At 45.9% G+C, this 144,179-nt stretch overlaps 5 protein-coding genes across 5 annotated transcripts in view; 2 read left to right on the plus strand and 3 right to left on the minus strand.

The window, feature by feature from the left end:
• Positions 1-10,703: 10,703 nt before the first annotated feature.
• LOC146197597 (phospholipid-transporting ATPase ABCA3-like) lies at positions 10,704-64,196 on the minus strand. Its single transcript, XM_084597201.1, has 23 exons — positions 64,161-64,196; positions 63,772-63,921; positions 59,819-60,203; positions 54,543-54,743; positions 51,535-51,713; positions 49,684-49,815; positions 49,115-49,232; positions 47,110-47,258; positions 35,094-35,249; positions 34,095-34,305; positions 32,579-32,831; positions 32,324-32,376; positions 30,165-30,381; positions 29,311-29,544; positions 26,913-27,066; positions 25,492-25,786; positions 20,894-21,019; positions 19,790-20,032; positions 18,443-18,921; positions 16,255-16,442; positions 14,779-14,952; positions 11,623-11,836; positions 10,704-10,925 (listed from the first exon to the last, which is right to left on the minus strand). The coding sequence occupies exons 1-23, from the start codon at positions 64,194-64,196 to the stop codon at positions 10,704-10,706; spliced, it is 4,569 nt and encodes a 1,522-aa protein (XP_084453327.1).
• A 1,974-nt stretch (positions 64,197-66,170) lies between these two features.
• LOC146197598 (uncharacterized) lies at positions 66,171-69,652 on the minus strand. The gene is made up of 2 exons (XM_084597202.1): positions 69,343-69,652; positions 66,171-66,532 (listed from the first exon to the last, which is right to left on the minus strand). Exons 1-2 carry the CDS (start codon positions 69,650-69,652, stop codon positions 66,171-66,173), a joined length of 672 nt encoding a protein of 223 aa, XP_084453328.1.
• A 4,347-nt stretch (positions 69,653-73,999) lies between these two features.
• On the plus strand, positions 74,000-77,681 carry LOC146197599 (uncharacterized). The gene is made up of 2 exons (XM_084597203.1): positions 74,000-74,254; positions 77,481-77,681. Exons 1-2 carry the CDS (start codon positions 74,000-74,002, stop codon positions 77,679-77,681), a joined length of 456 nt encoding a protein of 151 aa, XP_084453329.1.
• Positions 77,682-79,134: 1,453 nt separating this feature from the next.
• Positions 79,135-99,379, minus strand: LOC146197600 (pyrethroid hydrolase Ces2a-like). The gene is made up of 5 exons (XM_084597204.1): positions 99,317-99,379; positions 98,799-98,989; positions 88,257-88,596; positions 80,236-81,368; positions 79,135-79,273 (listed from the first exon to the last, which is right to left on the minus strand). The coding sequence occupies exons 1-5, from the start codon at positions 99,377-99,379 to the stop codon at positions 79,135-79,137; spliced, it is 1,866 nt and encodes a 621-aa protein (XP_084453330.1).
• A 44,675-nt stretch (positions 99,380-144,054) lies between these two features.
• The window catches only part of LOC146197601 (uncharacterized), a 12,247-nt gene continuing 12,122 nt past the window's right edge, over positions 144,055-144,179 (plus strand). Inside the window, exon 1 of the mRNA XM_084596498.1 lies at positions 144,055-144,179. This exon is cut by the window's right edge and continues 210 nt beyond it. Coding sequence (XP_084452624.1) covers positions 144,128-144,179 — 52 coding nt within the window. The 5' untranslated portion in view covers positions 144,055-144,127.

The raw sequence follows: 144,179 nt of genomic DNA on the forward strand, positions 1-144,179 counted from the left end.
TTGGCATGATAGCCGCGGACTTGCCAGATGACCAAGCCAGGGATCTCTCCGACCTTTTGTTTTCGTACAGTGATTTATTTGATTTCGGGGACCGAATATTGGGCCAAACATCCGTTGTGACCCATCGCATCAATACGGATAACATCAGCCCCATCCACAGATGATCGTGTCTCCCTTACTGAGCGACACATTATACAGAAAGAAGTTGACAAGATGCAGGCGCATATCATTATTGAGCTTTTCCGCCGTCCCTGGGCGTTCCCTGTCGTAGTAGTCAAAAGAAACACTGAAGTTGGAGATTTTGTGTCGACTATCGCCACCTTAATCAGGTAACAAAGAAAGATGTTTATCCTCTTCCGCGAATTAACGACGTGCTTTACTGTTTGCATGGTGCCAGCTATTTTTCTTCCCTCGACATGCGTTCAGGCTACTGGCAAATTGGTATCGACGAACGGGATTGCGAGAAAGCCGCATTTGTCTCTCTCGACGGAATCTATCAATTCAAGGTGATGCCATTTGTCCTCTGTAACGCTCCTCCGACATTCGAGCGCATGATGGACTCGCTCCTCCGTTGCTTCAAATGGACAAATTAGATGACGACGTCGCTTTCTCTCCCACGTTCGCAACCCACCTTGATCGACTTTCTACTGTCCTGGCCGTTTTTTGTGGCGCCGGTCTTCAACTGAATGCCAAAAACGGCAGCTTCGGCCGGCACCAAATCGAAGTCCTGGGTCATTTGGTTGAGGCGAATGGTGGACAGCCCGACCCTCACAAAACTCTAGCCGTGCGCGAGTTCCCTACTCCGCGTAGCTCAAGTAACGTGCGTAACTTCCTCGGACTTTGCTCCTACTTCCGCCGCTGCATTCGGAATGTCGCAGACATCGCTCGTCCGCTTACCTCTCTTCTGCAGAAAAACGTACATTTCACATGCCTTCACAAAGCTCATTTCCGCCTTCACCGCTCCACCTGTTCTGGCGCACTTTGATCCTTCTGCACCTACCGAACTGCGCACTGACGCTAGAGGCCATTGTATTGCTATCCTTGCCCAGTACCAGCATAGTTCCTCCGGCGTAATTGCTTGTCAGCCGCCTGCTATTGTCCTCTAGGTGAAGTTATTCAATTACAGAGCGGGAATGCCTTGCACTTGTTTAGGCTCTGAACAAATTCCGCCCTTCATAGTTTGAGAGGCCCATCTGCGTAGTGACAGACCATCATGCTTTGTGTTGGCTGTCCTCGCTTAAGGACCCCACCGACCGCTTAGGTCGCTGGGCCTTGCGAATACAAGAATATACATTTATTGTGGTATACAAGTCCGGCCAATTACACCAAGACGCTGACTGCTTGTCCTGCAATCCCGTATATCCTCCCGATTTGTCCTACCATACTGCCGACGACTGCGTTTTGTCCATCTCGGACCTTATCAATATCGGCTTCGAACAGCGTCGTGATCCTGCCTTGCAACCAGTTATTCACCAGGCTTCGCAACAACTCCGATCCTTCCGCCAGCATGTTTGTGCTCTATAACGAGACATTATACCGACGCAATATGCGTCCAGATAGCGCGGACCTTTTACTGGTTGTTCCGGCTCATTTGCGCTCTACTGTCCTCGCCCAACTTCACGACGCCCCTACAGCAGGGCACCTGGGAGTGTCACGCACGTAAGACAGTGTGAGACGGCGAATTTTCTGGCCTGCTCTCTACCGCTGTGTACGTCGCTACGTCGCCGCTTGTGAGCTGTGTCTGCGCCTTAAGACACCCTTTCTTCAACCTAGTGGGCCCCTGCAGCCAATTCTAGTGCCAACTGAGCCGTTTTCTAGTGTGGGCTTCGATCTTCACGGGCCTTTTCCGACGTCGACTTCAGGAAACAAATGGATTGCTGTGGGGACTGATTATCACCCTGCTCTGATTATAACCAGAGCTATCCCCACCAGCTGCGCCTCCGACGTTGCCGACTGATGTGATATGTGTGATAACTTTAATTTCTTCTGCATGACGTCATCTTGATTCATGGCGCTCCCCGTCAACTGCTCACAGATCATGGCCGCTGCTTCCTTTCTCAAGTAGTGCATGACCTCCGCTCATGCGCTACTCGTCACCAATGCACATGGCCCACCACCCGCTAACGAACCGTCTTACTGAGCGCCTTAATCTCCCACTGACCGACGTGCTGCCAATGTATGTGTCCGACCACCACTGTCAATATATGTGTCCGACCACCATCGTGACTTCAGGTATCTTTACCTTTCGTTACGTTCCCCTATAACTACTCACGCCATGATACCGCCGGATATTTTCCCTTTTATCTACATTTTGGCTGCGACACCTTTCTACCTCTTGATGACTCTTCCTGCAATTATGCTTCGGATGCCATCGCCCGCGTTGATGCCGCCGGCCATATTGCTCGAGACCGGCTTGGCGCGTCTTAGCGCTCTCAAAAGCGTTGTTATGACCTCTATCACCGTGGTGTCCACTACTCTTCTGGTTCCCTCGTACTTCTTTGACTCCTGGCCCGCCGTGTGAGGATGCACGAGAATCTTCTGCCTCGTTAAGTGGGCCCTTACCGCGTCTTGTGGCAACTCACCGATGTCACCTGAGATCGCCCCTCTACAGCCTAAGTATCCTCCTACAACCCATCATCCAGAAGTCGTGCATGTCGCCCATTTTCTGAAACCGTATTATTGAATGTTCTCCTGTGTAGGACGCACCGGGACTTGTGCTTCTCCCTGGCGGAAGGCAGGGGGTACTGTTACGGTGTGCAGTATAGAGACGACGACGACGTGCTGGTGTGGTGAAGACGACGCTGGAGCTAAGCTGGGTTAGTTCTGGTGGTGTGTGTCTGACAGTGAACTAGCGTTGTTTACCGCTGTATACTTTACCTTCACACACACACACACACACACACACACACACACACACACACACACACACACACACACACACACACACACACACACACACACACACACACACACACACACACACACACACACACACACACACACACACACACACACACACACACACACACACACACACACACACACACACACACACACACACACACACACACACACACACACACACACACACACACACACACACACGCGCGCGCGCGCACACATATATATATGGCAGCTGAATAAAAGTAGTATATGTTCACAGAGTCACACTGAAAAACTTAAAACATATTTCGACGTTTCGGTCGTAGCACGACCTTTCTCAAGACTCAAAGAAAGGTCCTGCTACGACCAAGACGTCGAAATAAATATGTTTTAAGTTTTCCATGTGACTCTTTGAGCATACTATACATACATACATAGATACATAAATATGCTTCGCAATTATATATATATATATATATATATATATATATATATATATATATATATATATATATATATATATATATATATATATATATATGAGAACAAAAAAGCGTGCCGGAGGCTTCCAGGGCGTTTTCGACCGCCTCGCGGTCTTTAACATGCACTGACTTGAACATTGGCACCTTCTGCGTTTCTACAGAAGCGACAGCGGCGTTTAGCAAAAGCGGGGCTTCCAGTTTTTGCCGTGCCAAGTTTCGGTATGCTTGGTGCTTGAATATAAATTGTCTGCATACTCTTCTTCCAACTATTTCCCAATTTTTTCATTATCCCGAGAAGACTGCTTTTCTCTTCTAATTTTTTTCATTGGTTCTAAATTTCAGGACATTTTACATCTCTACCTCTCACCACTTACCACCCTTGGTGTGGGCCGCATCTTTTTGCGCCTTACCCTAATGTTTTCTGACTTGATACTTATACAGCATCATTATTACCGGCCGCACTATGCCCACTGCAGGGAGGAGGCCTTTCCCACATTCCTCCAATTAACCCGGTCCTGTGCTGGCTTCATCCACAATTCTAAATTTTCTAACTTCATCCATCCGGCTTATTCACCGGAATTCAATAGAACCCTGCTGCCTCACCGATCGCGTGTGCTCTACGTCAACACACGTTTGTAATTGTCCTACTCGTGACGCCGGCACTTAGTTCCGTAGCAATGTTGATCATTGGCTCGTCAACCTCATCGCGACCGCGAGCAAGTGGGGAGAAGAGCGAAATAAAAGCGAAAGCGAGGCGCCGTTTGTCACTGCAGCAGCGGATATGCTTCAGTCAGTCAACAGATAAGTGAAAGTGATGTTTAGATAAGGAGCTTCCCACTGCGTCATTAGCAAAACACGTACTTGAAGAGGAGGTCCAAAGGCCCTCCACCCACATCTCCAGGTTCCCCCGGTGAAGGCGAAACACCCAGATCCACAGGAAAAGCGGATGGCTCGTCCATGATCGTCGAGCAGCGTTCTCTCTTCTTTTTCTTCCGCCTCTACTTGCCAAGCCTTGGCACCTGCCGACGAAGAAGACTGGGCATGATGCGCAGTGGTTTTCGTGATTACTATTTTTAAACTACGCGCGTTAAATAACCGCAGGAATGAAGATGTGGTCCGAAAACAAAGTTTTGCCCACGTACTCAAATATAGAATAGATGTGATTATTACACGGAAAGCCAGAAAGGTTGTTCGCCAAGTTGCTCTGCTGGTCTGCACTGGGGAAGGGAAGAGGAAAAGAAAGAGGGCCTAGATTGGGTGACGATGTGGGAGAAGGAATGTGAAAATATATAAGGGCACGGGAACTTTGATCACAATCGCACGTGGAGTTCCGTGCCGTTTAAGATGTAGTAAAAACCTCGCAGTTCTTAATTTTCCGGCCAATCATCACATTCTCAAGTGCAGGACTTTGTGCACCTGAATTTGTTGATGCCACAATCTCCGGTCCTGCGGCTCTAGCGTTCGCGCAACACTGCTCAGCGATGAGTAGTACAAACAAAAATCAGGGTGGCGTCAGCTGCGTACAGTTATCATTTAAACAAAACGAGCTGTCGATGGCCACCATTGATGCCTGTTGAAAAATAAGACATCTGCATCTTCTTGCGTCTCGGAATGATTCATCCACGCCGCCTCCTCCCGGGCTCATTAGGGAGAGCGCCGAACTGCGAGGAAACTGATCAGCTGCGTGTGTCCAAGCGAAAGGGTGCGGGGCACACGGGCTTGTATCATTCATCTGGCTACGACATGATAGTGGCGTCGGCTGCACTCTTTCAGAGCATAAGAAAAATAAGGCATAAACAATAGTATATTCACCACGGCGAACCGCTGTCGCTGAATCTAGCATTGGTTGGTTGGTTTGTGGGGTTTACCGTCCCAAAGCAACTCAGGCTATGAGAGACGCCGTAGTGGAGGAGTCCGGAAATTTCGACCACCTGGGGTTCTTTAACGTGCACTGAATATAGCATTGCACAGCGCGAAGCTGTGAACATTTTTTCGGCCTATCTTTATTTCTATTTTTGTGTTTGTGTGAAGCAAGTATAAAGTTGGCTTGAAATTGGAGTAGACTCATGTCTTACGGCGGGAGTTTTTAATTAGGGCCCACCTCTCGTCGTCGTGTCTCCAAAGGCTGTTGTTGTATTAAAGGTGATTAATAATGTTTATTGGCGCCAAAGATTGAATTTGGATGGTTACGTGAAATGGCGAAACGTCATGAAGTGCCTTGAATGTAAAAAGAGAAGTCCAGTGTAAATGGCTGTAAACATAATAGAAATCTAGACAGGCTAGACTTAAAATGATATGACGCCCGGTAGAGAAAGAGATGACATGTTAAAACTGAAGGAGGTTGCAGTGTTTGCAGTGAGCAAGAAGGTGGAGAAATTCTCACCGTGCACAGTTACGATGCCATCTCGGGACCATTTAACATAATGTAGAGAGATTACAGCAGGCTACGACATAGGCTCGTCTGAAAAGTGTCTGCATAGAGAAATTCCAGCAGGCTATGACATAGGCTCATCTGAAAAGTGTCTGCAAGGTGTAAACCTATATAAAACCGCACTGTATAGATAGCATAAAATAATGGGCTCTCGTCAGCTCATCTATAAGGTATGAAATGTAAAAAAATGAATTTTTCTTTAAAAAGTTAGGTGTTCTGGTCAAAGAATATAATGAATGGAGTGCAAGGAACAGTTTTGGATGAAGTGCAATCCCCTGCTTGCACATTTCTGGCAAAAAAGCCTTGCGTTCCTTTTTCTCAGTGAGTGCACCCGATAGGCGCATGCACAACAGAGCTGTGTTGTCCAGGGCGAGGGTCGGGCTTGAGTAGATACGAATGCGTTCATTGAATGTGACCTATCCTCAAGCTTGTCAATGCCACTTCAGCGAAGCGACTTTCCAGCTGTTTCCAACGACCAGTCCCGTATGAGGCTTGGCAGCATGCAGTTTAACACTTTTAAAGTTCATTCACAAGGGTGACTCCACCTTAGCCTGGTGCGTTAACGGAAATATGGAGAGTTTCTTCTTTTTTCACACTTCCTTTTCCTCTTTTCAGCGCTGCCTGACATTTGCTCCTTTGCAGACGAAGCCCCCTGGGCTGTCAGTCAGAGTACCGTGATTGGCAGAGCTTCATCCTTGCGACATGCACAACTTTTGTTTTCCGAGAGGGCTGCCATGGGAAGATCGGCGAGACACCATGTAGTTCGATTACCCGAGGGAGTACAATAAATGGGCCTGTGTAGTGCGACAACAGCTTCTGGAACAAACCACGCTTTTGGAGAGGCGTCCAGAGCCAAGTCTCCGAGAAAGTAGCGGACATTCTAGTGCCGACAATCGTAGCACTGCTTAGAGTGGTCTTGCGAGGCCAGAGTGAAAGCTCTTTAAAGGAAAGGAAGGAAGGAAGCGGAGGGATACAAATGAATGCCTGCGGCTCACAGAACATGTTTCAACTGTGCCGTATAGCAGTTCAGACTACTTTTTGTTCATGCTTTCAGACCAAGATTGTTACAGACGTTTATCTCTAGTACCGCCGCAGATATGAATGAATGTTTATTCCGCTTTTGTCTGACAAAGAGCGTGGGTGACGAAAAAAAAAAATGCAGTTCACGGTGTAATACACAAAAGTTAGTGGTGTGATACAAAAGGGAAAGTATATATTATACAATGAGAAGGAAAAAACATTGCCAACGATTACGTTAATTCCTAATGCGAAATTTGAGCGCAGCTCATTAACTGTTTAATCTTTTCGATAGATTAAGGCAAAAATTTCGAGCAAGACACGTATGTACCAATACAGACAACTTTCTTAATTTTTCAGACGCATTTCTTCAAGAAACACTCCTCTAACAGTTATTGGCTGTAATGAAAGAACCTTTGTGGTCGGAGAAATGAAGATGGCACATCATGTGGGACTGTGCCAGGGTCTCGACCGAAGCTGCATCCAGGACATACCCGCCGGAACTTCAACGTGCTGTGCAAAATACGGACAAGGACATTCAACTATGGGCCGTCGAGCAGGCCCATAGTCCAGCAGGCCCATAAAAACACGAGCCTCACAACCTACCATATACGGGCCAAATGAGGTAGTGCAGAGTAGGGCATAAACCAGGGTCGACGCTTGGCCAGCGTCACGACGTTTTAACCCGTCGTTTGCCGGCTCCTTAATAAGGTTATACATACATACATACATACATAGAGCAATTAAGTTATCGGGAGGTTGAGGGAGGCAGCGCGTGGGCCCATAGGAACGTTGCGCGACGAACAGATAGCAGCGACTGACTGATGCCGCCGACGCCGCTAGCGAGTGAAGAGAACGAGATTGTTGGTTTGGTTGGTTTGTGGGGTGCAACGTCCCAAAGCGACTTAGGCTATGAGAGACGCCGTAGTGGGGGACTACGGAAATTTTGACCACCTGGGGTTCTTTAACGTGCTCTGAGAGAACGTGACTCTGCGTGGGATGCACGCACCGTGATACGCTGATAGCAAGCCGGTGTAAAGGAGCGCGCGCTGCCCCAGCTGCAGAGCATCTTACAGGGACAACGCCACCGACGCCGACGCCAACGAAGACGCAAAACGCTAGAACGGGCGCCAAAGAGCTGCGCTCTAAAAAATATGAACGGTAGACAGGTGCATTTTTTTTTCTGAATACAGCCTAATCAATGAACATTTCGCCGAAGTACTAACATAACATTTTTTTCCCACAGAAATACTGATGTAGAAGACTTCCTGGCTGAGAGCGTAATGTACCGTGTCTAAAACATGTTTATAATAGGAAAGAAAATACGCAGTATCTGTCACACTTGGTTCTGTGGACACTTGAACCGCGCCGTAAGGAACAGAGGAAGGTGGGAGTTAAAGGGAGAAAAAAAGAAATGGGAGTCGTAGTGGAGGGCTACGGAGCAGTTTCGACCACTTGGGGATCTTTAACGTGCGCTGACATCGCACGGCATACGGACGCCTCTGTTTCGCCTCCATCGAAACGCAGCCGCCGCGGTCGGGTTCGAACCCGGGTACTCTGGCACAATGGTCGGGCGTCTTACCACTGCACCATCCCGGCGGGGCCTAAAAGATGTGGAGCAGGGCTTTCAATAAAGCAAGGATGCATGCTAGATTTTTCCTGCTACCTTTAGAATGGTGTTTGTCTCACGCTCCTTTCTTTTACACTCGTGGAAAGTTTCAACATTGCCACCGAAGTTTCAAAGTGGAAACAACGGACAATTTTGTAGCTATACTTGGTCAAAACCCATGTCGTAGTTACAACTTTTTTCTAACGTGAAATTTGTAGCGGCGCTCGAGGACCTACGTACAGAAAATGTTTGGGAAAAATAAAATTGCAGTCGCGGATGAAAAGCGCTTGTTGACCAGTCGCAGATGAAAAGCGCTTGTTGACCAGTCGCAGATGAAAAGCGCTTGTTGACCAGTCGCGGATGAAAATTGCTTGTTGACCAAAGAGAGCCCCGCCGGGGTGGTGCAGTGGTAAGACGCCCGACCACTGTGCCGGAGCACCCGGGCTCGATCCCGACCTCGGCGGCTCCATTTCGATGGAGGCGAAACGAAGAGGCGTCCGTGTGCTGTGCGATGTCAGCGTTGTTGTTGTTGTTGTTGTTGTGGCTGTAGGAAGAAGGAAAAGAAAATGCACGGGCCTGCTGAGCCACCTCCGCTGCCTCGTGCAGATAGAAGAGAACATAGAGGAGAGAAAAGGAAGAGAAAGACGCGCGCCGCAACAACAGCCGTCGTCCACCACCGAAGTGGTGGCGGGTGCAATGAAGGCCTACAACAGAAAAATTCAGTCAGGCTAGCCCCCGCCGCAAGCGGCGGTGACCTACCTGTCCCAGCCCCGTGAGGGGAGACCTCACGCGCACGTTAAAGATCCCCAGGTGGTCGAAATTACTACGTAGCCCTCCACTACGGCTCCTCTTTCTCTTTCCACTTTCATGATACATGTGTATGCTATCGCGAAAAATGTAGATGTAAATTCATTTATAGTAAAGGAGGCGGACAGTGTACACTGAAGGTGTAAAGGAGTGTACAGTTCAGGTGTACATCTCAGTGTACTATTTGAACTGAGAGGTGCCGTAGTGGAGTGTTCCGGAATAATTTCGACCATCTGGGGATCTTTACCGTGCAATGAGATCGCAAAGTGGTGAGAAGTGGGTGGCTGCTGCCGGCCACGGGGCTGGGAACCTAGGGGCTTCGCCCTTTGCAACAGAGGCACTTTTGCCACCTTTCTTTCTTTTGCGGCTGCGTTTCCTTCGTCCGTATAAATAAATATAGAAAGGTGGCAAAAGAGGGGCCTGCTTCCAGTAGTGCGAGGGAGGTCGACTTATAGTGCACAAATCGGCAACATGGCAAGGAACGAGAAACAGCTTGAAGAACCGTGAAGAAGCGAGAAGCTACAGTCCCATCCTTCCTAATTCTCTAATTACCCAAACAGCGGCCGAGAGCAATTCCTTCAATCAAATAAAGGATTCATTCATTCATTCATATATGGACATATTTTTTGTGTTGGCATTTTTGGGGGTCTGGAAAGGTAAAAACGACAGTTCCCTTCACCGGTCGCTATTCCTAGGCTCTGCCGCGCCTTTCAATCCCTGAGCATTATCGCGTAGTGGATATGAACCCTCCATCCTGCGCGTAAAAACGTGTAGCATGGCACGCGACGTATAGTACGTGCTCCCTCTGTTTGTAAAAGTCATTGAATAAAAATATGGCGGGCATTATTCGCACTTCGTTATAATTAATCTAAGGGTATATCTGATAACTTGAGAACTCATTCTATTTGTCTCGAATAACCTTCAACGTGCACTATTTGATTCGTTCGACGAATCGAGTATTATTTACTGAAGATTGGCGCCCCAGGCTTCAGAAGACGAAAAGGAAGAAGCGTGAGAGCGTTGGGTGCGAGGAGCAGTTTGAGCGCCATGTTGGTACCTCAGTAAAGAACGGCTAGCATCGGCTGGTGTGCCTTCTTTCTTCTACAGTATTCGCGCACCCTGTAAGTCATACTGGAAAGCACAGAAATAGTAGAGATTATGAATTTATTTTTTGCAGAGTGCTGTAGTTGGAAAACATACAACTTGAAGATATGATAGATAACATCCTTTTGTGTAAATAATGTACATGACAAGAGTTCTCTATCACGAAGTCATCATAATTATTTCCGACAAACAATATGTTTTTCGCTAAAGAAAACACATGGACGAGGGAATCCGGATGTGTCTACTATAGCTTACATTGTAAAACATTCGCAATCAAGCATAGATTGTCGCAAAGATGAATTAGATTTTGAAGTTGAAGAAAAAATAAATCTTGAATAGTCAACAGGAAAATAGCGCAGCGTGTGCGTCTCTAAGGTTTCCGCATGTTATCATGTGGTTGACGCGTCGTATCGGTTTCCCTGCCGGCATTGGCATGCTCGTGCGCCTTGCGGGCGAACTCGATGAAGATTTGTTCCAAGGTGTTGTCGGACACAAAGACGTGCTCGAATGCGAAGTCTTTTTCCAAAGCTGCCAGCTTCTGGAACAGTTTGCTCCAGGGAATTTTTGTCTCCATCCGAAACTCGACAACTTTCTGCAAAATGCACAAAAATAAAAATGAAATGGAGAGGTTAACAGAACTGCTTCAGCAACGAAGCTACCGCGACCTTGCAGCATGTCCAGAGCATCCGGTAATAATATAGGAAGGTGATTCAGCCTTCTCTGAGGGACCCTCACAAATAACAGTGCGTGCACTTTAAAGCTAATAGCTTCTACTCTAATGACAGATTTCATCGTGGCGTGGTTTTAATTATCCAAAGCCACGTTGAAGCCGACTCAGAAATTTAAACCTAAAAGTTTCTTTCGAATTGTATCAGCAGGTCAAAAGCTTCCTCGTCCCATTGCCTCTAGTATTCAAGTAGCAGTCAACCTAGGCTGCTACAAGCACAGAAATTTCATTTAGTCACGTGTCGGACCCCGTATTCATCGTCGCAGTTACTCGCTATGCGTTGTAATCATCCTTTACCACTTCTAGCAACTAAATCTCCTTGCGCTCACCAGACACCGCTGCATCCGGTTCGTTTTTCGGATCATTCGGGAAGCACAGCTCGAACACGTTCACACCAAGCATGGAGGCATGGATGACAAACGTCGTCGTCATGGTCTTTGACGTCACCGTTTATCATTTCCGTCAACTACTAAAACATCATTAAGATGAACTGAATGTATATTCATGAACCTTGGGGATCAGGGATGTATCAAAGCCCAATCAAGAGAAGTGTACGGCTCACCCGGCGTACGTCGATGACTGTGATTGCTGGCAGAGTGCTGCGGACTGCTCTTGTGAGCTGCTCGACCGCAGTCCTGGTGTCGTCGGTGAGCGTGAACAGCAGTTTGTAGCCTTTGCCGAACTTGTCCTTGAGATGTTGCAACGTTCCCAGGCAGACCAGCTCTCCTTCAACCATTATGCACATCCGGTCGCACGAGAGCTCGCACTCTTCCATGCTGCGCAAAAGTAGCGGAGGGCACTCGTCGGCTGTACACCGATACAGCGTGGGGCTAGCGCATGTGCGCCTCGCGGCATTTTAAACACGTCGTGGGGTGCTTTTTAAACGATCGCTTATACAGCTCGATAGGTCGAAAAGCCGCCAGCAGAGTCGGCACCGCGTGTCGGCAATAATCGTGGTTGCATAAAAAAATCGTATCACGGTAATTTGTGGTAATCACTAGAATATTGATAATTGATTGGTGTTTGGTAGGCGATGACTAGTAAATGAAATAATCGTATATAATTGATTCAATAAATAAATTAGGAAACGAAACCAAATTGAACAAAAGGGATTCAAAGGTGTCAAAATTTCCAGAATGGAAAGCTAATGCACGATGACGCTAATTAAGAAACTTTAGCATGTGTAATTTAGCAATTAATTAATTAAAATAGTTGAAAAAAAAGTAAAAAATGCTGTCAAAGGTGTCAAACTTCTCAGAATGGAAAACCAATGCTTGCTGATCCGAAGTGCATATATTTTAAAATAAAAAGAAACAATAAAAAGCGGAAAAGTGGAAACGTAAAACTAAAATAGTAATATACACAGAAACAGAAAAAATTTCAGGGGACACTTTGGCTCAGTAAAGTGCTTCAAGGCGGATGCCTTCCCCGCCGCGCGCTTAGGTATTGACTGCGAGACCGTTTGTGGTTGACTAGAATTGTGACAGATTCTGCGCCTTTTCTTTGCTGTCAAAAAATTTTAAGCGCCGCTGATGCCCGCGGTACGGCATCTAACGGCGTCTATTTCTATATGCTTTTTGGTGCGGCGTTCGAGGAAGCGGCAAATGAAAGGCGCCGTACGGACGCCTGGATCGAACGCCCGGCGGGGTCAGCTTCGTATATGCATAAATCTCCTGGTGACGTAAACACAAATCATGACGTCATGACCAGATGTGACGTCATTACCACTTACGGTTATTAGACATGACCGGATGTGACGTCGTGATGACGTCACATCCGTTCATGACGTTGTGACGGCTATGGACGTCTCGAAACGTCTAACCACTACTATAGTTACTGATAGTTAAACATGGCTCGTCCTTTCTGAGTACTAGTTAATCTGATTAGTGTTCAACACCCCTTAGCTAGTAAGTGACGGTTAGTGATAGTTACGATGGCCTCCAAATGCGTGGGTTCCGATGGGCATCTACTTAACTATTTTATTATTAGTCGTGAATTATAATGAAATTATCTTGAAAATTCCTTCAATCATGTTCCGATATCATCCGATTGCTATTGATTAAGTATCGATCCAATGTTGATTGGAATATGCCCATATAAGGCATGCACCAGAAACGCGGACACATTTGCTAACGACAGTATCAGGCATTAAAGGCTTTCGCCGTAATAGTGAAAAGAAACATCGTCCGTATGTCTGGAATGCTATAGCGTCATACCTTTGACAGCGGAGTAAGTCTCCTCCACTCAGGTATCATGTCAAAAAGATTTCGGCTGAGGTGTAGCGCTTCTGATTTCTACCTCAAGAATTACGTGAAGAGAGGAGAAATGGGGCTGAATGGCTTTATGTAGGACCGTTTTTTAAGTGGTACTTGCATTGAATGGATTAAAAAAAAAAAAAAAGCCTGATGCAGGTAGAATAAACGTCGCTAATTTCCAGGCATGGAGCATACATTGAGCTTGCAAAATCAACGTAATGCACAGCCGTTGTTTCCCACCGCTGGTGAAGTTTATTTTGATCTTGTAAACTTTTGTCACATAGAAAACCGCGTCCTTGCGTAATGCAGCGTACAGTTACCTCTGATGTAGGCATCCAGCAGCCAATGTGGAAAAGACATGATAGAATGGCAGCGGAAAAAAAAAAGGGGGGGGGGGGGGGAGGGGTGTGTGTCTTGAGGCAACAGTGACCGAACTAATATAGAGCTTTTTGGTGAACATTCAGGGAGCGATGCATCCTTCCGTGCGCTACTAGAGGTCAGTGAAGTGAGGGGGAGGGGAGTGTCAGGTACATTGACTTCAACTGTTGTGCCTCGTCAAGTGATTTTTGTTGATATATGCATCACCGATTCCCAAACTTTCATAAGGAAAGCCGTTTCATGGTCTATAGTGCAGGGCTGATAGATCTTGTACTGCATCCATATCTGCTCGTTTCATTCGTTGTTTCTTTTTACACAAAATGCCACCTTTAATGCCGTATTTGCTCTTTTCCATTGTGCTCTAAAGCAGATTTAAGTGTCAACGCTCCTATAATAGCTGACTATGCAAGAGTAAAAGAGAAGTTCGAAGAAAAATGATACTGGGCACGTCAGCTTTTACCCTATCAGAATCCCCTGTCAGTATCATAATCGAACCTCTAGGTCTGTTTCTATGGCCACCGAAGATGTTCGATCAAGCACAGGGGCTATCAGATGTGATGGGAGTGTTTATGCAGGAACTGTAGAATGCTTACATTGTCACAAGCATGAGAAAATACAAGGGCAAAATGAAATAAGTAATGAAAGGCTGCTGATCGTGTTAGCTTATTTTGAACTCGCATTAAGGGAACGCAAAAAAGCACGCCCAAACGAAATCAGGCCTGCAAACGGGAGGCACAGGCTTGGATAATCTTCACTGTATAACAACAGAAAGCTGTCAGCGACTACAGGTTTTTCTTTTTTTTTTTTCGTCTCATTATTTGCACTCCATTCATGTCAGAAGAAAGGAGAAAGGAAAAGAGAAAGCGAAAGAACATAAAAATGCAAACAGAGAAAGAAAGACGAGAAATACACTGGCTTCAAGTAAACTGTGCACTCTGGCCGCTGTTTTATGAACTTACGTGAAAGTATTTTCGATTCCTTTGCGCGCCTTTCTCTTCGCACAAGGTTCGAAAACAAGAGCTTTTTTTTTTTTTTTTTTTTTTTTTCGAAAAAAGCTTGCGCCTAGCTGCGAAAGAAATCAGTACCTGTGCGAGGTGAGTACTATGGTGCAGTCAGTGCCGGCCTTAAGCGACGCGAGTCCGTCGTGAATTCGCGCCCGAGCCAGCACATCCACCCCAGCGTAAGGCTCGTCCAGGAAAACCACCGCAGGGGAGCCGATCAGGGCCACCGCCATGGACAGCTTGCGTTTAGTCCCAACGCTGAAACATATTCATGCGGCAAAAAAAAAAAGGAAATAAGAAATTGCTGAGGTTTATCACGATTAAACAGCTGGTCCAAGTGTAAGCTCTATTAAAAGCCAGTCCTGGCGGTTTTCCAACGCTTCGAGTTGATATTGAATTAGAATTCCTTTATGACAGTTTTTCAAAATATCGACTGAAGTGTTTTAAGAAAGCAAAAGCTAGGAAATCAAAACCAAAACTTGGTTCTGAACAAAAGATGACATCAGAACCGACCATCCAATTACGTAAAAGATACTGCCCGGAGACGTGTATAGTGTGCGCGCTGTTGGGCTAAAACCGGCGACCGACTGTTAGCAACAGATTGAGCCATTACTTGGCGTAAAGGACCAAAAGCAAGCTCTAAATGTTGTCCTGCAGCAAAAGCAGATTGAATAACTGCGGCCGTGCAGCCAATGATTTCACATATACAAGGTTGTCCGTAGAAATCTCTCCGGCTGAGGCCACAGATTTGTAAAATTTTACATTTTATGGAACGAAACGGTGCTCCATAGCGAGATTTGGCGCAGGGGACCAGAAAAGAGCGCGGAACTTACTTTAAAATTATTTGCGGAGCTAGAAAGAAAGGAGTTGACATTTGTCAAGCATGGCTACACATAGCCTGACGCCTGCGTCGAAGAGTTGACGCACTCGAACCGGCGGCACGCACATAATTCATGGCGAGACTGAACAATCAAATGCTCGTAAAGCAGTTTTTAAACCTCTGCCTACTCACGCAGTCAGAGCAAGTTAAAGTACCCCAGGTAGTCGCGATTTCCGGAGCCCTAGTTTCTCGGTATAAGTTCGAAAGCGCTACTGAATGCACCCGTGGAATGACTTCGCAGTTGCAGTGCGAAAAGCTCAGTAATTCCGGAGCCCTCCATTACGGCGTCTCTCGGTTCAAGGTCAAATTTACGGCATGACATGACCTTGGGCGCTTCACCGCCAAGTGTACAGCTCACAGGCCGCCAAGGTCTACTGCACGACTTATTCAGAGTGCTTCGAAACTATACAATTCTATGAGAATAGTTTAATGCGACTTCACGAGCTGTAGTACATACTCTTGGAGTTGCGTCTCCTGGCTACCTATGGACATGTTAAATCGCAACGACTATGCGGCCTCCAAGTGTTTACTTGCCTTTTTTAAATGGTTCCATATAACGATGCTATATCAATGTGTCACTGCCGTGGCCAAGCTCAGCTGTGATGTTTGACAGTGCGAAGCGCTTACATTACGTGAATAGCAATAGCACATAATGAAATAGAGAGAACTGTTCGCAGAACCTGTAGACTTGACACCTCTTAGCGGCATGCTTGCGGAGGTCTGTGGCGCCAATAATGCGGTCGACTGCAGCGCCCAGGTCCTCTTCGGGGACCCCTCGGAGGCGGCCGAACAGGTACAGCATCTCGTAGGCACTCAGTTTCTCTAAGAGCGCGCCGTCCTGAGGGCAGTAGCCGATTTTCGATTGCCACTGTACGACGCGCAACAGAATAACAGCTCATTTAGAACTGATCTTATTTTTTTACAGTTTTTCTTATGAAATGCGCTGAAGACCCTTATTTCCCAGCGTTGTTAATAGCGGACTTTTAAAAAAACAAACAACTTCATTGAGGTCATCCTGCGTGTTTTCTGCGAACAAGCAGCCGCGCGATCTTAAAGCTTGTTAAAGCGGACGTAAAACTCATGCATCTGATACGTTTCGATTTACCAATGTTATTAATTATGGGTTTAATTTTGAGTAAGGACTTCAGTAGTGCGCACAGTAAAATACTGTGAATCACTCGGGGATCAATTACAGTAAAGCTGTACTTGAAATAAGAGGTTATTTTCAACTGTAATTATATTGCTCGCGGGGCGCCAGCCTCCAGGTTGCTGCAGCTATATTTCGATACGGGCGAAACGAATGGTGCCAGTGTACTGTGCGATGTCAGTGTACGTTAAAAAACACAAGAAAGTCGCAATTATCCGCAGCATCCCACTGTGACGTTCCTCATAGCCTGAGTCGTGTAAGGTGTTAAACCTGATAAAACCAAAACTAAAATTAAAGGCCTTCCTCGATGAAGCATCTTCCACGCGCAGATCTTGAGACACATCAGAGTAAGGCTAATGACTTCTTCCATCTTTAGTTGTCGTCTGCTGCCGCTGTCATACATAATCTGTGCTTGTACTCCGAAATGCACGAAATAATAGTGCAGGGGTTGAAAGCCTACTCCCGAGCCAGTAAACAATATTTATTTAAAATTTAGTTTGAGTTGTCGGCAAAGTACTTCGCTCGCAGATTTATAAAAATGCTAAATGGGCGCAGAACTGGTTATATCAGCTAATATGAACCAAGCTTTGAAAAACTACAAGCCCCACGAAGATTCGATCAGTGCAGAGTGGTAGGCAGTCATATTGGCTGGATCACAGTATATTCAGGTGCATATTATTTGCAAATAAAAAACGACAAATGCCTATGAGTTAACTTTTTATCTACAATTTAAGCACTACGTTTTAGATATCAATTTTAGAGCATGTTGAAATTGCTCCTATTTACTTTCCTTGGCGTGACTCCCAGCTTGCTTTGTATTTTGAGCTAGAAGAAAGGGTCGCGAGATTTTATTATTGTTCAGCGACAATGCGCTGCCGCGTCGTCTGTTAGCACCCTCAAACGCTCCCAGACGGAAAACAATTGAGCTGCGCGAAAACGGTGTAATTAAATACTTATGTTATAGGTAACAGCGGCGAATCTGCGATGAGCGCGAGCACTTAGTAATAAAATTGAGGCGGACACTTAAGCTCCATCTCGAAGGATATGACGAGGTAGCGTAGGCTACCAGTCCACATGTAGAGCACAGCCTTAGCCAAGCCACATGAACATACCTGCACAGCCTAAAAGTAGCCTGCCAGACTCCGCATCCAAAAGCACTGGAAGTTTGATTATTATTCCACCTTCTCACTTTAAAATGAGCAACCAGTGTTGGCAGCTCCTTCCGACTTTCTGATATCATGTGATCTCGCTAAGGCCACACAACGGATGTTTCGCCGTCAGCTGCCAGCCGCGAGATTCTGCCATGCCGTGATCGTGATTCTTCCCTAACAACGCCGACGCCGACAACGCCAACGCCGACTTTTTTTTTTTTTTGTAATATGAAGCCTTTAACGCTATCGCATTAGTAATTATGATGCTGCACAAGAAGCGTGGTCATACTTTCGCCACTTTATGGAAACCTTTAAATATTATCTTGCTGTGCAATACGATCGCACTTATTGGGGAGGAAGCCTTATTTGATGGCATGACGGGCTACTCTAAATCAGGATGCTCACTCAGGCGTATACGCTTAGCACACGAGAGTGTTCATCGGCTGGCCCTATGTCTGTAAAGGGCCTTAGTAAGACGCAGGCGTTGAACTAACATTTGAGAACGCTTCGCCAGGGGGAGCCAAGATTGAGCGCTATACACGAGACAAGGGGCTCGCGCATGGACCTCACCCAGCGAGGCTCCTCGGACAGAACTGCGTCCCTCATGTACGCGTCGCCGTACGTGGGTCGAGTGAGCGCAGCCAGCATTCGGAACGTGGTCGTTTTGCCGGCGCCGTTCACGCCTAGCAGGCCGAAGCACTCAGCTCGACGCACGGTGAATGACAGGCCCCGCACAGCGTGCACCTGACGAAACACCTTGTGCAGGTTCCGCGCCACCATCGTGTGCTGGCCGAAGCGTTTCTGCTTGCAGATCAGCTCAACCACGGCTCTTTCGACCGCCACGTCCGCGTCTTGCTTGTTCGAGGGCCTCTGCGGCGGACATGTTCTCGGGCTCCGGAATAAAGGTAGGCCGGATACGCGGTGCGCTAGGTAGGCGAACAGAAATACGCCCAGGGCAAGCATGATAAGGATGTCCGGGACGATGCCGTGGGAAGAAACAGAGACGGCCCTGATTTCGCTCCAGGACTTCCGAGTGCCATTTGTCAAAACTGAAAATAAAAAAGCAACAGATAACTTCTTGCAGATGCGGGACGCGGCTTCACTGAATTCAAAGACCTCATCGTATATCTAGGGAAAGATACAGGCCACAGTCGGCGTAATGAGGGAAGATCACTGCCCGCGGAAGAAAGGGTAGAGGTTGCATCAAAAAAAGATTGTAGGCATGTGGAATAATTGGTAGAGCAATATTATTCAAGCTCAGAGATAATCGCATGCCCCAGTGAAATCGGAAGTAAAGAATAAGAACTGCGAGAGGCCATCGGAAAGTGATGGCTATTTAGGCTGGTTGAAACGTTTGCACGTTCGAAAATTGTGGCATAAAAGTCCGAACGTCAGCTGAAAAGTACCAGCGCTACACTGAGACGAAGTTGCCGAGAAAAATAAAAAAAAAAAGATGGGAATGTAACATATATGAATTTACACTTGGTTTCACTGTAGTCGGTTTCGATCTCAAACGTGCCAAAATCAACAAGGCCGGCAAGCAAAATGAATAATCACAGCCACGACCGGTCAGGTCGTAGTGATCGTCCCTACATTCAAACCGGCAGAGTCACAAAGATCACGATCCCTCCAACGTACAGTTTCTTTTCTGGTGGCTAGGGTTAGCGCCGATAAATCTCCCTTGCGCTCGTGTCGGATATGCGTCGAGCTCACCACGCTGTTTTTTCATAGTTGGAATGTCCCCGCAACCACCAGCGTGACATTTACCGCCATGGACTATGTCGTCACGAGCAAACGAAAATAAATCTTGACTGATACGGCTCCTACTTGAGAGCAGCAAAGGCACCCGGTATGAAGAAAATTTGAGCGCTTTCAGCTGCGTCGAGATGCATGAAGCAGATGCGTTTCCATACTCACTGTCGCAGCAATCATTTATCGTCGAGCCGTACATTTTCACCGAGTTGCAGAAATCGACGTGCTTCTTTCTCAGAAACGTCTTGCTCCGCAGGTACTCGCAGATCGCCACCTCGTACTCGAGGTTGATGGCACGCACTGTGGTCGCAGGAAGTGCGAAAGGCGGGAAGAACATCAGAGCAGTCCGGAGTTTCTGCCCGGGAAAAGTATCGGCCGCTATCAAGAACCCGATGATACTGCCGGGGCCTGGAATGATGGGAAAATGCAGCACTTAAAGGCGGGACAATGTTTCGCAGGATTGAGGCGCTCTTCTATGCGCGCATTCGTTCTCAATCGGCGATGCGAGAATATCGGACATATATTATGCACGACTGCGTGCATTGCCATTCGCATACGTGACATATCGTTGAATAAGTATTCACGGTGCGTATTCGAGCGTGATATGGATACCATAGCCCACATTTTCATTACTTTTTGCGGGAGCTAATATCACTGAGCAATAGAAAGGCTGACGAATCAAAACCAAGAAATAAACTTTGGGGAACGTTAGATGTAACCGTTCGATCAGCCATTGCTTCAAATCTCACGTCGTGTCGTATGTTGCTGAATCATTGCGAGACGGCGTGTCGAAGTACAACAATGATAAACTAAGTTGTTGCTTCAGATCTCCCGCGATTTAGTGATTATGCATGGTTGCGAAATAAAACTTCATCCCTTCGTTATTCTCTCTCAATCTCAGACTCTCGTATCCAAACCCTAACCAAAGAGCTTGCCCGCGTTGTCTAAGGGTAGCGCTTCTGACCTTAAATTCAAGGGTCCTGGGTTTGATTCTCTTCTCACCCTCCGTCAATTTCCTTCTCAGCTAAGTTCATTCACTTTTAATTCTGACGCTCCAAGTGAGACTCACCAGGTCATTATTTTCTCATCTCATGCAACGCCAGCTTCGCTGGAATCTCACTGAGTGGGAGCCTTAACATGTCTGTCGCATTAAAGAAATTAAAAATACTGAATAACAATAATCTGGGCTCTATAGCTGGAATGTACCAGCAGTGTAGCAGTTGGCGAACGCATTTTTCTTTTCTTTATAAGGTGTTTGGCTCAACTTGCCTGCAATGGCAAAAAGTCCGAGGATGACCGCGTACGCTGTGCTTCCATCCGTAGTGTGTTCCGAGATGAAATACGGGAGAAATATTCCCACGGGTGCGAACGCCAGCACGATTAGTATCAGCGACTCTGCAAAACAAGCAGAACAGATTAAAGCAGATGGTAATGCGCACTTCATAACGTATACTGCCGGGCCAATTGGTTCTGCATATTAGCATACAGGAACGTGGTGAGGATATTGGCACACGCATCGTCGTCCTCTTTCTTCCCCTCTGTGTGTTGTGTGTGTGTGTGTGTGTGTGTGTGTGTGTTGTGTTGTGTGTGCGTGTGCGTGTGTGTGTATGTATGTGTGAGAGAGAGAGAGAGAGATCAGAAGGAACACACAAATATTTCTGGAAGAACGTAGACAATTTAGTGGAAGCAAAATAAAAACGAGTGATCCACATCCGTGAAACACTAGGTGCCACGGCAGCAAAAAATCATGCCTATCGATGGTGCTTGCGAGGAGGGGGAGGAGAAAAAAGTTTTATTGCCCAACAAAAGTAGGTTCTTCCCCCCTCATTTCCTCTCCCTCGGCATTAGGCAGGTCGGGGAGGCAGGGGCACCTTAGATGCTCGCCGGGAGATCTTGTGTCCCGGCGTCCTCTTCAGTCAGTCGGACGAGGCGGAGCTGGAACTCATGGTCAGAAATGCGCAGCAGGGTCTCCCAGGGTAATCGGTATTTAGTGCCTTCCCAGAAGAATTTAGGTATTACCAGATTATATGGTACACGCTGCGGGTTTAGAGGGTCCCTTGATCATATAACCTAGCGCTTGCGAGTGCAGATTATCGCTTCTTTCGGAGCTATTATTATTACCTCCAGCCTCGTAACTACTTCTTCAACCTTACCTGAATAAGGCTGATTGGATCGGCTTCCACACAACATTTAAACACTGAAATGAACCCACTGAAACTTTTCAGCTCATTGAAGCTTGTACGGCGCGGAAAAACTAGGATGACAGAACAGAAGATAGCAGAGGCGCTAACTGTCAACTGGTTGATTACTAAACAAAATATTGTATGTATATATATATATATATATATATATATATATATATATATATATATATATATATATATATATATATATATATATATATATATATATATATATATATATATATATATATATATGAAGGAAAGAAGCCAAAAGTCGACGAGGCCAAGGAAAGCATTTGGGATTGTAGTTTGTCTTTTTTTTTTTTTTAATTTTCACTTCGATAATCACATAAATTAGTAATGTAACCTGTTGAGGGGAAAGATAATTAAACACAAAATAGAAGGAAAAGCAACGTGTCGATGGTGGGAACCGAACCCACGACCTCCGAATATATATATATATATATATATATATATATATATATATATATATATATATATATATATATATATATATATTTTTTTTTTTTCGCTCTCCCTATCTGCACTTTCTTTCACTCCCCGCCTGCACCTGCTTTTTACCCCACCCATCACTACAATGCCATTGTACTCCTCTGCGCACCTGTCTCTTTTTCCACTCTTTGTATATAGAACCTACCCCCATCGCTTGCATTCGCACTCCTGATGAAGGCCAGCTTCTGGTCGAAACGTCGAGTCCAATAATATGTTTCTTTAAATGAAGCGTACCCTTCGCTTTATAACATATATATATATATATATATATATATATATATATATATATATATATATATATATATATTCGTATATATAAGCGTTTTAGTATTACGTGCGGATATGCTCACATAAACGATCTCCAATAAAATACCGCAATTAATTCCTCCCTCCTGTAGAGAGGGGAGGTTTGCGAACGCACGCGGTGCCAGCCTCACGAAAGTTAGTGGCTTCAGCTCTCTCCATAACGGTTTGTTTACTGAGTCTAAAGGTTGCCTTGTTATCTAATATATACTTACATCATTGTACGTTGCTATGTGGGCTAAAATTAGTCGACGTCGATGCTTTAAATATATATTATGCTCAATGAGGCGGTCGTGCCCTGACTGCCCGCTCCAGTAACCAAACTATTAGGAGATAGGTGAAGGTCTTCCCGTTCATAAGGGTGGCATCACATGCGTTAGCAAACCTATCGCATTTACAGGGGCATAAGATTCGGCTTGTGGAGAACATTTTGATGGTATTATGGCCTCCTAGATGGTCGGATGGCCTCCCAGACCTCTCCCCGGGAGATTGAGCGGCCGCTGGAGATGCAGAGTCTGTGACTACGCTATCGCCGTAGCCGATCAAGTTTAGTTCAAAACTGCAACACACTCTCGCGCTGTGCAGCAAACATCGTTGTCGTCATGAAGTTTTATTTGAGCCACTCCTTCATTTATCAAGGTGTTTACTAATGTAATCGCTAATAGAATCAGAATAACTTTAGGCTACTTCAATCAACCAAAGGATCAAACATGTTTTTGGAAAGGGTACTCTACTGTCGATCATATCCATATACTATCAACTAAGTGACTGAAAAATGCTCGGAATATAACCAGTCCTTATACATACCAATCAATGATCACGAAAAACATTTGACCCAGTCGAAACCTTGACATTCATGCAGGAATCGCGAAGTCAGCGTGTAGACAAGCCGTATATGAAAGTACTGATAAATATCTATAGTGGCTGCACGGCAGCCATAGTTCTGTATAAAGCGAGTAATAAAATTTCTGCAAAAAAGGCGTTAGGCAAGAAGACACGATCTCACCAGAACTACTTACAGCTTTCTTAGAGGAAGTATTCATAAAATGGAAGGAGTTAGGAATAAGGGTTAATAGAGAATCCGCAGTAATCTGCGATTCGCAGATGACATTTCCTTGCTAAGTAACTCAGGAGATGAACTGCAAAGAATGATTGACGACCTGAACAGGGAAAGCAGAAAGGTAGGCCTAAAAATCAATATGCAGAAGAGTAAGGTAATCTTCAATCGCCTCAGGAAGGAACAGTTGTCTACAGTAGGTAGCAAAGCACTGAAAGTGGTCGGCGAATATATACTTAGGACAGGTAGTAAACGTAGATCCGCACAAGGAAAGAAAAATTACTACGAAAATAAGATTGGGATGGAGCAGACTTGACAAGCTCTCGTAGATTATGACTAGCAGTTTACCGGTGTCGCTCAAGAGGGAACGCATATGACAGTTGCATCTTTTCTGTACTCACCTATTGGGCTTAAACGTGAACGCTACCGAAAAGGGTTCTACTTAAGTTGAGGACAACGCAAAGAGCTATGGAACAGGAAATGGTAGGTGTAACGTTAAGAGATATAGCGTACAAAGTGGATCAGGGAATTTTCATTTTTCATTTTCTTTCGTCAGAGAATTTTCATTTTTCATTTTCAGACGTGAATTTCTTTTATAAAATTCTGGTAGAAATCAAGAAGTCTAGGGCATGAGCAGGACGTGTAGTGCTAAGAGAGGATAACCGATGGTCGCTAAGGGTAACAAACTAGATACCAAGGGAAGGAAAGCCTAGCCCTCAGTTGATATAGTCCATCTGATGATGATGATGATGATGAGTACGCAATACACATACGCCATCTGGCCGAGAGCGGCCGAGGGTCACTGAAGCAAACTGAGGCTTGACACCAAACCACTAGCGTCCATGTATGCACTACGTACGCTCCACGTGACTATGCATAAAATCTGTGGTCATGAGTAAACGAGCGCTCTTTGCGGTTCTCCAGGTGAGCCATGTGCTGGATTTTTATCTAGGTGAAATCTGCAGCACGGATACAAATGCGCGGCTGCAGAATCCTATCGTGAAACAGCGCAATGTGTCTTAGTATTAAAGGAAAACAGTACTGCATGATTGCAAGCAGCGATCTTTTGGAAAGTTTTGCTGAGACGCAAAAACACATCCCGATGTTCAAGCTCAGGACAGATCAAAGAATAACTGACTGTAAAGCGCCTGCATTTTCCCACCAGCTGCTTTATTTGACAGGTTAACGAAAAGACGAGAACTTGTTAAAACAAAAAAATTGTTTATATCTACGTTCGCCGTTCCTGTCTGAAATGTAAAGCAATATCTCATCATCGTCGTAAATTCTCTTTACTTTTCAAATACCGCGAATGAGTAGAACCGCTAGCCCGCCTGCACCGTAAACGTCGCTTACTGTTGTCTTCAAGACCACCAACTAAGGTATTAAGCCAAAAGTGATTGTTGATCGCTCTACATATATGAATTTTTTTTTTTCAACTATTTCTCTACCAAGTCTATTCTATAACAATTTCTGATATAAAAAGTATCCAAGTAAAATATAAATCTTGCGTGAACCTAATGTCGCGAGGACGTAATTTTTGGTATCATATCGTTTTATGTCCTCCTAACCCTGCGGTACTTCTCGGCTGCCACATTTCGGGACAAGATACACTACCAATAAAATAAACGGTCGGTTGTCAATCCATTTATGTCAATACCATGACTGTATGCCTCGCTAGAAATAAACGATCATTCGTTAAAGTTTTTAAGTGAGACCTGTGAATCTGTGCCGTATATATTGTATATTGTGCCGCATATATAAGAACCACAAAAAGGCAAAACAAATTAAAAACAACAAATCACACGCCTCACCCAGCGCGTCGCTGGGCACCTCGAAGATGGCTGCGAAGCCTCCGTAGATGATCGCCATTGGCACCAAATAGAAGATCAGATCGAAGAGGAAGTGTGCGCCCAGGTAGAGGAAGCCCGAGATGCCCGTCATGAGTTGCAGATCCCTGGCCTCGCTGCACACTTCGAGCGACGGCAGCACCACAAACGATGACATGATCAGGCCAAAGCTCACCGATGCCATGGCGCCCCAGTAGGCCCACGTGTGCGCCAGCAGAGATCTCAGGCCGCTCAGGGGGTCACGCTGCCTCACGTCGGCCTGCGTGCGGTATTCAGAGGATGGAACACGGCAGGGTGGCGCATCGAGATCTGGAGCGAAATTTTCGGTGAGGTTCGAGCGCATGGGCAGGATGCGCACCATTAGCGTCCGTCTCGTGCACTGCTGGCTTAAGTCACTGTTCTCTCGCATTGATGCCAAATGTGGAAATGCTCCCACGATCCTAGATCAAACTTTTCATACTGTCAATGAACCTTATAAAAAATTGCGCGGTGGCGCTCTTCCACATATCGCTAATCTACCCAAGGTGAAGGAGCATTGTGTACAGAAAGATGAGGGCCATAAAATGAATGCCAATGTGCGGGTAAAAAACATGAAGGATATCTTGAAAGGATTTAAGAGCAAACATAGGTTTATGCGTTAGGATTGTTCTATCGACCATCTTGTGGGGATGATTTCAGATATTTGGCAAAGCTTTCTTGCATCGCCCGTCGAGGCGCTCGACTGCTGAGCCCAAGGATGCGGGATCGAATCCCGGCCGTGGCGGCTGCTTTTCGATAGAGATGAATAGCAAGGCGCCCATGTGCTGTACGATGTCTGTGCACGTTAAAGAACCCCAGGTGGTAGAAATTCCGGAATCCTCCACTACGGCGTCTCCCATAGCCTGAGTCGGTTTGGGATGTTAAAGGTCTCAAACCAAATCCAACTTTCTTGCATCACCCCTTTTACTGGCGTGCTTATTGCATGTCACTCTTCATTAGGGTGCGTTCATGCAAATTTGATTGGCATGGATGTATCTGTACATAATACGCGCACTGCTAATTGCAGCAAAGAAGTCCCTAACAAAGTGAGGGATCAGGGACGGAAAATTACTAACATAGTTTCAAACTTGTTGCTGGTGCGACAGGCAGTAGTGATCAGCAGCCGTAACTTTGTGAAAATACAGCCAATTAATTCCCTTGGCATCCGGCCCTTCAACTCGACCCCCCACCCGCCTCTTTCCAATAAAAATGAAAAAGAAAAGGTTTCCCGCGCAAGAATATAGCAGAGCACTGCATTTACGGACTTTAGTTCATTTAGCTGATTGATGATGATGATGATGATGGGCCTGTTACCGCTTCTTCCTTAAGAAGATCCATTTTCAGTAAATACTAGCAGGTATACGTACGTATAACTCTTCCTCAGTGAGTGCGTATAGAGAGACGCCGGTCTGGAAGCGAGTGTTGGGCTGGCCTGTCTGCTGACGCAGGAGCACCGTGTCGACCAGATTCCGCTGTATGCTGGCTGCTATCACGCTTAACGGGTTGCTCCACATTTCGATTCTGCGTTTACCAGTAGAAGGAAACGTTACGAGAGCGATGATGGTACCACTTGTACAACAGCGTGTAACAACACTCTGGCGAACTTGCCCGCAACCGAGCTGCCATGCTTGCTTTCCGTCCCGAGGGAATGCGAAATTAAGAGGCGTCACTGCTGGAAAGAACGGGTAGTGCCCTCTTAAGTTGTCTAGAAACCTGTGTCTGAACAGCTGACCTGTTTGTTTCGTTTATAGTGCATTGACATTGCTACGAAAATTCCTCGGTAAGCGTTTTCTTGCTGTGGCATTTCCGAAACTGTACACGCGCCCTTGTTTGCAATATTGCGCTAGCGATTGAGAACTGTTGAAGCGTTGACACACTACCCACTATCCCAAATTGGCAGTTGTTACCAAACATGCATAATTTAGTCTACACATGGGATTATTGGCATTTTGGGTAACAGATCGAAACCATCATCTTCGAAAGCCTCGTGCACGCTGAGGGAACTAAAAATTATAGATGCATTAAGCTCCTTCTTAAGGGCATGATACGATAGCGCAGGCTACCAGCCCACATATAAAGCCCTGTTCTGACTAAGGCGTATACGAACGTGCCTTCGTGGCCTATGCAAGGGTCCTGGCATGCTGATTCTGATATCACCTTCTATTTTGAAAGGAGCGGTGCGAGTTGGCAGCTCCTGCCAAACGTAACTTAGAGAAACCATAGTCAGTACTCGGCCATGTAAGCTGCCAGCTACTGCTTGTCAGTGTCATGCTAGTAATTTTTCGCTCACAACACCGACGCCGGATTTTCGGTGAAACGGGGCGTTTAGTGCTATCGCTTTAAAATACGTTCTTTTGAGATGGAAAAAAGAATACCAGCGATTTTACGTGGGTTAGTTCATCTGTCATCTCATGCTGTCCGTCCATCGTTAGCAAGCTAGCGTCAAATTGCATCAGGGAGGCAACCGTATGGTGATTGAGACACACGCCGAATGAGCATGTGAGATGCAACATACAAGTATACATTTACAAATAAGGCTAGCTGCAGGAGCCTACGATCCGCTGAAGTGATAAGCACCATGTATATTTACCCGTGTACTTGTGTCTCGTAACTCCGACACAACGATCTCATAACAGATGTAACGCACGCACGCACGCACGCACGCACGCACGCACACACACACACACACACACACACACACACACACACACACACACACACACACACACACACACACACACACACACACACACACACACACACACACACACACACACACACACACACACACACACACACACACACACACACACACACACACACACACACACGCGCGCGCGCGCGCGCGCGCGTGCGCATCTATCTGATATCTGATACCCTGATATGTGATGACCGCGCGGGCGCGGGCGCGCTCACACACACCGGTTTAGCGCTTTCCAATGCTTTATATACACCTTTTGTGGCCACTGCATTAGACCACTATAGGCTATCGCCGCATTTTTTTATTCCATTCAAAAGCATGCCACAGCCGAATGTCACGCTTCTTGCGCCCAAGCCTTGCATATGTCGTGGTCTTCATCAACCTTTATTTACGTGCAGTAGATCCAGAAAGTACCGCTATCGCATTACCCTCTTCAGATGCGCTATAGCGGCCATAAACGTTGACACTGCGCTACCACCAAGGTATCCGGTAGCCCATTTCGCGGAGTTTTGACTAAGGGCTGCTTGTCTTTAAATACCGAACCTTAAACCAAAGCCGAAGTGAAACATGACGTGCTAACCCACCTTATTCGCATTCTGCCTAACGACGTTAAATCTTAAGCCATTTTTTATTATTTCTTTCGAAAACTGTGCATAACCGTACGATTCCTTATATAAGCAGTATTTCAGCAAATAAAAAAAAATGCTTGTCTGTAGGGCGAGTAATTTTTGCCCCGTTTATTCTTGCGTGCCTAAGCTGACAAAAGGCGACTTTTCCAACTGCCCTTGCGTTTTGTCATGTCATGACCTTTTGCAACGCTTAATGATTAGAAACAATTCTTTCCCGAAATTCTGATGCCAATCAAGACATACCGAATGATATCAAATCACTCTGAATGGATATACCAAAGTATCTGTGGCTTTAAATGTGATGCGAAATTTGAGGCGCATCATATATTAGGGTAAGCTTAAAACCAGCGGTTGTTCTTTAAATTGTTTTTATGCCGGTTTCAAATCAGCATTTCAAAATTTTCCGCTATTCTTTTTGTGCAGTAAACCACTTACACTTTATCCCTGAAGACGCAGCCGAAAGCATAGAACGTCACGTATTTAAAGAATTTTTTGTCGAAAAATATCAGCAGCCTCCTCAGAGCATCGTCAAGGACAGTGTACCGCACGTCAGTACTTTCGAGAAGAACCCTGTAGCTCAAAGATTCGTTGGTTTTGTCCATTTCTTGAATAAACGTCCTTAACGGTGGTTCATCGTCCACGAAGGCAGCTGCATTGAGGTCGATGTGCCTGCGACCGAGAAGCAAACATAGACGATTTAATCCGTCCTGTCAGTAAGTATTCTAGGATCAAGAATGTTCTCATTAAGTTCAGTTTTTTTTTCTTCTGCATGACACCAGTAGCATAGAAGTATAAAGCTGATTTTGTTTTTTTTGTTTTTGACGCGCTTTTCTATACCCTGAGAATCTGGTAAAAAGCGTTCAGTTCAGTTCAGTTTAGTCGTTCAGTCGTGTCCGACTCTTCGTGACCCTATGGACCATGTCATAGCCGCTATATATCGACTCACACTACCGAAAAAAAAAAAATTAAGTAACGCGACAATTATGTGGTAACCGAGTATAGTGCATTTTACGTCCAGCGCGAGATGTTATGATTGGATTAAAACTCGCAAATACCGAAGATGTTCCTGGCAAAGGATAAAAGTTTCTTTTTTTTTTTCGACGAAAGCTTGAGCCCAGTGTGATGACGCGACATCAAATGGAAGCGCCTATGATGCTGCATTCTTTGGAAATGCATATGATTACCCTAACTCACCTCGACTGCACAGGCCTCTGGTATCGTTGCCATGACAACGCTTCATATTGCATGCTATGCGCTCGCGACGCGACAAACATTGACAAAACGCGCACCTGTATTGTACCGGCAGTCGGAATGACTTCAGCTTAACTATGCCCAATCCAGTGAAGGCGATGAAAACCGGGAGTATCCAGCCGGTGAAAAAGAGAAAGGGTGTGCGCCACTGGTAGAGCAGTCTCTTCTGTATCAGAGCCCGGAAGCGCTGACACCTCCGCGGCTCTCTTCGGTCCGTGGCGATGGAAAACATGGTAGTTTCGCTTAGGTAACTACCTGGAAAGCCGACCAGAGGACCACACACCAGTGGCACCACACGCCCACGATCGGTCTGAAAAGTCTCACTGCGCACAATATTCTTCTGTCCGAAACACTTATGTACGCGCTCCGGTACAACAGTATTTTGCAGAAGTCTTAGAGAGGAACTTTGGGTTCTTCAGAATTAGGCGGCCTTAAGGGGATCGAAAGTCTGCAACATGCAGGTGAAGCTTGCAATTAAGAAACAACTTAAAAACCGTTTCAAAGAACAATGTATGTACATATGCTGCTCTTGTTGATGCCTATTGTTCTTGGTTTTCATGAAATGGGGAACACAGAGTGCATGTTTCCTTTTCTTAATTTCCCGCCTCTGTTAGGTTAAAAAAAGCAGTTGCTTCACATAGCGAGCTCCTTCTACAGCCTTTATAACAGAGGTTAATGTCATGTTCTCATTAGAGGCTTTAGGCTCCAGTGGCTCCTTATTCAAAACCGGCGCCCTACATAATACCATCAGCGGCAAAAATTACACATAGATTACAGGCTCAGTAACGTCTGGTGTAACCAGCAAAACGCGAACATAGATTTGCAGATCGTGAATATTTTGTTAGGCGCGCAAATGTTTTCACCTGAACTATAAGTAGTTCTTTGGTTTTGATTGTTTTACGCCACTCTGTCTGGGCACTCTCGGCCAATACCAAGACCTCCGCCGTTTGCTTTTTCCTTGTGATTATCAGCTCTGAGGCATTGGTCGCTTTTTTTTTATGTGATTCTTAGATTTAAAGAATGAAAAATATATGGCCACTAACTGTACATTACAAAAAGTTACGAGCATACGATAACATATGCATGCTCTTCAATATGAAAACCCTGTATGCTTGCTGTTTGACGATTATACCGGACAATAGAGGGTCTCTAACATGCGCGAGTTTTGTAAATTACCCTTCCTACTTATTGTTACACAAGAAGTTAGTCCCTTGACGTACAGTATTCAAATTTTTTTTAATAATATCGCCCGATCGTCGATTGCCCGGCGCTGTTGCGCGAGAAGGTGAAGGAGAGAGGAAAGTATTGGGAAGGAGAGGAGATTCCTACAATTCCTGCGGATGACGTCAGCGCCATGTGGTAGGCCGTTTTTACTAATAGGAAGCAACTCCTGTCACTTAACCTGTATCGGCTCCCCAGGCCGCAGGGTCTTAATTGCCTTTATATGCTTCATATTCATATAGTATAGATTCTATCAAAGATCATTTTATGGTTCTACGGGGAATGATGAGTACGCGCTCAATGCGTGATATATGCCACGCCCTATGTATAGAAAAGTTGCCAAATTAGCGTTACACAACCTAGCATGCCCAGAAAATTTCTCGCAGCAGTTACTTACGCGAAACCAACTGTATAGGACCCTCGGCATCGACGAATTTATTTGGTTTTCTTGTTAGCGTCCACGCAAGTAGAGTCAAAGCAAGCGGAGCAAAGCTATAAGGATTTGACAGAAATTTGAAGAACAGTTCCTCGTGACGCGGGGTCCCGGGATAGCTGCCTATTCAGGGAGGTCGCGCTACGAACTGAGGTGACCCGTAAGGCTAGCAAACCGGATGGTATTGTGAAAGTGAAATGGCCAGTAACTCGAAGTTCGAACGTTGTTGTTCCAAAGTTTCAAGAGATTTACCAAAGTGGAGTAGATTTTGTCGAGGCCAGGCATGTGCCACGACTCATTGACACGTATTTCTATCTGCACACGGCGTGTGCGAGGTGAGCAGGCCAGTGATACACGTACGACGTACCCATGCCTACCCGCGCAATATCTGTGGTACACAGAGTGCGCGCATAAGCAGTGTTCATATCCCTTACACTGCACAGGTCATTAAAATTCGGGCGACATTCACGTGGTGTAACTATATTGCACGTCGCAAGCGGGGTTTAACGTCGCAGGTAACCATGGAAATGCAAAATAACTTACTTTCAGTTTCATAAGCTTGATCTTTGGGACCCTCAGCCCACAGGTTGTATATTCTGGTGAGTGAGGAAAAGCAAGAGAAATATATTAACAAAGGTGAAAAAAGGCAGAATGTTGCACCGTGGAGTATTTTCGCTAACTGTATGCCGCCCACGAATAGAACAGAAATCTGCCCGCTTTCAAAGGTTCCTCACCTTATGTAGTTTAACAAAACTTGAAGTTGGGCTAGATGGTGCATTGTAACTTGACCGAACTCACCTTATGTAGGCGTCTTTCATTGTAGCCACGGTAACTCCTATGCTCTGGATGCCCAGCGCCGCACTCTTCTCTTCCAGCTCACGGAACATGGCCTCGAATCCTTTCCTCTTGAGTGTGTTGAGCGCGATGACCATTTCAGTCTCCTTGTCCTGCTCGATAGTGGCACGGGGCACCGCTTTACGCGTCACGACGAGGGTATCATTACCACGAAAGACGCCAGGGCCCTTTGCTATACGCAGCTTGTAGCCGACGCCTGTAGTGAGGAACGATCGTATTCGTATGAGCGCTCGGTGTTACACCTTTCCGCTTTGCATGCAACTTGGACACATAGGCCTAACTGTAAAACAGCACAGGACACTGGTGCTTAGTTTAAAGAGGAAAGAAGATATGGTGCAGTGGTTAGGGCTTTCGACTGCTTTGTCCATAGGATGCGGTATCGAATGCCACCGCAGCAGCCATTTTTCGATAAAGGCGAAAAGCAAGGCGCCCGTGTGCTGTGCGATGTCAGTGTACGTTAAAGAACCCGAGGTGGTCGAAATTTGCGGAGTCCTCCACTACGGCGTCTCCCATAGCCTGAGTTACTTTGGACGTTAAACCCCACGAACAAAACAAGTATTTTAACGGACTCTTGGAGTATTTAGGGCCTTTTGTACAAGAATTGAATACCAACTGCCTTCGAAAACGGGCCTAGTTGGTTACAAGACCTCACTAATAATGAATTATCTCAGTTTCCAATGCTGGCGTTCTATACGACCGCGTTAAAATAACGTTCGCAATGGCGCTTTTTTTCACGCTGTCGCCTATACTTCACACACTGGACAATACCAAGAACGCAGGTGCATGTCACTAGGTAGGCAGTAGACATGACAATGGAACTGAGAGCACCTTGGGATACCATGATGCCAGGAATAATTATTTTAAAGGCGAACGTATCAGTACTGTCATATGAAACATGACCAGTGCATCAATAGCTGACTTTGCAAATGTCGGTGGGCAGCCATGTGGCTCACTGGGGAGCGGCTTGGCTAGAATTCTAACTGCTACATATAATGAGCAAGCTCTGTGAACAGGAAAGCTGTCTTTAGCGCCTCTGATGCAATTCGTTTCGCTCCAGCTGCTTGCAGAAGGAATGACGAAAGGCTGCGTCAAAAAAAAAAAAAAAAAAAGCACCATGGAGCAGGCTCTTTCGTAAAGCCGCAAGAAAGAACACCAAGGGATGCGTAAAAAAAAAAGGGAATATAAAAATCCGCTTTTTGTTAAGACGTTGCGCTCTGAGCCTCAGAAGCGTATGCTAAATGATTAACTGAGCAATCCTTCAGTGAAGCGTTAGAGAAACTTGTATCTCTGTGGTGCTTCAAGACAACTTTGATAAACCAAATTCGTGCAGAGGTGATCCCAGTTGTGCTCCTTGAATATGAGCCACCTTTTATACAAGAATACATGTCATTGCATCTGTTCTGATTACGACTGTGTAGCGTTATAATTATCGCAGCATACTAAGCTTCGCATCGCTTACCGCTAGCGTTCTTCAAAAAGCTTGGGGAACCGGCGCATATTACGTTGCCGTTGTACATGACGATGATGCGGTCGGCTAACGTGTCTGCCTCTTCCATATCGTGCGTGGAAAGGACGAGTGTGGTGCGTCCGCGCAACCCTTGCACGATTGTCCAGATAACGCGTCGAGTTTCCGGGTCCATGCCCACTGTCGGCTCGTCTAGGATGAGAACCTGCGCAACGACAACCAGGGATAATTGCAGGAACGATTGCATTCGATAAAGGGTTTCTCGAAAACAAACGACAGTCTTTCCTTCCCGCCCTATCACCTGTTCAAGATACGTAATCGTATGGCTGAGTTAGAGCCAGTCTCGAACATAGAAAGAGAGGAAGGGGAAGAACCTTGTACAATTTTGCAGGCCCAGATGCCTCAAATCTAAATTACAAATTTATACATTTGTATTGCAGCTACAATTCGATTATAACATTTTCAGCAATCGCTTCGTTGGAGGACACACACACACACACAAAAAAAGGTGTCCTGTTGGTGTCTACTGTCTCATGAAGACGATCCAGAGTCGTGGCTAAGCGGTTAGGGAGCTTGACTACCGGTGCTAAGGGAACGCATTCGGTCCTGACCGCGGGGATCGTGTTTCGACACAGGCGAAACACAAGATGCCTGTGTTGTGTGCGACATTAATGCTATTAAAACAACCCCAAGTAGTCTCAGTTACCCGGATCTCTCTACAACGGTGTCGGTCACATCCAGAGCCACTTTCGGTCATTATTCCCCATAAGCCTAAACTTAAAACAAACTGGAAAGGCGTCGATCATTCATGAATCACGCCTTGCCACAAAATCTCTCTGCAGATGCGGAAAAGTTGCATTTCCTTTTGGTCATTTACTATGTTCGTGCTATGAACCTGTCTCTCGGTCACTAGCCATGATTTACCACGCCAAGCTAGCCAGTAAATGATGAACTTCATGGACTAAATAACATAATGCAACAGTTAGTATATACCTTTGGACGCGTGATAAGCGCGATGGCGATGCTCAGCTTCCTCTTCATCCCGCCAGACAGCTCGCCCGGGTAAGCGTAGAGCTTGTCATTGAGCTGTACAGTATCTAATAGCATCTTTACGTATCGGTTGATTTCGGAGCTCCTCAGGCCTTTCAGCTGGAAGGGAACGTAAAAAATCCCGCGATCACAAACTGCGTTTCTGAAAACGGCAAAGTTTGCCAGATAAAAGGAAGTGATCTCGCATTCTGCGTGCACCATGAACTAGGTTCTCAAGGAGAGAGAAAGAGTTATTTTAAACTGTTTGTAGCTTCTACTTATATTTATTTATTGATTGATTTATTTATTTCCTCAAAGGCCCCTGGTATGGGGCATCATATGAGGGATGGGCATGAGAGTTAAACAACAATGGCCTTGATGGCGTTCTTAAAATGGATGGCGTTGATATGATGCTCGGCGTCCTGTGGTAGATCATTCCTGTCCCGGGATGACGTGACGAAAAAAGATCGAGAATGAGCGGTAGTTCTTGCGGAGGGGGCGTAGACGGTCTTATGGTGATTAATACGGCTTGAGAGGCTATAAGCAGGTGATATGACTGATTCTCCTTAAGATGAATGATAAAACATATGAAAGAGGCACAATCGAGAAATTTTCCGTCGGGTTTCAACGCTAGGTAAATTAGCTCTAGATTTTAAAGCAGACACACTAGTGTAGTATGAATAATCAGAATAATGATATGATTAGAAGCCTCATCGGGGAACAGTCGTCAATCGTCAATGGCTCCCGTCTGCGGCTGGTCGCTCAAGTATGCATGTAGTCACTGATCGCTTAATTGCCAACACCTTAACTTGTCAAACTATTATCTCACGCACTCTGACTAGCAAACAGTCCTAAGCTACCACGTTACTCAACTACCCGTCGTAAGCGGACACCCGACATTGATATAAAGCGCCGCTTTCATCATCATCATCATCATCATCAGCCTGATTATACCCACTGCAGGGCGAAGGCCTCTCCCATATCTCTCCACTTAACCCGGTTCTGTGCTAGCTGCATCCACTTGACCCCTGCGAACTTCTTAATCTCATCCGCCCACCTAACTTTCTGCCGCCCCCTGCTACGCTTTCCTTCCCTTGGAATCCAGTTTGTTACCCTCAGCGACCATCGGTTATCCTCTCTTCGCACTACATGTCCTGCCCATGTCCATTTCTTCTTCTTAATTTCCACTAGAATGTCGTTAACTTGAGTTATTTCTCTGACCCACTCTGCACGCTTTCTATCTCTTAATGTTACCCCTACCATTTTTCGTTCCATAGCCCTCTGGGTTGTCCTCAACTTAAGTAGAACTCTCTTGGTTAGCCTCCACGTTTCAGCCCCATAGGTGAGTACAGGCAAGATGCAACTGTTGTATACTTTCCTCTTGAGCGATACCGGTAAGCTGCTAGTCATAATCTGCGAGTGCTTGCCAAATGCGCTCCATCCCAATCTTATTCTTCTTGTTATTTCCTTTTCATGGTCCGGATCTGCGGTTACTACCTGTCCTAAGTAGATATATTCGCCTACTACTTCCAGTATTTCGCTACCTAATGTAAACTCCTGTTCCTTCCCGAGGCTGTTGAACATTATCTTAGTCTTCTGCATATTGATTTTCAAGCCTACCTTTCTACTTTTCCTGTCTAGGTCATCAATCATTATTTGCAGTTCATCTCCCGAGTTGCTTAGCAAGGCAATGTCATCAGCAAATCGCAGATTACTGAGGTATTCTCCATCTAGCCTTATCCCTAACTGCTCCCATTCCAAGTCTCTGAATACTTCCTCTAAACAAGCTGTGAATAGTACTGGGGAGATTGTGTCTCCTTGCCTAACACCTTTCTTTATGGGAATTTTGTTACTTTCTTTATGCAGAACTATGGTTGCTGTGCAGCCACTATATATATCTTCCAGCACTTTCACGTACGGCTCGTCTGCCCCCTGATTTCGCAATGCTTGCATCACCGCGGAGGTTTCGACTGAGTCAAATTGGTTAAAGGTAAAGCGCCGCTTTACCTTTAACCAAACCGAGCCTTGCATTGCCTGGGACTAGCGTACTTGACTCGGCATGTAAAAGCTATGGAAGTTTTAATTCCTATTCCACTATCAAACCTCAAGTAATCAACTCAAATTGGCAGTTCCTCCAGACTTCGAGACAGCTTATGGTACCGTTCGGTCACACAAGAAATCCGCGAATCGGTGCTCGGCCATGCCAGCTGTCAACCACTATAGAAACGTGTCAGAGCCGTGCCCGCGATTTTTCGCCCACAACGCCGATGCCCGATTTTCTGCCGTAACGAGCGGTCAACGCTCTCACGTTTACGTTGCGGCATCCGTTATGCAGATGCGTCTTATGTCAAATTCGCTGACCCTTCGACGAGCTTGGGAGCTTATAAGACAAAGCGAGATGGCATCTACGCTGTTCATGCGTGATTACGGAATGCCCTGGTAGGCTTCGCGGCCATTTGCACTGGCGCTTGGTTATGTGCAGGCGTGTCTAGAAAGGTCTTTGTATCAGGTAATCAGCGCCGCCATACAGGCGGCGCTGATTACCTACCCGTCTACCCGTTGTGTCGCAAGACGGCGCTTACCGCGCAGTTTATTTTATGTAGCCCAACTTAACAAGTGTATCTCTATCGCTAAGCCTGGTATTCTAAGTGGCACGGGCAGAGGTACATAATTTTTTATTACTTTTGGATGGCCTCACCATAGGGAACCTGCACTGCCTAGGCGGCGCTGTACTTTTGCCACAGCGCGCCTAAAAACTGCTGCTGTTAGCCGCGTGGTTCGCGATAAACGACCGACCATATTCTGCAGCATTATAGATACGCGTGTGGCAGATAACGTCCTTGCCCAGACGCTCTCGACGCAGCCAAGTTATCTGAGGCAGTGCCTGCAATCTGATCCCTGTAAGCTCATGCAGGTGGCGTGAACCTCGTAACCAGCTCCGCAGCCGGGGCAGCGCGCGCTCCTGCCGCTGTTTTTACCCCCTCCCTCTTTTTGCGTGGCGGCGACGGTGTTCTCCGTTTGCCGATAATGGTGCGCGCATCCCAAGCCGAAACTCAGCGCCACGTTGACTTGACTCGCTAGCGGCGTCACCGGCATCAGTCATTCGCTGCTATCACTTCGCCGCGCAACGTTCCCATGGGCCCAAGCGCTGCCTCTCGTAACCTCCCGATAACTTATTGCTCTCTTCGCTCCTCCTCCAAAGCCACCCCTGTGCGGCGGCAATCAGAGCGCCGAATCTGTGCACCGCCCGATATGTGCACCGCCCGAGCCGAAACGCATACCCGCCGTTCGCCACTGCGAACCGCCTGCCTAAGAGTTGTCTGTAATTGTACATACAGGTCTTGCTCGAATTTTTTGCCTCAGTCTGTCGAAAAGCTGAAACAGTAGGATGAGCTGCGCTCAAATTTCGCATTAAGAGGTAACGTAATTATCGGCAATTTTTCTCTATTGCCTGGCTTGTTATTTGAAAGCTGCTTTGATGGGATCGATGTCGGCCGACAAAATCCTGCCCCACTAAGGGATATCGATATGGTTCTCTTCAGCGTTTGCTTTTTCAAACCCTAGTGCTCGCTTGGATGGCATTTCCACTACTGCTTTGTCTTCTGCCCTTGCCCTCAATAAAAATCCCCGTTTTTCTTTCATCAATTATAGTTTTTGCTTGTTTTCTAGCCATTTCCGAGGCGCTGGAGATTTCTGTTGAAGCATCTTAAGAAGCAGTTTCTTTAGCTCCGTATCTCGGATTTTCTTCACATTTTATGCAAGGTAGCCCTATTGATTGCTTGAATTAATATATTAAGTTTCTTTACTTAGCTCCTACCGTGATCAGATATGCATGTTCTTCCTTCCGTATACTTTCTAATTTCTTCTTTAAGTTCATGGTTATAAAATTCGTACTGCAGTAGCTTGTTATTTAATTTCCACATTTCCCACAAACAACAATTCCCTGGCTTAACAATGCACCCCTATCGAGCATTTAACTAAACAATGAACTGAGAATGGCGCCGTCACTACTTCACGATAATTTAATTTAGGTGAGGCCTCGACGGATGTATAATTGAGAACCTACCGACAATGGCTACAGCTCTCGAATCTCGTATAATTCACAGCACGCGCTTCTTCGACACACTTCACCACATCCCCCGTGGTTACTGTTTTTAACTATTCGAACAACACTTCAGTACTTCTGTCTGAAAAACCCCGGCTGCTTGTCTTAACACGCGTGTTGAGGACACTATTGAAATCGCCCATAACTTTAAGCTCCATAATACAACATTTTGGGCGAGTTGGTTAATAAATTCATTATTACAGCGCAAAGACGGACGGAACAAGAGGAGGACACAACAGCGCTGTTGTGTCCTCCTCTTGTTCCGTCCGTCTTTGCGCTGTAATAATGAATGAACTTTAAGCTGTTTGTCTGTGCAAAGGCTCTCTTCAATATGGTTGACGCATGTGCTGATTTTTTTCCAGAGGCCGTGCCGGGCTCGTGAGAAACCGATCGTAATTCTCTCTGTCTAGCGTGACGATAGTAGTAGTGATGACAATTATGTTGCATTTAATAGATAATGATTATAGCAGCAATGGTGATGATGATGACAGCAGGGATGGCAATAACGGTGCAGTTAGTGAAAAGAGTGCTGTAAAGTGGCTTTCGCATTGTCCACTGTAAAGCAGTAAAAAAAGTCCTGTATTTTTTGTTTTTTATCTGCAGAACTGCATGCCCAACTTTGCCATCAACAGCACCGCCTGGCCATACTGATACGCATACTTTGCGTCGATCCTAACCATTCTTGCATTTGTAATGCAGAACTCTTGTAGCTTTGACTCTCTTGTATATTCAAGGTATGAAATAAACTATCACATAAAGTCTTACAGGCTGATGAATTTGCAGTCTTTAAATGGGCATTAAGTTCATATTGAGGTTGGCATGCATCAATTGATTATGGCATTTCGATGACAATGACACTATTTTAAGTCAAGTGGAAATCTTGTAAGCTAGGAAAGTCCAAAATTAAATTCGCTTGCGATGTGAACTGGGGTGTGTAAAGTGTGTACTGTGATAGTCATCGCCATCGACATGCACCTGTGCGTTGTGCGACGAAGAAGAAGTACGCTGGGCTCGCCGTTGCAAGGTCCTGTCCTCACAGCTCTCCATCTGAGCGTCAATAAACGCCCTATTACAATTGGCGGAGGTGCCGGAAACGATCCCACCCAAACTGGAACTGCGAAGCCGTACACTACCCTCTACGACCGCCATGCAAGACACTTCGACGCAGCCGGCCGTTCCACCCACGATCATGTGTGCTGGCGTCGTGCGCCAGCGTGACCCTTGCCTGTTCAGCGGCACGGCCGATCAAGATGTCGACGACTGGCTGTCATCCTATGAAAGAGTAAGCACCTACAACAAGTGGGATGACTCATACAAGCTCAGTAACGTCATATTCTATCTGACGGACGTGGCGAACCTCTGGTTTCGCAACCATGAGGCTGACCTGTCATCTTGGTCGACATTTAAAAAGAATTTCGCGGAAGTGTTCGGCCGCCCGGCAGTGCGTAAGCTTCGTGCCGAACAACGTTTTCACGATCGTGTTCAGCGCGCTGATGAGACCTTTACCAGCTACATAGAAGACGTCGTTGATCTCTGCAAACGAGTCGACCCGGCCATGCCGGAAGCAAACAAAATCCGCTACATCCTCGAGGGCATTTCTGAGGACGCCTTCCAGATGCTGGTAGCGAAAGATCCCACCAGCGTTAGTGAACTCGTGAAGCTTTGCCAGAGCTACGACGAGCTCCGCAAGCGGCGCGCTTCTAGGCGCCGCTCCAGTGTGTGCGACGAAGGCGTATCCGCATTAGCCCTGGGTGGTTCGCCAACTTCTGAAGGGAGCCCGCTGAATCAAAAGATCAAAGATTTTATTCGTGAAGAGGTCGCACGTCAAATCTCACTCCTTCCCCATTTTCAAGACTCGGGCCGCCTCGTTCCTGAACTGGCTCCATCTTTGGCCCCTGCTATACGCCGTGTCGTGCAAGAACACGTCGCTGATGCCTTGCCGTCCAACCCCGTGGTGCCGCCTGTGACGGCACCTCTCACGTATGCCCAAGTAACGGCTAGGCCACCACCTTCGCCCACGTCTGGCTCCTATGTGCAGGTCCCTGCCTACCGTTCACCGCCGCATGCTGAGCCTTCGTTTCAAGCCCCACCCTCAAGGTTCCGCCCACATCCTATGAAACCTTGGCGTACTACGGACAACCTTCCGATTTGCTATGCCTGCGGTCGGCCGGGCCATGTTGCGCGCCTTTGTCGCCAGCGCCTCCAACCTTCACAGCCTGACATTCGATTTTACCCGTACGATACCGACTCACGCTCGCAAATGATTCCGCCCGGTTCTCAATTTGTCCCACAAGATCGCCAAACCTATACCACTCGTCGATCACATTCTCCTCGGCGCCGATCGCTTTCTCCAATGCTGCGACGTTCTACCAGCACCGTTGAGGGAAACTAACAGTCGCAGTTCCGGGGGCAAGAACTGCGCTTGTTTCGAATTCCTCAAGTCCTCCATGCCGTCCCGCTAATGTTATCAAAGTTTCTGTAGAAGGCGCCACAGTTCTCGCTCTCGTCGATACCGGTGCAGCCGTCTCCGTCATCAGTGAAGCGCTCTGCCGTCGAATTCGCAAAGTGACCACTCCGATTTCCGACTTTTCGCTCCGCACCGCCTCATCACAGCACATTCACCCCTCCGCATCTTGCACAGCCCGTGTGCTCATTCAAGACGTCTTGTACCCCATCGAGTTTATTGTTCTGCCGAACTGCTCGCATGATATCATCCTCGGATACGATTTTCTATCGACTCATCAAGCCGTTATTGACTGTGCTCGTGCACAAATTGCCTTCGCCCCCCTCTGTGATGCCCCCTTCTGTGATACCCCTCCCCGCACTGCAAAACTTCTCGTCGCCCATGACACCGACATTCCTCCGTTCTCTGCTGCCCTCGTACCGCTGTCTTGTGAGTGGGTAACTCCTTTGACTGCGATTTTTACACCTTCCGAAGCCACCTCCCGTCATCCCTGCCTCCTTTTTCCGTTCGCTGTTCTCGAAATTCAAGACGGCAAGAGTGCACTTTACGCCTCGAACCCATTTTCTTGCCCAGCAGTCCTGCTCCGTGGCGAATGCATTGGACGTCTTGAAGAGCTTGATCCCAGTCGAGAAGAGCATGTTGCCGGGCTAGTTGGTGATCCATTGGGTAAAAAATTTTGCGCAAAAAACACAAAGGACAAAGAAGAACACAAAAGACGTTTGGCAGCGCTTGTCAAACGTCTTTTGTGTTCTTCTTTGTCCTTTGTGTTTTTTGCGCAAAATTTTTTACCCAATTGATCCCAGTCATATCACCACTCTTGCTGACTCAACCCCCTCCTTCGACGTTAGTCTGTGCTCTTGCGATGTTGCGACCGCTTCGACGCCCTCCGACGTTTTTCAACATGCTATTGATGCTGATCTTCCACTTGCGCAACGTGATCAACTTGTCGCCCTCTTGCAGAACTTCGCTTCTTCATTCGACTTTCCTCAAACTGACTTGGGCCGCACGTCTGTCGTAGAGCACACCATCGACACCGGTAAAACTGCACCTTTGCGCCAGCGCCCCTATCGCGTGTCGGCTTCGGAGCGCCAAGTAATTGCTGATCATGTGGACGACATGCTCCGTCGGGGTGTCATTCGGCCATCCCACAGTCCCTGGGCGTCTCCAGTTGTGTTGGTACCTAAGAAAGATGGCTCCTTACGGTTTTGTGTCGACTACCGCCGGCTCAACAAGATCACGCGCAAGGACGTCTATCCTCTGCCACGCATCGATGACGCACTAGACTGCTTGCAGGGCGCCGAGTTTTTCTCCTCGTTGGATTTACGATCTGGCTACTGGCAGGTGCCAATGGCTGACGCTGACCGCTCTAAAACTGCCTTCATCACACCAGATGGATTATATGAATTCAACGTCATGCCCTTTGGGCTTTGCAACGCCCCGGCCACATTTGAACGCCTCATGGACACTGTGCTTCGTGGATTCAAGTGGCGAACCTGTCTTTGCTATCTCGATGATATCGTAGTCTTTTCTACCGATTTTCAATCCCACCTGCTCCGACTGAAGGACGTTCTCACTTGTCTCGCTACCGCCGGCCTCCAACTGAATCTGAAGAAGTGCCGCTTTGCTGCTCGCCGACTAACAATTCTAGGTCATGTCGTTTCTAAGGATGGCATTCTTCCCGATCCCACCAAACTTCGTGCAGTTGCCGAATTCCCACGCCCAAAATCACTGAAGCAGCTACGAAGTTTCATTGGCCTATGCTCCTACTTTCGCCGCTTCATCTTAAATTTCGCCTCTATTATTGCTCCTCTCATCCAGCTCCTCTCCGGTAGCTCCGACCTCTCCGCATGGACACCTGCTTGTGATGACGCCTTCAACACTTTACGCCGTCTTTTGGTTTCGCCTCCCATCCTCCGCCACTTCGACCCGAATGCGCCAACTGAGATTCACACTGACGCTAGCGGTATTGGGATAGGCGCCGTTCTCACCCAACACAAACCTGGTATCCGAGACTATGTGGTGGCGTACGCAAGCCGCACCTTGACCAAGGCAGAGTCCAATTATTCTGTTACGGAAAGAGAATGCTTGGCCATTATTTGGGCCATCGGCAAATTCCGTCCGTATGTCTATGGCCGACCATTTTATGTGGTCACTGATCATCACGCTCTGTGCTGGCTGGCGTCCCTCAAGGACCCGTCCGGCCGCCTTGCTCGCTGGGCTCTTCGCCTCCAAGAGTATGACATTCGTGTCATATATCGCTCAGGCCTCAAGCTTACTGACGCGGACGCTCTTTCGCGCTCACCGCTGCCTCCCTCTTCGTTGCCTGATGAGATCTGCGCCTACGATTTGTCTTCGCTTGCCACTATTGACATGGCCACGGAACAGCGGCGCGACCCGTGGATATCTACACTTCTGGACTTTCTTTCAAGTCACTCTTCAGGTCGTCTGTCTCGGGCGCTTGCCCGCCAAGCTCACCATTTTTCAATTCGTGACGGGCTGCTCTATCGCCGCAATTATCTTCACGACGGAAGGAAGTGGCTTTTAGTCATCCCCCGTCATCTCCGCGCCGAAATTTGTGCTGCTTTCCATACTGATCCCCAGTGCGCCCACGGCGGAGTGTTGAAAACCTACACGCGCTTGCGTCTACGCTTCTTCTGGCGTGGAATGTACCGCTTTGTCCGCCATTTTGTCCGCTCCTGCCAGTCTTGCCAACGCCGAAAAACTCCTCTCAAGTCCTCTGCTTCGTTGCAGCCGTTGCCCTGTCCTGCCCGTCCGTTTGATCGTGTCGGCATAGATCTATACGGTCCCCTTCCTACAACTTCAGCTGGCAACCGCTGGATTATCGTGGCAGTGGATCATCTAACCCGCTACACTGAGACATCATCATTGCCCTCTGCTTCCGCACGCGACGTGGCTGCCTTTATTCTGAAAAACCTGGTTCTTCGCCATGGTGCCCCTCGCGAACTGCTCAGTGACCGCGGACGCGTTTTCTTATCAGACGCTCTTGAGGCTCTCCTGAAAGAATGCCGCATCATACACCGCACCGCTACCTCGTACCACCCTCAGACGAATGGACTGACAGAACGTTTTAACCGCACTCTCGGTGACATGCTGGCTATGTACGTGAACACCGACCATTCCAATTGGGACCAAGTTCTACCGTTTGTTACTTACGCATATAACACCGCGACACAGGCCACTACTGGATTCTCTCCATTCTTTCTCCTTTACGGGCGCGAGCCACCCTGTACTATGGACACACTTTTTCCCTACCGCCCTGACGTTTCCGAATCTTCCCCGCTATCCGATGCCGTCACGTACGCAGAAGAATGCCGTCAGCTCGCCCGCTCTCTCACAACAGAAAATCAGTGGCAACAAAAATACCTCCGTGATACCGGCGAAGCTTCGCCATATCTCCCGGACACACTGGTGTGGCTCTGGGTGCTGTTGTGGCTTGTAGGTTCAGATCCCACCGCTGATCACCAGTTGTTGTGGCTTGTAGGTTCAGATCCCACCGCTGCCACCAGTTGTCGTGACTTTATCCCACCGCTGCCACCACACCAGTTGTTGTGGCTTGTAGGTTCAGATCCCACCGCTGCCACCAGTTGTTGTGGCTTGTAGGTTCAGATCCCACCGCTGCCACCAGTTGTCGTGACGCTGGGGCTATGGCGACCCGGCCTTCACTTGGTAGCGTGCAGAGACTCCGGGTTGAAGAAGGACTGAATCTTCGAAGTTGGTAAAATATGTACAAGCAGGTTTACTGGCACTTTGAGAAAACGTATTTACAAGAATATTTACATGAAGAAGAAGGGTACATCAGCAAAATGACAAGCGTTAAGAGTTCATAGCGAGAAGCGACTGGATGAGCCGTTTACCCAGGGCCCAGAGCGACATTTCGTGCTCTGCAGCGTCCTTAAAACCCCCTATGTCCAGCCCCTCTCTGAAGATGCTGACCAACCAAATCCAGGGCACGCCCCTCAGGTATCGGCATCCAATCGAACACATCACTGCACTGATGGTCTGAAGCACTGACTGGTCCGGCATTCATTCGTTGGGCGTGATCACTTGTTGGCGGGAAAAGCTTGGGAACGGCGAGGAGAGGAGGTACATTTCTATTCTTCAGCAAAGAAACCACAGGCTGGTTCTGACAAGGGGTTTTACTTCTCAGAAACCCGAGTGCACGTGGCGCCGCATAGGGCTCCCAACATTGTCCCTTTTCGACAATTGCAAATCTTTCCTGCATTCCCGGGAAATCACTTAATGGCCGTATGAGTCATGCTCCTTTCTTGTCCTGCACGTCAGCGGACATGTCACTCTGTCGTCTCCTTTGGAAAGTAGACATTCCTCACTGGAGGATAGGGCTTCTCGACTGGAAGGGTGAACAAAAGAAAGAAAGCACTTCCTGCATTTCCCGCAGGGGGACGTTTCTTTGTGTTTTTCCAGACGTTCTCTTGACAGGGTCAATTTGGCATTTGCAAGTTGTCCACAAAGCAAAACATGCTTACAAAACAGGATTCCTGGAAACAGGCTCACTTAGAGCCATTGGACCATCACCACATATTCACAAAACTTTTCCATGCCCACAGGCGAACAATAGAGCGCGCAAATGCGGATGCACGGTCGTAACAGTGCCCTCCACAACCCCTGGCCTTTCAAAGAAGTTTCTTGCTCGCTACCACGGGCCATATAGGGTCCTCCAGCAAACATCTGCAGTCAACTACGTAGTTGAGCCCGTCACGCCCTCTGCGGACTTGCGTCGCCGTGGTCGTGAAACAGTTCACGTGAACCGATTGAAGCCATTCTATGACCCCGCTGTGCTTTCCGCGCCATAAGTAGCCAGGATGGCTCCTTTTTTTACCCGGGGGGAAAATGTACTGTGATAGTCATCGCCATCGACATGCACCTGTGCGTTGTGCGACGAAGAAGAAGTACGCTGGGCTCGCCGTTGCAAGGTCCTGTCCTCACAGCTCTCCATCTGAGCGTCAATAAACGCCCTATTACAAGTGGTTATTTTGGCCCGGGTCTCAAGCTAGGGGTCAACCTACACCGACATTCGCTTCCAAATAGTGATCACGAAGTTCTTTTCGGTGCAGACGTCACGAGTTTGGATCGTGTGGCACAAAAATTCTAATCTATTTTTATTTTGTAAAATAATGCCTCTCTTGCTGCTGAAAAAACTGGACAATAAGTTTTAATGAAGCTTCAACGCTTCCCAAAGAAGTCACACAACCATTTTTTACGAAGAAAGGTAGCAAGGTGGAGCTGTCCTTAGTTCCTTATTAAAGCATGGCAGTGCTTTAAGCGTTCAGAACAGAGAAACAGTGAAAAACAGAACGAAACACGTGGTGCTTCAGTGCCTAGAAATGAGGCAGGCTACGATGGGTAAATCGAATTCAGAACTGAAGGCTTACCATTCCGAAGTACTGCAGATGATCCCGAACCGTAAGGTCAGAGAAAAACACATCCGTCTGGGGACAAAAGCCCATGATTCCTCGCACCGAATAGGTGGTTATTTCCCGTTCATGAAGAAACACTGTTCCACTGTCGGCTTTCAGCAGACCTTTGAAGAAGAATCAGATATTTACTGTCATGACCCGCTGTCGGCACGATGTCCGCATTCAGGTATGGTTCTCGTAATACTGCTTCGCTAAATACCATAAAGAATAGCTCAGTTTATAGCAGGGCTGCCGAGGAAGCATGCCAAGGTATAAGAATCGTTTTCTATCCATGTGCTGCTGTCTTTTATCTAAGCTAAGCCAGGATACTAAACTAAGTTTACCATCGCGGGTATATTATTTAGCTTAATGCGACAGGACGAACATGGGCGCCCGTGGTCGTCCTGTCTTTCTGTCGTCCTGTCGCTTTGCGCTAAATAATATACTCGTGATGTCAGAACACCAACTAGCCCAACAATCAAATCTCTTAAATTTAAGTTTACCAAGCTCCGTGCAAAGAGACACTGTGCTAGTCCTTCGTAGCGTATGCAGCGAGAGGAACAATTTTCTAAAGAATTTTCAGACACGCTCAAACTAATGACCGTGCAGAGAAAGGAACAGAGAAAAATGAATTATACATATCCTAGATGAAATCAAAAGGATCCTACGAATGTGGGCAGTCCGTGTGGCGCGAACAGAGCACCGACCACGGGATCACGCGTATATTGGGAGATCAGTGGACGATGTTTTAAGGCGAAAGCTTTTCTAGGCTCATGGTGCGTCGGCAGAAACTGGCCGCCGCACGCGTCATCAAGAACTGTCCGCCGTATGAAGACAGATTAAAGAATTATGGAAAACTGTTGATGGTGAGCTAGTAATTAATAGAGGCTATAATAGATTGGTAGAGGCTGTAATGACTAATGCGACTACTAATGACTTGTAATGACCCATGGGTCTAACACGACTACAATTGGTTTGGTTTGGTTTAATTATAATTAATTATAAATTACAAAAAAATGCTTATTAATGAGTAGTTATGACTGAATGACTTGTAATGACTGCTAATGACTCGTAATTACCAATATGCCTAACCGATTTCTAACGACTACAATTGATAATAAATCACAAATGCTCAGTAACGAGTAGTAATGACTAAAACAACCTACTAAAGACTTGTAATGACCAATATGTCTTTCAATGACTTGTAGCTGCTGCAACTGATTATTTACTAAATCTGCTGAGTAATGAGCACTAAAGACCAAAATGACTACTAATAACTTGTAATTACCAATCTGTGTAATGAAGACTACTACTTATCAGAAATGACTAAAATGCTTAGTAATGAGTAGTAATGACTAAAATGACTACTAATGACTTGTAATGACCGATATGCCTAACGATTACCCGCAACGACTACTAGTCATTTCTAATCCATTGTAGTAGGTAGTAAGTGGTTTTTATTCAAATGAACAAAAAACGAAAGTAAAAAGATGTTTGCCAGCAGCCCCGTTAACTGATTATATACATACCGGGGCTAGCAAACATCTTTTACTTCTGTTCTTTGTTTACTAGAGTAAAAAACACTACTTACTACAGTGATTGGAAATGACTAGACATGCTTAGTAACGAGTAAGAATGAGTAAAATGAGTAGTAATGACTAGTTATGACCAATACGTCTAACGACGACTTGTAACGACTGCATTTGATTAGAAATAACTAAAAAGGCTTATTAATGAGTAGTAATGACTACTACTCCTAGTACTAGGATTTCGCCGTTCACTTCTTAAGAGATATCTTAAGATACCGCGTAATTTTTTGTGACTCGCCTTATGAATATGAGGAGGATGACGTTATCGTGAGCAGTTCGTCAACATTTCCCTGGCCTTAGTCATTCCAGGTCCACACTAGATCTCTGCATGTCTTACAAACCGTAGTAAATGCAACTACCGGCTTCAAGTGTGCTCTCGAGGAGTATATTACCTGTGAGTATACTCATCAGTGTCGTTTTTCCAGCGCCGTTATGCCCGAGTAGTACAGTCACTTGGGACCCGTAGATTGACACGTTCACCTTGTTCAACGCGACAACGCCATTGAACACCTGTAAGAGAAAAAAGGAGCCGAACTCTATTAATAAAGCCACCGTGTGTGGTAAAGCGTTCGTGCGAAGCTATAATAAATGGCTTGGTAGTCGGCGCCCGCGAAGTTATGGTCATTCCTTCCTTACGTCTTTCTTTTCTTGGCGCTCTTTATCTATGAATTGTGTGCTACAGTAGAATGCAACACGTTATTGCAGGCTAGTTGGTGCATTTCTTCAAGTAAGTTAAAAGCGCGGAACAACGGGACACAGTAGAATACCAGTCGCAAATGCAAATAGAGCCAATACTGCATACTACGCTTTCTTGTAATGAGTATGACAGTTTGATATCAATCGTCACAATCGTCATACAGGCCCTGGTAGTTACCCCCCTGCCGAATCGCTCATTTCTGTGAATGAAATAACAAGCTCTTTGAATCGAATATCGTGGACATCCGCGATGAAGGAAGCTTACCTTAACCAGATTCTTGCACTCGAGGGCAGCTCTCAATTCAGGCGGTGATTGGAAGCGGTCTCCGCTTTCGGGACTTTTTATCGCTGCTTCAGATTCAGTAACACGAGGTTCAAGTGGGAACCAATATCGGGGCTATAATGAAGTGCGCAAAAAAAAAAAAAAGAAAGAAAAGAAATCAAAGTTGATTATTTTCAGTAATTCTTAAGTAGCCGCAAAAAAAGGGATACACCAGAACAAATATCCTGCTTTCGTGTGATTGTTGTGAAACAGCCAACAGCGGAGCAACATCACCCGCCTGCAATATACACTTGGCGATATATGCTTAATAGGCTCCCATCTTAGCATATGTTATTTCGGGTACCATTGTCCCAGAAAGAAATAGAACGAATGTTGTGCAAGCCGTAACGCCCACATTTTCGGGCTTCTACACATTCGTCTCATGTAAGAAAATGGTGGCACTTGCTTTTTTGCATGATCATTTCTGTTAGGTGCCGAACTAGTCGCTAATTAGCGGTTACATCACAGACTCCGAGAGACAATCAAGAACTTTGTTGGTATTTGTGTCTTATCGCTTCCGATATCCATCCAATTCGGTATTCATCCAATAAGTATATCACAGTAGAGTTTCTTTTTATATTTTAGGCATAAAATGTTTTGTCTCTTATTTTTTTCCAAGTTGGATGGCTAGCTACAGCAGCCCGCCAAGATGCGGTATTTCGATGGAACAGTATTTGCTTGCCATGCGCATCGGCCCTGCACAGCGCACTCTTCTTTGAGACAGCTATTGTGGAGGCCCGTTCGATGTGCCCAGTGTTCAGTGACCTAAGACATTTGCGGACGGGCCTCAAACAACCTACTGTATATTGCACCATAGTGTATATATCTATTTTTTTTACCTACCCTGTCCTCTCTCCCTATCGCTCACTTCTATGATTTCCTCCACTGCTTCCTCATCATCATCATCATCATCATCAGCCTGATTATACCCACTGCAGGGCGAAGACCTCTCCCATATTTCTCCACTTAACCCGGTTCTGTGCTAGCTGCATCCACTTGACCCCTGCGAACTTCTTAATCTCATCCGCCCACCTAACTTTCTGCCGCCTCCTGCTACGCTTTCCTTCCCTTGGAATCCAGTTTGTTACCCTAAGCGACCATCGGTTATCCTCTCTTCGCACTACATGTCCTGCCCATGTCCATTTCTTCTTAATTTCCACTAGAATGTCGGTAACTTGAGTTATTTCTCTGACCCACTCTGCACGCTTTCTATCTCTTAATGTTACCACTACCATTTTTCGTTCCATAGCCCTCTGGGTTGTCCTCAACTTAAGTAGAACTCTCTTGGTTAGCCTCCACGTTTCAGCCCCATAGGTGAGTACAGGCAAGACGCAACTGTTGTATACTTTCCTCTTGAGCGATACCGGTAAGCTGCTAGTCATAATCTGCGAGTGCTTTCCAAATGCGCTCCATCCCAATCTTATTCTTCTTGTTATTTCCTTTTCATGGTCCGGATCTGCGGTTACTACCTGTCCTAAGTAGACATATTCGCCTAATACTTCCAGTATTTCGCTACCTAACGTAAACTGCTGTTCCTTCCCGAGGCTGTTGAACATTACCTTAGTCTTCGGCATATTCCACTGCTTCCTTACTATCCCTTTTATTTCCGCCGCCCCAATTCAGGTGCTTTAGATGTCATATAGCAGATACCGGGGCTGGCAAACATCTTTTCTTTCCTTTTTGATATGTAATAATAAATAAGCACGTACTACTACCACACTCTTCGGGGTACCACTGTATCACCCAACAGAGACATGTAACAGGGTTCAGCTTCGGTAGTAGTACTGCGCTTGCCTTTAGAAAAAAAAGGAGGGGCTTTGGCCACGACGCCGTCCAGGGAAGGACTTCTGACAGGTACGCGATCATGATCATGAAAGCGATGCACGTGGTGATCATGATCGCCCACATGTCTTTCAGGGCCACGGTGTCCAGGTTCAGTGCGGGCTTCGGGAGGATGTTCCAACGAGCCGCTTCTTTTGGCCAGATTCGGGGCATGCACGAATACACGAAAGCGTGTAAGCACAGATACATTTTTAGGCGAAACTGCTTTCGAGTGTCAGAGCGTCACAAATATAGCCCACTGTGTGAAGAACTTACGCCACATTCGATTATTATTATTATTATTATTATTATTATTATTATTATTATTATTATTATTATTATTATTATTATTATTATTATTATTATTATTATTATTATTATTATTATTATTATTATTATTATTATTATTATTGTTATTATTGTCGTTATTATTATTATTATTATTAACATCTTCCAAAACTCGCTCTGTTCATTTACATTGGATGTTCGTAGCGTTGTATTCTAAATAGTACTTTATCACTTAAAACTCCCACTTTCTAGCCTTAAATTGTATTTACTTCACTTCTTGCTTTTTCTCGTGTTCAATGCTGTCTGTATCGTGAACTACTTTTTATCCGTTTCTTACTTATATTTCAACTTTAAACTTTATATTCGAATCTTACTGCCCCTTGTTCAATTTTACTTCTTTATTGTATTATTCTGTATTTCTAGCCTGTGTTTTAAGTACCATGCACTTGTTACGCCTGGAAGGGTTGTTTATTTTATGTATATTTCTGTATTACTATAATCAATGTCAGTTATTTGTTGTTGTTTTTTTTTTTGTCTTCTATCTACCGTTCGTTTTTTTTTTCTTTATTTCCTGGTGTGCTAAAAAATTCTCTCACTGTGTATATAAGTGATGCTACTCATTGTTTGCTTACTTTCCGTGATACTTTTCGTCTGTTTCATTTCATGTATTATTTATTTCTTTTTTTTGTGTTCTCTTTGTGTGTGTAAACATGTTTGTGCTTTTTCATTTTTTTTTTGTGCTGCAGCACAAAGACCACATGGTTGTTCCTGCGCACATTAAATAAAGATTGATTGATTGATTGATTGATTGATTGATTGATTAATATTATTATTATTATTATTATTATTATTATTATTATTATTATTATTATTATTATTATTATTATTATTATTATTATTATTATTATTATTATTATTATTATTATCGTTATTATCATTATTATTCATAACATATCCTCCAGCGCCGAAGCATTACAGCAAGAGAGTGGATACAAATAAGGATACACAAAACGCAAAGAATCAACTGAAAATATGATGACTATAGCGAAGCATTTGTAATATAAAAACATGCTATGCAAGCCACAAGAACAACACAGTGCAAGGATAATTACAAATTATTAATGATCTGAGCGAAGCCAATACCGTCAGCTGTCACCACCTCGGCTGGTAATGGGTTCCGTTCAGACATTGTTTTTGGGAAGAATTAGAATTTCATGTAATTCGTACGAGATTTCATTTCTCTAATTTCACAGTCGTGATCTCTTCTGCTTGAGTGGGGGTGAGGAGGCTTCATATATTAAATGTTTTTTTTACGAGTGGAGTTATTATAAATTTCACGCATTAATTTCAACTGGTTTTCTTTCCGCCTTAAGAGGTTTGATTCCAAGACTAGCCTTCATTTGTATTGGCTCCCCGTGAATATTGTTTTAATATAAACCTCACCGCACGATTCTGGACACCTTCAATTTTATCAATGAGGCAATTTTGATGCGGGTCCGACAAGCTGGACACGTATTCTAAGTGTGGTCTTACTAGTGATTTGTAAGCCACCATTTTCACTACCTGAGGCGCGCCACGAAGATTCTAGAGAACGAGGCTAAGCATGCTTTCTGTTTTTATCACGATGTTATTAATATGCTGATTAAATAAAAAATCTCCCGAAAGATGTACGGCTAAATATTTGACTTTGGGGACTTTTCGGTGTACTTATTACCAACTGTGTACTTCGTGCTCAGTATACCTTTCCCTTTGTTAAATGTTACGTGATGGCTTTTGTCTGCATATATATCTAGTTCTCATGTGTTGCACTATAAAGTTATATACTCAAGGTCTTGAAGTGGTTGTATCTGATCATCTGTACTGACTTCCCTGTATTTTACGCAGTCATCTGCGTGTAGCCTAACAGTAGAAGAAATATTAGGCGCGATGTCATTGACAAATATTAAGAGTAATAGTGGCCGTAAATTAGTGGAGTAAATTTGTGGCATACCCAAAGTTGCTTCCACAAGTTCAGAGTTTTTACCTCTAAGTACGACAAATTGATTTCTGTTAAGGTAATCTATAACCCATTTCATAACATGTTGGTCAATCCTGAGGGCAGATAATTTGTGCTTTAATAATTCATGCGAGACAGAAATGCTTTTCTAAAACGTATAAAAATTGCATCAGTCCGTAATATGTTGTCAGCCGCAGCCGTTAAGTCATGAAAAATATATTAATTGGGTGATACGTGAGACACCTGCGTAAAACCCGTGCTGGTTCTGGAAGAAACATTTGTTAGCTTCTAAATGTTTCATTATATTACTATATAGAATGTGTTGAGCGACGACAAATGGCCAGGAATTCACCAGTTAAAAGCCGTTCATGAATGTGAGGTTATTGCTGGGTTCCGAGCTTTATGTCAAGGGGTTACTGCTGTACCGAAACACTCCTGGCTTCTAAAGGGAAGAACGTTGTACGTGTTTGCGCTGTAATAGTTTTTGAGACTGTCGGGCAGCTTAAGGCGTCAAGCCTTAGAACAGCATGCGTTTTGTGTGTAATATAATTGCTTTAGTAAATTGAGGTAAATCATAATCTATACAGTTGTAAATTGCTCCGGAATAATTTCAGCCATCTCCAGTTTTTATCTGTAGGAAATTATTCCGAAGGATAAAAGGTACCAATAAAATCTACTGAAAATGCCAATATCATACTTTCGAAGTCGTCGAATATGCCGATGATCTTCATGGCATTGCTGAGAGCTACGCTAGGGTAGAACGCAGTCCGCAGCTTGTCATTCCTGCTTCTGGTCAGGTACGCGAACAGGCTATTGCCGAAGACGAGGCCCAGCTTGTCGCCGTCCACACTTGGGAGCATGAAATAGACTGCGAACCCTATCACCATTGCCCACCGGCCTGAAAGCGAAGGAGAACAATGCGTAAGGAAACCGCTCGTAGCTTCTTCTAGAGGGAAGGGTACAGGAGGCACGACCACATGTGAAATCTGGGAACCTCGTAGTTTTTTGTTGCTTTTTATTGTTAACGCAATCAGTGTTGCTTTGCAGGATTTGTGACAGACACTCAAGCCCAGATTTTTTGGGCAACGATCGTGAAGTACCTCTAGAATATTGTATGATTCTGCTACGGACATTGTTTTTTTAATGGTCCTACGTTGCGATGCGTAGCAAAACCTTGCTTTTCGCAAATATTTCACTCGCAGCATCTAATTTATGTCAGCACACAAAACCAATAGGGTGTTTCTTCGACAGTGTAAAAAGCAGACAACCACAAGACCAGCGAAGGAGCATCTGCAGATATACTATTGTTATAGTGCAATCTTATAATATAAGGAAAACAATTCGTTGAAAATAATTATTCGTGAGAAATATCTATTCTTCTAGATATGGCTACACTGTGGGCAATTGTTTTCTAAGTATTTATTTGACTTATTAATTAACTTCACTGTACGCGCTGTGGCTTCACGAGCTTTTGTTTTCATTGTATGGCTGCAATTTACTGCCAGATATTAAATCACCGACTTTATAAATGTTGGCCAGGTGCATATTAGCACAAGAAGCTATGACGCTGAGGTAATTATACCATACATACGATAGGCAAAGCAATTTTCCAAAGATCTCACAAGAATAAATCGAAACGAAAAACACTTTATCAGAGAACAACATGATTAGTCAAGGACACACGATAAAACGGCTAATCTGGCTTTAGAGCAAGTAATTGTTATTTTGTCGCTGTTACATCGAGCTGTAGTTCTGGCCGCTCTTCTTCATCTGGGGTTATGCAGGAATGAATTTCCACAAATCTCTCCTAAGAATTACCGCTGTCTTCAACGTCGCGGATTTGTCCAAGTGTGGCTTTTGCAACGCATCGGAAGTTGTCCTAGAATTGCTAATATACATGCCGTCAATTGGCGTTTGATATTAATGGATTCTAAGTAATTTCATTTTTGTGCAGTCATCTGCCGAGGCGGATTCTGAAATACAACAATAGTGTTGAACTGCATTGAAACCAGTACATATCACCCCGAAAAAAATGCGTGAACTGGCACAGAAGTGCTGTGTCATAAGGCAAGTAAAAACCAACTCGATGCAAGTGCAATCGTATTTTTAGCATTATTCTTGAGGGAAGACTATTATTCGTGACATAAGGCGCGTGCTCTCGAAAAAAATTACCCACGATTACGTTACTTCCTAACGCAAAATTTGAGCGCAGCTTATTACCTGTTTCACCTATTCGATTGATTGAGGCAATGATTTCGAGCAAGGCACGTGTGTACAATTACAGACAACTTTTTTTAATTTTTCACATGTATTCCTTCAAGAAACACTCCACTAACAGGTCTTGCCTGTTATGAAAGAAGCGTTGTGGTCGGAGAAATGAAGAGCAATTGAATTGTCGGGAGGTTGCGGGAAGCAGCGCATGGACCCATAGGAACGTTGCGCGACGAACAGATAGCAGCGACTGAATGATGCCGCTGACGCCGCTAGCGAGTGAAGCGAGTGAGAACGGGATGCACGCACCGTGATCCGCTGATAGTGTGCCGGCATTTAGGCAACCGGAGAGCACCGTCGCCGCCATGCAGGAAGAGGGTGGGACCCCCTCCTCCTCTTTCTGCATGGCGGCGACGGTGTTCTACTTAGTCACGTTGTCTTGACTCGCTAACGGCGGCAGCGGTATCAGTCAGTCGCTGCTAGCGCTCCCCCCCTCCCCCCTTCCTTTCCTCGTGTTTTCTCCGGTTGCTGCGCGCGCTCGTGCTTCCATCGTTCGCCGCTGAGTGTACCCCCCCCCCCTCCTCTTCCTGCGAGGCTCCGGTTGCCGAAGTGCCGGCTCGAACTGGGTGGATGAAAGGGGGGCGGAGCTGGTTACGAGGTCGACGCGGCCGACGACGACGACGACGCGAAACCCAGGAACGGACGCCAAAGAGCTGCGCTCTAAAATGTTCACAATAACTTTATCATCTTGCCCACTTGTGCTGATGTTCGAGAAAGGAAAGAAATTGTTAATTCTGTCGACTGTCACACTGCAACCTTCGATTATGCTTGAAAAAAATAATCTAAATTTCGAATACGAATCAAATAACAAGCCTACTCGATTCGTATTCGAAATTTTGATTATTTTTTTTGAAGCATAATCGAAGATTTTCGGAATATCCGAATATTCCAAGATGACCCAATACACCGAGCAGTTTCAAATTCGCCGCAGATATTCCGCATTGCGCGCTTCACCGCAATTCTTCAATCTGTGTCACTGCAGTGAAGCATTCTCAAAGCAACGGGGTCGTTTTGAGAAGAGCTAGGGACCTTCCGTTTTGTGAAGAAGGCCTTCTTAGCAATGGGCGCAAAGCGAAACATTAACGAAGCTGGGCGAAAAGACGACGAACTCACTTCGGTTTTATCATCTGCAGAATGCCATAGTGCAAGTGTTCCTCAGAAAAAATGACTAATGCGAACGATTGTCCGCAGTTTTTTTTTTTCGGGCCCATTAAATAATTCGAGCTTTAAGATGATTGGACCATATTTTCTGGTCCATTGAAGGTGAAAATAACAAGAGGTTACTGTGTTCACTAGTCCTTTTCCTTTTCACTATGTGTTTTGCAACCAAGGTTTATTGCTGTTGTTGTTGCCGTTCTCGCAGTAACCTGACTGTGCATATATGAATTCTTTGTGCGTATGTACCTCTACCCTGTCCTGCAAAAGCCTCCAGTGGAGGCTAGCAGTAATGTTGTAAATAAATAAATAAATAAATAAATAAATAAATAAATATTACAGTGCCACTGAATTTCATGCAGGCTATTCCTGCATAGCAAATCGTTGTCTGGAATCCTGTATAAAATTTATACTTCATTTTTCAGTTTTTGGTTAGCACCTTTGTGCAGCTCTAAATTAATTGTGTTTGGAAATGCCATGTGGGTTCTGAAATATGTTTTTCAATGCTTGGCTTTCTTTCATTTATCAGATATTTGATTTGATATTCGAAGGCATTTTCCCCCATATTCGTATTCCATTCATATTCGAAAATTTAGGCATTTGTACACCCCTAACAACTATGCTTTGTTCTTGGTTATTTGTGTTCATCACGAATCTTAGGCACGATTCGGGTCTTCAACACATATGTAAAAGCCAACTCGCTCTATCTTAAACGAAGGCATATCCTAAGGCAAAGCGTGCAGCCTGCACCGTCTTCCTTTAGGAGAAGATGTCAACCTCCCAAAGAAATAATGCATTTTAACAGCGATTAATTGGATCGAGGCGGAGGAAAGGCGATGACATTTTTCGTTTCGCTGGCCTGTGTGCTTAACTTCATACGTTACTTTAATCATGCCTACCTTCAAATTTTCCAATTATGATTCTATTTCAATTGTTTCTGTTATTCCATCTCGATTCGTAGTCGCTTCTCTTCTCCATCCTCGAGACCTTTTGAAAGTGATGCTTCACACAGGTGTTCGACACTTTTCGTCGAACACTTTTCGCCTTCACGACCTGCCTCCATGGAACGCGGAGAAAGGGAGTCATAAGGTTGTCGCATTGAACGGACGCAGAGGGAGAGAGGAAAGACGGAAAATGGAACGCAGGCACCTACAAACAAAAGACTGGTAAAGCGCCCCGAAAGAGAACTAGTCGAAGTGTACACAGCTTCGAAGGGAAAAAAGGGCACTCGGGGTTCGGCCACAGCACGACCAAGACCATACTTTCAGCGACTACCCTTTTTTTAGAGCGCAACTCTTTGGCGCCCGTTCCTGGGTTTCGCGTCGTCGTCGGCGTCGGCCGCTTCGGCCTCGTAACCAGTTCCGCCCCCCTTTCTTCCCCCCAGTTCAAGCCGGCGCTTCGGTAACCGGAGCCTCGCAGGATGAGGGGGAGGGGTACCCTCAGCGCCGAACGATGGGGGCAGGAGCGCGCGCATCAACCGGAGAACACGAGGAAAGGAAGGGGGAGGGTGGAAGGGGGGTCGCCGGAGGCAGCGCTAGCAGCGACTGCTGATGCCGCTGGCGCCGCTAGCGAGTCAAGACAACGTGATTGCGTAAAACACCGTCGCCGTCAAGCAGAAAGAGGTGGAGGGGGTCCCCCTCTTCCTGCATGGTGGCGAGGATGCTCTCCGGTTGCCGAAACGCCGGCTCGTTATCAGCGGATCACGGTGCGTGCATCCCGTGTTCACTCGCTTCACTCGCTAGCGGCGTCAGCGGCATCAGTCAGTCGCTGCTATCTGTTCGTCGCGAAACGTTTCAATGGGCCCACGCACTGCCTCCCGCAACCTCCCGATAACTCAGTTGCTCTCTTCATTTCTCCGACCACAAAGCTTCTTTCATGACAGCCAAGAACTGTTAGTGGAGTGTTTCTTGAAGAAATACGTGTGGAAAATTAAAAGAAGTTGTCTAATTGTACATACGTGTCTTTCTCGAAATCTTTGCCTCAATCTATCGAAAAGGTGAAACAGCTGATGAGCTTTAGGAAGTAACGTAATCATGGGCAGTTTTTTTTTTTTAGATCCGTAAGTGGATCTTGAGTTTTCTGACAGATGAAATTGCGGCTGTTGCGCCATCCATACGCGACGACGGGCTAACACAGAAGCAAGGCGGTGGGTGCTATAGCTAAATAAGTGGACAACCATGGATATCTGGGAATACAGGGGCGTCTGTGGCAACTCGCACATGTTGCCCATAGATGTCTTTGCATTCGTTCATCACTATTTTCTTTCTGCACCCCTTCTTCCAAGTTGAACTGGATAACCTATATAAAGTTTTCTTTAACTGCACGCAACTGCAAGCCCTGTGTGTTATAGGAGACCATATTTTGAGCAGATACCATTAGAGACATTTAACATTGCCTACTTGAGCTCAGACTTGGATAGGTATCCTAACAGAATATACACCCTTCACAGCAAAAAAAAAAAAAAATAAAGAAAAAAATGGACTGGGATGTTTTGGTCCATTTTCGTTTTCACTGCGCCCAGTTATGGAGTTTTCACCTCGAGCTCACCGAAAGGAAAGACGCAGGCGATCAGCAGCGCCAGCAGCGTGTGGCACAAGGCGAAGAGAGCGAAGGTCGCCGCCACGAGGGAGCCGTCAGCATTCTCCAGGTACCGCGTCACGCGGGGCTCGTAGGTGTTGACGCGAATAAACCTTTCCGGCCGGGGCTCGCGCCGCGTTGGCGGACCAGTGGTCGTAGAGTTGAACGAAGCCGCCAACACCTCCAGATCGTCTCCCTTGTACACCGTGACGTTTACGGAAGGCGTGTAGTCCTTCTCGTGGAGGACCAGCACGGCAGCCGCGAGGGCGCTCTCGACGAGGGAGATCGGCAGCGCCGATAGAAAATGTCCCACCCAGAAGTCGTTCGAAGACAGGCCCATGACCTCTTGCATTTCCTGCGAATGCAAACGCACCAGCCCGCTAACTGCCTCATTGTATAATGAGGCGTGTGCGTTGAGCACCTGCCTCTTTTTATACACGTCTTGATTGCAGGCCCGTGAATATCGATCTCCAGTATTCATATTAAACCAAGCTATTTCGATAACTAGTAATATAATGTGTTTTTTATTTTTTCGAAATCAAACAAAATCGTAGCCGATTCAGCAAAATTGGCAAAATGCAAAGTACCTGCGGAAACACGTAGCGTTTTAGTTTGCTTTCCGTTCGAAGCTATAGGGTTTCAAAGCCAGGCAAATGTCGGAAAAATCGATGACTGAGGACCTCAGTGGTCACCGTATAAATTTGGACTGTTTAACGCCGTTTAGGACGAAATGCGATGTCGGTATATTTAGATCCGTTGAGCACAGATGGAAGCTGATGAAGACAAGACATGCAAATGGTGGCATTAAAACACGCGGGGTGGTCGGATGCGCTGATTGATGCGATGTTCGGTATTCGCTTCCCACGAGGAATTGCTGGGCTCTAATTCACTATACAGCGACAGTTTTTGTCCCTTTGCTCGGCAGAGGCTGTTGCTATGCTAGGTTGGCCAATGCCAAAATCAAGGCATGTCGAACAATTGTTGGTTGCGTTATGCCGGGTTAATTAGTCCTTTCGCAGTATAAAAGCTGGTCAGGTCCCCTGACTGTTCAACGTGTGCTCATAAATGTTTGACGAAAATTAACAGAAGTTGCCTTTTGAAAACGTAGTTTGAAAAAAAAAAAGAAAAGAAAAATACAGCTCTGAAACGTAAATAAAAATTGGAAGAACATCTATGCGCCGCCTTTGAGGGCATCACGCGACAACCGTGACGGCTTTCGTTTGCCGATTCCTCTTGCGGAGCTTCATTCGCATGCGTATGCATTTGTTACTCACTTGACCAGTAATCTTTATTGTTGCCTCAGTTATCCCATATATACTCACTAGATTGAACTACCAATTTATATCAGACCACCCACCATTTGGCATAGGTATAAAGCCTCTACTCTACCCAATCCGCACGAAGGTGCCGAAGTGGCTTAGGCGCAGCGTGTTTAACTCCGGACCCAAGTGTCCTGGAAAAGTGGATTTCGATCTAATTATCCGGTGCTGCTTGCTTACGACATATAACTGCTTAGAAAAACAAATAAACCTCCATAAATAAAGATAGAAAGCTTCTGCAAAATACCATTTTTATGCTCGACATGACAAAACGAAAAGACGAAAACAGCATTTCTGAAATTGTTAGTACCCAAAGTCAACATTCCGTCTTAAAGCTACAGTAATGCTTATCATGACCTTTTAAAATCCAATGATCATTTGCCAACACAAATTTTAACTAGCTTCATACAATGGTGCTGAGGATAGCCTAATAACTTTCTTCTATTAAAGTACCACGCTTAACGCGAGCGCTCGAGAGCGTGGCCTGAAGGGACAATAATGCCGCTTAGCACTTGCCGCTGCCGTCTAGGTCGGATGCTCTGTAGCCATCGTAGCATGATGTCGGATCAATCGGCCTGCGCTGGGTGGCTCTAATGTTTGTCGAGGACAAAAACTCGTGCGTTCTTATTAAGCACGCTGGCGATGGTACATCCCGCGCGGTCTTTTAGGGCGAAACCCTTTCTAGGCTGATAGAGCGAAAATCTGTACGCGTGATTGTGCGTCTCATCTGTGCGCTGGTGTGTTACTCGCATAAAGCGGACGTGTGTACGAGGGAGATTAAAAACCAAACCATTGATGGTGAGAGGTAATGAATAAAGGTTATAAATAGATAGCGATATAGTTAGTGACTAATGCTAATGAATAATAATGTTGATTAATAATGACCAAAATGGCTGGTAATGACCAATATGTCATACTACGGCTTGTAATGACCGCTTGAGTAAAACTGCTTAGCTGTGTGTGGCTATGACTGCAATAACTCATCATGACTGCCAATGACTACGAAATGACCAATATGTCAAACGACAACTTGTAATGACCGCAACTAATTGGAAATAAGTAAAAATGCTTAGCTATGAACGGTAATGGCTACAATGACTAGGCATGATTCATCATGACTATGAAACTAAGCTTTCGATGACTAGGCATTAGCCGTTCTGCTCTTAAGAGATATCTAGATGTTCTCTAATTTTTACTCCCGCATATAGAAGCAGCCCGTGAAATATGAAGCAAGAAATGAAGTCTCATCACTACGCTCTCAACCTCGGACATTCAGCCCAACGAACTGTGCGCACTGATTGCCGTTCACTTTCACAGACTGTACAAATGCGCAAAAAAGGACGAGGACTGTCTCTAACTACATGACTGGCGATTATCTCTCCATTTTCTGGGTCTCGAACATAAGGAAACATAAATTGTCCAAATGAAAGCACACTGGTGTCTACAACCAGCCCGCACATATCACGGCTGTTATAGTTTCAGATAGGCCATACTTGAAAAACGTTAGAAGAAAATGACGTATCCTTTTTACTTCTGGCCGCAGATGTACGTTCAGGACAGGGTTTAGTGTAGTGTCAGCCGCTCATTTATTCAACGCATTTCGCGCCCTTCATTCTTCAAAGCACGAATACAGGGGTGTAATACTACAGAGTGAGAGCGTTGTGGGCTGTTATTTAATACAGATATTTTGCAGGCTTTGTGTAAATGTTGCAAAATAACCAGAATAAAAAAAGTTCTAAGCACAAAAAAAAAAAAAAAAAAACAGGTGACAGTTCGCCCAAGCAAATTACGTTACTTGGGCGAACTGTCACCTGTAGTGTTTTGTTTGTTTGTTTGTTTGTTTTTTGCTGTTTGAGAGCACATTGAGAACGAGACAGTCAGGCAGTTATCACTCTTCAGTCCAAGGGAAGTCCAGCCGGTATTGATCACTCGCAAAATATTCTTCCGATCCGTACTTTTTTTTTTTTTTTTTTTTTTGATGAAGTGCTGGCTTGCGACGAAGTAGTAGCATAGTAATAATGGAAAATGAATGTATAGCTGCTCAGTGTGAGAAGGGGTTTTAAAAAAGATAGGCCTCGTGGCAGAGTCAAGCATGGTCGGTCAACGCCATCACAGTGGAACTCCTGATCGGGAAATGCCGAACTTGAAAGAAGTCGTGTTGTGCGGACCACGGCTTGCTGAAAACGTGGGAACGGCTTGACAGATTTCAATGTGTTCGCAAACCACTCCGTCGCAAGTTGCTATTCAGACCTTGGATTCGCCTGTCACCTTTTCTGTTCTCGTTTGCTCTCCACTGTCCACATATAAAGAACAAACAAAAACAATAGAACCGGCAGTTTCTAAACAGTCTCTAAATATTAAGAGATGCTTTGCTGCCTAAAATGAATTTTACTACTTCGATATATTATTATTACCAAAATGTATAAATAAAAGGAACAAAAAGAAATACTCTGAGTTGTGCAACGCGAAGGTAAACAATATAATTGGTCTCATCCGTCTACGGCGCCCTGCTTTGTTTAAAGCTGTGGCCCGCTACCTGGAAGACCCTGCGCAGCGCTAAGTAACGAATATATTTTCGCACACCGCGAAGGGAATTTAACATACCTTGTGTCCCGATGCTATCTCCCTGGTGATGTCTCGCACGCGCCAAACAAGTGGTAAGCAGAAGCCAATCGTTACAGCGGCGAAAAGTCCATTGCGGTAATTATGTATGTCTTCAAACGGTGCCTCCATTGGGATATGTCCCGAAAACAGCTGAAAATAAAAATGTTGAAACCATCTTGCGAAAAAAAGCAGTACACCGAATCCGCTTCAAAGACTCAACGTTTCCACATAAGAAAGCAGATTTCATGCAGTTTTGCCCCGTTATCAGAATGACATCGCTTACATTATCTACCACAAAGCTGCACTAACACGCATTATAATATCATGAGTGCGTTCTTTTTCTCGTTAAGGAAAAGAGCCGCTATTAATCCGCAGTTCTGCTGACTCACCTGAGTACTGTTTGAGAAGCCACCTTGAAGAACCATATGAGCATGGTCGATGAGCGCTTGCTGAACTTGTATCGTGTCTGTAATGAAACAGTCACCACAAAAGTCATGTTGCTATTCCAGTGTGAATGGTTGGGCAAAAAAGTTTGTTTCGTGTTTTAGGTCAAAGTGAAGTGGCTTAGTGGCTTTAATGTTCGCCTATTGAACCCAAAGTAGCGGAATCAAATCTCGGCCGCGGCGACGTTTCGATTCCGGCGAAATATTGGAACACCCAATGTGCTGTGCGATACCAGCGTACGGTTAAGAACCCCAGCTGGACTAGGTAATCGAAGTTTTTCACTACGCTGTCCCTCATAGTCCATGCGTGCTTTCGGCATTTTAAACCCATTTGACCGTACCATACCATACCATACCATACCATACCATACCATACCATACCATACCATACCATACCATACCATACCATACCATACCATACCACGCTATACCATGCTATACCATGCTATACCATACCATACCATACCATACCATACCATACCATACCATACCATACCATACCATACCATACCATACCATACCATACCATACCACACCATGCTATACCACACCACACACCATACAATACCATATCATACCATACATTGCTATACCACACCACACCGCACACCATACCATGTCATATCATATCGTACCAAATACCATACCATACAATATCTTGCCATACCAAACTATTACAAATGTCATACCGTAAACGTATCCATATATCACTATATATACCATACCATACCATACCATACCATACCATACCATACCATACCATACCATACCATACCATACCATACCATACCATACCATACCATACCATACCATACCATGCCAAACCGTACTACATATGGGCGCCGCCCTGAACAGAGCAAGTGAATCAATACGAGGCGTATCTGCCAACGATTAGGCCATTGCTTCAGTAAAAAAAGGACCACAATGATTTCTACTGCACAAGGAGATTTCGATGACATGAAGATGAATAATTCATCAAAGTGGCAGGGATTCTACCAGAGGCCTTTATAAAAACCAAGCATTTTACCCCAGAAGACACTATCAGCAGGCCGCGGACGCCCTTTAGAAAAACGATGAGTGCCTCGCGGCGCAGGGGATCGAACAAAAACCCTGAATAATGAGAGATCGATGCTAGAAATTTGTTTATGAAAGGTCCTTTAAAAAATAATGCAGTGGAGAAGCTAGCGTAGCTCTTTTCCTGCTAAGTCCACCTCTGGGCAGAAGAGGGACTGCAAACGACTAACAGATTTTTTTAGAAGGTTATGGTTAAGCCAGCTTGCAGAATTTCGCAGCTTTCAATTGAGACTGTAGTCTTCTCTTACCCAAGGTTTCAACTGGCCTGCAGCGTACAACCTAATAAGCTTTTTTAGGCCAAAACCAAAATCCCTTACAAAGCACGGTGATCAAATAAGCGAGCGCACAGCGCTTAACAATAATGCCAAAAATACTGAACAATGACTGCAACTATTATTTTACTACACAGGTACCTTGAGCATGGTGACAGTTTATTTACCTCACACGTTGTTCACGTACACTTTTGTTTTCGCTTGTAGTCGCTCGAGTGCACTGATTATAGTACACTTCAGGTTTAATTTACTCAATAATAAACTGGTTTATCGCAACATAATTTGCAAGATTGAAGAGCGCAACACATGTGTTCACTTAGCACTTTGTTTCCTGTATCCTTCACTCTCGGTTTTATAGGCAGCAAATGATCGCCACTCAGCTAGGGGAAAGCTTATTCGGTTTGTTTGGCGGAAATGAAAGAGGCAATCTTTGAAGCATGTCAGCCCATAGGTTCCAAGACTGAGTATCAGCCCTGCAAATGGAGTGCCTTCGCGTAACACTTCTAGCATGTCTTGAAGACCGGCATGCTGCCTATTCCGGCTTGGAATAGCAGCACGCGCTGAGGTACTCGAACCAGCCATTAACCCGAACTGTACATCCCTCAAGCCCTCAGACAGGCTTACCGGCGACCTTTGCCAGGACGTCACCTCCGGCAGCGATGGAGGGGTTGACGAAGAGTTCCTGTAGGCTGTACAAAACCCCTTGTGGAAGCATTACTTCAGGTGGAAGGAGCACAATCAAGTTGTACTGCAGGCTTCGGGTGTCGTCGGGTTTAAAAAACTGAACGCACATTATGCGGTCCATGGTGCTGGCGTACGAATTTTGATGCAGAAGCCGGCTGGCGACGGCGCGGCACTTGTCGGGCACGGAGCTAGCTTCGTCGAGTCGCACAATGTAGTCCTTGCGCGCAAGTTCCACATTAGATGGCACTAGCTCCGGGTCCTGAGCCTCTTCCATCGAGAACTCCCGTCCTGCAAAAAGTGTGGAAGCGCGAATTCCAATAGCTATGAATTTTTAGCGGCCGTCATTGCGTTAAGAATGCGCCAGACAGGTGCTGGCTGCCATAGAAGGAAACATTGGAACCATATTCAAGCCCAACCATCTCTGGACATCGAACAAAACAAACTGTCGGGCTAGTTTTTGATTTCGGTCAAGAGCGTATAGCACACAAGGATGGAACACGGAAAAGATCGACCCAGCGTTTGTGTCATTGTGTTCCCTCCTGTGTACTTTGCGCTGATGACCAAACTGCTGGGCTTGTGCCAAGGACAAAGAGGGAACGGAAGGCGTAGCGTCGATTGAGTCAATAACGAACAGCGAGATAAAGTTAATAAGCTTAAAGCTATCCTTAAGTGCATAACGCGAGCATTCCGCGCTTTTGCTTCATTCGACATCATTTGCTACTGCGACAGCCATTTCTTCCTCAGGGAAATTTGTTCGTCAACAAATTGACAACAAAGCAACAGACTCACGTCAAGCAATACCTACTCGTGCGGCTTCGCCCCTTCCACACGCTATCATGAACGAGATGTCGCCCGCCGTATGGCTCCTTCGCCTTCGTGATAAACGTAGATGCAAGCAGCTGAAATTTGCTCTCCCTGCTAGCCTGTTGTCAATCAGATGTCCAGGTCTAATTCACACAGCCTCATTCGTTCTTCATTGGTCCGATTGCTGTCGTAGAGGACGGCCTTTTTCATGGACTCTGGGTGCAGATACCGGTGCAGATACAGGTGCAGATACCGTTATGTCGGAGCTTCAGTGTCCTCCAATTTTTTTCTGGCTCTCCTACTGGTTTCAGCACGTTCTGAGGAATTAGTTTAGGTGGAGGCAGCTCTTATCTTTCAACACTGCCAATCTCAACCCGCTCTGATGTTTAGAAGAGTTAGGAGCACTTTCCTTAAATCTCCTGGTAGTCCTGTACCATCACACGCGATGACGCCAAGAGCCGAACAGTGGTGTGCGTTCAAATTCTGTGCCAACTAAGCAAACGTCTTGCCAACTCTTCAAACGATTAGTTAAGCAAACATATCATCAGTGAAGAAACAAGCATATTTGATTACGACTGTGAGACAAAGTTTGGAATGAAACATTAGAGTCTCCTCGGCCCTAGAAAGCAAGAATGAGCGAATGTAAAGAGTTCTACTTTTTTCACGCCAAGGGTGTGATTTACAAGGTATTCGAATACCACAAGGGCAGACAGCCTGCGCTGTGTACTACGGGGGTGTGCTCGAAAGGTGAAGAAAAGGTCGTCCGAACGTCAAAGGAGACCGCGATACCTGCCATTTCCACCACGAAAACTGTGTTATATAGCCAAAGCTCCATGTGCGTCCTAGATTTCCTGGGCCGAGCAAAACTTGGCAACGCTCTCCATCCCCCGTACAGTCGTAGCCTGGCTACTGCATACCTCTCTATTCTTGGGAATCGATAGTGACCAGAAAAGAGTGTTTTGCGATCACAACTGCCCTAACAATGATTCTAAACGAGGTTCTCATCGACGTCTTCTAGGGTGCGTGAATTGCATGGCATAGTCATCGACCAAAATATGTAGCTATACCAAAGGGAACTACTCCAAAGAATTTTAAACGCTTGTGACGATGTCTTGAATGAAACTTTTTTTGCATATGATTGCATCACTACCCGGGTGCTCTTTGTATACATTGCATGGATGCATGAATGAATCGCGTACCCCTTACTCCTCGACGTCGTCAGATCAGAGAACCTATATTTTTCCCTTTTATTCGACTGTTTCTTGACTCGACTATAACATACCTTGTTTGTGCTATGAGGCAGCATCGATTAAAAATCTGCAGGGATAGAAAATAGGAGCTGTGGGACTTCAACCTCATTTGGTGAACTGCAGTGCTGGAGTAGCCTTTCAGATTGACTTCAGAAGACATGGATGATCCTAAACGTTCATCAGGTCTCGCACAGGTTAGATGAACCTCGATTTCACAAACTATCCAGAAGCCCTTTCCTCTAACACAAATTATCTTATTGCGAATACTGATTTTGCCAAGACCTGACATTTTCTCCAGGAGACATGTTTTTTGCCAACGACTAGTTTGTACAAAATGCGACTTTGCAGTTGGATTTTCCAGAAGAGAATGTTCAGCAGCATTGGTAAAGAGTGTGATGAACGCTGTGAAAGCGATAAGTACATGATCTCACGTAAGAGCAGTATATTTTCAGGGTCGCGTGGTTTCTTTTTCGTAGCTTTCCAACATCTTTATGGTCTGAAGATCAAGTGCTTCTAGAGCAGACGTACTGCGATGGCGACAAATATCAGGATTTTCTTTTGTGCGCAGCTTATCAACTGAATGCGGTTGTGGTTCAGAAGCCGCATCTGTGATCAGTAAATAAGGCGCCGAATCCTGAACGGTCTCTTATTGTATAGGAGGAGCAGTGACCAGGCAGGCGACTTGGCTATATATCGTTCGATTGAACAATCACAAGTAGGGCAGTCATGGTCGTCATCTGGACCATCCAAGAAGCCTTTGCAACTGGGCATGTGACTGGCTGGCTCCGCCAAGAGCAGCTGCGACAATGCCACCGCATTATCGGTATAGTCTGCCGCATATATTCTGCTCGCCGGATGCAACATATTTAGCCACGCAAGTTTTGCGATCTGCTCCGGAGTATATTTTTATTTATTTTTAAATAAATATATTTTTATTTTATATTTTAGTATATAGTATATACTAAAGTATATACCATACCATACCACATAGTAGTAAATAGTAATATATTTTAGTATATCTTTAAATGCCGCAACGTTACTCACCGACGGCGTTGAAAACTGCGGCGATAAGCCGGTCAGTGTCGGCGGTTGCGGGGCCGTAGACCACGGTGAGCCCGGTTGGTAGCTTGTGGCGAATGTGTTTAGCATCCACAGCTTGGGGCTCGTCGGGAATGATGTATGAGCGGTTTAGCTTCTTCACCTGAGCCGGATCCACGCGGTCATGGGAGAGCAGGTACACGAAGGTCATCACCACGAAGGTCAACTCGACTGCCAGCCCAATGTAGTGGCGCCACAGAGTCTGCATCAGGAGCCTTCGCCAGATGAAAAGACCCACGTTGCCGCAGGACACCATAGCGACGACCAGGCGGTGAACCGGCAATACTCCTGAGGCACAAAAGGAAAGTCAGATTACAGACCAGATGAAAATACTGACGCCACGAATACACCTTTCGCAGCGACATATCTTGAGAGCTTGTGTCTCGGTTGTTCAAAGCGGCAGATAATCAGTGTTGAGTGTCGAAGCCCTAGTGTTTCTACGGTCGCTCATTCTGGTTGACTGCTAAGTGCTGCCCTGTCCCTGTCGTGAACTGGTATGGGCTATGGTACTAAGTTTTATTGCGTAGTTCGCTTTCAAAGGCAAAAATAGTATGCAGGCTCTTTAGCTGATTCGTCTCTCAACTTGAGTTGTGGAGTGGAAGCGGCGAGTGCGAGAAAGTTTGGTTTGGTTTGGTTTGGTTTTGGTGTTTAACGTCCCAAAGCGACTCAGGCTATGAGAGACGCCGTAGTAGAGGGCTCCGGAAATTTCGACCACCTGGTGTTCTTTAACGTGCACTGAAATCGCACAGCACATGGGCGCCTAGCTTTTCGCCTCCATCGAAAAGCGGCCGCCGAGGCCGGGATTCGATCCCTCCACTTAGGCACAGTAGTCGAGCGCCCCAACCACTGCGCCACCCTGGCGGGGCGAGTGCGAGAAAGTGGTTCCTCAGTTCGTGCGGTGCGACATAGCAGTGATTCTGTGAATGAGATGAGGCGCGTTCTGGAGGTAGTGCATTCGACTGCCGTGACCGGCTGGTTTCCTATATAGGACCTGGCAACCCAGGTGCTCAAGGCTGGGAACCTGCTGTGCAAGGCGCACAGCCGGGAGGCTGCAACAGCAATCGAGTATTCCAATAAACGCCATTTGGGCACTCGTGCTGAACAGCCTCGTGCCGTTTCGTTCATTCCTGGTCGATACAATTGCCTACTGGCTTTCTCAATTGGATACAAGCCATCCCCCAGCCTGGTGTTCTGCTTCCCAGGATGCCTGAAAGAAAAGTGCATTTTCAAATATCCTTATTGTTGGTTTGAACAGGTGCTATAAAAAAATGGGTATAATAAGCTTTACCACAGAAGGCTCATCTTTCCATCTGCCTCGCCACGGTGGCTCAGTGGACAGGGCACTCGACTACCGATCCCACAGAGGCAGATTCGATAGCGTCTGTGGCGGTCGCTTTTCGATGGGCGTTGACAAGATGGTCATGTTCAGTGGTGCGATGTTAATGGACGGGAAAGAACCCCAAGCGGTGGCTATTTCCGAAGTCTTCCCTTAGGCATCCTTCATACCCTGATCCGCTTTGGGGCGTTCACCCCCTATGAAACAAACCAAATCTTTTCACCTAGTGCTAAGTTGCCATGCATAGGGGCCCTTGTAAGAAGGGCATGAAAATGGACTTACTTCTTGTTGCTGCCTAGACGTGCACTTGCACAGGCGGTCGACAAAGAATCATGGAGCCGAATCAACGAACGACACGCTCGCGCTTCTTCGTTCGTGCTCTTCTTCTTCGTTCTAGGCTCTTATTCACCGCGGCAAAAAAAATATGTATATAATAATTGCTTAGGCCAGCTCAAATGTTTATTCGCATATTTATATTAAATACAGTAAAGGCCCTTTAAAAATATCAATAAAGAAATTTCGAGCCCTTACATGCATCCTTCGTGAGTGTCATGGGTTAATGCCGTAGAAAAACTATGAAGATGAAATACTAGGCTTTGCCAGGAGAAAACTGTTACGTAGTACAAAAAAGCCCTTGTGATACGTCTTTATACTTTACGGGTATTTTATATGCAGCTGATAGTTGCCTTTTCTTGTGCACATTTTACCAAAGCCTACCATAGCTTTACACGGTTCTCCGAAACTCAATTTTCTTCTGCCACTCTGGACATCCATCTTGGCAGCTATGTTTGGCGCACTTGGAGTTCTGAAGGGCAGACTCCTTTGCTGGAACGCCTACAGTAGGCAAAACAAGCTGGCCATAAAATTGTTTTCTGCGCTTTGCGTTTGATCCAGACTGTATTATTTCTGCAAAAAGGCTTCAAGCATCGTCTTAGGTGTTGAGCCGAGCTTTCATTTTGACCAATTCTTTGTTTTCCCGACTTCTTCCTTCTTCTGACCCTAGGTATTTGCACCAACAAAACTGCGAATAAGACAAGTTGATGCGATTGCATGGTGATCCGGCTCATAGCAAACACGACACGCTGAAGAACCATGTGCGCAGAAAACCTGAATGTTGATACCGAGTTTTCATGTCGCTTAATAAAAACATCTGTCAGATGCATACTTTCAGCAGCATTTAAAATGTCATTATAATGTCTACATCGCAATAAATAGGCCTTCGTGCCAGCTGCATTGATTATTAAAGAGTACTCATTCAATCGCAGTGAACATACGCCCTGCGTGCCGCGCCGGAGAAGACTGCAAAACTATGTTTCAAACAGTAAAATAACGAAAAATATGCTCCAACAAGAAGACAAACTGAATTTTACTTCGTCAAAAATTTTTGCGTAGGCTTCAGGCATTCAAGTGCATGGCGGAATGGCAAAAGCTAGAAAATATGCCGTAATCTAATTGTAAGACGTGGTGAAGAATTAAGCAAGCAAATAGATGCATTTCGACACCTATCCAAATACCTCCAGATTAGCTGTGGATCTTGCGGACAGTGCTACCTCATGTCTGCTTAACGCACTACTTTGTATTCCTTTTGCCTTGTACATTGTGCTCTCCTTTATCCATATGGATTCTGAACAATTATATCGTAACGCGATTGACACGCCATGCTAGCCGTTACGATGACGAAGTGAATGCACACGCATCTGTAAAAGGTATTGTGCGTGTTGTCCATGCAGCACCTTCCCAACTGGAAGTTTTCTCGGCCACATGTATGTAAGATGACGACCTGTAATATGACGAGATGCGATATGATGATCGAATGATTTCTGAAATGTATACATGTACGCGCATTCTTTCTGAATAAACAGTTGTAGCGCCTGTCCTGTCCCTTATATGTGTTGAGCCAAAAAAAGATTCTGCCTTGAAAAATGCGAACTAACTAGCCCAAGAACAAACCTTGCTAAAGATATTCATCGTTTTACAAGATCCGCATTGCTAGGTATTGCAAATCAAATGAGACAATGGCGGAGGCAATTATTTCAAAAACTTAGTGCACGAACCTGAGAAGAACGGAAGGCAGGATTTAACGGGTTTCTTTGTGCCGCATATAAACCGCTGCTGCACAATGAATCGGGATCGCCAATACAGCTTGTATATAACTGGATGTAAAAGAGGCGTCGGATAAGCATAAGGCGTCAGATGCCACTCCTATGTACAGCGTGCATGTTTGTACCAAACGAACAGAGGCCTCCTGGCGCGCATGTGCAGCGGCAGCTGGACAGCCCATTGTTGCGTGCACCTAGCTGCCACTACGTATGTGAAGCAGCGATTCGGTAATCTGGTACTTATGTGGGCCAGTACTCCGCTCTGAGCTAAAAGCTGACTGGTTCGGTCACGCATCGCTGCCAAAACCCTCTGATATGTGTTTATGAATGTTTGTGAAGCCATCGCGTGTAGTTTTTTGTAAGTGTGATCATTTTCTGCATGTTCACAGCGAGGCTAAATATTAGATAACGGCTATTCAACGAAGCAGGCGAAGTAATGACAGGATCTTTCAGCAACGTGATCTAGCGACTGCTGATTTAGGACGTGTTAGTCCTGCTCATCTACTAAAAAAGGCAGCTCAACCTAAACAGTGCACATCAAGACGGCACTTTCGAGATTTCCAAATCAAGGTTGGCAGTATTCTCCGGGGCCTCACTGCAACGTTCCAGGTTTTTGGCAGTTCGCTAGAAAGGACGGCAACCTCGGTTTATGAATTCCCTCACGGTCAAGCGGTAGCGCGAAGCTCAGCCCACCCTCAACATACCACTTTCGAATCTTTGGAGTGATGATGACAGCGAGTACGCTGTTATCATGGCGCTTCAAATGCTTCAAAATGCTCATGCCCAACGATGCATGGGCATTTTCCCACCTTTCGGGCAATAGAATCAAATAGCCCACATGTCCATCCTGAGACGACTGTCGCTCACAGTGGTGGCCCCATCGGCAACGCCATCGCCATGGTTGGGACTTCGGCGCTTGCTTGAGAACTGGATAAGGCTGACTAGATAAATAGTGTTGGTTGCGTTACACCACGGCGGGACAAACTCCGTCACAGTAGGGAATTGACTCGGCTGGGACCTTTCTGGTCCACCTGGTAAAAAAGGGAAACCTCAGTACCAATCCAATCCAATCCAATGCATCGGGGGAGAAAAATAGCTAGCCTGACAGGACCAGCAACGCCAGCAAACAGCGCTGTCTGACTAAGAGCCTCCCCGCCTCGAATGACTAATGGCCTCGAAGCACGGACTCGTGCCACTGCCTCTGCCGGCTGTAATGCCCGGCTTCAACCTGCAGCGCATGCCACCGCCAAAAGCTGCTCCGCTCAAGGTGGCACCAAAGCGATCGGCGCCCCCTCAGCCTGCGGCTCCTGTTCGTCCATGGCCGATCGTGGATCGGCGCCGAAGACCAGGGCCCAACCCAGTTGTCGTGTTCTCCATCGCCTTCGTCGTCATCGTCGCGCTCTCCGTGGCCGCATTCTTCCAGGTAGGCACAGCATGTCGCCGGATGTAGTGGTACCAAATGTCAGGTGACGGGACGAAATGGGTTAAACCCGAACTGTGGTAATTAAGTATAAGGTAGATAAGAGTGTAGTATGTCTTAACGAGAGGTAATAATGGTCGGATATCCCGCCTTGCCTCTCTAGTTCGCTCCACATCTGTCGTCGCAGTTGCCACAAGTGTGACACCAGCCGTTGTGGAGCCACAACAGCAGCATTGGGACAATGACATTCACACCATATACCCTTGTAGCCGGGCCTTTCCACCGCCCTACCCCTGACTTGACATTTGCTCCTAAAATATGAGTATCGGACCACCATCCAGATTTAGTCTCTCGCGTCGAAATTGTCACGCAACCGCTCGTCGCGCAGCTTTCCGGGTGTGTCATACGGTTTTTCTCCCTAAATGACATGCATCTGCTAGTCCGTTGAAGGATAGGGATTCGAACCGAAATATGTACCTTCAATTGTATGCTGCAATCACTTCCCTACACCACATGACCTAACATAGCGGGCGTTTTCAAAAGAGAAGTGGATTGGGCGCCGTCAGAGGCAGAGTGGAGAGGGCGCAATTGGAAAAGCAGAACGAGCACAGAGGGCATCGAGCTACCGGTCGCGAGGTGGCATCTCCGACAAGAGCAAGTTACTTAAAGTGACTTCTGAGAAAGTGCGCTAACTGGCGTCACTGCGCGAGCGATCTTTCGCTTTAATACACGTAGGTGGTCCTAAGTGTCTCGAAAGTTTTTATCTCTCACCGGCAAATGGCAGGATTTCTCTTGCGGCGCTCCCCACTCGTTTTTTCGCAGTGTCGGAATGTTCGTAGCGCTTTGTATAGCCCTCATTGCCGCTGCAATCTTAGTTTTTCGTAATACTTTGCATGATAGTTTCACGTGCTGTGCAAGCGGTTATTTGTGCATGCATTTTGTTCAGAGCTATCTAGATAACTAATGGATAGTGGCTAGCAATATGGTAGAATAAAAATAATTAACGTTCGTTTTTCTTAAAAAGCAGCCATCTCGAGTGAGGCTGAAGTGTCCATTGGAACTAACTCGTACTATGACTAGCCAGGCTCCAGCTAATGGAATCCGATCGTATGGTAACGACAGCAGAGTGGCTAGTTATGAGGCATTAGGAAAGGAGGCAAGTCTCTCCGGTGGTGACTATCATTGCGAAGTTATCTAATCTCGACTAGCCTGAAATTCACCCTCTCACACATGCGGCCCTAACCACTTATTAACACGTTGGTTCCCTCCGAACACCTAGTTGCTATAGATGAGTACACTGCCGCGTCGCCGCTATGTGAAAATACCGAGCACGCATCGACAATTACCCTTTTCGTGTGTTACGAAGAAGTTGGGGAGAGTTTATTATGAAATAGTGGATTAATCCATTAATTTTCAAGTGATATACACGCCAACCTAAACATAAAGTAAGCTACTTGATCTTTACAATTCTGAAATACAATAGAAAAGTTGCCAGGTGCTGTTCTAGAGCCGTTAAATCAACCCAAGTGTTCCATAAAATTGCCTAATTTACAAAATTACCATCTTTGTCTCAACAGGGTTCGAATTGTACGGCTGCAGTGTACACAATTAGACTGTGCACGGAAACAACAAGTCCATGAAATAAGAGTATCGTCTTTCGAAAGGAAGACAACCATGCTCTGAAATTCTAGTGAACTACAAAGCACCTCAGGGTAACCTAAGTTACCGCAGCTTGTAGTTAACGGTCCTTCCTTAGTGTGTGCACTACTAGGCTCTATTTAGATTCAAAATAGTTTTCACCGTAAAATTTGACTGGTTCACACTATGCTTCATTTGACTCCAGTAAGTTGAGCCAAAGCCATGTGCTTTTTACACCGAGCAGCTGTTGATATAGTTGTTATGCTGAAAACGGCAGCACTAGTTTTAAACACCACCCGCTCAAAAAGAGCATTTAGCCGTTGCCGCACCCTCAGAGCAGGCGCTTCCACAAATGCTCTCACTATCCGAAATATAACTCAGTATCAGTATCGGACAGTGTGCCGGTGGAGAAGAGTAAATAGCGAAAAAATATAAATAGCGAAAATATGCAATCTGCAAATGTTTCGGCGAAATATAGTGCGCGTTAAAAATAAATCACGAATGCTGCGTGTCTGGAAGTATTAATTTTGTAAAAGGCCTTTCCGGTTACCAGTCACACTGATGGCAAGGGGACGTAAGAGACTGAATTTGGGAGACTTAAAACAAGCATGAGTGGTCCACAAGAATAGACTTTGTCTGTTCCACATTGCCTGACAGCAGTTACGCAATGTGGCTAGCTCTTATTTTTTACAGCCTCTAACGACGCTCTTTTTACTCATTTAGGAAGCCGTTCGTTCGCGCGGAACGGCTGCGACCGGGGCACGCAAACCTTTATTGTCCCTTTTAGTCCGCCATGCTAGGATATTAACTGTCGGTTTAGCCTTTTGATTACAATCTGCTCACTTTAGTCATCACAGAGCGTAACTCAGCACATAGACTATATACTTTGTCGTTTCTCATGCTCGCATAAACAGCGCCGCGTAAATTGGTTAAACTCGTTATGTAGTGGTGAGATGCAGCGCTCAGGACAATTAATGCAATTACGTTAAATGTAATTCTACGCGATATATTCAGATTTTTGCTGGTAAAATGTGAAATGACAAGACAAGGCCGTAATATTACCCGGGACATACGCCATACTCTGTTTCGGCAGGTAAGTTTTATTTCGATAATTTGAGGCACTCTCAGGCACCTTGATTCTCCTCATTCTAGGTACACGTATGCCTGATTGAGATAAAATGCACACTATTTGTACTGCAAATAAATTAAGGCATTTTGTTGCGAATGTCAAAACAAAAACAGTATGCTCGTGAAACGAAGAGGTTTGCCTATTTCTTCGCTCAGCATTGATTGTACGAAGACGAACCAGGAAAAAAAAAAAAAAAAAAAAAAAAAAGATGTTAGCAGGTTATTATGTTCGTTGTCATGTACATTACATTGTGGTGCACATTACAACACAATTCAGTTTCGTACAAATCAATCAAGTTATACTTACCGGAAAATTGTGCAATAGAAACAAAATAATACTTGAAAAAGCACACATGACACATCAGGTATAGAGAAATGAATGTCAAAAGGCATTTTCGGTTCAAACAACGACACATTTTGTACATATTTGGTTGGTGAATGAACACTGGGTTCGTCGTCACAGGTGCGGGAACGCGTGGAGGCCATTCCGGCGCAGCGACGGTCCAGGCAGGCTGCGGTTGACGCACGCAGTTCGAGCACCGCAGATGACGCTGTGCTCACGACGCGCCCGCTGACGGACAACACAGAGGAAGCAACTCTGCGCACCGTGCTTTTCTTGCCCAAAGAGAGGACGCGCACACCGGCAAAGAAGGGCCGGCGGTGACCGCCACTTCATGTTGTTCCTAGAAGTGCACCGATTTCCCATTAAAATGAGCTGCGTAGATGCATGGTTAGGTTGCAAGGTGGGGCACGTTTACTATTCTTGCCACTAATGGCCTGATGATGAGCGCACTCCTTTTCTTAGCCCATTTTCATTAATACTGAGACAAGTGCCTCTCCTTATATGCCAACATTCACTTGCAAATTTGATCTCGAAAAAATGCAGGAATATTTTATCCCAGACGCGGATTCAAATATTGTGTGCCTCGACACAAAATAAAATATTCATACAGCATGTAACTATCACTGCCCTGCAAGCCAGTTTCACCCCGAAGTAATGAGTGGGTGGGCTTTGTCATGCTAGAGTCATGCCGCTTGCCAATAAAATGTACAATATTGACGACTTCAGCATTTTTCTAAAAGGCGTCGCTTGTCACAAAAATATGCGAGTAGGGAACACAAAAGTCGATAAGCATGCATTATGTGCTTTCGACAAATGCAGATATATATAGTGCGAACTATTTATACAGTCGTCGAAATTTAGCATAAATAGGCGTTTATTTCTTATGCCTCCGCCCTGGCACCTGCACCTCTTACAAAACATGTGTTACCCGTTCGCTTTGGCTGCAGTAATTCGAGCTCTGACGGAGACGAAACTGGAGCAGCATATAACCCATCCCGCACTCCAATGAATTCCAAGTTTCCTAAATGCATAGCTTGTTTCTAAACATTAGCGCACAAAGTGCTCAGTGGGTAACCAGATGTCATGCGGTGAAACAAATCTCGCAGTCAGGGTTGTTGGCATACAGGCTTTAAACCACGGAGTTGTTTAAGGAGATTCAGGTGCTTTGCTTACTGTGGCGAGTAGCATGTCAAAGTCGTACACATTGCAAACTATACCCCATAGTCTCATATACTCATCAATAATATGTAACACGCTACATGAGGACTAGTGCACATGAGGCAGCCAGAACACAGAGCACATTACTTGTCCAAATACGGGCATCACAAAGCAACTAGAGAGTTCAAAGTGATATCCGCCTGAGGACACCGATGAACGTTCCTCCAATTTCCACGTCACGATCGCCAAGCATCTTCTCTGTTGCACTCGACAGGCAGAGCAACCTGCAGGTCTGGCCAAAATGATTTTGCATCCTACTCTTCATTCGCATGCCAGCAATGTTCGAAGCCAGAACAGGCAGGAGTTTGCTGAGTGCAGTTCACTGCGTCTACACATGTGGTCGAGTGAAATATGTTTAACACAAAAATTTGTTGTCCTTAAGTACAATCGCCGCCAGTCGCCTGCGGGGAAACTGTTGATAGCGTTATGATCAAAATAAAAAGCAGCTGCAATTCAATAGAAAATTCAAAAGCACAATGTGAATAGAAGGTAAAAACTTGGCGCTAGCCTTTACATGCTCAGAGGGCGAACACCACTGGCGCTCAAATTAGTGCCACTAGAGCAGCTGCAACCTCTGCGACAGCTGCCGCACCCATCGGCATTGCTCAAAGCGCCACGTGTAGGACAGGTCACGTTTGCTGCCGTCCACGACGAAGACGGCCTTGGCAGTATCGAAGGCCGACCACGGGGCTTCACTGCGAAATATATGTGCATTGATGCATATCAGTTTACTGCTTCTCACTCCACTCAATTCAGTTGCACAGTGCCTGTAATGTAGTACCTAATACAGGTCGCGTTTTTTTGCACCAGGTTATGGGAACGCTTGTGCGTAATTTTTTCTACCTTCATTTTTCAATCTTGCGATTATTATAAGCAGGCCGAGTCAACAAACTTCTGTGGAAATCAAGCGCAATATCACGGAAAGTGAACATAATAAATTTTCCTGACAAATTGAAGGACCGCATTTGTCAGTACTACATGATCGCGCGATAATGACTATTTCATGTTCTTTTTGGTGAATGCGTGTTCATTGCAAGTTCGTTTTTGATTGCCTCGCGTGAGTACACTTTCTCTCGGCAATCTTTTTCAGTGTAACAATCAGAACGGTGCTATATTATATGCTGTTTGTGTTCTTAAACTTGTTTTTCTATGCAACGACGTTTTTAAAATTGGCGATGGTACAGATCTGTATTTCCCCATGTTTGCCTTTTAAATTTTACACTAAGTTTAGACCAACCAAGAGTGTTTTTGTTTTTCGGATGCTGTTGTCGAAACTTTTGAGAAGCAGTGCTCGAGCTGCTTGTGCTTCTGAGCGCCACTTTGATATGGTCGAATAGTAACCAGCACCAAAGGCACACAGTAAACAAGCAGCACCAAAGACATTTTGGCAGTGACAGATACGCTAGGGAAATTTCATGCGACACGCAGCTGACGAATCTCCAGCCAAGCTCAGGTGAGATGTAACTTTACCTGTGCCATTTTCCAGATAATGTATTTCAGAGTGCGAATCGCAGACAGCTTGAGTGTTTCACCGAGGCGAACATCATGTCAGCATTGCCTAGGGAGAAATTCAGGAACCGAAGCATGCACTCTACTGTGCGCCTATGCGATGTGGCAACAGAAATGTCTTTTTTAGACATATTAAGGAAAAACTCACCCGGTTTTTGCGAAAGTGATGATCTCGCTGTAGTTCATCGTCGGTGCAAAAGCTTCGCGCCCGATGTTGGCGTACACGAAAACTTCGCCTTTCTTCGCTGTGGCAGCTGAAGCTAGGTCCACCAGCGGGCAATAGTAAATGGCGTCTGAGAGGAAATCGTGGAAGCCAACATGCCCCGGCCGGCTAAGCGCTTCCTTGGCGTCCTCTGGAAGCTCGTCGTAGATCTCTGGCACACTTCGCATCGTGAAGAAGTGCGTGAGGTGGCCGAGCACGGTCTTGGGGTCCACTCCACTGACGATGCCTTCGGCCTGCGTGACCATTCCTTCGAACATCTTTCGGCCGTCCTCCTTGTTGAATCCGCAGAGGACGCTCACACCTTTCAGCGATCCAATCGGAAGCAGGCTCCACGGGGCCACTGCTTCCTTCGATGGCCTCCCAGACGAGGTACTCTCGTCCAGGCTTGGCACGAAGCGAAGTGGCTTCACCTGTTGGGTAGCGGCGGAGAGCAAAGCGGGGGCGCTCACGTTCCTGAGGCACAGCAGCAAAGCGGCCAGGTCCAGCGTGAAGCCGGCGCACTCGTCCAGATTGTTCGCGAGGGCTCGCATGTTTTCCACGCTGTTACGAGGCAATAGGGAGCCGGCCACCATGCCGTGCAAGATGAGCCGCCTGAAGAATCCTTTCATCCCGAATTTGGGTGACAGCAGGTCTAGCGACAGCAGCACGCCGCCGGACCCGAGCCCCAATGCGACCATGGCGTTGCGATCCCCGTAAAATGCAGCGATGCTGGAGCGGATCCAGTTCAGCGCCGCTATGATGTCTGCGAAACCCACGTTGGCTGGTACGTTCTCTGAGGGCGCTCGCAGAAAACCGAAGACATTGAGCCGGAAGTTGATCGCCACAACGACCGCGTCGAGGGAGGCTATTTCTTCGCACGCGCCTTCGTAGTCGCTTACGTGTCCGCTCTGGAACCAGTCGCAGGACACGACTACCACGACCGTCTTCAGTGCCTCCTCTAGTTGGCATATGAAGGGTGTCCAGATGGAAAGTGTCAAGCAATCTTCAGACATATTTTGCAACGGCTTTACCGAGGGCTGGACGCAGTGGGGCCCGTGCTGTTTGGCGCTGAACGATCCCTTTTGCGCGCCGAACGAATAGCAAGAACAGGTTTCAGTCAAGGGTACAGACGAAGGAGGATATTCAAGATGCGGAAAGCATGAGTCTTGGCTGACATGTAGTTGCTACAATGCAACGAACGAGAATTCAAGTTTCAGACTAAGGGTTACAAGAACAAGAGAGTTGTTAGGCTCTATTGGGGTAAGATGCTTGGAAAATGGGTCCTTGACCTCACTCTCTGTACACAAAACATGCCTTGATATGGCATGCTTCAACCAAAAGTTCTATTCTTAATTAAAATTATCATTTAGTAATAAACATTAGTTGCGTCTTTTCCTGGCTATTTCGACGTTTATCCGCCAGCCAAAAATGCGTTTTCTCTCTCTCGAAAACATCATATATAATCTTCCCACCACCCAATACAAGCTCGGGACGTGTAGAGCAGTTGGGGGCATTTTACTGATGAAATCAGACCAGAGTGGGTGATACCTTGTTTCGTTTCAATTTTACCCCACTAAATTTGTTTGTGGCGTGAGTGGGCTTTCTGCGATTAAAATGCGCTACCCGATCGGTACAGGCCAACATCTACTTCTCCTCAGTATCCCTTTTACGGGCGCTAACACAGCACTGCACACGGCTGTTTTTTTGCACTTAATTTCCATCGCAATGCAGGGCTGCCATAGCCATTTGATCCCGAAACCTTTGGTATCAGGACAGGAGAAAATGAGCGCGACCAAATGAAGAGCTCACGCTGCGTTGTTTCGCGGCATTCGGCTAAGCGCGACCAGTGTGCGGGCTACAGCAGCGGAAATGACCTAGTTCTGTGCATGACTTTCCCATCTCCCTCCCTGCAATGTTGAACAGTGTAGAAAGACCTAAACTTATTCTCAACTTGCATTGGCGATCACGTCACTATTATAAGGCGGAGAGGGAAAAAAATCATCAGTTGTTATATTTTACAACCTTCTCACAGAACATTTATTTGTCTTCGCTGCTATTCGTTGCTCTCTTCCTCTTCCTGTCAGTATTGCTGATTTGAGTCGGCGACTGCATGGTAAAAATGAGCAGAGTTTGTTAGTGCAGTTCAAGAAGCCGAGAATGAACTTAGGACGGAATTCAAGCTCTTGGTTTGGTTTGTTGGGTTTAACGTCCCAAAATGACTTAGACTATTAGAGACGCCGTAGTGAAAGGTTCCGGTAATTTCGACGACCTGGTGTTCTTTACCTTACACTGACATCGCACAGCACACGGATGCCTAGCTTTACGCCGCCATCAAAAAACGGCGGCCGCAGCTGGGATTCGATCCCGCATCCGTGGGCACATATATCGTCGAGCGCACTAACCACTGCACCACCACGGTGGAAAATTCAAGCTCTTTAGTGAAACGTTGGAACGGGATGTCCGAAGCAAGCTGCGGGAAAGAAAAAGTAGTATTTCATTCATCAATGATAAGCACGACGAGTTCGCAACCGAGTTGACAACTGTTAGGAAGAAATCGAGCCTAAGGAAAACTAACGATAAAACCAGGAAGCATTGTGATGAACTGCCTGAGCAGGTACAAAAAATTAGTCAGGACTAACCGACTGCGAAAAGTATACTCGAAACATGAATGTAGAAATAAAAGGCATTCCAGTGGCATCAGGTGAAAACTTGCCGGGTTTAATGGAAAACCGAGATGAGAATGAGCCTATTCTGGTTTCCAACATTAATGTCTGTCACCGGGTACCGATTCCCAGAGATCAGACTGATAAAAGCATAATTCCTGCCGCGGTGGTGATGGGATTAAGATTACCCGATTACTGTGCCGGGGTACCCGGGTTCGATCCGGATCGCCAGCGGCTGCGTTTCAATGGAAGCGAAACGAAGAGGCGTCCGTGCGCTGTGCGATGTCAGTGCACGTTAGAAATCCCCAGGTGGTCGATATTTCTATGCTGCCCTTCACCACTTCACCTCTTTCTGTTTCCACGTTCTATCCCACCTTTCTCCCATCCCTCACGGCGCGGCTTAATCGTTCACAGAACAAGTGTGACAGAGACTAAACCTTTCCTTGCCTGTGAACCAATTATTATTATTATTATTATTATTATTATTATTATTATTATTATTATTATTATTATTATTATTATTATTATTATTATTATTATTATTATTATTATTATTATTATTATTATTATTATTATTATTATTATTATTATTATTATTAAAAACCATCCTCAAATTTACCAAACATGCAAAGAGGGGTGCTCTGCTTGAAAAAAGTGTAGGAAAAGACGGCTAACTTGCGAGGACCTTTGTTTTGATGATAAAACAGCCTTCCTTGTGCACAAGCATTTGTGGCCAGAAAAGAAACGCTTGCTTGGACGAGCCATGCGAAGGAAACGTGAAGTAGTGAAGGAAACGTGGGTGATGGGTGGTCAGATTTACGTTCAGAAATCTTAGCAGCGAGGTTGTAAAGATTTCACGTAATCACGATATAGCCAAAATGTCATAAAGTCATGTACTGCCACCAATGCCTTCGCCCTTCAAACCTCTGTTAATTTTCTAGCACTAATACTTTCAGTATTCTGTATATCAACTGTCGTTCAGTAAATAACAAAACAGATGAACTACATTTGTTATTTGACTCATTCATCTCGTCTTTTAATGTAGTAATACTTACCGAAACTTGATACGATATCTCAAATTATTTTGTACTTGATTCCTATTCTCATTTTGCTGTTCATACGTAGAGGCGTTTCAATCCAAGTACTTTATCCTCCGCCCACTGTAGAGATAACCCATTTTACTGCAGCAGCAGCAGACTATGAGATGCTCACATTAGAAAGTGACAGATGTGTGTTTTGCGTATTGTGTAGGCCCCTTGACGATGAATTTAAAAAATGTATTCGTGTCCTTTAATCTCCTTTCGATCATGTGTAGATGAATCAGCAATTTTTGTACATATAGGATGATATGAACATTGGCATGCAGTCCGAATCCAAGATGTAGAGCGACGCCAATGAGCTGTTCGATTCATTCGGGTCTGTAAATCACTATCACTGTAACAACACGTGTAACCTGTTTAACATCTTCATCTCTTTATATACTTATCATTAATGCCGACAACATGTGTATACATGCTGGAACCATGATGTCAGACTTAGGTGACCAATTACCCGTATTTGCTTTTTTCCCATGTAAAAACACCCTAAGCAATACTGAACTGGGCCGCTCATATAAACAACCGGCGCATTGACCCTAGATATCTTTCGTAGAGCGATTCTGTACCCAAACTTCAGAGATATTCTAGTACTAACAGATGCGAATGCCACATACGATGCTTTTGATTCAAAGGTACAAACTCATTTATACTGAATGCATTCCAGAAATATATATCCAGAAACTCAAAAAAAAAAAAAAAAACTTGGACAACTCTCCTGATTTTCTAAATAAAATTAGCACTAGAAAAAAACTATGACAAAATTATAAAACCTAGGGATGTCTCCAAGCTACTCACTTACAAACGCTACCGTAATCGACTTAACCGTGAGCCTAAAACAAAAAAACAAGTATATTTACAGTGCCTTTTCGAATGCGTTCGGTCAAAGGCCTGATGTGAGCTGGAAAAAAAAAAACTGGCTTAAATTATGGACAATCGTCCGACAACCCTTGGGCTTTCGTTAGTGCTTAACTATAGAGTAGTCTCAGGTGAAGATCTTCCCAACGCGTTCAATACCTACTTTATAAACGTCACAAGCAACCTATGAACTTCGCCCGATTTACGTAATCGATACATCCTCCGCATACCTAGTATAAGTGAATCCTTGTTGATGTACCCCACAAATGACGGTAAAGTGCAGATTACAAATAAAGCACGGCTCCAGATAAAGATAGTTTTCAAATGAAACCATTTCGTTATACAATTGATTTGATGGTCCCCAATTATCACTCACATCTACAATCTTTCTCTCAGTTCCCGAAGATTCCCTGAGCAAATGCAAATTGCCAAAGTCGTTGATGTACACAAAAATGGGACCGTCTCAGATATAGGGAATTACAGGCCAATTTCTATTCTGCCTGTACTCTCTAAAGGTCTTGAGAGGATTATTTACAAAAAGATAAATAAATTCCCCACGAAAAATTCTGTGCTGCCAGACTGCCAGTTAGGTTTCAGGGAAAACAGCTACACTGAAATGAACCTAATAAATTAAAAATAAAATTTATTGAAGCATTTGACGGAAGGCTTCTTGGTCTTGGAATATATATAAATTTTAGCAAAACGTTCGACTTAATCAGTCATGATCACCTACTGAAAAGTTAAACCAGTACGGCATTAGGGGTGCCAACCTCTGTTTCCTACAGCCCTTCTTGAATCATCGCGAACAGTAAGTCTTTCATAACAATGCTTTGTCAGCCACCGCAGCGATCATTCCCGGCGTTCCACAAGGCAGCATTCGTGGATCCTTTTATTCTTGCTGAATATCATTGATTTATTTTCCCTTCCCGTTTCGGTACATCTGATTGCCTTTGCCGTTGACGTAACAAGAATGAAAATCACGTCATGGCATCTGGAAATTAATTTATGAATGTTTCAGTCATAAGCTAATTCCTTAAAAGCAAAAATAAAACAAAAGGCATAATGTTTCATATCAGAAATAAGCAAATTGAACGTGATGAAATACTTTTATGTGGCGAGAGTGAAATGAAACGAGTCTTACCTATAGGGTGTCTAGGCTAAACTTGCTCAGCAAAATATTGAAAATGGTTACCGCGCAAAAGCGGGCAATAAGACTGATTGAAAACGTTCAATGGCGCTAACACACAAAAAATCTTTTCACATAGTTTCGTATTATGAAGACTATGACCTTCTATCCCTTTCGGCTGTTATGTTTGTATGAAAAGCTGTATCTAATACTAACACTTTCTCCAAATGCTTAGTATGATCCATTACATTCCATCTTTTAACAAAGGTAAAAAACAGCTTTGGTCATTATCGTTTTTTCGCCTAAATTATTATACCCAATCAGTATCTTAAACTTGACTATACTCTCTTCACGACAGAAATATAATACTCGACGATACTGCCAAGAGGTCCCTAATATCAGTCCTGCATTTTATTGAGCAGGAAAATTAATCGTCTATCGCGGCAATAAGTTCTGCTTCTTCGAATTGTTTCAGCTTTTTTAACTGTGTGTGCTCATTTCCTTTTTCTCGCGCTGTGCCTTCTCCTGAAACTGTGGGCACAATGGGCCTCCAAGCAGAATATTGCCGCGTTTCCCGTTATGTACTCTATCGAAATTGTATACTGCGAGAGAAATAAATAATTTTCAATTTCACGATGTCAGCTATCGTGTTGCGATAATTAGGAGTGGTATCATTCATGGGATATACTTAAAATTTATTGTTTAAAATTTATTGTTTAATTTTGGCATTGTGATTATAGCAACATTGTTTTAGCAACATTCTGTTAGCCATTGTTAAAAGTGGTAGCCATCATAGGATTTACTTAAAATGTATCGTTTAAAACTTATTGCTTAATTTTGGCATCATGATAGTAGTAGCATTATTTTAGCCTTTAGAAAATATTTAGCCCTAGGCTATTACAGACCTCACAAATGTTTTTATTTCTTCGTAATCACGTTTGGCGGATATATTAAGTTTTCAGATGCTTCATTTACATTTTGCTCTCTACATCAAGCTTTGGAGGTTTAACTAGATTTCTCTCAGTAACTATAAATATTTTCTGTCGCATCATAGCCTTGGTCGCTGTTTGCTCATAAACCTGTGAAGAAAGCTTTGCACAGATGTCAGGCAGTGACTTCTGCATGTGGATGAGTAAAATTCTTAACCTAAATTATATTGCTACTTTGATGACTGCATATTACTTTCATGGGCTGGAAAATTTTATTGCATGGAGGAGTTAAAACATAATAACTGTCTAGTTTTTTGGTTTGGTTGGTTTGGTTTGTGGGGTTTAACGTCCCAAAGTGACTCAGGCTATGAGAGACGCCGTAGTGGAGGACTCCGAAAATTTCGACCACCCGGGGTTCTTTAACGTGCACTGACATCGCACAGCACACGGGCGCCTTGCTTTTCGCCTCCATCGAAAAGCGGCCGCCGAGGCCGGGATTCGATCCCGCGTCCTTTGGGAACAGTAGTCGAGCGCCGTAACTACTGCGCCACCTCGGCTTAAATGGATTAATACTAGTCGAGATATTATAAATATGATTGTTTCTGCTAATTAAAAATTTATGGACTTTAAACACAGTAGGTTTTGAAAGAAAGGTTGATGAATGATAAACAAAAAACAGACATATATACTTCACAAATCTTTCGGTCTACTTTAGGCCGTGATGCGAGCTGCACATTCCAAAGATTGCTTGAAAACGTCATATCCACAGCTCTAAGTGCAACCCGCGGCGGTGGTTAAGTGTTTAAGGCGCTCGGCTACTGAGCCAGAGTACCCGGGATCGAACCCACCGAGGCGGTCGCATTTCAGTGGCACTAAGAAAGAAAAGGCGCCGCTGTGCTGTGCAATGTGAGGGCGCCTTAAAGATCCCCGAGTGGTCGAAAATAATCTGGAGCTCTACACCGATGAAACGTCTCATATCCAAGTGGCTTCGCTGCGTTAAATTTCACGTCCCACCGCTCTTACGACCATTCTACCGGCAGTTTTCGAAGTCAATTTTCAAAGTTTTCCTTGCATCACAGACGCAAGCGCAAAATCATTGCCATGATTTATCTTTAAGCTTCATACGTTCGCAAGGTGAATGTTAGCCGGATTAAGAAACAACGCTTCAGTCCCCCTTTAACTTTGAGTTAGGAGCTGATGTGCACACATCAGTGCAATATATTCAATACTTGCTTCAGCGATACCGCTTTATTTGAATTCTAGCTAATTATCGTAAGAGATGCAAAAAGTAAATTACAGGCATGTCAAACGGCTCGGAGTAATTGAAGCGGCGGCTTCCGGCTGTTGAAGTTCCGTACGGGATGCCGAAAAAGTGCCGCACCGTCTTTTTGCCCGAGCCGCGTTTCGCCGAGCGACCCTTGGCGCCCACGATCTCGGCGCCGCTGATCCACACGCTCAGCTGTTCCCGAGGGGCGCAACCGTAAATAGCTAGTTCAGAGCTGCTATCGTCGAATTCCACGCTTCCGTTGGGAGATTTGCTCTCCGGACTCTTGGGGAGGGGCCACATGAAGATTATGGCCAGCACGGTGATCACCACCACGAGTACAGCGGAGACGCCGATGGTCACCAGGTGAGTCCTGCGCCCAAAAGCAGTGAAACTCGTTACGCGAGAGAGCACACAGCTCGCTCGGCCGAAAAATTTTCCGAGATAACTGTAGAAATGTGCACTCAAGAAATGCTTAAGCCTAAACGTAGCTGTGTTGTCCGCGAGATGTGTCAGCGGGATTCCGCGGGCAATAGATAGTGGGCCCTTCCTTTCCTGTAAACCACTTAATTATCTCTAAATAATGACCTAATCAACCCACACCAACCATTTTGTCATTTGAACATCTTTTCTTGATGCTCTAATCGATGTCATCTTTCTTTTTCGATATAGACACTAGTTCCACTTCCGCGAGTAACAGATACTGAGCCTTTCCTTTCCTGTAAACCACTCAACTAGCTACGTTTCGATGGAGGTGAAACGAAGAGGCGCCCGTGTGCTGTCCGATGTCAGTTGTTGTTGTTGAGGCTGTAGGAAGAGAAAGACTGATTTATTTATAGGAAGGGAAAGGCACGGTAACTGTCTCACTTGTTTTCTGTGGACACCGTAACCGCGCCGTAAGGGAAGGGGAAAAAGGTGGGAGGGAAAGTAAAAAGAGAGAAAGGTAAAGAAAATGCACGGGCCTGCTACTGGCTTTTTAGCTCAGCCACCTCCGCTGCCTCGTGCAGACAGAAGAGAAAACAGAGAAGAAAGAAAAATAAGAGGGACAGAAGGACGCGCGCCGCAACAACAGCCGTCGTCCACCACCGAAGCAGTGGCGGGTGCAATGACGGCCTACAACAGATGAAAATCAGTGGCTGGCTAGCCCCCGCCGCAAGCGGCGTTGACCTACCGTCCCAGCCCCGTAGGGCCAGAAACTGCCACCCTTCACCACCTCCTTTTTTTTCGTTAAAGGTCCCCAGATGATCGAAATTACTTCAGTTCCCTCCACTATGGCGCCTCTTTCACTCTTTCCACTTTCACTCCCATCTTTCTCCCTTCCTTTACGGCGCGATTGCGGTGTCAATGGAACAATTGTTCATACTTAACCAGCCAAAAGACGAGACACAGCAAAGAGGAGGACAGGACAAGGCTGGACTATCAACTGAATGTTTAATGATAGCCTTCATTGTAAGGAATTGGATCTACTAGAAAAGTCGTTAGTTAGGCCTTGACTTTGAATTGGCTTTGAATTTTCGTCTTCATCTTCCTCCCATTGTCTTGCCATTCCACTGGTTGGGTTGCGCGCGAGCTTTTCGTTTTCTTCAGATCATTAAACATTCAGTTGATAGTCCAGCCTTGTCCTGTCCTCCTCTTTGCTGTGTCTCGTCTTTTGGCTGGTTAAGTATGAACCTATACCAACTTGCCCAGTCGTCAACCTTGTGGAACAATTGTGACAGACATAGCGCCTTTCCGTTCCTGTGAGCCATTTATTACTGTTTTTGCCTATAACTAATTACCTAATGAATTCACATCAATCATTACATCACTTGCAAACCTTTCCTTGACCATTTTTTTTCGATATACTAACTAGCTCGTCTTTTACAGCGTCGACAAAATCGCGAGGAAGGAAGGAATGGAAGAAAAAACTTTATTTAGCCCTATAATATTTTGGCAATTTTTTGGGACGTCTTCAGAGATGTCTGCTTGTTGCATCCACAAGAGTCTTCTCCGTCGACCTCGTCCACTTCTACACAATAGTCGGTTGCCCTCAGTCCAGGGCTCCGCTAGTTACTGCCGCCCGTTGAGCTCGCTGTACCAGACCTTGCTGGTCTTCGCAGCGGTCGCTGGACAGCAGTCTCTCCTAAAACCCCTCAATAAACTAAAAGTAGCGCCATCTTTTCTCTCCTCCTCCGGCGGCGCCGCTCCTCCTCTCGCATTTCGACCGTGGCTCCACCTACGGGGTGCGCGACTAGCGCGCGTTCTCCGGAGCAGGCGCCCTTCACAGCCGTCTCGAACAGCGCCGCGCGCGCGCCGATCGAGCCGGCCGTGCGCCGGGTCTCACCAGAGCCTTGCATTTTGTTGCAATGTATTCAGGTTAAAATGTTACTCACTGCTGAAACATAATTACCAAATGTTGACAGGGATTTCCCGCCAGAATAGTTTCAGCTGTGAGTGTCATACACCACATATACGCGATTTCGGCGTTCGTTCAACTCGCCGTCATCTCCGTGTGTCCGTAGTTCGTCACATTTGGCCACTCAGCGGAATGCTTTATAAAAATTGTAACTAGGCGGCGGACAGGAACAATTTTGGAACAGTCTGTGTATGGAGGCGGCGGAAGCTGCAGTCTGTGTGGAGTCTTTGCAGCTTTGATTGACTTGTGAGCTACCGGTAAACTTGGGGAGGGAGGTAGCAGTTATTTTTTTTATATTTGGCGTTGAGACGGTGCCGTGTTCAGCTGCCATGGTGTGTCACCATACGTACACGATTTTGGCGACGATTTAACTCGCCTTCACCTCCTTGAGTCCGCCAGCCGTTGACAAAACTGCGCAACATGCTAAAAAAAAATTAACTAGGCTGCGGAAGCTGCAGTCTGTGTGGTTTCTTTGCAGGTTGGACTGAATTGTAAGCTACCGTGAAACTTGAGAAGCGTGGTAGCAGTTTTGTTTTTATATTTTGCGCTGAAACGGTTCCGTTTTCAACTGTCAGTGCGTGACACCATTTGTACGCGATGTCTGCGTTGGTTGAACTCGCCTTCACCCTTAATACCCTTTAAAACTCATCTGTGTGTGATTATGTGCGTATGAAAGTTAACTTTTCTTAAGGACACAGGGTTGATCAATACCCTTTAAAACTCATCTGTGTGTGCTTATGTGCGTGTGAAAGTGTGCGACACCGATTCTCTTTTTATTCTCATTTATTTCCCCTTCCCCTCCCACAATCTGTCACCCTCATCCCTCAACCCTCATCAGGAGTAGCATGCTAGGCTTACCACCAGGCAGACATCTCCTGTTGCCATTAAAATATATATCTCTATCTCGCCTTCACCACCGTGCTTCTATCAGCCGCCGGCCAAAGAGCGCAACTTGCTTGAAAAAAAATTAAATAGCCAGCGGGAACGATTTAGTAGCAGTCCGCGTGGCAGCAAAACACACGGCGATATGTGCCGCGCGCGCGCCGCCCGCCTCGCTGGAGAGGAGGAAGCTGCACGCCCAGCAAAAAAAAAAAAAAAGCGCGCGCGCGCACGTGACGGCGCTCGGCCAATGAGAGGGTCGAACGACGAAGGAGAGCGCAGGAGAGGAGGCGGGCGGCAAATTTCACATATTGGCGCTACTTTTAGTTTATTGAGGGGCTTTAGTCTCTCCCATTGGTCCGCACTCGGGTTTCGAATTTTGGGGACCACGCCTATATTCTGACAGGCCCATGTGGTGTGATATAGTGTGGGTTTTTCATCGCACCACGGACATCTGTCCGCGTATAATGATAGGGTGCATTTTGTTTAGTATGTGTAGGTTTGGGTGCGAACCCGTCTGTACACTCTTAACCTCGTTCCACATAGGTTCCAATTATAAGTGGAACTTTCAAAAAAGTTCCGCTTAATAAGTGGAACTTTTTTTAAAGTTCCACTTATAAGCGGAACTTATGTGGAACCAGATTAAGAGTGGAATTGTCTCCAAATGACAGCTTCCTCTCTGTTGAGATAACTGTGCGGTGGGGAATATCGCATTCTTCTGCCTCTATAGTTTTCTAGTATGGCCGAGTATGTCTTGGGTGCTGGGAAAAGTTCCGCGGACTCGTCGGATGCTCGGAAAGTAGTGTATGCTCGAGCTATCCTGTCGGCCTCTTGGTTCCCTGCCACCCCCATGTGCCCTCGTACCCACATATTGTGTGTCTGGTCTTATTTTCTTCGTCGTTTTTAATTGTCACTCGCTTCGAGGAGTATACGGAGCGCGTGACGACCTATCCTACCATTCATGTAATTTCGACAGGCTGTTTGAGAGTCCATGAGTATCGTTAGCGACCGCCCGGTTCTATAGCCCTCTGCCACCGCTAGAGCGACGGCTACTTGCTCGGCCTCTGCTACTGTGCAGTGTCGGATAGAGGCGCTGGTCACTTCGCGTAGAGACGAACCGACCACCGTGGCCACTGCAATTTTGTTGTCTCCTCCTCTCGAGGACGCGTCTGCATACATCGTCATGTCTTGAGGAGCGTATGTTTTCTGAATGAATTCGGCCCTTGCCTCACTTCTACATTGGTGGAGATTAGGGTACATGTTTCTCGGTATTGGAACCACCTTGAGGGACGTGCGAAGTTCGTCGGGTATTGTTTCCGTCCTCGCTATTTCTCTCATCTGCTCGCGGTATCCGAGTCTCTAAGAGCGCCCTTCATATCCAGTTCGTTGTCTGCATCAGCCTGAATTTTTGCGACTCAAGCTGCGCCTCGCGTAGCTCGTCGAAGGTATTTTGCAATCCGAGCGCCATGAGTTTTTCTGTCGACGTGTTGCGCAGTAGTCGGAGCGCTGTCTTATACGCTTTACGTATAGCAGGGCATCCGTTTGTTGTATTAGGCTCTTGTTGGGGCACTGGTAGGGTAGGCTGTACATAATTCGGCTCACTACTAGATTTCCAACTAGTTTTAGTGTATCCTCTTCGCGCATGCCATGCCGCCTGTTGGTGATGCGGGTGATCATGCGTGTCACTTGTAGCGTAGTTGCTTTGAGCATGGTAAAAGTGTGACTACTGCGTTGGTTGGATTGAACCCACATACCGAATATTCTTATTGTTGTCTTTTCCGGGATGGGCTTTCCTTCCATGTAGATGTTAAATTTCAGGTCCTCACTGGTTGAGATGGTCCGGTTTTGTTTGCCTTTCCACGCTCGAAGCAGTTCCGATTTCTTGCTCGAGCATGCGAGTCCTCTTTCTCCGAGATATCTGTACACAGGAAGCCGCTTTCTGTAGTTTTTCTTCCTTCTCCCTGAGAGAACCGGTGTTCGTCCAGACTGCTATGTCTTCTGCATACATGGCGTGCCTAATGCCTTCGATCTTCTCTAGTTTTCGTGTTAGACCTATCATAGTTATATTGAAGAGGATAGGTGAGATGACTGACCATTGGGGTGTTCCTTTATTTGGCGCGTGAATTTTTGTCGATCGAAGGTCTTCTGTGCCGATGGTGGCAGTTCTATCTGACAGGAAGCCTTTGACGTTCCCGTGGATTCTACGTCCGCAGTCCAAGTCGTCTAGGCCTGTATGGATCGCTTCGTGACTGACGTTATCGAATGCTCCTTTGATGTCGAGGGCCATTATGACATTTTCAGCCGTTCGGGGTACGTTGCGGAGCACATCTTGCATTTGCAGGAGCACATCCGGCGTCGACAGTTTTGGTCTGAAGCCGAACATGGTATGGGGTACACGGTGATTATCTTCCTACATAGCCAAACAATGCTTATGCATTAAAAACCGTCCCCGTACCCTAGTTTCGGCTCGGCAGTTTTGGGAGTTGGGCTTGTTCGGAACATGGTAGCAAAAATAGAGGCCACTAGTTGCACCAACTGCCTTGCGTAGAGGGGGGGGGGGGTTAAAACATTCATTAACCTATAAATTGATGGTTACAGAGAGGTGGCTGGGTTAGAGAAAGATTGGCCTCCTCCCCTCACAATGCTAAGTGGAGCCCTATTCCGGGGCCCCATTGGCAAGCAACGCCGCCCGCGTTCGTTAACCAATTCCTTTTGAGCCTCGAGGTCTTCACAGCCGAGCAGGGCCGCCTCTCAGTCCTCTCTTGTTGGATTGGGGTTGGGACGAATGGATGGGTTTGATTGGCACGCCCAGACCATGTGGAACGTGTCAGCCACCTCCCCACAGTACTGCCACGCATGATAAAATGATGTGTTGAAATGTTTAAGTACCGCCGGGCACAGTACGGTATTAGTGAATATTTTGATGAGGAGGCGCTCGTCAGCGCGATCCAGTCCCTTACAAGGGGCCGGTTAGCGCCTCTGCTCCTCCTTGTAGTAATCGGTAATATCCTTGGATGTAAGGACCAGATTGGCTGTTTGGGAGTAGGCTTCTAAGGACAGGGAGATAGCCCGGGAAGAGAGTGCGCGGGTGACCTGATCGACCTATTCGTTTCCCTTGATACTCTGATGACCGGGCGCCCAAATGAAGTTAAGCAGAGTTGGGTCTGTGTCGGCAGCTACATTGCAGCATACGCCGGGCAAGCGGGGGTGGGGCTGGTGAAAAGCTTTATGCAATGTTGGGAGCCTCAAGTGATTACATTCTAATGACGGGTCGGCTCTTGGCCACGTGTTGTGGCCGGAACTGGTGCTTCCCAGCGATTCCCAAAGCCCAGTTCGTCTGCCGCTTTTGAACGACCGGGTCCGAGCTGGACACCACAGCCTCCCATCGCTCGAGGTCGGAGGGTTGTCAAGTGGCTGGTGGGCGAAATTTTGAGCATTTGGTCATAATGTGTTCAAAATCGGCTTTAGCTGCCCCACACGGGGTGCGCTGTGGCGAGAGCAGTCCTGGATGGATCAAAGCTAAGAAAGCACGGGACGGAAATGTACGGAACTGAAGCTGGCGCCACGTGACCTGTTGTAGCTTAGACAGATATTTATGAGGAGGAGGGTAGATGGTTCGTTGATCACGATAATGGAGAGAGATTTCGTGATAAGATACCATGCGCTTGCGAGCATCTCTCCAGGATCTCCCCAGGCGGTGGCAGTCCCTGCTTGGCTGACGTATCCTCGAGCAAAAGAGTGAGCTGCTGCGTTTCCTGAGTGACCCGTATGAGCGGGCACTCATATTAATTGAATAGGGTGTCCGGGGGGGGGGGGGGGGGGGGGTTGAGGCGAGGAACCGGAAGGTTGGGCCAGAGATCTGACCACGGGTGAAGTTCTGCGCGGCGGATGATGTGTTTCGACTTGGAATACTGAGATTCAGAGCGATGGCAATCTCCTCCTCGTGTGTTGTGCTGTAAGCCTTGAAAGTTAGCCCGTTAACTGTGTTCGTGTTGCATGCGACTGCAGCGGTATACCCTCCCCCCCCCCCCCCCCCCCTCTTATGTGGGCCGGCAACGTCCACGCAATACACGTGTTGTTGGTGACCATAGTATCGCTCCAACGCTTCCGCCCGATATGGTCTTCTTTGGACATGTTGCGGGGAAGGGGTCAGACCCGGAGGGCGCGTCTCGATAGTTCTGGCCCTATCACCCATTCCTCATAGTGGTATTTGTGTTTGCTGTGTAGCCGGTCCAAGAGGCGGCGACCGGACGTCGTATGTGTAACACGCGTGTATTGGTTGAGCAAGGGGGCTTCTCGATGCTCCCGGAAGCTGTTCACCACACCAAGGGTCAGAAGTTTCTGGTTGGACGTGCTGACCGGAAGGTCGAGAGCCCTCTTGATAACTTTCCGGTGACGACCTCCAATTGGTCACCATCGTGTTTGCGCAGGTATACAAGTAGAGGATCGAGTAGAAGATTCTGCTCGTTACGAAAGCATGGGCAAGCCGCAGCGCATCCTTGCTTCGTAATACGCCCCACTTGTTAGAGACCCAGCGGACAATACGGTTCACCTGGTCTCGCACCGTGCGAGCTTTGGCTAGGGTGGTGTCGGCCCTGCGTTGATGGTGTATAAAGAGGCTAAGGACGCGGATCTCTTTGGCTTCCTGAATCTTTCCCGAGGGGAGATTGATGCGAAGCTGAGTTGTGTCTCGAGGGGAGGGGCGTATGTACACAAATTCAGATTTAGCTGGAGCGCTCTGGAGTCTGCAGTAGGTCGCGTATCATCGTCTACGGTCGCCGCTGCTTGCAGACAGGACTCCGTGTGGTCCAGATTACCTTGCATGGCCCAGGTTGTGTTATTATCAGCGTAAAGTGCGTGATGTGTCCCGGGAAGAGAATTTGGAGGGAAGATGAAGCATGACCAAATTGAAACCGAGGGGGAGACAAAACCGCGCCTTTGGTGTTCCCCTCGAGCCATGGCCCGTGTCGCGCATCTTGTATGCGTATGTATCCTTGGCAGTCCGTAAGGAATTCGCTTACGCAATTTAATGTTTTGTGGCCATAGTTGGTCTGACTGAGATGGTCGATGATTAATTCAGGCTTGACTTTGTCGAATGTGCCTTTAACATCTAAGGCCAGGACCACTTGTCTTTATGGGGGGACATTCGACAGGGTCTAAGATGTCGTGGTGGGAGCTGCAGAAATATATCCTGTGCTAATTTTTGAGGGCGAAAACCGAACATGGTGTCCGCGTTTCGAGAAATTCGGAGAGTCTGTCAAGCACCATTGCTCTACCAGCTTGCCGACACAAGACAGGAGGTAGATGGCACAAAGGTTGTCCACATCAATACGTTTGCCAGCCTTCGGGATGAAGGTCGCGAGAGCCGACTTCCAGTCGAGAGAGAGAGAGTAGTGTCTCCGTCCCAAATACTATCGATGTACTTGAGGAGCACGGCATAGGCTGCGTCGGGAAGGTTGGATAAAAGCTTGACAGTAACCTGGTTGCCCCCAGGTGCAGTGCCGCGCTTCATCTTGCTTAAGGCCGCCCCGAGGTCGTGGAGCTGGAACGGAGTGTTCAGCTCCATGTTCTCTGCCTGCATATGAGTAGGCAGCCGGCCAGGTGTCCTTGGTGGTACCAGAAAAACATTGAAGGACTCTGGTGGTACATAAGTATCGGTCCCTGAGCGTGTGGGCTAGCTGTGTTGTCGTTCCTGCAAAGTTGTGCATGACCTTATGTAAGTGGCGTTAGGTTTCCGTGCGTGTTTCTGTTGAATCGATGATCGCGCTGAACAGGCGCCATGTATTGTGGCCAGACATCTGGCTCGCAGCCGTGTTGCATCTGTCCACCCAGTTATTGTCGGCTAGCTGAGCAGCCTATTCCGTGGCTTGATGTGTGAGTTCGAGGATACGCTGCTTGAGGCGTCTCTTACGTTTCTGTTTTTTAATCTTTTGGTGAGGCTGCGGCGAGCCTCCCAAAGATGTAGGAACGTTTGTTTGCATTTTCATGAGCTGTATCTGCCTTTCGTGCTGTTCCAGTGCAGACATAGGTGATTTGTACCTGGTGTCATATTCGACTGGAGGCGGTCTAAGTTAGACAGGTATGTGTGGAAAGCTGCCCAGTTCGGAATACAAGTTTGTGTTTGTGGGCGTTTTTGCGGACGCATGCATATGAATGTGTTGATTACACAGTGGTCACTACCGAGAGTTTCCTCAGTGTGCGCCCAGTCGGCATGGTATATGTTGCGTGAAAATGTGAAGTCAGGGCAAGTGTCTCGTTGAATCGAATTTAATGCGTGTGTTGGGTTGGCGGATGGAGGGTGAGTTCAAGTGTGGAAACAATTGTTCCGCAAGCTTCCGCCTACGTGCGTCCTCCCGGGGGTACCGCTGAGCTTGCTCGGAGCATTAGGATCACCGGCAATCAGAAGGAGCTCCCTTCCCACCAACTGCATAACTTGCATGAAAGTTTCGCTGAACGTTATCCCCTTTTCTATTGAACGCTGCGCTGATCACGCTCCCTAAAAAGCTTGACGTCATGCATGCACGGTATTAAACACACCCTACACGCTGATGACGTCACGATTTGGACGAGTGAGTGATCAGACGGATAAATCGAGGAAGCCCTACAAGAGGCGGCGGACGTCGTAGACGCCCACGCCCGTTGGGCAGGACTAGAATGCTCCCCACAGAAGTCGGAACTGTTGGTCATCCGTAATAACGAACGGGCTTGTAAAACAAAGCCGAACAAGATACATCTACAAATCCATGGAAACAAAATACCGGAGGTAGAAACGATACGGGTGCTTGGGATCTTTATACAATCCAGCAGGTGCAACAAGGCAACGCTGGAAATGTTGACCTCGATCCAACAGACCATACGGCTAATTAAGCGCGTGGCGACTAGTCGATAAGGTATGGGAGAGCGCGATGCATGTCGGCTCGTTCAGGCTTTTGTCCTCAGTCGGCTCGTGTATGCCACCCCCTACCTGGACTTCAAAAAGGCCGATAGTGAAAAATTGAATTGCCTGATAAGGCAGGCATACAAAGCAGCTTTCGGTCTCCCCAGAAACACGTCCACCGCGAGACTTCTGTCGCTAGGGGTCCACAACACCCTCGAAGAGCTCATTAAGACACCATTGATATCGCAAGAGCAGCGGCTCTGGCAGACGGAGGTGGGGCTGTGTATCCTGAGAGGCTTAAGTATAAGGGGCAATGACCCTTCAACTGCATCATCGTGGCGGGGCAATGCCTGCCTCTCTTTCCGTACGTTGTATAATTGGTTTTAATTAGTTCACAATAGAACATCATAATTGCTATGCTCACCCCGTGGTTCCACGGTAAGTGGGTACAGCCTGCTCTTGCGATGTGACTGCTCCCTCGCGCTCAGGTGTGCCCCCGCGAGGCGTTGGAACTCGGCGTTCCGACCGCCGTGTTCCTGTGGTCGAGAAGCTTGCCACGACGAAGCCAGTCTTCTTGTGCTCGTCACTTTCCACTGTCCCGGTGTCGAACTTCAGCTGCGGCGCGAGAGTAGGGCCCAGTCAAACGAGGGTTAAGACTAGTTTGCGCCAGTACGTCAGGCTAGTCACGGAAGTCTACATATAGGCACAAATCGGCACACTCGTCAGGAATCACGGGCAGAGCTAGAGTGGCCGGCTTAGCGCAGTAATCAGCTAAGGGTTTTACGTGTGCGGTTTACCCCTTAGCAAGACACATTTGTCACGACCACTGATTTGCTTATGCAGCGCAACACGAGAGCTTTGTCATCACTAAGTCACAACGCGCGCTTCCCACGTGCAGTTATCCCCCCTTTTTTCCAGAGTTGTCATCGTGAAGTACGTCACCTTTCCACGGTAGTCATTCGGAGGGCTGTCACCCTGGTAACGTTCCTCAAGGTGCGCATTCATTCTCCCACGCCTCTGGGTTACTTCCCCTGACCGTCACCTTCTGGTCTATTCCCCTCTCCGCTTGTAAGAAAGAGGAGGATTTGTGTCTTCCTACCTTGCCACTTGTAAGCCTTGGCATGTGGTTTATGCGTAACTGAATTGCAATTTTAATTCATTTCAATTCGTTAATTGGCTCTATTCTTACCGCGGTCGTAGTTAATTTCAGGTTGGAATGCAAGGCCATGCATGGCTACACACCAATCATGTGACAGCTCTCTCTGAAAAATGCAGCCTCTGAATTTAGAAGGTTAACATTCCAAAAAGTGCATGTGCGATCGATCTACTATGTAGGCCTAATGTTCCTAAAAAGACATCCGTAAATGAACCATATGGCTCTGGGGTATAACAGCAGAGATACGTAGCCCACCTTATACAGAAAGACTTGAAAAGTGTACACATAGAGGAAGTGTGTTTTGCAGAAGACTGTCGACAGGCGTAGTGCGTATTCAGAGAGCCTTCACTCATCAAAACGTAGGCATGCGTAATACAAGACAGACGGTGAAATTCAAGGAAGGCTTTGCTACATATATGATGCCTTTAGAATCATAGCGGATATTTTTTTTTTTTTCAATACTGGGTTGCGAGAATTAGAAAGTTGCCATTTTAGTTTGAGAAGTACAGTTTAAGCGAGGATTGAAGGCCCTTTCTGACCAAAAAAAGTCAATTAGGGATCTTTTAGGGGGAAGGTACAGAGGAACAGTTTAATAAAGGGCAAATTATAGCATCATGCAGACCTAATTAATATTGACGCCTAGACACAAATTACCCCACCGGAAAAGAGATATCACCTTGGCAGCCGGTTCTTGATCAGCGACAGTGCCAAGCGTCTTGGTGCTGGTCTTACTTGCCGAAGATACGGATGTGACCAATTTGCCAGGCTCCACGCTATCCTTTCCAGTGCTGCGAGCGGATTTCCTAATATCAAAGAGAATGTAACGTACAGTTCTGCTTGAACAGTCGCACGATACGCACACAGCCAGTTGACACCCCAGCAGTCATAAAGGTTCGAGCAATCTTTATGGTTCGAACTTCGCAGGTAAGCTACTTAAAATCTTCAAATGAGCCATATATTCAAAACTATACTCGACTAGTAGGCGTTTTTTTAAACAATGCACTGACTGACCGCCCTTAGTGACGCAGATAACGCAAACAGGCTACATTAGTTCTACTGTTATGCTAATGATATTCGTCAAGATGGTCACTACATGTAGTGGCGTAAACTTAGAAACGCTCCTGCAGCGCAACTGTAGTAGCAAGAAGAGGCTTTCGTGCAGGGCTCCTTGATAACGTAAGTTACGAAACTCCACCATGGTCCCGCGCGTCCAAACCTTGGCACTTCGGTTGTAGCAAAACTGTGCGATGAGCACATTATTACACCTGTCGAATGCTCACAAACTACCCAGCGACGCTAAAACCACGCTTCTGATGGATCTAAGCCCCTAATAAGCGCTCGGGCAGCATCCAGCCAACTTGTCGCGAGAAATCGGCCTCAAGTCCAAATATGGAATCTGAGGTCTGATCAGGAGTTTAATGTTAACTGGCTTCGCACCCGCTAACATCATTCGAGGTTCTGGAAAAGTGCCCCCGGATTTCGTATAGCGCAGCACACCGTCAAACCAATCTCTAGATATATCCAAATCAATCATGATGCAACCAGCCTGGCACCTTCATATGATGGTACACTGTGAATGTGCATTGCGAAGAGCCTCAAGGAATCTGTGACTTCGAACAACTTCTAATAACATAACGGATTCGAGGGTAGCCATCCGCACGCGGCGGTATTTAATAATTCTGCATTTCCACTTCCTCTCCCTTCATAAGGAATAATACGAAAGAATTGCGCTTTCAGTATAATACCGCGCAGTGCGGTCGCTGCTGTCCAAAGTAAAATCATTCGAGCTACCTTGCCACATTTCTTTGGCGGCCTCCATACCTGGAAACATTCGTGTGGTGGGTATCCAGATGAGCGCTTGGTGAGTCGGCGGGCTGCTTCGCGGGCTGGACGGAGGAGGTACCGGTGCCATATGAAGGGAAAGTAGGGGCCAGGCGTTCTTCGCTGCCTTCGACCTGGGGCCTGGGGGCGATTATGCGGGGCCCAAGCTTGCCGTCAGACGGAATCCGCCGTACATCACGGCTGAGACCAGCCATCGACGGCCGCTTGGACGCTGGCTGCTCTTGGGCGGCACCTTTCTTAGGGCGGCTATGGGAGTGCCGTCGTTTTTGCATGGCTTACGGGCGGCTCGGGAGCGCTGCAGGACCTGCGAGCGCTTGAGGACGTTTTCTTCTTCTGCTCGCACGATGGCGCGCGCGATGATTGCTCTCACGGGGAGGCTCGTGCGTCGAGTCTCGTGTGGCAGGCGGAAAACTGCTGTTTTCGCGATGATTGTGGTTATCTATAGTTTAATGCGTTAGGACGAGGGACTTCACTTTTTGTTGAATCTGTTGGTAAACGTGGGGTTATGGTGTCGTGCTTCATGATTTCTTGGTCATGTTGACGCCCGTTTCACCCAGGAGAGAAATGCTGACGAGCGAAGGGGTACGGATTTGGAGGATGAAGAAGATTGGGTTCAGTTCAGGATAGCTTTATTGTTTCAACCGCCCCCCCCCCCCCCCCCTACCTACCCTCTCCAGCATGGCACGCAGACCTCCGGGAGAGGAGTAAGTGGTTTATTTACTTCTAGACTAACACTTAAATTTAAGTGATGCTCAAGCTGCCAGTTGGGTCAGTTCCTTTTGCGCCCTAGGATGTGGGCTTCTTAATGCTTCATCCTATGTATACTCTATCATCTTCATGCTTGCTTTTTCCTGGAGCTTCATAGCATTTTCTGATGATGGGATCCATGTCGGCCACTCCTCTGCAAAAGATGCATTTTTCTTCTTGGCTTAGAGTTTACCTTTTCTTCCTTCTTTTGGGGTTTGGTCCATGCCCTCTATCTTGCGGATGGGTAGTTTCCCGCATGTAGTCTTCTTACTGTCTTGCACTCTCTTTGTACGAATCAATCAGGAATCAAGAACAAGAACCAGAACAATAAGTAAAAACACCAATGCCCGGGAACACTGACAGTTTATAGAGTTGGTGCGCCTAATCGCGAGTCTGTCGCCTCGTCTCGGCCTCCAAGGGATCCTGCGGTTGGCTACCAGAGCCGCCAGCCACCGACATGCTACAGCTGTGGGTACAGCGGACACATCTCTCGGTTTTGCCCGCGTCGCCAAACTTCTCGACCCCCTGTACAACGAGCACTGCGCTTCAAGAATGACGCCCAGTGGAAACCTTCTTCCCCACAACCCGGCTCACGCAATGACTCCCCTTTGTCTGATCGCAGCATCACTCACCCGCTGCAGCGAAAAGGCCGTTCACCATCCCCACGTCGCCGATTTCTTTCTCCGCCACTGGGAAACTAGGTGGTACGACCAATGGAGGTAAGCTCGCCGGACGATCAATTTCACGAATACATCTGCCTATCGTCATGCTAAAAAACGAAGTGTCAGTGTGTGTAGACAATATATTAAAACGATGCTTTGGTTGACACTGGTACCGCTGTGTCAGTTATGAGCTTTTCATTTAGGAACCGCCTTCGACTGAAAGTTATGTTTGTGTGGGACAGAAACAGTACGTTTTGTGGAGTTGGGGGTGAAACTTGAGTTCCGGTTGGCCTGTGCTTAGCTTTTGTCGTGCTTGGTGACGAGAGCTACAAAACAGAATTCGTTGTGTTGAGACGTGTAACGCATGGCATGATCTTGGGTGTTGACTTTTTGCGCGAGTGCGGTGCTATACCCTAGACTCAGCCGAACATTATCCCTCATTAGTGGAGAACATGTCTCAGATTCATGGAGTTCTCTCCCTGAAGGAAGATGTGCTGCTGCCTGCGATGATGGCAATATTTGTGCCTGTGAAATCACCAGAACGTGTGGGCAAACACGCAATAGTCGTCGAGCCAGACGTCTCCAACGGAGCGAAAAAAAAAATATTTTGGTGCCACGCGCCGGGGGGTCGTGGACGCAGCGGATGGTTGCGCACACCTCTGGACTGTGAACGTGTGAGAAGAGCCTTTTCGTCTTCCTTCTGGTTTGGTACTTGCGAGATTTGAGAACCATGTGACCCACACCATTGGAACTATTGCTGATTACAGAGGAGCCTAGAAAGGGAAGTCGAAATATTCTGCTGGATCTTGAGCGCATGGTACACAAATCGCTCTCGTCCAGTGACCGCGGCAAGCTGCAAGACAATTTGGCCATTCATGCCCAAGTGTCCGACTTTGCCTCCAATGAATCGGGTAACCATTTGTCAGCCTCTAGACTGCAGCATAAAATTAACACAGGAAACGCAACCCCTATTCGTCAAAAACCTGAGTTTTCCCGGCTGAACGCAAAATGATTCAAGAAGAGGTGGACGAAATGCGGCAGAAAGAAATAGTTCGAAATTCTTTCAATCCGTGGGTAGCACCTGTGATCTTAGTGCGAAAGAAAGACAATTCTTGGCGATTCTGCGTAGACTACCATCGTTTAAATGCGGCCACAAAAAAGGACGTATACCCGTTATATCGAATTGATGACGCAGTCGATTGTCTGCATTCGGCGTCTTATATTTCCTCCTTTGATTTGGCAAATTCATCTGCATTCATCCGACCGTGAGAAGACTGCTTTCGTAACACCAGATTCTTTGTATGAATTTAATGTGATGCCATTCGGATTATGGAATGCTCCCACGACGTTTGAGCAATTTATGAACACTATCCTTCGTGACCTAAAATGGGAATTATGCATGTGTTACCTGGATGATGTCATTATTTTCGGCAAGACCTTCCAAGAGCACAATGAGAGACTCCATATTGTCCTTGAATGCAACGGCGAAGCGGGACTCATTTTGAATTCAATGAAGTGCCATTTTGGAGGGCAATAAACTCTAGTTCTTGGCTTCCTCGTCAAGAAGGATGGTATTAGACCTGATCAGCAGAAGATCGCTGCAGTGCGAGACTTCCAAACTCCACACACACAGAAGATCCTTCGGAGTTTCCTTGGACCCTCTTATTTTCGTCGCTTCATTGCTGGCTTTGCTCCAAATTGCCTACCCCCTCACTTCTCTCTTGCATAAGAATTCGCAATTTATGTGGACCCCAGATTGCGAATCCTCTTTCAACCTGCTCAAGTCTTCTCTAACCTCAGCACCACATCTGCGCCACTTAGACCCTTCAGCTGTGATGGAGATTCATACTGACGCCAGTGGTGTCGGTCTTGGAGCGGGGCTTGTCCAGCTGCATATTGGAGCTGAGTACGTCGTTGCAAGCCAGCCGCACGTTAACAAAATTCGAACGCAACTACACAGTCACTGAATTGGAGTATCCCGCAGTTGTGTTCGCTGTGCACAAGCTCCGACCGTACCTATATGGACGCCACTTCACTATCGTGGCCGACCATCATTCTCTATGCTAGCTCATCAAACTTCGGGATCCACGTGGTCGTCTGGCGCGATGGGCATTACGCCTGCAAGAATATAGCTTTAGTGGCGCGTACAAAAGTGGGCGACATCACAGTGATGCAGACTGCTTGTCATGCCACCCATTGATTGATTGATTCTGACTATGCAGAGGTGGTGTCCTTTTGTTTAAGTCCATCAAAAACAGTAAAACTGAGGACGCATATGGTGTGCAGCTTTTTCCCTTGAAGCACTTACTTGATTTAATCTGTCCTGTTGTCATTTTTATATATAATTTAATTTGGTATACACGTGTATTTCCTAGGGCAATGCAGATTGCACGAGTGGTTCCTGTACATAAATCTGGAGGCACAAACGTGTCATTCAATCTTGGTGCTGTCGGTATTTTCTAAAGGCATAGAAAATATATTGAACATTAGAATCACATCATATTTTTCTCGGCAAAACGTTCTCCTGGACTATCAGCATGGTTTTAGGAAGCACCGATCAGCAGAAACAGCCCTTTTAACGCAGAAACAAATCCTTATAGAAGCATTTAGTAAGACACATATAGTACTAGACAGATGTTTTAGAGGCATTTGACCTGGTAAATCATAACATCCTTCTTTAAAAATTATATAGATACGGCACGTGTCCGCGGAACACCACACGCGCTACTGGAGTCATATCTTACAGATCGAAAGCTGTACCTAGAAATAAATAACTAAATCTTTGCAAACTATTCACACTGGAGCTCCGCAGGGAAGCATACTCGGGCCGCTTTTATATCTCTTTTATATTAGTAATAAGCAGATCGTACACGGGGCGTAATTTTTAACTCCTATGCTGATGAAACAACTATCTTCTTATCTGGTATCACGGAAACCGAAGAGTGAGCAAATAGCAGCGTTAGTTGACTTGGATAGTTGGGTCAAAGCAAATTGCTTGAAAATTAACATGAGCAAAACAAAAACTGTGTGTTAGTCACTGATAGGAAAACAATTATCAGGTAACATAAACATACGACTAGGAACCGAACAAATTGAACTTGTAGATTCGATCAAAGTACCCGGAGTAGTATTTTCGAGCCACCTGACCTGGAATGAACATATTGACTAGGTTCAATCGAAATTATCATCAGCTGTTGGCGTCATGGCTCGAATAAGACATCTTCTACATCCTAAAATCAAGCTGTTATTATATAATGCTCTCGTGTTATCCCTTTTACAGCACTGTAGTCTAGTTTGGTGTACCACAGGAGTAACCAATTTATCAAAACCAGATGTATTACAAAAAAGAGTCGTCCGGTATATCGCTGGTGTAACTCATTTCCACCCCACCAAATAGCTTTTTTCGAAGTATGATCTACTTTCGGTGTTCCAGCTATTTGATTATAGACTAATATTGACTTATAAATCTTCGAATAGCTGTGGTGTCATTTCACTTGCACACCTAAAAGAAAATCCTGGAAGCAGACAAACTTTACATAAAGAAAAATACCTTGTTCCAGTGCCTCGCACATACTCATATGCACAGTCACTGCATTATACTTAACCCAAATTGTTGAATAAGCTACATTATGCCGGAATCGATCCAGTTAGCGTATCTAACCACAAAATCAGCTTCTACTGACGAGAAGAGTTGCTATGAATTTGTTATTTTTTCGCATCTTTGTGTATCATTGTTTTATGTGAGCAGTGTTTCCTACTTCTTTCCTTGTATCTTTGTACTGTATTTTTTAACGTTTCTTCATTTGTACAGAAGGAACAGTACATAGTTTTACCCGTTTTTTTGTATTAACGCGTTTAGCTATAATCATGTGAATTGATTTTTTTCTTCTGTCTGCTGCTCTGCCAACTTTGTAAGGGGGTCAGGACCCCGTCAAGCTGTTTTTACAGCTTTCAGTTCTGGCCCCTTCTTTTCTTGCTGAAAGGAAATAAAATTTAACTTGTACTTGGCTGCAGTAAACCATGAGGACGGTTTACAACTTGGCTTTCGTCAATGATGAAGACGGTTTCGAAGAGTGTTTAGCCTTGTTTTCTCCGCAGTTTCCCAGTACAGCGACCTTTAGGAGAGAGCAACGCAGCGACCGCGCTCACTGCAGCCTCTTATAGAAAAGGCAGAAGGAGGAGCAGATTCAACGCCACTTACCATTAAAGATGGTATTTTGTTCAAGATGTACTACTCAGTCGGCGGTGCTGCCCTGCGTTTGGTCCTCCCGAAGAGTCTCCACGCGCAAGTATTGCACGCTATGTACGATATGTACATCTGGACATATAGGATTCTCTCGTACCCAGCAATGAATCTTCCAGCGTTTTTATTGGCCGCAGGTTCATAAGACGATCAAGCAGTACATTAAAACATGTGAACATTGCCAACGACTTATGGCATGCACCACCACGCCTGCCATTCCTTTGCGGCCCGTCAGACCACCTACTTCACCTTTTAAAAAGGTTGGAATTGACCTGCTTCACCTTTTTACAAAGACTTTAGAGGGCCGCCGCTGGGTTATTGTCTGCGTAGACTATCTCACCAGATGCGCGGAGACTGCTGCTCTCGTCACCGCAAAGGCTGCTGACGTTTCGTCTTTCCTTCTAAATTCTGTTGTTCTTCGTCATGGCGCACCCCGTGTTATAATAAGTGAATGTGGACGGCAATTTACTGCTGATATCGTAGAAGAAATGTTCCGGCTTTGTGGATCAGACTACCGACACTCCACACCGTATCATTCGCAGACCAACGGTCTCACCAAGCGCACCAACCGCACCCTGACAACCATGTGGTCCATGTACGTCTCGTCTGACCATCGCAACTGGGGTGCAGTGCTCCCGTATGTCACGTACGCTTATAGTACGGCAAATCATAAGGTTACGGAGTATTCTCCCTTCTGTTTGCTGTATGCCAAAACTCTCCGCGTTTTCCTCGATACCATGTTCCCGTTTTCCCCAAACGACAACGCGTCGGTTGCTCAGATACTATGTCGTGCCGAAGAAGCCCGTCGTACAGCCCGTTTACGCACACTGATCTCTCAAAGCCTCGCAAAAGACTACTGCCTGCATCATCGTGCAGTGACTTACTCTTCTGGAGACTTCGTCTGCCTTTGGACGCCTATCCGCGAGAGGATTGCACGAGAAGTTTTTTTAAAGTACGATGGCCCCTTCGTAGTATTGGACCGACTGAATGACGTGATTTACTTCGTCGCCGAAGTGACGGCGGATAACCCCCATTCCCGCAAGGCACAAGTGTCTCATGTGACTCGCCTTAAACGCTGACAACGTCGATCAGCCTAATTTCCTCGAGGACGAGAATCGTCTGCCCCGGGGGAAATTGTTACTCTGCTTAGCGGTTTACTGAGCAGTTGGAGTTGAAGGAAGAAGATGGAGACGCGCGCAGACCGATTTGGGCTGTGAGGCGCCTGCAACCAGTTTTCATTCGTAAAGCCTTCACCTGTATTAAAACCATTTCATCCGCTGCAACATTATGCATTCTATAAAATTGATTTTTGTTCGAGACCTCGATCGTATGCTGATTCTTGAGCCCGCTGGCAGTTCTCGGTGTTTCATGAAGCCAATTTTTGGCGGCAGTGGGGAGAAACTTGTAATAAATATTTGTGCCTTTTTTTTAATTGCTGCCAAGAAATCTTGACTGCAACTTGCATATCGGAGTTTTGTTTTGATTACAGTATACAAAAAACTACAAGAAGCTGGGTACCCTTCCCATGTTTTGATGTTCGCAGAAAGTTGTCCGAAGAAATAATGCATGCGGAGAGCGGACGGCTGTCAACAGTCGTTTCGTAAGGAAGATAAGGTTATCGTTATTCCTTAACTTCAGGAGTTTATTCACAAACGAAAACAATATATTGCCACCTGGCTTACTAGCTGGCAGAGAAAGAAGAAGGTGCTCGCGCAGTTGGGAGCTACAAGCGCTGACGGCAGGGCTGTCTCTTTCAACTGAGCTGTCTCTATTTTACATATTTGTGACATATTTGGCGAAGGTGCTGGGTAGCAGCTCAGTATTTATGTCCCGCACTCCTCATCTCTACCTGGACTCTACCTCCGCGCTTGTTGAGACACCGATCTACCGTGTTAGCCGAAGGAACCTCGGCCTGCCATCCGAACACGGATCTTTGGAGCCAATCTCAGGGCTTACCCTCCGAGCAGCCATGCAAGGTGCGGCGGCGCAGCAACCCGAGCCGTCCGCTGTAGCTGCGCTTCAACACCCTGTGCAAGGCACTCTTTACACCCTGCACACTCCCTTTGATCGAATCGGTATCGATCTGCTGGGCCCTTTCCCTAGGTCTGCAGCCCGTAACAAATGGGGGATAGTTTCAACCGACCATTTAACAAGGTATGCGGAAATGAAGGCGGTGGAACGGGGCGCTTCTTCCGAGATTGCCCAATTTTTCAAGCACCATATTGTCTTGAGGCATGGTGCCCCATCGTATGTGATTACTGACAAAGACGCAGCGTTCACGGCACAGCTTATTCGAGACGTGTTAGAACTCAGCCACGCAAGACTGCGACATATCACGCTCAAAGCAATGGGCTGACGGAAATATTAATTAGGACCACCGCCGATATTTTCTCGATGTATTTGGATGCGCAGCACAAGAACTGGGATGAGATCCTTATGTGACATACGCTTATAACACCTCTATGCAAGAAACGGCTTGGTTCACTCCGTTTCGTCTCATCTGCGGAAGAGACGTCCAGACGATGTTGGACGCCATGATACCGTGCACTTCTGAATGCAAGCCGTTGGCGCTGGAAGCTAAGCTATTTTACCAAGGCGCTGAGGAAACGCGCCAGCTTCCACGCCTCAACATTCAAGATCAGCAGTCTTTGGATGTGCGCCGGTATGTCAGTTATGCATCTGGGGAACAAATTTGGGTTTGGACCCCTGTGAGACGCCCGAGACTGTCGGAAAAATTGATGTGCCGACACTTCGGTCCCTACAGAATACTTTGCCGTATAACGGACGTCACATATGAAGTGGTTTCCCACGGTATTAGCCAACCTATAGCCGTCGCCAAACCCGATCCGATGTTGTGCACATCACCCGACTGAAACCCTACTTTACTCAGTGCTGTGTGATGCAATATTGTGGCAATGTGGCGATGTGTGATGCCCTGCTGTGACTCCGTGCGCTGATTACCTTGTACTGCCACACCTCACGTTTCCGTGATTTTCTCCTTTGTTCTTTTTTGGAGGGGAGGGAAAAATGCCACCTGGCTTACCAGCTGACAGAGAAAGAAAACAGTGCTCGCGCGTTTGGGAGCTACGAGCGCTGACCACAGGGCTGTCTCTGTCAACTGGGTTGTCTCTATTATAGATATTTGGGACAATATGTTACCACAGAGAAAAAGAGGTGCATTTGTATTTTCGGCACCAAATTCGATGTCTTGAGCAGCAAAATGACGATGAAAGCTAGAAATGTGACCAGTTTTACAAAGAATTAGGGAATAAAATAAGTAGACTGCGTTTAATATGCTGTTCATCATAATGCCTATGTCACGTGGAGCGTGAAATGCAGGAGAAACGGTCAGATACGTTAGACGGGCTCCACGAGCATAGGACGTCCAGAAAAACGAGTGGTGAGGTCTGTCAGTCATTGTCGCGATTCGATTCTTACTGTGCACCACTGCGAAAAACATTCGTTGTTCTAAATATTTCTCAAAAACCGGTTAACACGTGCGAGACAACTCTGAGGCCAAGTGGATCGCACTTCTGGAAAAACATTGTGTACCAACTTTCCTTTGGCGATCTAGTCAAAGGGCCTCGTGTACCTAGGAGGTAATATTTGCTGCGTAATCTGTCAGATTGAGGGACTGTGATACTTTGGCACAGAAGGCTTCTTTCACTGTCAGGAAAAAGCCATTGCTGGAAGTTTGCGATGTGTCCCTGTGCCCTGTCTGTCCATCTCTGAACAATGAACAACCGCTGCCGCTCACTGGTTCACGGTGTGCAAGCTGGTGGCATGATCCAGCCCGTCAAACCTCTACCGATCCACTCCAGTAGACTTAGCACACAACAGGCCGTACCTGTTATTTATTGAATTTGGGATCTGAACATATCATGAGCGCCGACAACAGCGGCGCCCGGAAGCATTAGCCTACTTCGTTTAACTGTTCGGTTTTGTATGAAATATATTGCAAGTAACTTCAGCGTTGTCAAGATAGCCAGACAGCTGAACACTTTACTTGGCTGTTGTACAGGCAACCAGTAGATGCCACTGTATTCTTTACTCGTGGCACGACACCATAAGTAGAGTGTGTACGGTGGCATCTAATGGTAGCCTGTGCGTGCCACACCATAAAGTTACCTACAATTGCCGAACCGTTGGGTTAAAAATGCGCCTGTTGCAAGAAAAACAACAGCGCTTGAACTGTTGTAATTGACACAAAATGCGGTATCAGATATCATATAGAAGTTATCGTTTCTAATCTGTCTTTACCTTTCCCAGTAATGTCCAAAATATTGTCCTGGTAAATAAATGTTTTCAGTGCCTGCAAGTCGATGAATGACGAGCACATATGAATGCTACTGCACTTGCTACAGCTAGAAAAAAACGTGCCATACTGGCAGCCTATGGTACGAGGGCTGACCAAGTACGTTTCTGCGGGGATTGACACTGAGTAAGTGAGGTCAAACACGCTGTCGATAATTAAAAAATAGGCTAGGAATGCCAACACACGCACAGTTTGTAAGCTCAAAAGTTCCTGTACAAATGTTCAGTCCATTCCTTTTTATGCTTGGTGGTTTTACCCATCCTTACATTTCGCAACGATGACTAATATTATTTAACAAAACTACCGCACCAGCTACGATCAGCAGCACGAAACAAATATAAACTCGGCTTTATGCCACTTGAAGTCTTGCTTCATTATCACCGGTGCATCATAGGTCCAATGTCAACCTCTCAAATTCATGCGCGTTAAGTTCTAGCGATCAATGTGCGACCCACCAGCTCTCTAAATCTGGCACCCACCGCATCAAAGCGAGGCGGCAGAGCCATTGTCACTCTCACCGCCAAACAGCCCCACGACGTCGCGCTTTCCGACGGCTATTTCGTTCGCCAGGCACGGTGCGTCAAGGATCGGGTCCTCGTGACGGCGGAAGACCACCGTCGTCTTGATTCTAAATATGAGAGCCAGTATCTTCCGAACCACTTCAGGAAACATCGCTGAGACGACGAGCGCGACTGCAGACACCAGGAACAGAGTGATCAAGAAGACACGTGTGCAGGTCCAGGGATTTGCCTTATCCATGTTCTTTGTTGCCCCCTTCGACGAATCTTGTCCAGTGCTTGTTCTCGATCCGAGGGTTCCCGAGCCTGCGTCGGCAGCATTGCCAACAAGTTGATTTCCATCGCCGTTGCTCTCGACTGCGCCGCCATTTTGGTGGCTTATTTCAGATCCTTGGTCCTTGACGAAGTCTTCACTTGGCTGAGAAGCGGACTTGTCTTTCGTGTTACTATCGCCGCTCTTGATGGATCCCTGATCGCTAATTCTGTCGCTCACTTTGCTGTCTTTCTGATTATTTTCAAATGTTTTACCGGTGGCCTTAATGCCTGGCTTTTGTCGCTGTTCGCCTGTCCCGAAGATGATCCAATCATAAGGCTTATTAGGGTCCTTATCTGAGGATTTTGCTTGGGGCTTTCTAACTTTTGGTCGACAATATTTGACTGCTCTGGCAAGCGGCTTGTCACCACGTAATTCGGTCTTTCCAAGCACATTTGCCAAAATCTTTCGGTTCACCTTTTCGGGCGCTGCTGCGCTTTCACCAACCGCAGTGTTTTTAGGACCTTTTACTGAAGAGCTACTGGAAACTTTTTTGGAAGGTGCGGGTTCTTTTTCAGAAAGCTTCCTGGGAGGTTTTTCTGAGGAACCTGCAGATCCTTTGCCGGAAGCATCAGAAGGTTTCCTAGATGGGTGTTCTTCTGGGGTGCTAAGGGAAGGCTTTTTGGAACGTCTCCCCTCTAATTTCAAACTTTCACCGGGTACTTTCGCTGTTGACTGCGACACAATGCTCCCTCTCCTCGTAGCTTTTTCCTTGAAGGCCGACGTGGACGGGGATGCCTTCCTTACGTCTCTCAGCTCGTTTAGAAGCGAAGAACGCATGGTAGGGGTAAGAGCATGGGTCACGCTGCTGGTCTCCGGCTCAGGATTGCGTACCAGCAGACACACGTCATTAGGACAATTCTTTCCTACCTCGTGAACGCAGATGTGATGCTTCGTTTCCAACGGCGGCTGAGAGCCCTCATTTGTGTTGGTCTTCGAGTTCCCCTCGGCATCGGCACAGTGGGCCATTCGAGGTTTCTTCGTCATGGCTTTAGACAAAGGTTCTACTTCCTGCATGTTACCGACCCTCCTCTGGCCTTTTAATGGGGCGCGGGCCAGAATCGGTAGATGCGGCTGTGGCAGTGACAATCTAGGCTTCTTTCTGCCTCCTTTTGACACTTTAGACTTCGCCGCCTCTTTACGAACGACGAACCGAGGCTCACGTTTAGGGACGTCCTCGCTGTCTTCGTCAGGCACCTTAGACTTATTTGGCCGTGAATACCAGTACATCCTGCCTGGCGCTCCAAGGACGACTCTTCTTCTTCTTCTTAGCCTTTTGAAACATGGCCCATACCTACACAGGGGGATCGGCAAAGAATTAGGGTGCAGAGATAATGGTTTTTGAGATGTATAATTACACCGTCAAAAATAAAATGATTGCTAGGGAAGAGAGAAAAAAAAATACGATAAAACAACTAAAAAAAAGGAGTGATCATAACGCATACAGGGGGTGAACTCTGCGAGATTTGTAGCTAGTGATTACAACTTGCAAGATATTAGCAAGGCAGACGTTTATATACCACCAAAAAGTTTTGAATGACGGTAAACACTGACCTTTAGCTGTATGCAAGTATGGTGGAACCAAACTACAATAAGATCTGGTTGCTCAAATTAGTCCAAGCTCTTGCAAAGACTTCTCCAAATGTCGTCTTCTCTTTATGGTGACACGGTGGCAAAACAACAAGAAATGTTCTATTCATTCCGGTTCTCCGCAGAATACTCAGACGGGAGTGAGCGCCAAACAAGAGCTGTGCATATAGAAATTTAGAGGCGGGATACGGCAGCGCAGACTTGTTACAGATACCTCAATGTGCACTGATTGACGCGGCCTCCTGCTCCACGAAAAGCTTAGATGCAGGTAGTCATCATATCGTTAAAAGAGAACCAGGTTGCATACTAAATAAGGTACGCGTATCAAAACTGCACTGTTGTTATGTGCACTCTAGCTTGGAGGATAGGCAACACGGGTCCATTGGGAGACTTCTTAGCCAGGCTATCAGTAACCTCATTGACTGCCACATTGCTGCGACCTGGTACCCACATCATATGTATGAGGCTCAAACGTGAAGGGAGCAATGATAGAAATGTGTTTAAGATTGGAGAACCCATATTTGAAGAAAGCGACCAGCACAAGGAATAAGAGTCTGTAATTACAGCTATTGCTGAGTACGGTGGATCTAGTTTTCGCAGAGCAAGCACCACCACCACCAGAAATTCCGCTAGGAAAAATGGGGTGAAATCCGGAAGTTGAACAGAAAAAGCCTAGTCTAGAAGCAGACATATTCCAACGCCTGCCTTTCCATGACATAGAGAGACATCAGTTTCTATATAACATTATGCTCATTGGAAGACTTTGTAAATGATCCTCCAATTATCCATTTGATGAATGTTTTGCGTTATTGGTGAAAATGTCATTGTAGACAATTTGAACCGAAGATCCATTATTTTTATGAGAAGGATGTTAGAAAGGATTGGCCACGGCCCTGCCAATTCTTTCTTCCCCCACTTTTCTGTTATTTCGCTTCTAAACATGTCCTTAAAATTAAAGGAAAGCAGTTGATAGCATGACGTTGTCTTTTATAAGCGTCCAGTGAATACGCGTCGCGTATAGTGTGTACTGCATTCTAATCATGTAGGTACGAGGATGATGTTATCGGTGTTGTCCAAATTACAATTAGTTTCAATGCGAAATTATTTCTTGCCCCATGAATTGCGTGTACACGATGTAACCCCTGCGTGTTCTCACGGAAAAAAAAGATAACAAAACAAATTTTGAGGTTCAGCTATCCTTGAATCAAGTTTCACGAACGTTAGCCCTCGGTCGCAACCACAGTCGCTATTGGCGCTTAGATCTTGATTCGCTTCTGCGCTTGGTAAGCTTCTCGGCAAAGCGCTAGACTGGCTTATCGTTGCTCGATGGTCTCGGCAGCAAGTCTGGTACGGCTACAGACTCTGTCTTTAGTGACATGACGCTATGCATAGTGTATTTACCTAAGTTAAATGAAGGAGCGGTGCAGATGAAACTTCATGAATACGGGGATGTTCAGTCCACGGCACGAGTGTGTTTTTGCAGTTGGAACTTCAAGAAGACGACGACGTTTACTGCACAGCGTGAGAGTGTGTTGCAGCTTTACACTAGGTATGATCGGCTTTGGCAATGTCATAGTGCTTTCATGCCTTGGCACGAGGATGAAGACGACGATGTTTGTTGTGCAGCGTGAGATGAAACGCATGCGGCGCACGAGTACGTGGTGCCATCTGTTCAATGCTTGAAATAAATACTAGGTCCTGGAATATCTCGAAACAAATTCGATGGCCTATGGTTTACAATATACGCGGACAACAACACTCTTTGGACGATGTACCGTAATACGGCACGAGAACAAATACAGATAATATATAACAATTTGCACTAAATACAAGCGGCAGATAGATTCACTCTACAGGCATGCGTCCATCCCTTGAAACAAAAAATAACAAAATTTCTCGTCGTACATCCACCGTCTGGCGGCGGGGACATCAATCTTCAGCGGCTAATGCATCAAATGACACCTAGGTCATCTCCGGACGTCGTCACCTGGTGACGCCCTGATGACATCACATCCGGTCGTAACGTCACGACTGGTCATGACGTCACCATGCGATTCACACATATACGAAGCTGACCCCGCCGGGCTTCCGATCCAGGCGTCCGTGAGGCGCTTTTCATTTGGCACTTCCTCAAAAGCCGCACCATACAGCATACAGATTGCGCAAGATACTGCGAGAATTCACTTGTAAATCATCCTGATGGCGTCATTTCATCCAAAAATTTAAAATTCTGACTTCACCAGGAATCGAACCTCCATCCCTCGGATCCCCAGTCGAGCGCTTTAATCATCTGCGCCAGGCTCGGGATCGTGAAACGCACATCGTAATTCTCATCGTCTACTGTGAGGATGGTAGTGGGATTCCGCGAGTGACAGATGCTGCGTTTTTCTTTTCCTGTAAACCAATTATAGAACGCCGGTGGATGATGCGTTAACCGAATAATGGTTGTGTTCTACAAGGAGTGCGCGATGTACCGTGTGCAGCAGAAACGCTCAGGCTTTCACATTTCTCCATTACTGATTCTGCACTGCTCTAAGAATTTTTGCACTGCATCGAGCCATCCATGAAACTCGCCTAAGACGAACATCCAGTGAACAGCAAACCATTACTTGCCCATATTGAACCGCCTTACAGCACCATGGACAGAAACTCTTGTATGGGTACAAAACCCCTCCCAACAAACACCAAATGGCCTGGCAAAGAACATCGGCAACGCTAGATAATTTACAAAACTAGCAAACCGGTCTCCACATTTACACCAACGCCGCCCTAAGATGATGACATTACCATCACGTTTGCAACCAGCGCCTGCTACCAGGAGGATTCGCAACCGCACGTGCATCACTAGTCACAGTGGTCGCAGATCCTGCTCTGCAACCAAAATTAACTGCCATCGATGAGGACATTCAAATGTGCATCAAAGAAACAGATTGTACCATCCACATCTATACCGACAGTCACGAGGATATAAAAACTCCGAAAGCCCTTTCTTACAAGACATCAGTGCAACACCGCACCAAACAGCAGTGCTGCTGCATGCAAGAGATCTCGCAAGTCTCCATACGAATTCACTGGACACTTGGACATCACGCACAAGGGACAGGGAAAAGGACTGCCCAAGAGGCCGCTGGCGCGCAGCTAGAGGAAGACCGCTGGCATAGCTTTGAAGTGAACCCGTCCAACTCGGACCACCCTTACTTTGCTGCCATCTCCGTCATAATACCGATTCTGCCATTACACGCCTTAAACATGAGCGAGGGGTTTGTTGCGGGACCTTGACCCGCAACAAACCCAACAAACCCAACAAACAAACAAACAAACAAGTGCTGCGTTAACATGCAGCACTTGATCTGGAACTGTCCTGGCATGGCGAGCCTCCGCTCCCGCTACATCTCTGCTCATCACATACAGTCACACGAAGACGCTGGAAAGCCCCAGTACCAAAGCCAAGCCCAAGATTAGTGCTCTGCTAAACTTCATTTCGGAGTCTGGCGCCCTCACCTTCACCTCACCCACCCATTTATTCACTAGGCTTCCTTATGAATAAATATTTATGAATGAATCAATTAATAAACGAAACTCACAAACGAACATAACAAAGCTGGCACTCTAAAATATGCGAATAAGCAACGCGAGGAGTAAAATCCCCATCTTTTCATTCGCCAGCCAAGCTGGCAATCCACTACTCTATGCTGACCTTCTATCTTCATTTCCGACTTAGACAACATCACGCGAATACAGATCATTATGTACAATGAGCCAGCGCCAAACAAGAATACATGGTTAGAATAAACTTCCTCAAGTGTGCCATGTCATTAAGAATATTCACGCACTCAAGAAGTTCTCTATGGGCTCGATACACTTCTCTAACAAACTAAACACATTCAATGAAGTTATCACGCACCGACCATATGCTGACATCTGTTCATTTCAGTTCAACTTTATTCTTTAACAAACGGCCATCCTTATTTTCCAGAAACACTGAAGTATCATGATCATTAACTTATCATGCAGCACACCTTCATCACTTTCAACCGGAACGTTCATACAGGGTTATCGGAACTTCTTTTCTGAGAGAACCTGTAGATTACCCCAACGAAAGATGGCCTCCTAACAGTCTATGAAGGTAGGTTTTTTACACAGCAAGCAGTTGTACAAGCTACGAAGATGTACAGTGGTCACCAAGGGTCTGCAGTATGTACGCAAATAAAGTAAATAAAAATTAATTCCTTTCATCGCAATGAGAAACAGCCTAATATAATCAGCTTTATAAACTTTTGAGACAGCCAAAACCACCCGTCTCGAACTACTGTTCACCGTTCTTGTATACATAACGTATGACGCGTTGAAGGAAAGAACAACGGCAGCAGTGATTAAAAATAAAATAAACATAAAAGGAAAAGAAACCAAGAAAAAAAAACAGAAAAGAAAAACTCATAGAAGCAAGTAAATTTGCAGACGTTGGAAAAGTAACGAAACGCAGAATGAACTCATAACAGATAGGCACCGAGCTCCCAACGCTTTCGCATTCCGGCACGTAAGGAAGCTTAAGTGCACGACAGTAAATTTTATTTACTACAACTACATATATTGAATCTGAGAGCTTTGAGCTAAAAGCCGCAAGAACCGCTTTACGAGTTCCCCAGCTGCCGACAGTTGACATAAGTTCGACATAGCCAAAGCCGCGCGTGTACTTCATGAATTAATGAACTGATGTGCACTCACCATACTCGTGCAAACAAAAAAGAAAAGAACAAGGATCAGGAACCAAAGAAAGCAAATGTAAATGCTGAATAATAATGAGGTAAATAATTAATTTACTGGGAATTATGGGAAACGTAGCATTTGTCTTCCGTAGTTTGTTCGAATACACGGAAGTTCCCAGTCTTGCAGCGTGCGCGCGTTATGCGCATTATGTTTTTGTGAGAAATGGAAAAAAGTTATTTAAAGTAGATGTTAGGCTTCATTTCCACGTTATAGCACGATTTTTCTAGCAGAGGCACCGCCGGCAAATTAAGGTCTTGAAAGAGAGCGTGTGTACAACAGTCCTGCGCAGAATTCGGGATAACAAGAATTGCTTTCTCTTTGGTGTTAGAAAGTTTATTAACATGATATAAAGGGTGGCTTTCCACACTGAATGGCAGCTACCAGTGTGGCATATGCACAAACCACTTAAAGTTACGAGTTTGCCACTTTTGGTAAGTGAACCTGAAATTGTTCAGAGCACGCCGTACAGGCGCGAATCCCTAGCTGCGACCAAATATGTGCGCGTGTTTCAGGTCATATTTTCTATTAAAGAAGATAACACGATATTTAACATGAGGTGGAGTTTTGATGTGTCGTTTCATATTTTAAAGCCGTATATTCTGCAGTTGATTGCCCGGAACAAGTCCGCTTTTGGTTTTAAGCTTCTTTTTTATGGCAAGAGACTAAGCAGCACTCTAAATTGGAAACCTTGGTAAAGCAAGAGTTACATCAATGACTAGGTCAGCAGGATGTGGCCGTTCGCGTAAATAATGAATTTATCTACTCTGAGTCGTTTATATACATACCCAACAGAAGGGGCCTCTGTGTGTTTCTTTGCTGCGTCACACTCGGTCTTACGTTCCTGAAAAATGAGATACGACTATTTACGCATACTTGCTGTTTCCGGTGTAGCACATGTGACTATATTAATTCGACAAATACGCCTCAAAACCAGTGAAGGTTTGCTTTTCACAGACAAGGCAATGTGATTAATTCGGCTCAGCACTCTACAAAATCACCGAAAGGACACGTCTCACACCAAGAAGACTACAGTATTTCTTCTGCGTTAATAAAAGTGCTTATTTTATTGAAACCCCTTTGCACTTATTCTTACATGATACTTGTTTAGAATGAAAGTCATGTATCTATATATTTACGTCTATAAGCCATTCGAAAACACCAGAACTATGAACATTGGTCCACCAATCGATTTTGTTCTTCGCTTAACAGATTTCTATTTTAAAAATTGCGAGAGATATCTCTGTGGCGCCTTCCAGCGGGCAAAATTGGAGGGGGGGGGGGGGGGGAGCGTTTAGCAAGGCGCACAATATGAACATTACATATATCAACGAATAGAAGGTGAAGAAAAAAAAAAACAATAATCAGTGTAAGGCTCCTGCTGTTAGGTTTGTTGTAAATTGTGTTGTGTTGTTAGGCAAGGGGGAGTCCGGTTATCAATCCGAGAAGGCAGCTCAGGGTATGGTCGTCAACCTGCCCCGCCGTCCATTTTTATTCCGTGTCCAACCCTTTTTTAATGTTTGAAAATGAATATACGTTTGATGCTGTGGGCCTTCAATTTAGCAGGACAATGTTGCCCCTTGCACACAAAAATAAACATGTTGATTAGCTTGTTTAAGTTAAATAACCAAATAACAATAGCATCGATATTAATATCCAAATGAGAAGTGCGCGTGCATCAGACAATACAAGAAACAAAAACTTGCAATACAACAAGAATAGTTTTGCTTGTGTGCCCAACTGAGCTCAGTCCATTTATGAGCGTCGGTCACTTCTTCTGAAGGCAAGTAAAGCCCCCAGGACAGCGGAGGGGCAAATTGCTTTTGGAAACACACTAAATGCATACGAAGAAGACGCAGAATAGGGCTTGCCATACGAGCTGTTCAACAGAGGTCTCCACGGCCTGCGGCACGCTAGCTGACTTCCCCTATTCCTCCCACTTTGTTATTGTGAATAAAGATTTATCAAAGAAAATCCTGTGGTATATATGGCAGAGGAGTGAGTGCAAAGTTTGGCTACCCATCTGAAGCTTGGGCAACTGCCATTAATGTGTGCACAACAGTATCCCACGATAGCCCACAGCTGCCAGAAAATTAAATGTGTCCCATAAAGCTGGACTCTCCGACGGTGACCTACAACAATCATTTTTGTCGCCAACTGGAGCCGCCGGGACAGCGGGAGGTCGCACTTTCTTCCTTTTTAAGGCGAAAGTCTTTAATGGCTCATCGTCGTCAGCAAAAGTGTCACGCTTTTGCGGCGGCTCTGATTCTTAAAAAATAAATTAATAAACTTAATTTAATATATATTTTAATTAATTTAATAATAAACCTAATAAAAATTAATCCCCAGCCCAGCGCTTTACCCCTGCGCCACGCTCCGGATCGTGAAATGCTCTTCATAATTCCCCTTGTGTACAGTGAGAATGATAGCGAGATTCCGCGAGTGACAGATACTGCGCCTTCCCTTTCCTGTAGACGAATTATAGAACGCCGGTGAACTTTAATGCGTTCAATGAAATGTTGGTTGTGTTCGACAAGGGGCGCGCTATGTACCGTCACGGCAGGTCATGAAGTCACAAGGCGATTAATGCCCATTTCCGATGGGAATAAAAATTGTGCAACCAACCAACCAACCAACGCATATACGCAGCTGACTCCACCGGGCATCCGATCCAGGCGTCCGTGCACCCTTTCATTCGCCGCTTCCTCGAACGCCGCACCACACAGCAAACAGAAGCAGACCCAGATGTCTAGGAGGCGTTAGTACAGCAGATATCAGCGGCGTTTGAAACTGATTTATAGGACAGAAAAGGCGCATTAGTACAGCAGATATCAGCGGCGTTTGAAACTGATTTATAGGACAGAAAAGGCGCATTATCTGTCACAATCCTCCGAGTACTGATTTAAAAAAAAAAACTGATTTATTTATAGGAAGGGAAAGGCGCAGTAACTGTCTCACTTGTTTTCTGTGGACACCGCAACCGCGCCGTAAGGGAAGGGGGGAAGGTGAGAGTGAAAGTGGAAAGAGAGAAAATCCCCGCGTACATATGTACCAGGCCGTGAAGGAAGGGAGGAAGGGGAAACAGTAGTCGCCCTCTTTACTCGAAGCATCATTCACCGCCACATTCGGAACAAAGCCGCAGCAGAATGCGACACTCAGGCTTGCGCCTTTCACCACTTAGTCGCCAAAGTGGCTTGTAACTTTTTTCCCCACAGTTTCCTCCGAGAGCACATAAAACATATTTTAAGAAGAGGCAGAAGAAGGCTTGTCATGCAAAAACGTTCGCGTGACAAGCCTTGTCATGCAAAAACGTTCTCGTGTATTTTTGCGTAGTTATACATCTCAAAATCTAATATCTCTGCACCCCAATTCTTGGCCGATCCCCCTGTGTGGGTATGTGCCAGCAAATTAGAGGAGAACAACAACAACAACGTTCTCGTGCCCTTGAAGAAAGAAGAAGACTTGGAACGCGTACCCGCTGTTATCTCCGGCAGATCGGCAATCGATTTCTTTTTGACTGTCGACCCACTGCGACGTGCAGCGCCCTGCTTGTCGAAAATAATGGACCGCGCGGCCCGCAAGCGATCTCTGAAGAAAAAGCGCAAGAGCTCCACGATGCCGCCGAAATCGTCCGGTGGACCTTCACCGCTCACTGCTAAAATGAAGGCCGCCGGAGTCTCCTTGTCTCCATTCAGGGTCCTCTCACCGACGGTGACGTCAGGGTACACCGATCCCACGGTATCTGGTGGCCGCAGCGGTCACAGTTCCCCGTTAATGCATCCATCGCCCAAGAAGGATGCCTTCGAGGAGTGGTACGAGGCGGCGCACAAGATGAGCACGACTCGAATGCAGGATACGGGCTCGGTCCAGAGACATCAGGAGGACATAGGCCATTTCCGGTATGTACAAGTTCTCTTGAAGGCTCCAAAAAAGAGGGACGCTGGGCGAAAGAAGGTGCAGGGTTCATAAGGTACCCCTGGAAGCGAGAGAGAAACAGAGAGATATTGCTCGTACAAACAGGACTGCTGGGGAAACTAGTGAATGGATATAAAAGAACCCAGGAGAAGCGTAATTATGGGATGAATAAGTTTTCTCCCCCATCTTGAATCTTGTTTCCTCCGACTTCCTCGAATTCTCACAAATGCTGCACTGATTAGTTTTACACGAACAAAGGAACTGGACCAACGCTGAGGTTAAGCGCAATCTACCAACTGAATTTGTATTTCTTAGAAAAGGAAAAAAGGAAACACAAGCACGCGACGTAATCTGAGGATCGTGAATACACATAAATCATAACAGTGCACTGTAACAGCAAGAACAACTCAGGAATGAAACCATGAAAATGTGAAAAATAAACACCTTATCTAAGCCCGGGATGAAGTCGCACTCAACCCCCCCCCCCCCCCCCACCCCCCCCCCCACCCCCACCCGCGAATCTAACAGACACGCGCGGGTGATCCTCATGCAAGTCTTTTGTCTCTTCTCAAAATATCTATTTCCCGGTGGGAATGGGCTACGGAAGGAGCGCTAACGTAATCGCCTTCTTTGCCAGTAACCACCCGAAAGGCCTCAATTACTTCACGCTTTTTCTTTTTTGTTGCCCGCGCCAAAATAACCGTGTTTTGGAAATATGGGCTGCACTCGTGTTTCAGGCAATGGTTAGCCAAATTTTCTGCACCCTGCAAGGAACGACATTCCAGTCCAGTTCCTTTGTTGGTGTAAAACTAATCAGCGCAGCATTTGTGAGAAGATGTTCCAACTAGCTCAATCTCAAGCACTTCTTAATTCCTCAAATTGTATCTACGTGAGAGTTGTTTTGCCCTTCCTACTTTATGTTGCGGGTTTACTTTTCAAACTGTGCTATATCGGTGCTTGTGGCACCTTACGCACTTGCTGCCGCCCGAGTCGATGGCAGTCTCCCCGTTCGCTTCCCGTACGGCCTCGCGTTGAAACAAGAATCCAATGCGTCACCAGAAAGCGTTCCAATGGGGATGCGAGACCGACATGGGAAAAACGGAACTGATGTTGTGGCAGCAGTCTTCATGAGTTCTAAGTAAAAAAATACCTATATAAAAAAAAACGAAGATTCGAGCTGGTTGCTACATACTGAAGGAAATAACAGTGCAGACACGAAAGACAAAGACAGTGCCATTGTTATCTTCCGTCTTTGTCGCTTGTCTCTGCGCTGTTATTTCCTTGAGCTGTCAACAGCGCGGCTGTCGTCAGCTCCCTCTCGCATTTACCACGCAGGAGATCTCTAACTAGCAAAACAGCAGCAGTGGCCGCGTGTTTGGTGGCGCTCCGGGAGCACAATCCCCACAACGTAGGAAACAGCGAACGGAACAACCAGAAGCATACATGCTTTCACATAGGGTAACCATTCTTGAGATCAATTCGCCATGGACCACTCGAATTGCTCATTGGGCCATGTACAGAGTATATTGAACGGAACTGTGCCTTTATGATTGCTCATTGCATGGCTAGGACTTGGACATCTGGTAGATTTTTTTCAGTAATCGGATAACGTCGGTTAAATGCGCGGAAACCTACGTCACAGAGCCGGTGCCGACTGGTGACGGTGCTGACATTTCATATATTTTAGCGAACAGCTTCCTGACCCGACACCCTGAATCAACGCATGCAGCTATAACGTCGAAGTTTTGAAGTATTAGGGTACAGAACAGCTGCGACAGATAATTGTATTCATGCTTTCATCACAAACTTAACGCGCTTGCTATCGGAACCATGCACCCCAGTTGGTACAGGCAGCTCCAAAATGAAAGAGATTATTTTAATCTTTTTTTCAAGACAACTGTACCGTAGGTAGAGTTGCTTGATAAAATGTTTAGTCACAAACGTCTTAACTTGGCTAGCAGCAGCGACCGGAAACGCACCTTTGAGCACGTCTGCTTTTGAGCCGAAATCGGTTGGAATTAACACTTGAGCGGGTATGCGTGCCGAGATCCGTGCTCTCTGTAGTATACTGCTGCTCTCAAAGCAGTACAAATGACTAAGTACCGCTGGTAGTAGGCTATCGAAAATGTTCGCAGGCCCAAAACCGCATAATTATTCCCAGCACTATTGGTAGCAATACTACTGATTTTACTATCGAAACACTATTGATAGTACTATCAATACCTTTTCACTGTCGATGGATTAAAAAGGAGAAAACAATCGATGCTACTAATAGTTATTTACCGGCAGTTTTGCATCACTACCCTGCTATCAACAACTGGTTTCTGGGGGCTTCTGAACCTAAAATATCTAACTGAGCTGGTTCATCTGCTGGAATTTAAAGGGACCGTGTGAGTGACGCGGGAAGGCGTACTATTAGTCACAGCCGACAGGTGTAAATCATATTCTTTTGTATCATTTATGGCATAGCAGAGAATGAAGGATTCTAAAATGATTCCACATTACTGGCCTGCAATATTTTTCTTTTTTTTTTTTCTGCAGCGGGTGCCTGTTTGGAGTCGGCGCTTTCTTCAGTATAGTACTCTTCGCGTGGCTTGTGGCCATCGCTTATTGGTATCCCTTAAAGCGCGATCGGGAAAGCGACGACGGCATCCTGCCAGCAGCTTGCGCCACTGTGCGACTTCAGCAGCTCGAAGTGATGACAACGAGCGGCATGGCTATAGGAAAGGCGGCTACAGTACCCGAACCGTCCAGCAATGGCACGTGGGGCGTGTTGCGACACTTCTTCGGCATACCGTACGCCCATGCTCCGGCTGGAGAGCGTCGCTTCTCTCCACCGGTGGCGGTCAGAAACTTCGAGCCCAACGGATCCTGGCAGGCTGTGGCCCACGGTCCTCCTTGCCCACAGGTAAATATGTCGCTGCAACATGGAGCCAGCTTTTTGGGGAATGTAATACGCCTGAGGCCTTTTCCGATGTAATACTTCCACATGGCAGAACATGCGCAGAACCAGCTTTTATTGACAGTTGCTGAAATACCCAGGTTAGCAAAATATATTTTGCAAGTTCCTGTTCTGGTCCAGGACGCACAAAGGAAAACAAGTGAAGTTGCTTCACTTATCATCCACCCCGATTAGTGCCTCGACTACCAGTACAACCTCGAAAAGATTACCACAAAACAATAATTGCCGAGCGTTTCTATTGCCTAGCTCTCATATCCTTTGTGCCTGTGGCTCAGTTAACATTCGCCATGTTAATGCCACTGTTTTGCCTACAGCATAGCATAAGGATGACATTGTTTACCCCACAGAGCGCCTCTCGTAGAGTGTTAAATTTAGAGGAATTAGCAGAACTACTCCCTCTTCCAAAAGGGAGCAAGTGGCCTTTGCAGTCAGTGTGACTGACGGGGCGAAGTCAGCTTTTTAACCGTGCTTATTCTTCAGGAGCGAGCGGCACTCTTTTTTTGGGCTGTGGAGAGGACAACGTTTCATTCTTTTTTATTTATTTATTAGTACCTCAAAGGCCCACGAGAGGCATTACATGAGGTTATAATACGGTCGGCTCAATATAAGCTCAGCCATGCCGTAAATATTCAAAGACTTTTTTCGTTTCATTCATGAGGTCGGCCCACTGCTTGAGTCCTCCGACGAAGATTGCCTGACGATCTCCGTCTGGGCCCCATACGTCTGCAACGATAGCGAACCGCTGAAGACTGTGGTCGTCGCCGTCGCCGGTGACTGGTTCCAGAACGGGGACCTGCGCCAGTACGAACACATCTGGCAGCAACTGGCCCTTAGAGGAGACGTAATCGTGGCCACCCCTAACTACAGAACAGGAGTGCTCGGATTCTTCGCGGGGGTCGACGACAGCAGCGCTCCGGGAAACGTAGGCATGTACGATGTCTACCTAGCGGTTGCGTGGATACACAACAACGCGGCGGCTTTCCACGGCAACGCCAGCTCTATGGTCGCCCTAGGCCACAACTCCGGCAGCTTCATACTGTCTTCAATCCTCTTCACCAACCACAGCCGTTACTTCAAGCGGTACGTTCTCCACGGGCTCGCAGCCACGTCGCTTTTGCCAAGGAACGAAGAGACAGGCGCTTACCTCTTGAGCAATGCGATGCACTGCCCCAACGGAACACATGGTCAACTGACGAACTGCCTCAGACTTAAAGGCTTCAGGGAGGTCGTGAACACGTCGCACACGTTCCTTCCTCTACGGTTCGTGCCGTCCAGGCACCGGAAGCCACTGTCGGAAGAGTTGTACACGGACGATATGCCAGTGCTTCTCCGCAACCTCACGAACGTCGACATGCTCTGCGGTTCTAGCTTTATTGAGGGAAACGAGCTTTTCGATAAATACGTTGTCCCTGGCATGAAGCTGCACGAAAGCACGAGCACAGCCGAGGCGTTCGTTCTTACCGGTCAATTCTTTACCGAACAGGTCACCCTCGACTTCAAGACCTTGTCAGACGACGCCAAGAAATTTCTGAAGCAACCAAATTTCAGCGGCTTTCGTAGCATGCTGACCAACATTGTGACAACCTGCCCAATACTATCTCTCGCCCAAGCAGCTCTGAGAAAAGGCGCCAGGGTTTATCACTATGCCGCCATTGGCGCTCTGAACTTTTTAGAACCGGTGCTGACGCTGGAAGACATCGTTAAGTTCGCGAGAAAAGGGTGAGTCTCCTGGTAAACCTTTCGTTGCGTGTGCTCGCGCGCATCTAGTTTCACAAGATTCCTATAATGATGTTGCTCTCCGTGTCCTAATTAACATCCCTACAGGATGACACAGTGGTTAGGGTGCTCGACTATTGCGCCCAAGGATGCGGGATCGAATCCCGGCCGAGCCGCTTTTCGATAGAGGCGAAAAGCAAGGCGCCCGTGCGCTGTGCGCTGTTAGTGCAAGTTAAAGAACCCCAGGTGGTCGAAATCTCCGGAGCCCTCCATTACGGCGTCTCTCATACATGAGTCGCATTGGAACGGTAAAACCTTAACTACAACATTAAACGTGGTAGTAAATATCTACCGTGCATATCAATAATAATCCGGCCATGAATGCTGTTATGTCCGGACGTTTTTGGAAGTTTTTGGCACAGAATTCAGTGAAGTCCTGAACTGTACTGAAATCAGGGAAATGACTATTAATCAGGCTGAAAGTCTAGATACAATTAACATTTAGGAGTGGGTAAGTACGCTTGGTATAACCAAATGCAGAGCTCACAAAGTGGAACTTTTAAGAAATTAATTCGAGATTTACCAGCAGTGTTGTCAAATAAAAAAAAATAAAAACCCAGCAGTAAACCACAAAACACTAAAAACTATGCTAAATCTTATTATTTACATCGAGAAGCCAGTTGTCGGGCGTTTTTTTTTTTTTTTTTTTTTTTATTCAGATTGTAAATGCTATAAACAGTATTTTAAGCATAGTAAAAAAAAAAACATTTCTTTCTTTCTCATTTTAAATAGCAAGTTAAAAATGCTTTAATTGTCAGAATTGTCCCGGCCTACCTTCTGTAAGCTTAAATTAAAAACTGAAAAGTACTTTTTCTCTCCAGACTAAAAATTGCTGTTTTCAAGCACTTTCACTCGCAACAGGATGTCGTCTGCTTCATCTTAGTTTGCCGTGTGCTTAATGGTCTGTTCTATACCATCGGTTCTAGGCATGATTCTAGCACTGCTACAACGAACACATTCATATCGTTCCAATCGCTTGGATTACTTGTGCCAGTAGCTCATAGTTTGAGCCGCATTTACGCGCCTTCGGAGTATGGCTCGAATAATAAAAAATGTCATTTCTGTTCACAATAGCTTCCCTGTTTAAAATGAATATGATTACGTCACTTAACATGCGTCCAACGACTGCGTTCAACAATGGCAGCATCAGTGCATGAGAGAGCAAATTCAGCCAACTTGAAAAAGGGATTTTTTATTCTGAAATCATCCCGGTACTATATTAGAATAAAATGAGCTTCTGTCAACGCAGTTAATTGACAGCAATTTTCTCTTGAAACTTTGGGCCTGAATCCAGCCTTTCTTAAACTTCTGCACACACTCGACAGGCCCGAGTCTGCCGAACCACACATCCGGCATCAGCAAATTGGACGACTGCAATAAAAAAGGCCATATTTTGTCCTCTAAACAGTGTAAGAACCTCCTAGATTGAACAAGAAAATCGGTAAATTGGGAACACTGCTTAACCGTCTCATTTCTGCTGCCAACAGTCTAGGTGGTGTTGTACGAGCCCGCACATGAGTCACGGTGTCTAATGCGTCACTGTAAGCTGATACCTCTATAGTAGTCTAGCTGAAATAAAACCATGTTGTTCAGTTTGCTAGTGGTATGCAAAGAATCGGTTTCGGCTACTATACCATTACTTTGTTAGTTTGATTCAGTACGTCTAAAACAGTTTCGTGACTTCAGGTTTCTCTACAAGCTCCCTTGGGCGCTCGCTCTCCTATGTTCTTCGCGTCTTTTTCTGAGTTCATCCAGATGTAACCCGCTTAATTTCTTCCTTCATGCAGGAAGCTCAGCGGCAAGTGGAAGCCATTCGAAACATCAGAGGCCACCCTTGTCGTCGATGGGGACTCGCGCAATCTGGTCGAGCGATGGCAGACCGAGAAGTGCAAATTTTTGAGCACCGTGACGGGCAACATTAAACTTGCCCGTCGTTTCTAATTTTCCGACACAACGTGCTTCAACAACACATGCTGGAGTCTACTTCTCGCGGTCCTTATTTTTATTTTTAGATGTCGGGTATGTGGTGAACGCTGAATGACAGTTTTGACATGACTCGGCACTTCAATTGTGTGAGAAACGCTCTCGTGTGAAATAGGCGACGAAATTTTTGTTACCTTTACTGGTGTACGTTCTATTTTTGTTCCTTGCAACCGGACATTCACAACCGTGGACTGCGTGTGCATGCACACACCACGACGCCAAATCTCACACTTTAGTAAAACTGCATGAAGTTTCGAAGTCTTTAATCCTGATAATTTTTAGCTTCCCATCTGCCGATAGGAACATCGGACCAGAACGACGACATTTCGCCAGCTCTCATGACTATCGGAGGCGAAGTAGGGTTAACATGTACACACATGTAGAATGTTGATCAGCGAAGCTTGGCACTACAGTCAGCAGTATATGTACGCATGGACGCACGTAGTGCAAACTAAGGACTGTGCGCACATCACTGGATGCCTGTATACAGATGCCTTATCATATACGTTCATTTCGGAATATTTATTTGTATTGGCTTCTATGCCTTTTGTGCCTTATAATGTAATGTATAATAATTCAGTAATTTACTGCGTCATAAACATTGCTCTCATACTGTTACAAGTGACCCACTTAAGTTATTAACAGTGCATTATAGGGCCCAGCAACTTGGAGCCTGTCGCTGGCCATCTCCAAATAGACCATTTTTAGCTCCTGATTTTATTTACATACCATCATGGCGCTGGGTGCAGCAGTGCGGGAGACTGAGGGGGGTAGCTCAAATTCATCCAGATAACACAATTACAGCAATTTACAATTTTCGTGCCAATAACTTACTGGAATGAACTCCCACCTGAGGTCGTAAACAGCAATCATGCCAATCGCAAATTACTCATTGATAATGAATGGTGTTTCCGTGTTCTTTACTATGTCCTACTATACTCACGTTTTCTGCGATGTAATTTGCCGCGTTTCTTTGATATATTTTTTGCCCCTCCTGCTTAGACCCATCTCAGGGTCTGCAGTATTGAATAAATAAATAAATAAATAAATAAATAAATAAATAAATAAATAAATAAATAAATAAATAAATAAATAAATAAATAAATAAATAAATAAATAAATAAATAAAAAGAAACTGCAGTCGACTTAGCTAAGTTGGCCAATTCCCGAGCACGTGCGCAAGCATGTTTAGTTTTACTTTCGGTTCGAATCTTGGGGCGAAATTTGGCGAAATCGTGACTGGAGACCTAAGTTTAGCGGGCTTAGAACTTTTGGGGCCGCTTAGCGCACCTTCAGAGGGCAATTCAATAGCGGTGTGTTTGGATCCATTTCGCGCGCATGGAAGTCGATGAAGACGACGGAGTGGCAGTTAAACGCATTGTGTGATTCCATGCACTCGTCCCGAGAGAAGCCCCTGGGTTCGTATTGCCTCTCACGTATATATTTTTCTCCCGGGAAGACCAAATGTCGAAGCTTCAGACATATATCCTCGTTTCCGATTTACTCCGCCAAGTAGAGCTTTCACAATAGAAGAGTAGCCATACGGGGATCTAAATAGGAACTTCGCGCGGCGCTAAGAGCTGGAATGAGCGTCAGCGAAGGCGCGAAATGCAAAATAGTTCTCTTAATGAGTTCTAGACATCTACCTTTCAGGCTCGTGTTTTATCCTGTGTAATGATACGAAAGACATATTGCTGCACACGTGTCACCGCGTGATATTCCCCTTTGACCGTTGAGTAACATATGAGCGAATTTCTTTTCTCACCTGCTTCGGTTTTAGTTTCAACAGCCGAGCGATGAGTGTGACATCAAAGTCAAGCCTAGGTCACGTGATGGATGAAAAAGCAATAATATAAACATTCCTTTTTCGTTTGAATTCACTACAACTCCAAAGGCAGTCTTCTTCAAGAACAGGAGCCGCAAGTGAAAAGTCGGCGATTATATCATTGTTTTGTTTTTTTGCATCACGCGTGTGACCTAGATTTGATTGTGACGTCATAGTCATTCCTCGGCTGCTGGAACCGAAACCGCAGAATTTAGAGAAAAGGAAATTTTCGTTTCGGCATTTTCGCTTTGTTCCACCACTACCCCCAAACCTATATGTACACCCCCCCCCCCCCCTCTCTCTCTCTCTCTTGTATTACTCTTTACTTTTTGTTCTTAGGTTGCATATTATTGTGTTCCTTTTGTAACCTGTGCATTCTCGTTCTATTCCGCTACTACCCAAAAACCTATATGTACCCCCCCCCCCTCTCCTTATGCAATGCCTCCAGCCCTTTAATGGACAAATGAATGAAATGAAATTAACTTAAAAATTACTTTAGCCGCCATATGTGAAAACCACGTGGTGATCCACACACAAGAATGTCTTATGCATCATTAACAAGAAAAATTCCACCAAAATTTGTTGTCTATACTCCTTTTTAAGACGCGTGAGTCCATATCACTTCCGAACAGTGCACCAACGTACCAACTAGCTTGAAAGCGCTTTAAAAGGCGATTTTGGGACTAAAGTACCTCCGAATGCTACCTGAAAGGTAAGAAGCATACCTTGGCTAGGAGGGAGAAGGCTGTATGTTTGCGTAGCGGCAATTATTGTATGAAAGAACAATGACAAGAAAAAGATTTACGAGCTTAAAAAGCTTTATTCGTTTCAAACAATCACTGAATATAACACAAGAGGCAACACATGCGCTCAGGTGTCACTGAAGAATGACTTGCATGGTGCGAATACGTAGAAGAAAAGTCATATGTGCAATTATTATTGAGAGTTTTGAACTGATGTCGTTAAGTTCAAGAACAGAAAAATTGTCGATCTCCTCACAAAAGCTTTTTTTTTTTTTTTTCCATTGTATTTACTAAAGTGGGGCGATGTTCTATATGCATGAACTGTGCGTAATTCATTAGTAACACAGTGTCAAAATAACACCGAATATTACGACACACCTAAGCAACAAGATATTAAAATATGCAAAGCAGAGCACATGACTATCAGTGAGTGTCACTCCGGTTTGAACTCTGTCTGGGCATACACCTCAGTTAGATTTAACAATGGAGATGACACATGTGCTGTATGTGGTAACTCCAGTGAAACGATTGACCATATTATACTTCAATGTAATGGTATTTATTCTGGAAGTTGATGCAGGTGCAATCACTGTTCCTGAAGCTCTAGGGTTTAGAGATACCAGTGGCCGGGTGAATAAACCGGCGGTGGAAACTAGCAAAAAACGACTGGAAGATTGGTGGCTTAAAAGCAGAGAAGCGACATAATGTTACTAATGCAGAAACAAAAATTTAATAAACAGAATGATGGTTTAGTTAAGCAATCTAAATCAATAATTAAGATATAGGTAGAAAAATCAGCATGATAGCTACTGCTACCACCCGTTTCAATTTCAATTCAATTCAATTTATTTTCGACTCGAGGTTGAAGGCCCTCAGGCGAAAAAAGCTGTTCTAGAACAGCTTGAAGAGTGCCTGAGGGCCCATACATGGCAGCAGTTGTCCCACAGTAAATTATAGTGTAGACTCACATCAATTTAACATCCGTTCAAACAAACTCTAACAAAAATTCAAAGTACAGTAGTTACCAAAACAAAGGGTACGTTCCTATATTCCATACATCAATCCAGATGATCGATCATTCTGCTTTGCTCTGTGCTCGAGACTGCTATGTTCTCACCGGTTCTCTCAAAAATTTTTCGCTAGGTAGCACATTTAATATCCAGCACTATGTCATTTAAGGCTCAGAAACGCGCCTCGTATTCCTGAATGAGTGCTATAGAGCCAGTGAATAAATGCGCTCGGGTGGCCTAGATTGACTGTAAGAATGTGAGTGAGCGGTAGTTTGATTACGTGGAAAGCTCACTTTGTTCGGATGACAGTGAGTGATGAAACCTAGATGAATAGATTCAGCAGTGCCTTTTAATTATAGAATTGAGGCAGTTGATACCAAGTAAACCAGCAACGTGGTATTTTCGTTAAAGCCTGATTATTGATGACGTGATTAGTGTGACACATTAGGCGCAATAACAGTTGTGAGCAATAAAATGAGCAGCATCTGGTAGCCGGGCTTTGGAAATTTTTCATGTTCGATTCAGATGAAATGGTTTATGTGTAAGCTCGAGTAAATGGCGGTCGGTTTACTTATGAGCTGTCATCGGAATGTTTCATTTCAGCCTGGGTCAGAAGGGCTTCCCCGTGGTCGTTGACAGTGAGTGAAGAAAAATATATTTTAAAGCATAGGACACTCCAACAGCCACAGTTATGCTACTTGCAAATTTCGAAGCCACGCATTGCATTCAGAGCTGGCTTGCTAGGTTCACCTACTGATGTGTGCCGCAACTTTTGGCATGAAATCTGTCCTAAGTCTTCTCGTAGGTCAGGTTTCCGCTTCGTGCTTTATAGTTTGCCAAGTCCGTATGCGCAGGGCCAAGACATCGTGAGAATCTGCACTTATACGCACAGACGACTTTTTCAAGGCGCGAAAATAGTGCGCAAAAATCATAGTGGTGAAAAACCAAAATCATATACGGCGCCAATGAAAAGTTTGTATTTTTATGAGGTCAATAAAATGAGCTCCTCAAGTATTCGAACGATAACATTCTTTAGCATTTGCTTTGAAATGTGGGCCTGTTTAGCACAAAAATTAACAAAGGTTTTCATGGTGTGCTAAATTTTCCCTGTAGATGAGAAGGTCAGCTATAATTTTTGACACATTTCGTACTTATTTATGTGCTTTTATCGTCATTTATTGCAGTCGATAACCAGCATATTGAATGTTAGGACGTTTGCTATTGTAAAACACTGCTTGATTTTGCAATACTCTGGCGTTCTATGGTAGCGCTTCGATTATGATGCTTAGGGCGTCCACGAATGCTTAAAGGTTCTTTTCGAAACTTTAATACACGATGGCGCCAGATCTTTATAGGTAACAGAACAAGTGAGAAACTATATTAGCTGTGCCTAGTAAGTCAAGGGAATGTGCCTCGTTGTCGATGTAAGCGCCACTTTTGGTCTTAGCGTCGATATTGTCAACTTCATGCCGTCGCCTAGGCAACGGTCGCTGCCGCTTCCCTCTACTCGTCTTCCCCCTCCTTTTCCCTCTCCGCCCGCCTCCACTGCGCTCGCGAAACAGCTCGGGATTTTCACAGCTAGATCTCATAATGATCGGTATATCGGAACAAGCTACGTAGCATCCGATGCATCTTCTATTTAAGGGTACCCCAAAAGCCTACCGTTCTCTACGATTGACGATATCGGAGTCGAAGCTGCAGCGATTATTTTCCCTGTCGCCGGAGAGGAAAGGTGAGTTCCATTCAGTGCATTGCTGCTTGCTTTCTGGCGGAGCAGTTTCTCTTCCCGCCAGAAGCTGGTTTACCTTTTGAGCAATGTCAAATACTAGTATGCGCCCACTACCTGACACCGATGGTTGTGTACCCCACTCTGGTTTAATTTAGACGTAATGTACGAAAAACTCGATCGTGGTAGCGCCATTGCAGTATAATGAAAGTGCAGCGAGTGCTCTCAGCACGGACACACAAACGACAGTTATTCGGCCTCAGCCGGAAATGCTCTTCCGTTACGGCAACGGGATATACTCAGGAAACGCGAAGCTGTCGATACTGACTATAGAATTACGTGAAGTGCAACTGCCGTAACGATTACGGAGGGATCTGGCCGGCGGTTACCGAGGCGCCGGTTGTATTGACCTTTGCGTGAAGCACAGTGGGACCGCTTGCTGAGCTGTGGACTCGCAGCGTCGGGTTGTTTTATCCTGTTAAGGTGCTGTGTGCGTGCGTGTGTGTGTGTGTGTGTGTGTGTGTGTGTGTGTGTGTGTGTGTGTGTGTGTGTGTGTGTGTGTGTGTGTGTGTGTGTGTGTGTGTGTGTGTGTGTGTGTGTGTGTGTGTGTGTGTGTGTGTGTGTGTGTGTGTGTGTGTGTGTGTGTGTGTGTGTGTGTGTGTGTGTGTGTGTGTGTGTGTGTGTGTGTGTGCTTGTGTGTGTGTGCTTGTGTGTGTGTGTGTGTGTGTGTGTGTGTGTGTGTGTGTGTGTGTGTGTGTGTGTGTGTGTGTGTGTGTGTGTGTGTGTGTGTGTGTGTGTGTGTGTGTGTGTGTGTGTGTGTGTGTGTGTGTGTGTGTGTGTGTGTGTGTGTGTGTGTGTGTGTGTGTGTGAGTGCGTGTGTGAGGGTGCGTGCGTGCTTTCTACAGACTACATGCGCGCGCAGTGGTATCCAGTAAAAGTTGCCCGAAAAATCTGCGCGACGTCATCGGAATAGTGACGTATAGATAGTTATTGCACTAGGTAGACATGACTACTGATATTTCGCCTTGACCCACACCTTAATCTATTTTTAATGCATTACTTTATCTACTGCTTAGCTCTCCTTAGGCTTATCCCCCCTATATATGTTCCACCTCCCAGTGTTTTTACCCTGTCCGTTTTATTTCCGACTGATGTTAATCAAGTGCTTAAATTAACAGGCAGCAGTGTCCGCAGCGAGCGTTCACCTTTTCATTCCTTTATTTGCAACAACAATACAATTCCAATCGCTGACTGGCTAGCGGCTGTTTTAAATATTATCACGTATACAGTAAATTAATCCATGCGGAGACGGCATGAAGAGGAGTGGAGCGTATCTCCTTCAAGGCGATAAAGGGGCCGACCCGAAGGTTGAGAGTCCTTTTGTGATTCTAGGGGTCCTCGTACCATATGTTTATTACTTTTTGTGTGTGTTGGTGTACAAGAAAGCAATTCGTGGTTTTGGTTGCATAGTTTCCTTGTTTATAGACCCTTTTCGTTTTTGAAACGACCCTTATTATTAGCCCGGAGCCATACACTATGCTGACCATCATATCCCAAGTCTCTTTTCAGGGCGTTAAACACTGCATAGTTTTCGTTGTTTTATATTTTTCTGCTTACTCAATCAGGCGTCACGTGTTTCGCCCTAAGCCCTTACAAATGTTATAACTTCTACTCGCAGCTTTTACCTGCTGCTGTTTGCAAGTACGGTACTTTGTAGCTGGAGTTCCGATTTGTAGTGGTATCTGAGAGGCCACTTTAGTTCGTCTCCTGTAATTTGTATGAGCATTGATATTTCACTGATTACGTGCATGCTTTGCGTGATAGTGGCAATACCAGATGAGCGTTGAAGGCTACGAGCTATTTTCTTCCGCAGATTTAAAAAGAAGGAAAAAAGAACAGCAATCAATAACAACACGGAAGTGATATGACATACGGCGTTTGGCGCCAGCCAGCGACATTGGTTATGAGGGATAGCGTAATGTAGCTTTCTGTAATGATTCCGGCCACGTGTTGTTTTCATCGTGCAACAGCCATCGCAAAGTGTCCATGCGCCTCGTTTATCGGCTGCATCGAAACGCGGAGGTCTCAGCCTGAATCGAACCCGTGTCCTCAGCCAGCGCAGTCGATCATCCTAACCACTCAGTCCCCACGGAAAAGATAGTATAATAATTAAAAAACAAAATATATTAGCACGTGAATGCAACGGTACAAAAAAGGTCACAGGCGTCCACGCGTTCACACAACGTGCGGAAAGGTCACCTGAGGTCCTGTACGAGAAAGCACCAAGCAGCATGAGAAGTCATCGGGCAGCAGTCATTTTATCGCATTAGCCCTCATATGTATCTGACTGTTGGATTATACAAGGAAATGCAACAATATTTACCATTTGTACCCGATATTTATGCATCTGATGAGGGATGACGCATACATATGTACAAACTCTCAGACACCGCGCGACTTTGACGTCACCACACTGTATGTCTTCGCACGCGGAATAGAGTACTTCCTTCCTCACACTGTTGTTGCGCTTTCTCAGCGCCGTCCCCGTGAATCACGCAAAAGCCGCTGAGTAATCTTATGCGCCAGGGCCTCGGTGACGTGCTTCTGGCCGGCGCGTGTCTCCCCACCCACGCGACGCGTCAACCATGCTCCGTCGTGGTCGCCCTCCCGTTCGATGGGGAGGCTTGCACGACACACGCGCAGCGAGGCTCTGCAGCCGTGGAGAAGCAGCTGCAAGTGCGAGTGTAACGCAACGGCCAGACCGACGCCGCAATCGATCCACGGGAAGCCGGAAACATGGTCCAGCTCCCACCTCCCGGTTTGCTCAACGCGATCTCACCACACTCCACAATGCCTCAAAGAGAAAGTCTCTGATTCGAGGTATCGATGCAATCAATCTTTCAGAAAAGTTGTTAAGAGCAAAGGCCGGATGAGAGATGTGAGTCCATGGCAGTTCCTTTTTATTATTTATTTTGCTATAGGCACTGTAAAAGAATGACCTGCATAGAACTAGAGTATAAACTAATAAAGAAATTGATAAATACTGGACACAGGCAAAGCGAAAGGGGAAAGAACAGAAGTAGAAATAGAGAATTTTTCATATTTCTGGTTTTTGAAGGTGGCGTCTGAAGAAAAATTCTAGGTCCATCGACTCAGCGTGTCACTTTCCAAGAGTAGTTCACCTATCACATTGGCTCCTGCGACGTAACCTTTTTTATATCCTTCGCGAAGTAAGTAACAGGAATAATCATGCTCGGTGGCCCAGTTAAGCTTGAGCATTAACTTCCAAGCAATGTGTGCTACAAATACAATGCCAAAGTGCGGATGTCCATGCTCATTGCTGTACAGGTGGACGGGTGTCGGGACTCGGTATCCCCACTAACATGCGCTCATGCGCGTACATGCGGGCATTTTACGAGTGCGATGATGGCTGTGTCTCCTGTGCTCAGAGCACAAAACTCATGTTTAGATACGGTGATTTTCCCGGGTCTTAGTGCCGTGAAATTAGAAAGCCGTCTTTTTTTTTTTTTTTTTTCCTTCTCGTGTGTCGTTAGCTGCAGTTATAGCGGGAACATAAAATGAACGAAGTTAAGGACAGTCTAGAGCAATGTATGTTCTAGCTGCATGGCCCGCCCTTGACTTACAGTGCGTATGTGTCAAAAAAAAAAAAAAAAGAACGAAAAAGACAGGCCATCCTACCTTTACTGTATGCTGCATGTTAACGAATGTGCCAAGAGGACCGCGGTAGTAGACGCAGGCAGGGTGAGGGCTGACCTCATATGTCTCTTTTTTAATCTCGTCCTTTTTATGGACCCCATCTTACGAACCTGGTGCTCTTCTGAAGATTGCATTATGCGATTGTCTACTACTCGATATATCTGAAAGCGACGCAACTGTTATTTCTTTCAAACCTTCGTCTTTTTCGTGTGTCACATTCCTGTCACTCACAAACCTCTCCGCTCTCTTGATACTCAAGTTCCACTTCTGTAATTAGAAAAAGAGAAGAACAAGATTGCCTCTACAAGAACTTCTGAGGTATACATATACTTGAGCGAATAGGACGGGACAAAACGAAGAAGCCTGTGAAGATTCGCTCTGTACATGTCATATGTGTTCTTGCACTTTGTTCCGTCTTTCATGCGCAAGTACCTATGTTTTAAGGAATTGGAAACCTTGCCTAACTCAAAGCGTTGATTGAATCTAAAAAAACTTTTACGCCTTGACAGTTTGCTTAATATCTTGCTTGTTTCTTTCACGCGGAGAGAAGATTGCCCTCAGGGCAAAGTTCATGGGGAAGCTTTCATGCGTACATCGCCTCCCACGCCGAGTTCCTTGAGCGAAACAGTTGTAATTGACGCCCTTTGGATTTCTTTCTGCATCGGGGAAACGACTACGCCTAAATGGCGCAGAGTGAACAGCGCTTGATTCGTGCTCTTGCTACTTATGCGTCAGTGTGAACGAATATATGTGTATTGCTTTTTTTTTTAATTTTATCTGGAAGTATATTTATGAATAAGCTTTAAATAAATTAATAAATTGATTTATATATAAACAAACAAATACAGTTTCCCCGCCTGGTACTGCAGTATGCTTGCTGCAGTACGAGCTGGAAGCACGCAGAATAACACACAAAGCATCAAGTGAAACAAAGTGGTTCATGGCAAATAAATAAAACATAGAATGGTTGCAGCGATATGACCCCTGATACATGCGCAAGGAAAAGATTCATAGAACGTGACAAAACTGTGTTACTGTAGCATCAGTTCAAGCGTGGAAATCTGTTTTTCATTGGGACGAAAATAGGAAAGAAAAACTGGTTAATAAACTTCCATGTCCGGCTGGTTTCGTTTCTTTGTTTTTCGAACTTTATATTCAACAGTGAAAAAAGAGGCAGGTCAGAACACGACAGGATAAACCATCATCTGCCTTTGTGTTTTGGCAGGTTATATCGGCAGCTCAAAATAACGAATAAAGAAAAGCCAAATCTCCAGCAGTGATTACAAGTAAATTTTTCGAAAAATTAAAAAAAAAAATATGCGCATAGGCAAATGACGTCAACGACAGCGACCAACAATACCAGGGAAATATGGCAATGTCTTAAGCACGAAAAAGCACAGCAATGTATATTTCGCAGAATTGTTGTTAACTGTCTTTCATACTACTAACTTTCCTTTTGGGTGGTTTTGTGTCAGTAATTCCACTTCCTGTTTCATTCATTCTAATGACACTCAGGTGTCATTTCAGGTTTCAGGTTTCTTGATCCCTGAGCATGGACGGCGCATGTATCTGCGTTTTGCGTGCCCACGGTGTTCAACTGTGTGTTTTTGTTTGTACTTCCTCACACTCCGTTTGTACAGAGCCGCTGTTCGGCGAAGCCACGGCCATCGGAAGTAAATATAGCGCAGTTGCCAGGCGACCGCCAAATGGCACCGCCCAGGGAAATATGGGACCTAGAACGGAATACGAAAATAAGGCGAGGAAGAAACAGCGAAAACGAGGGGGAAAAATATGCATAAACGAGACGCAGCCCATTACACGCTCACGCATCGTTAATGCCCTCCCTATTCGACTTCCTGCATGTGGCGTTAAAGACCTGTTGACCACGCTCGTGCGGTCGCTACGAGATTTGTCTCGCAAAGGGATAAAAATGGAGTGCGAAGGCGTGCTCAGTGAGGGTGTGCGCAGCAGGTACTTGCACAAAATATTCTTGTACTTACAATGATCTTTTGTTTTCTTTCTTATTGAAAGAATTGATTGCTCACATTAGGCGCATGAAAAACCTCAGAAGCAAAATTATCCTATATGTCGGAATCTTAAACCACTTGCGTATATATGTTCCCAAACGGTATGCTACAATATGCCTCAGTTGCCTCGGAATTACTTTTAAAAACGCAGCTCATTGTTTTTGTTTTTCTTTTTTTTTTATATATATATATCAAATTTATCTACTCGCTGCGAACGCAGCAATAACTTTAGAAGCAATATTTTTGCCACGGGTCGGAGGCTTGGACCATACTCATTAAATGTGTTTTATCTTATAACAGCATCTCATAGCATTCATCCCCTGCCTTAGAATAAAAGCTGTCCCAGAATCCTGGACCTATACTTTCTTTCGCAGGCAAACCTAACTAGGATAAGTAAATGTTGCGCTTTATTGACCTTCGTCTATGAGGGCTGTTAAACATATGTTTCCAACAGCGACTTCTGTCGTTCATGTTTATTCGTCTGTTAATTTTGTATTTTATTTGGTGATGTTAGTCTTAATTCTTATTTAAAACTTCCGCCCGACGCTACGCTGAGTTAGTAGCCATGCAACTCTTTTCATTAAGTCTATCTTCATCCTAAACGGCAGTCACACTTCGTGAGCAATCATAGCTATAATGGCTGAATATTGGCGCTCCAAAATCCATCTACGAAGGACAATAATTGGATCATCACAAAAAAAAAAATGCGATATGTCGGCTCTCGTCCTTCAGGTTTATATTTCTTTCGGTTTAATCCCGAATTTCGACCTTCACCGAGGCTACACCGAGATAGGGTTGCCTTATGAGGATTATCAGCAGCTGCTACAGGACGCAGGCCTCTACCATTCCGAAACTTGCGATGTCTGCTCCAGCTAATCTGACGCAAAAAAGAAAGGCGTATCCGATTTCGGTACGCATATCCAAGTCATTTAACGCTTGCTTTTCTGGTAACAGCTGTGTAATATGTATTTTTCTCTCTGTAACTATTCTACGTTCCTGATCTCGTTTACTTTGATTTGCGGCCCCAATACCCAACTTGGGAATAATTCCGAGTGAATCTCGATAGGTGCGCGTGTCCAGCTGTCTGCTGAAAAGCGTACTGCGCTTCACGTATAGTACACCGTAAAGGCTTCGTTGAGGCAAAAGAATGAGGTTGCAGAATTTAACTCAGCTCTTTAAGGGCTCTCTCATAATGAGAGTCGTTAATCTGTATCCTACAATTTATTTGCTATTTCTTAGCTGTTCTCGACGCTGTCCTTTCCATACTTCATTTAAACACGACAGCAGCTATTCCCTTTTAATTTTCCCCTTACGTTTGAGTTAATCCTGTGATAAGTTGTGCGGTTCAGACCGAGAAACTCGTTTCAGTTACTTTTCATTTCCTCTTTTTCCTCGCGTACGGGGCGGTATAGATACAGCCTTTGTTAAAAATGCACTCGCAAGAGATTTGCTTCTAAACCCTGTAATGGGGCTTCTGGAATCGCTCTTAGAATACATTAGCTCGAGAAGGATGAGAACGAGATTTCTCGTCACATGGGTAGTTGTGAATGCTGGGAAAACGCAGCAAGCTCTGTTACAGAGCTTAAAATCATTCCCATTCGGTTGAATATATTTGGCAGAGACTATACGGGGTCGTCCACTCATCAGTTCCCTTGTTCCTACCTGTTTCCCTCTTCTCCTTGTTTTCTTTTCTCTCTTCCATGTTTTTTTTTTTGTGTGTGTTGTTGTTCTTGGAACCTGCTTTCTTTAACCCACTGAGCTCCCCTTCCTCCTCTCTCCTTTTGTTTAATCCCCTCGTCTTCTTGACTTCTCTTCCTTCCCACAGTTCTCCGCAGCTTCCTTCAACGTGGCCACTTGCGAGCACATCGGAAGTTTGTTGGCACGCTGGATTCAGCCTTGTGTTTTTTTTTTTCTGCGTGTGTTTGTTTTTTTGGGGGGAGGGGGGGGGGGGGTGTTTCTATAATGAGTCATTTGGTCGCGGGACATTTCTGCCCAAAAACCACTTTTGCCGCCCGACATCTGTGCCATAGTTTTCTTTTTCTTCTGATTGGCTTTCTTTAAATTTTCTCTTGGAAGTTTCCCATTTTCTTTTATTTTCAATTGTTTTTTAGCTCCGATAACCTCTGGTTCGGTGCGGGCTTTCTCTCACATTTATTTGTTTTTTTTTTTTTTTTTTGTCATCTTGAGAGTTTAGAATAAAGGGGTCGTCCACACTCAGTTTGAATACGGTCGTTGTCTTGAATCGCCACTGGATCCGGCACGGCCATGCAATGAAGCCAAATGGCAGGCCATGTGAAGCACCGCTGCCAAGTCCCTCTCTGCTTCGTCACTTTGCACCCATATGCGGCCGAGTCAGGCGCATTGTAGCTCTGAAGACAGCGACAGTGCTCACACTAAAAGTGGAGGACCCTTTTACACATATGCGCGGGTATAACAGTCACAGCATTGTCATTTGTGTAGCAAATGTCTAGCTCGAAACCTGTCTGTGCTGCCAGCCAAAACTGGAGGAGACAAGTAAAATAGAAATCAAAAGCTGTGCAGGGATTTAGCAGTCAGAGTCAAGCAACGTTTCATGAATCCTAATTAAACTGATACAAGCGGCATGCCACTCGTCCCGCCCACGAGTACGGTCTCACCGCAAAAGCACGGTCGTGCCATTTGCGCAGTTGTGCGCGCACACTTTCTCTTGTGCCGTGGGGCCGGGGCCCGGGGAAGCGGAGCGGATCCGCTGGCGTCCGCCACCGCGGCCTGAAACACAGGCCGGTACACAGTTCGCTGAAACGCGCCCTGTATTGAGGCCAGGTCACGACGTGCCCAAAGCAGACGGATGCTCTCTGTTTTAGCGCATTTGCCCCCGTTGCGGTGACGTTGACCGCTGTAAGAGGCCTTTTGTCATTTTATTTTTACTTTTCTATTTCTCTATTATTGCATTCTGGTGCGCTGAGTGGAGGAACAGGGTCAGATGGGCTCGGCCTTGGTGTATATCAGTGAGAAAACTCATTGGTGCATTAGTTGGAATGAGTGAATACGGGAAGCCCGCGTGTTCACCATCATTGACATCATCATCGCAACAGCTATCGTCGTCAATAATAAATAGACTGTATGAGCTGCAATACATAGGCTCCGCTCACTTCCAACCACGCTTGTCTGAACCACGCTTATGTAGTCATATGCGGGCAAACCGCGTTGACTGTGTTTAGTACTCACAAACGGAGCCTATGTATTCCACGAGAACTTTTCAATTTTAGAGAGTCGTTATCTCTATCTCTGCTCGCCACGTAGGTGCTACACATCTTGGAAGAAAGGTTATTAATATTGTCACGACTCGAGCCACAGGGAGCCGTGAAGGTGCACGTAGACGAGGACCCAAGAATAAGGTCGGCTTCTAGTTCCGATCACAGAATCCAGCCCCAGAGAGCCTCTCGAGCCAATAACCACTTCTTCGTCGTCGGCACCAAGCACGGCAGTCGCGCGGCGCTAGGCACGTGGAATTATCTTTCTTGCAAAGTTCTTTTGAAGCTTGGTTCTCAAAATCACATATATAAAAGGGGTTGCTTTTAGCACGGTTCTTCTTTGCACATTTAAATAGTAGGCCGACAAATTCTGACCTTCGACTAATCATTACCAGATGGGAGCTCTTCAAAACCAATCATAATATGCTGCAGAGGGTGGAGAAGAAAACGTCAGGGATTAGCCTGAGCATATAGCCAATTTTGTGCTATTAATTGCCAAACAAATCGGGTCATAAAAGCAGATTCGTTATCTCGTATTTTTCAAGCAGTAAGCTGAGAGTTTCAATGCTTCGACCGTGTCCTTTCCGATGACAACTCTGCAGAAGCAGTAATGAAGACGGTCCACCAAAGGAGGAGGGGGAATTGCTGACCGGACGCGCGCTAGGGCGCGGCGGCCGGTCTCACCCATGTGCGCAGCGCCTAGCGTAGCGGCGGACCGCAATGGCTGCATCCGCGCGG

This window comes from Amblyomma maculatum, chromosome 3 (assembly GCF_055883805.1).
Source record: "Amblyomma maculatum isolate TAMU_Amacu chromosome 3, ASM5588380v1, whole genome shotgun sequence".
In the NCBI taxonomy this organism is placed as follows: domain Eukaryota; kingdom Metazoa; phylum Arthropoda; class Arachnida; order Ixodida; family Ixodidae; genus Amblyomma; species Amblyomma maculatum.

Excerpts from the sequence above, each read along its gene's own strand:
- LOC146197597 (XM_084597201.1), bottom strand. The coding sequence starts at position 64,196 with ATGGTTCTTCAAGGTGGCTTCTCAAACAGTACTCAG. Across the intron at positions 29,545-30,164 it reads CGACTGCCGGTACAATACAG|GCACATCGACCTCAATGCAG; the intron begins GTGCGCGTTTTG and ends TCTCGGTCGCAG. Across the intron at positions 27,067-29,310 it reads TGCGTCTTCAGGGATAAAGT|AATCGAAATGTGGAGCAACC; the intron begins GTAAGTGGTTTA and ends TGGTAAACGCAG.
- LOC146197598 (XM_084597202.1), bottom strand. The coding sequence starts at position 69,652 with ATGGTGTCCTGCGGCAACGTGGGTCTTTTCATCTGGCGAAGGCTCCTG. Across the intron at positions 66,533-69,342 it reads CGCAGTTTTCAACGCCGTCG|GACGGGAGTTCTCGATGGAA; the intron begins GTGAGTAACGTT and ends CACTTTTTGCAG.
- LOC146197599 (XM_084597203.1), top strand. The coding sequence starts at position 74,000 with ATGGCCTCGAAGCACGGACTCGTGCCACTGCCTCTGCCGGCTGTAATG. Across the intron at positions 74,255-77,480 it reads CCGTGGCCGCATTCTTCCAG|GTGCGGGAACGCGTGGAGGC; the intron begins GTAGGCACAGCA and ends TCGTCGTCACAG.
- LOC146197600 (XM_084597204.1), bottom strand. The coding sequence starts at position 99,379 with ATGAATGCGCACCTTGAGGAACGTTACCAGGGTGACAGCCCTCCGAAT. Across the intron at positions 88,597-98,798 it reads ACTTACCGTGGAACCACGGG|GACTCACCTGGTGACCATCG; the intron begins GTGAGCATAGCA and ends TTTTGGGCGCAG. Across the intron at positions 79,274-80,235 it reads ATCACTTTCGCAAAAACCGG|TGAAGCCCCGTGGTCGGCCT; the intron begins GTGAGTTTTTCC and ends TATATTTCGCAG.